The sequence below is a fragment of the Lactuca virosa genome, chromosome 1 (genome assembly GCF_052849685.1).
Source record: "Lactuca virosa cultivar CGN04683 chromosome 1, Lactuca_virosa_CGN04683_v6, whole genome shotgun sequence".
NCBI classification, from domain to species: Eukaryota; Viridiplantae; Streptophyta; class Magnoliopsida; order Asterales; family Asteraceae; genus Lactuca; species Lactuca virosa.
In genome coordinates this window covers 163,035,916-163,180,094 of record NC_136426.1, presented here as the reverse complement: position 1 = coordinate 163,180,094, position 144,179 = coordinate 163,035,916, and the positions used below count along the sequence as shown (strand labels likewise).

At 38.5% G+C, this 144,179-nt stretch overlaps 1 non-coding gene across 1 annotated transcript; it reads left to right on the top strand.

The window, feature by feature from the left end:
* Positions 1-70,368: 70,368 nt before the first annotated feature.
* On the top strand, positions 70,369-70,475 carry LOC145151813 (small nucleolar RNA R71). The gene has a single exon (XR_013732366.1). It is a non-coding gene; the product is annotated as a small nucleolar RNA R71 (small nucleolar RNA).
* The last annotated feature ends 73,704 nt before the right edge of the window (positions 70,476-144,179 follow it).

Below are 144,179 nucleotides of genomic sequence, written 5' to 3'. Positions count from 1 at the left end.
TTTTCTTTGGAAGATCCTTCGAAATATGCCATTTGTGTCCACATGCGTAGCATACCCTTTCATTAAACATAAAATTCTTGGAATAGTGACCGGTCCTCCCACACTTAAATCATGTCACTTCTCCGTCACATCTCCCAATGTGCTTCTTTTTGCACTTCTAACACCACTTAGCTTCGCCACTGCCCCAGAATTTTTGTCGTCCATGTTGGACTTCAAGAATCTTCCTTTCTTATTGGATATTGAAGATACCACCATCTTCCTCGGCTCTCTTGCCTCCGTTGTCTCCAGTTCCTTCTCCTAAAGTTGGGTCTCCACATTCTTGGCTGCTCTAATGGATATCTTCAATGTAGTTGGAATTTTCACCATTGTACCAACGTCTGCCGACAACCTGTTAGCAAACCTCTCTATCTTGGAGATTTTAGTAGGCACCGAGTAGGGGAATAGCTTCATCTTCTCGGTGAATATGGTGGCATACTCATCAACACTCATCTTCCCCTTCTTTAGGTTCCTGAATTTAGGGTTTTCAAGGTCTCAACAATGGCTCATCTTCCCCTTCTTTAGGTTCTGAATTTAGGGTTTTGAATATGGTGCCATCGCCAACAATGGCCAAAGATCTCAAGGAGGTCGAATTTAAGGTTTTAAAGGGTCTAGAGAGTGAGAGAGGTTGAGGATGAGCAACCCTAGCTCTCTCATTCCGTTAAATACTCGGAAATTAGGGTTTTTGGTTCATCGGGCCTGGCTCACATCATAAGACATTATGCCTCACGTCGTGAGGTGCGAAAATATGGGTCAAATAGTCAATGGCCACTCTCACGCCGTGACCACTATGGCTCACGTCGTGAGCCTCCTCCAAAATGCAAATATTCAAGAATTGAAGTACCTTAAAGTTTCAGATGCTACAACTGTCCTACTGTAATTTCCTACCTCAGATTGCTCCTTATTAAGCTTAGGCTGCATGAGAAGCACAATAGGCTCTCTTCCATTTTCTTGAATGAGCTGTCTCATTTCTTCCCTTTAGTCCACTAACAGAGCCCTAATCATTGCCATTGTGATGGGTTCAGCTACTGGTACTGCTCCATGTGCACGCTCGACTACAGGGGGCTCAAGCTGACCGTTTCCGTTATCCTTTCCTAATCTGCTAAGTATACTCACCATGATATTTTGTATACTAAAGTAGGCATTCAATGTACAGAGAAGAGAATATAGATAGGGAAGGTTTAGACGCATAATCCTCCTTACTACTCCAAAAAGTTTGTAACGACCCAAAAATCGAGGGTAAAAATTTCATTTTTATTATAGTCCAAACACAAATATAACTTTTGAACAAACATTAAAAAAAGCATTTTGAACGAAACCATTATCTGAGTTCATTCCTATAAATCACATATTGCGGAAATCACGGGTGTATGTGTTGCGATCATCCCGAGCTCTTTCATTTGAAACTTAAGTACCTCAAACTAAACTAAAAATCGTAAGCACAAAGTTTAGTGAGTTCCCCAAAACATACCACACATGATCCACATAATCAAATAAAACACATCATCAATACAAGCCACATAAGCCATGCATACAAACATATAAGGATGTCGTGGACTCCCTCCAAGGTCTTACTCCAGGATGTCGTGGGCTCCCCTAGGGTCTTATACCTATGTGCCATGGGCTCCCCCCATGGTCTGATATCCAACTGTCACGGGCTCCCCCTGGGGTCTTTGCATGTCTAACCAATAAGGTAGTAGCACATTCACATGCATACATACTAGTCATATCAATAATGATTCTACAGTAATCATCACAACTAACTGAATGGGTCGGCCTTGGTGCCTTCGACCCATTGGTAGGGTGAGGAAACTCACCTTGATCTGCAGAAGCTCACTGAAAGAATACCTTGTTGCTGCCCTGACGGCTTCCCAAACTAGCAATACCCAAACAACTTCCAATTAACAACTGAAATCCAAACCAAGATCCATAATCCAAACTTGGGGTAAAATGATCATTTTACCCCTGGTCCATCACGACCCACAACCAAAGCCCAAGCCCAAAACCAACAAGGCCCAAAACTATAAGATCCACAAAAGCCCACTAATGGCCCAATTTTCCAAATTGGGCCCAATTCCTAATGAGACTTATCCTAAGCTCATAATTTCCTCTAATACAACTCATAATATCTCAAACACCCCTTGGGACAAACTTGGTCAAAAGCAAAGTCAAGGTCAAAGTCAACATTTTGAGTTGACTCAACTCGTCGAGTTTTCATAAATCACAAAATCGTGATATTTCGATCCAACTCGCTGAGGTTCCCCCAACTCATCGAGTTCCTCCTTTTTCAACAGAATCGGGAAATTCCCAAAACAACTTGCCGAGTTCCCATATGAACTCGTCGAGTTCATCAGTATTGTCAACCCAGTTAATGCATTAAGCTAATAATCATCAAACCAAAGCCCTATCTTCCAGAACTAGGCTGGAAACATATCTAGAAGGGTAAAGTTTCCTACTTTACTCATTAAGAACCATCACAAAGGCATTAAGCTCAAACCCTAATCCCAAAAGGTTTATGTATTCATCCAAACCACCAAATCTTCAAGATAGAACATAGGAACATAGATTTGGACCTTAAAGGCTAAAAGATCACGAAAAGTCTCCAACTTTACTCACATGCATGGCCCAATGAAGCTCAAAAGGCCAAAACAAAGGCTTAGAAGGTGCATGGAGCTCTTAGGGCCATAAAGTTGGCACCTTTATGCCATAAAAACTCTCTAGGACCCTAAATCTGAAAGGGTTTGACCAAATCGGACATCCTTCTCCCCTAGACCATATCTTTTGGACAAAATCAAGCAAAAGGCACTAAGATGGAGATCTAAACAACTACAAGGCAAGGTTAAGACTTTCTTACCAGAAAATGATGAAAACGAAGCAAGATTTCTGGATCTAGCAGCTCCTCCTTGATCTCTAAGCTCCCCATTCCTCCAAGTAGCTTTAAACACACACAAAACCCTCCAAATGGCTCACAATCACTCAAAAGTGCCTTAGGGTTTCGAGGTTAGGGTTTAGGACAATGGAGGCTGGAAATGAGGCTAACTTATGGGGTTTAAGTTGTTTAAATAGGGTGAAAAATCCCGGAATTAAGGTTTCCCAAACCCTGTCCAACTCGTCGAGTTGGTCTTCCAAAAACACGCGGCCCAGATTTCCAACACGTCGAGTTTCTTCCCCAAACTCGACGAGTTGGCCTTTAGAAATGAGGTTTTATTTCCATACTTGACCTTCTTGATTTCGGACGTTACAAATCTACCCCACTTAAATTATATTTCGTCCTCGAAATCGCTCATTATTAACACTCATATCAAAACAATCAACCTGATGATCATGATCTAAAATTCTGCGCATAAAATCACCTTCCCAAGGCAAACAAATCCCAAACCGAAACTTCTATCCTGGAGATAACACCCAAACCTTCAACCCTTGCAAACTTCCTCTACCTTCTGAGACTTGAAATCTACAATGACCTAACTTCCCGACAGATCACCCGAGCTGAAACTACCCATGCCCTTTCTCGATGAATAGCAAACCAATCATAACCCTTCCAACTCTGATCATACAACGGCCTATCCCGATCTACTAAAACCATCCTTAGAATAATTCTTCAATCCCGGTGAAGAACGAATCCTCACTATTTGAATAAAACCCAGACCTATCTTGCTTGAATCCCGATACCTACAAACTCAATGGTCTGACTCCCCGTCAGACCTCTCACATCGAACCCCACCAAGCCAACCCCATATAGTTTTGAACCAAATAAATGCTTCAAAGGAGAAACAAAATCATTGACCATGTACAGATACAGAACACTTATACTCAACAAAAGGCTCAGAAAATCATTCAAGTAGAAGATTCATCCCTACAACGGTTAGACTCAAACGAGAGCTGCGCAACAGGGTTGAATCAATTACTCTGAGATTAGTTAATTCTATTGTGAGTTACTTAGCATTACCCAAACACCCAGATACTTCTCATCACATGAAAACCCAAATAGCTAATACTTCCTGAAACTCAGAAACCGCCCAAAACACTGAAACTGCCTGGAACTCTAAAACTGCTCGAAGCACTGAAACTGCCCGGTTGTTAAGCCAAGTACTCCCAGACAGTCGCCACTCACGACTTCCGAAAGAAAATCCTGACTCGAGGTCTTAACCAAATCCAATCTGGTACTTCTCTTTTAACCCGAGATTCACAAAATTGCACCTGCACTACACTCAAACCTTCTGATCCCGACATCCCATCACTAGACCGAGATATAAATAATATTCCTAAACCTTCCCCGAGACTACCAGTCTTGCACCTGGTCCACCCACCAGGTTCTCAAGAACCAAATAACAAGGCTACCCAGCCGAAACCCTACTGCATCACATACTGATTATCCACATGATCCTGCAACTCAGGATCCAAACCCTTGACCCAACGGTCTCAACTACTTCCATCCCGATTTACCATAATCATCCGGTTCTCCCACGGACTCCGAAGATCCTCAATCTAGAAGCAGAGGATAATTTCCCGACGACCCTGGCCAACATGCCCAAGGCACAAACTGATTCCTTTTCCCTGCTCGTGACCATCACATGAATAGTTTTCTTCGAACTGATGAATGCTAAGATCCCAATGCAGCCTTACAATATTTCCATCCAACCATGCTTGCCAATTGAGGCCTTACCACACTCAGACCAATACAACACCACATCACCTGAGCCGAATCTTGCAACCCATCAGGAGTTCGGGTCGTGCTTTTGAATTCCCACTGCCTACTATGCATAACCAAGGCGATGTCGACCGACGGTTGGGAGTTTCCTGAACTCCCACCAACACAACCTAAGCCTAATCAGCCCGTTGTTTCTCCCCCAATTGGACTCGACGCTGCTCTCTCGCTTCTTAAACCTTATGGATCTCCGATCCATTCCCCCCAATTAGAAGGAACCGCCCATATCATGCGCTGAACAACACTAGCGCTCCATCGTTAGCCAAAGACAATGATCACCCAACCCAGGAACTCCTGAAGAATGCTCTTCGAAATCATAATAAATCGAATAACCCAAATCACCTCCCACAATACCCAATACTAAAGAAATTCGAGGGTAATACCGATCTGTCACCAGCTTACCTCCGCCATAGGTACCGGTGAATGCTACGGGCCACCGCGCAGTCTTACAACACTCTCATCCCAACTAATCACCAGTGAATGCTATGGATCCCCCGTAGTCTTACAACACTCTCACCACAACACAATCACCTAAAACCTTACCGCAGATCCTTCGGACCGGACATACCCAAAGTCGAGCACGCACTCGACCAAACACCGAAACTGAACTCAAATCATGATCGGAACCCCAACCTGATTCCAAAAAACCTGCAATCAAGCACCAATCGGCCGCGAGTCAAATGTTGGGAAGTCTCCCAAACTCCCATCTCCTACAATCCTCAAACCAAACAGCCACTTGGGCCGCCTTCCTCCCCGACGAGGATGCAAAACTCATCCTAGTTTCATAACCGACCTTGCTCCTGAATACCCAAACACTTTTCCCTCACTTGATCTAATTATTCTCTCACGGAACACGAGGATTGAAGGATCCCCAATCCTTCATACCCTATAATGATCTGCTGACAACCAGTGCTTACCAATGCTGGTGTTTAATCACTAACCATCCCAAAAGACTGCACAACCCCCGAAGATCCGCTGAACACTTCCTGAAGCCCAACAACACTACTGATCCCAAATTCTTTAAAATAATACAATACCCAACACTTGTAACCATTGGAGTTGAAGCCCAAACTGAAGCTTCAACAATGGACCACTTCCCTTGTCGTCCCTGAATGCCGATCCACACGACTGGAAAAACCACTGAATCTTGGCGATACTGGAGAATTATCCCGCTGAATTCTGACCATAAACCCTCCACACAATGCCCCTAAACCGATCCCTACTACTACCCAAAATACAACCGAACACTTGGATCCTGCTATACGAGAGCTGGCCCTTCAATAATCCGCTAATGATTCCCGACGCACAAAAGACATACAACACTTCTTGGAGATATAATCCGCAATAATAGGGAATAGACCCAATATATCGTTCACCCCATCCAATAAAACACTCTAAGCCATATAAATATTGATGACAATCAAAGGAAAACAAAAGATAACATACTCGCAATATAACCCGCTGACATGATCAAACTTGCTACGCTTGTAGCAACCCATACTCCTAAAACGACCACTCCGTCGTGCAGTTTCCTACATGTTCCGTACTGACTCTAGGCCTGCTGGCCTCTCAAACGCTGATCAGAAGCCTTGGGTCTCTCCCTGGAACCCTCCAATATAAGCACATGATCTTCAATAGGCAGGGAGCATACCTCCCACTCGCCTCCCTGGCAGAACTTGTCCTGAAAGCGTTAGCAATAACCGCTAACCACCTCCTACCGACAACGTGGTCCCTTCCACCCTCGAATATTGGAGCACCACGAGCACGACACTCATAGAAAGAAAGAGTGCAAGCTCCAATGATAGCCATAACCTCAGCACAGAATGCTCTCAAGTGCTCATCCACGATCTATACAAACCCCTACTTGACCGAGCCAAAGATTACAAGAGTCTTCTCCCAAACCACCGCAGCTAATCCCATGATGAAATAAATTCACACCTGCTCGCTAATCAGCTCAATACCCTTACCTGATCCGGAATCAGAACCTAAGCCTCCTTCCTGGAACCTAAGCACAAAACCGAAATACAACCATGCAGAAGATCATAGTACTCAAGAATCCTCCTCCCAAGCTTCCTAGATTCTCCAAGACTCTCCCCGATTCGAGTATGGATCCTGTGCTTTCAGTAGTACGGGCCCAATACTACCTTCCACACCTATCCATACATTCCTCAAGGATCTTCCCGAATCCTTTAAGTTGCCTACCCCACTTATGCACTAGATATCCACTAAACCGCAACACAAAACCCACCGAAACACTTCCTAGGCTCCCCCTAGGTTCCTAACCTCACCCTGCTATCAACTGTTGAATAACTCTTCATAACGCCAGTCATCCACCTCATGAATACCAACATATTCACTCGGTAACTGACTCCCATTACCCAAGAGTTCCACAATGCACAAAGCAAGCAACATTCGTGTAGTAACACACCAATCCATGAACGATCATAGAACATTCAACCCACATACCCCAACTCATACTATCACTTTCCATCCTCACTGTTGGCTATCTTATGCATGCAAATTATACACAGAACAGGATCTAATAGACTGTCGAATAATAGACTCTACCCTAGGACCACAACCAAACAACGAACAGGAAATAAGGCCAATCAATTATTCTAAGGCTATAAGATCCTAACCATATACAATTTTTAAAGCATACACTTAGCAATTACTAATACCAATAGATATCCCCATCACAACATAGCATTTAATACTCCCAAAACGACAAGCGTCACATATATCAAGCCAATCTATTGCTGACTAATCAGCTCTAGCATGGAAGTCTACCAGCTCATATAATGAACATACAAAGGCATCTCTTCTAGCATTCTATCATGCAAAACTGGGAAAATCCTTAACCCTAACTAGCATGCGATTCATCGATTCATAAATCAAATCATATAAGATAACACATATGGGTATTTTGGGAAAACTTACTTGAACTCGGCCGATTGCATGGACCACACCCTTTTCTTACCTTAGAAAATTTCTTTTCTGAAAAATATATTTTTTTTCTTTTGAAAACTCTACCAAATCCTCAGTTTGAGTTCTGACACACCCGAGAGTATGTCCAAATCCCTCAAACCAAGGCTCTAATACCAACTTGTAACGACCCATATATCGAGGGTAAAAAATTCATTTTTATTATAGTCCAAACACTAATATAACTATTGATCAAACATTAAAAAGCATTTTGAACTAAACCATTATCAGAGTTCATTTCCATAAATCACATATTGCGGAAATCATGGGTGTATGTGCTGTGATCGTCCCGAGCTATTTCATTTGAAACTGAAGTACCTGAAACAAAACTGAAAATCGTAAGCACAAAGCTTAGTGAGTTCCCCAAAACATACCACACATGATCCACATAATCATATAAAACATATCATCCATACAAGCCACATAAGCCATGCATACAAACATATAAGGATGCCGTGGACTCCCTCCAAGGTCTTACTCCAGAATGTCGTGGGCTCCCCCCAGGGTCTTATACCTATGTGTCATCGACTCCCCCCTATGGTCTTTACCTGGAATGCCACGGGCTCCCCCCATGGCCTGATATCCAACTGCCACAGGCTCCCCCCGGGGTCTTCGCTTGTCTAACCAATAAGGTAGTAGCACATTCACATATATACATACTAGTCATATCAATAATGATTCCACAATAATCATCACAACTAACTGAATGGGTCGGTCTTGGTGCCTTCGACCCATTGGTATGGTGAGGAAACTCACCTCGATTTGCAGAAGCTCACTGAAAGAATCCCTTGTTGCTGCCCTGACGGCTTCCCGAACTAGCAATACCCAAACAACATCCAATTAACAACTTAAATCCAAACCAAGATACATAATCCAAACTTGGGGTAAAATGACCATTTTACCCCTGGTCCATCAAGACCTACAACCAAAGCCCAAGCCCAAAATCAACAAGGCCCAAAACTATAAGATCCACAAAAGCCCACTAATGGCCCAATTTTCCAAATTGGGCCCAATCTCATATGGGTCTTAGCCTAATCCCATATTTTCCTCTAATACAACTCATAATATCTCAAAAAACCCTTGGAACAATCGTGGTCAAAAGCAAATTCAAGGTCAAAGTCAACATTCCGAGTTGACTCAACTCGTCGAGTTTCCATAAATCACAAAATCATGATATTTCGATCCAACTCGCCGAGTTTCCCCCAACTCGTCGAGTTCCTCCTTTTTCAACAGAATCGGGAAAATCCTAAACCAACTCGCCAAGTTCCTGTATGGACTCGTCGAGTTCATTAGTCTGCCAACCCACTTAATGCATTATACCACTAATCTTCAAAACAAAACCCTATCTTCCAGAACTAGGCTGGAAACACGTCTAGAAGGGTAAAGTTTCCTAGTTTACCCATTAAGAACCACCACAAAGGCATTAAGCTTAAACCCTAATCCCAAAAGGCTTATGTCTTAATCCAAAAACCACCAAATCTTCAAGATAGAACATAGGAACATAAATCTGGACCTTAAAGGCTAAAACATCATCTAAAGTCTCCAACTTTACTCACATGCATGTCCAAATGAAGCTTAAAAGACCAAAACAAAGGCTTAGAAGGTGCATGAAGCTCTTAGGGCCATAAAGTTGGCACCTTTATGCCATAAAAACTCTCTAGGACCCTAGATCTGAAAGGGTTTGACCAAATGGGACATCCTTCTCCCCAAGACCATATCATTTGGACAAAATCAAGAAAAAGACACTAAGATAGAGATCTACACAACCACAAGGCAACTTTGAGACTTTCTTACCAGAAAATGATGAAAATGAAGCAAGATTTTTAGATCTAGCAGCTCCTCCTTGATATCCAAGCTCCCCTTTCTTCCAAGTAGCTTTAAACGCACACAAAAACCTCAAAATGGCTCACAATCACTCAAAAGTGCCTTAGGGTTTCCGGGTTAGGGTTTAGGACAATGGAGGCTGAAAATGAGGCTAACTTATGGGGTTTAAGTTGTTTAAATAGGGTGCAAAATCCAGAAATTAGGGGTTCCCAAACCCCGTCCAACTCGTCGAGTTGATCCTCCCCAACTCGTCAAGTTGGTCTTTGTTAACGTATCCATCGGAGGGAACATCAAAAAGAGAAGTCAAAACTAGTACTGAGCTTGGCCTGAGTTGAACTTAGTCGGACCAAGTTTGAAGCGAAGGTCGGGCCTTCGCCAACGCGAAAGACATAGGTGTGACAAATATGGTGCAGAGCAGCACTATAACCTCCTCACCAAGGGATAACATCTCGGCGAGTGTGGGACCATTCCGAGCATCCCATGTGCTCGTCAGACGATAACCATGATCTCTGTAATAACTGAAAGATCCTCCTATAGCCAATGAGGAGAGGATGCAAAAAGGAAATGACGGAGGATCTTCCAGTAGGAGTCCGCCACGTCACGTCCCACGAAGGAATGTCCAACAGAATCAGTTGAGGTCCACATGCCTCTGGAACCAGGTATAAAAGGATCCTTCTTCCTTTTGATGAAGGAGGACTCTCTTTCCAGTGAATATTCTTTCTCTTCTCTGAGAACAAACACTAATTAGATCGTCGGAGCTTCGTCCCGGGAATCCATCCCGGACGTCGACTAACGATCTACTTTCCTTTTTGTATTATGAGACCTGGAGAGGGCATCAACACTAAACCCACCGGAAATTTCGACACTACCTTCTCCAACAAATCACAACAACTGGCACCATTCGGGCGTATCTCTAGAAAGATACACTCACGAAACAAATCCACAGAGCAACAATGGCAGGTAAAATCCCAATAGTGTCCAGAATACTGGAGAAAAGTCCTTTGCGTCCGATGCAGTCACTAGACGGAGGACAACCTTCTGTTCAGGGAGAAAACGCATCAAACCTTACACCAGTTTCACAAATGCCACCTAGCTCCACAGCAGCGACGACAGCAACCCCCACAGCCAATCTATGGCGCCCTGCAACCAACCCAAGCCCACAAGTTGCAATCGTAACTGCATCTTCGCAAATCGTTGCAACACAACCAACAGGGATCCCTGTCTCATAACAACGGTCTCTCCCACACACCTCTGGCATTGGGAATTGGATCCCCCACACCATCCTACCATAGCCACAAATTTCCTCCACGGTCTACCCACATACCACCATGGTAGGCTTGCCCCATATGCCGCTCTACGTACAACAACAGCCAATCATCAACTCATTTGTGCAGCATATCCCAGGTTTCATCCATACACCAACTCAGCCACAAGTCACAAGCACGCAGATCCTGGCGGGTCAGGGATCCGGTTCTTCTGGATCTGGCGTTCCGTTCCCAGTTCAATCCGAATTCAATCCCCTCGTAGCAGCCACTCATTCGTTCAACCCGAATGCGTAGCAATACGCAGGAACACACTCATACACGCTTCCCCCAATAGGGCAACATGGAATCCATCAATTCGGTCCGATACCAGACCTGCATCTGTGTCAGCCATATATCTCGCCGGCGACGATGCATCGCCAGAAGTATGCAAGCCCGTACCAAATACAGTAGCACATGGCTTACGGTGGGATGTTATCCTCATACATGAACAATCCCATGCGAAGCGCCAGCTCTAATTTCAGTCACGAGCTGTTGCAGTACGAGATTCCACACACGGCGATGATCCCACACATGCCCAAATATGACAATACTACAGATCCAGACAACCACACTGACAATTATGAATGGACGATGACTTCCCTCAACATGGATCGTCGCTTCAGTTGCACTTATTTTCCTTGCACCCTCACTGGCAACGTTGGCAAGTGGTTCAAATCTCTGAGGCCAGGCAGCATCTCTAGCTTTGAGCAACTGAAATACCTTTTCCTCAACAATTTCATGCAATTGAGGAAAGGAAAGAGGGACGTTAACTCTATAATGGAATGCAAGCAGAAAGAGGGGGAATCAATCTATGAATATTATGACCGGTTCACACTGGCGACATTGAATGTTCCAGGACATGAAGAGTTCCTGGTAACAGGTGCTTTCACCTAAGGTTTACTGCCAAAGCCCATATCGAAGAAGATGTAGGGAACGGTTCCCCGATCCCGGGATGAACTCAAGTTCCGTGTTGAAAAGTACCTGAGGAAAATCGAAGGGGAAGAGCGAAAAGAGGCCAATATCAAAGCCATAGCCAATGCATATGCAAAGCAAGAGCAGGTGGTGTCGCGGCCAATCTCGGCCCAACAAGGAAGGCAAGATGGCGACCAGCAACGGCACAATCGTCACCCCCAACATATGTCTAGACAGTACAGACCGTTCTACAGGGACGATAGCAAAAGCGGTCATACTGACGTTCACGCGATCAACAAGGCCCCAACCAAGGAAAACAAAGACTAGCCCAAGTTCTGTGAGTACCATAAAAGAAAAACTCATGATACAAACGAGTGTATAGTGATAAAGAGGGAGATTGATGAAAAACACCTAGTAGGAAATGTTGTTGATATAGCCAAAGACCTCAAGGCAAAATTCGACGAGGATAAACATCAGCCCAAAAATCAAAAGAATGGAGGAAGAGGCCGAGAAAAAAGGGAGGAGATACTGAGTATCATCGGGCCTCGCCCATGCACCAACCGCCAAAGCCGATATCCCAATGCAAGGCCATACCACCCAAACATCCGCAACATAGCATTCTAGATGAATGACCTAAGGCCGGAGCATTGGGATCCCAACGATCCATTGCACATCATCGGTTTCGTTAGTCGACACTGTGTTGAACAAGTTTACATTGACAATGGAAGCCGAGTCAACGTGATCTACGAGTACTGCCTTAGCCAACTGCCCATCGAATGGAAAGAGTACCTCCAACCACCGCGCCAGGGCCACATCTGGCCAACAGGAACAGTCAGACTCCCATTCACTTTGGTTAGCCATGATGGGGTAAAGGATATAACAAGGGTGCTCGATTTCTCAGTTTTCAGCTGCTCGGCTGAACACAACATTCCCTTAGGACGCCCTGCGCTTTTCCAGATGCGAGCAATTCCATCTACCATCCACGGTGTCATCAAATTCAGCACAAGTGATGGATCAGCCACAATAATGGCCACTAAGCCATCCAACTGGTGTGATGCTCAACGAGAAGCAAGGCAGGAAACCAAATTGCATCAAAACGGCAGTCACAAAAAGACAGAAACCTCCCGCTGGAAATCTGCTGAAGCATAAGTGCCGACCCAAGAATCAAGGAAGAGACGGCGAGACGTGTTTAGTAAGCTCACAACCCCTCCTCCACAGGAAGGAATTAACACTAATCTAAGGATTTCTCAACCAAAATATGGGGTGCGAAACACACATCGAAGAAACTCTCGCCCACAGGTGAGTACACCCACCTGGCCGATAATCGATACCCGTGCCAAGCCCCACACAAGAGCAATTTCGGATCCAAAGCAAACCTTGTATGATGGCAAACGTGAACCAAAGTTCCTCAGAGCAGAGGAGGTGAGTACAAGAAATACCACCAATAGGAGCAAAATGACGTTCCCTATGGCACGCAAATCTTCTCAAAGAAGAGCACCAACAAAGGCCTTTGAAAAGCAAAATAGCTCCTCTGGTAATTCAGCACACTACCATAGGAGTAGGTATACAGAACCACACAGATGGAACTTGCACCCAACCGAGGGGAGGCGCCTTCCACGGTTGCAGTACTCGCTTGGTCAAAGAGAAAGGAAGGCGACAACAACCGCAGAGCAAGTAAAGCAAAACATTGTTCCCCCACATCGGCCCCGCCAGGGGAAGCAAGAGGAAGCTTCGACCCATGAAGGCCCATTTACATCAGGTGAAGAAAGGATGTAATCACCCAATAGGGAGCATGATCTAACTCTGTATAGGATAACCATACTCCTGGCGCTGACGTGAAAGCCAGGCATGCGCCCTGGCGCTTAGATACCAAGTGCCTATCGACTTATGTCCTTTCTTTCATTCTAAAAGAATTAATACAATTTGCATTTCTAAATAGCTTTCCAGAATTCTGTTTAAATTGCAAAAACATAAAGTACGTCACCGCGCAACAGGGAGCATGGTCTAACTCCACACAGGATAACCATACTCCTGGCGTTGACGCGAAAGTCGAACATGCGCCCTGGCACTTAGATACCAAGTGTCTATTGATTTGCGTCCTTTCTTTTATAATTTACATTTCGAAACAGCTTTCCAGAATTCTGTTTAAATTGCAAAAAGTAAAGAGGTTGTGCATATTTTCCAAGTAGCAACAATGGCTGATTACCTACGCTGCTTGAGCAAAATCTATGCAAGAATGCAACCGTAGGTCTTAAAAGAGTCATAATATTTACCTACAATGTGTCGCTAACATCTCAGAGTTGATAATGTACAAATTCCAATTAAAGACACAAGAAAAAGGGGTTCTAAAAGGTTCATAACCTTTCCCCTGATAATACAATAGTATAAGGCCTCGAGGTGACAATCTCGGCCTATGTATTGGAAGCTAGACCATACAGTACAGTCCTCAGTAGTGACTAACATCTCGCGGCTTAAGACATTAAGCCCGACTGAACACACGAATCAACGAAGCACAACTCAGTAGTAGCAACTATGCGACGTTTGTGGCACAATAGCCAATACGACGTAAACCCTAGAACAAGGGAAAGTATACAAAAAACAAATCACAGTAGAAACGTCGAACATCCATAATTTGAATTTATTACAGGAAAAATCAAAATGTACATACACGCACGTACAACAAAAGTAAAAAGGAAGAGAGCACTTCCATGACAATGCATGAAAAAATGTACAATCCCTTCACTTGTAAACAATGCATGGGAAGGCACATCTATTTCAAAACCAACAAGTGGAATATACAAGTCAGCCCTCAGAGTCTAAGGAAGAACCTCCCGGGCTCAGCTTCCCACAAAACTGGCGGAAGCCATCATAATCTAACTCCCCTAAACGGCAGAGGCCAGCAAAATTCGTCTCGACAAAAGACGTAAGGGTCGTGTTGACTTCTTTGGCTCTGCTTGTCACTTGGCCAGGACCCGGAACTTCAGATTTACCGAAATACGTGGAGCACTCACTCAGTTGCCTCCCCTTCTCAAACCCAAGGGTTTCACAAGCCTCACAAACATCCTGGACCCCTTTGGCGAATTCGGTACTCCATAATGAGCACATGCTCCTCCAGAATGGCTTTCTCGTATGCCACAACGCAATTCTGTTTAGAGAGAATGCCACGCTCAGCCTCTACATCCTGGAGTTCCTCCTTCAGGCTTATAATGGTACTGCGCAAAGGTCTCAGCCACGCTTCGGTCACCCCGACACGGCAAACCCGGTTGGCGGCTGCAACCATTAGAGCAGAAGCCTGGGCCGCAACATAACAAAGGTCACTAATAACTTGAACCCAAATTTGCCCGCATGAAATGTCATCGTAGCCGGGGAATGAGCATAGACACTCCATTACTGGGCATTGGTATCATCCGACAGTAAAGAATGCCCAGTAATCGCCCAGCTTGGGGCATAAGCTTTGGAACATGAGGAGCTAGGCGCAGTTCCTATTCTACCCTCCGCTAAAGGCTTCTTTGACTAGGTGGAACCCCCAAGAGAACCCAATGCACTCACAAATATGGAATCAGAACTAAGATCAATCGGGGAGGCTGTAGCAAACGATAGAGGAGGTGACGTCGCAGAATCAGGGATGACCACTTTATTTTTTTGCACATATGTCGAGAACTTGTTGCCAAGAACATCCCCAATGCTTCCAAGAAGCCTGGTCATAGATACAGTCATGTGCACTTTACGAGGACGAAGACCCACATCATCGGATTCGGTCTCCTCGTCTGACGACGGCACCACACGCACACTTCTCCTTTTCCGAAAAGCAGCAGTAACCTGTTGGATTAGGTGTCTACGCCCATAACTATAATTGGTATGCACTTGAACGGAGAGTAGCATGGTCCATTTGGGTTGCATATCATCAGGATAATTTGTTAGGATGGACTTTTGAGAAGAGGTTATTTATTTTTTATTAATATATTATAAGTTCTAATATATTAATATGAAATCATATGATTTAATTAGTATTGATCAAGAATTAGTTTGGAATTAATTTAGTGATCAAAAGAGACTAATTAAATAAATGGGGACTAATTGTGTAAATTAGTTATATTTATATGTTGGGCTTATGATCCATGTTGGACTAAATTTATGTATGGATACATAAAGAGTTGGGCCACATGAACCATGGATTAGGGTTAACCCTTGACCCTTGGAATCCTACATATAAATATGTGACTCCATAGCCAAAATCGTGGGCTACTAGTTCTTGGAGTTCATGGACGATTTTGGGTTCAAGATTCTCTCTCAAAATGTCATCCTTTGTCCTAGATGTGTTGTTAACCATTTGAGGCATTCATACTATTGGTGCTAACTTCTTAAAGGCCAAATACAACAAGTACTACAAGCTACATAAAGAGGTAAACTCCTAACTAATATTTTATGTTGTTTATATCATTTGTATGCTAGTTGTAGTCTTAAAGCTTTGGAAACAATATTGCATGTATAATTAGAGAAAACATAGATCCAAAGCTTTTAAGGTTGCATGTACACCTTAGGAGTGTTAGAATGCTCAAAACCCAACATAACCCTCCCAGCCTGCACGCCCACAGGCAAACAAGAAGGGACAAAATTCAGTGGATGTGCCAGGGAAACGACTCCAACGGCCGGTCGGGAAGGCAATACAGGCCCGCTAGAACCAGTATTTCCCCCTTCAACGGAGAGCAATCCAGCTAGCTCTCGCATACGCCTTTCAAATACGGGAGGGGGAAGTGTCTCTACAAGTTCGACCTCCCGATGATTGAGCCTACTCCGATAGTGGCCGCGCAAGGCCATTTCCAAAGAAATCTCGGCTTCAGCACCCGCACAAATAAGAATTGAATATAAGGACTCATCAGATACCTTGCTCCTCCTCCCCTTTCCGTTTTTTAAAAGGGGGGGGGGGGGGAAGAAAGAAACAAAAGAATATTGCATCTCGCGAAGAAAATTTGAGCCATCTTCCTGCGGGCTCGCCAGGCGGCACTCATACCAGCCGCAGCAAGAACGTAATCGTCCCAGTTCTCTCCAACAACGGTAATGCCGCCTAGTCGCTTGCCGAGGGTTAGGTTGCTCCCAAAAAATTTGGGAATGTGGTCAGGAAAGCCTTGTGTTTTGCGATACCCACGCCCCACAGGGTCCCGGTTAACCCAGAGCCATTGCCTTTGCCAATTCTTCTTCGGGATGTCTTGTTTAGTGATTAGCTGATGAATGCCCCGCCTTTTTGCCAAAGTACGAACACCAGAATTCGTAGTCGAACAAAAGAAGTAACTGAAAACCCAGAAGGTGGGGATACAACCCAATGATCGACAAATCAGCTCAAAACTGACGATTTTATTGACGGCGCTCGGAGTCAACTCGTCGACGGAGAAGCCATAGTGGTCCACGATCATATTGAAGAAATCAGATGTCGGCGAGCACAACCCCACTTCGAATAAAAGGGATCGGAACTCCCACCTTCCCTTGAGGGCAGTCATGGATTGGTACCCAATCATTACACCATGCTCCGGCAAGAAACCGAAACGGTCCTGCAGAAACTGGAATTCCTCCACAGTAAAGACTCTACCATGACGATCCATTGCCTAGAACAAACGAATGATAGAGAAGGAAAACTCACAGAATACCAAAGATGAGGCAGAAGAAGCAGAGATAGAGGATAAGGATGAATGGTCTTGGAAGGGGGGAACTTTAAAGGCAGAACTGGTAACGCGAACCGTCCCCCTTTTCGGGGCTGACGTACTATGACGGCACCGACAAAACCCGTTCCAAGTTAGAAATAATCCCAGGAGTACACGTGTTGAGAAATAGGCTCGAACGTCGATGCTCTCACGACAACGCAAACGCCTACAAGCCTAAGAGACTTGTTAACGTATCCCTCGGAGGGAACGTCAAAAAAAGAAGTCAAAACTAATACTGAGCTTGGCCTAAGTTGAACTCAGTCGGACCAAGTTCGAAGCCAAGGTCGGGCCTTCGCCAACGCGAAAGACATAGGCGTGACAGTTATGGTGCAGAGCAGCACTATAACCTCCTCACCAATGGATAACATCCTGACGAGCGTGGGACCATTCAGAGCATCCCACGTGCTCATCAGACGATAGCTACGATCTCCGTAATAACTGAAAGATCCTCCTCTAGCCAATGAGGAGAGGATACAAAAAAGACGTAACGAATGATCTTCCAGTAGGAGTCCTCCATGTCACGTCCCAGGAAGGAATGTCCAACAGAATCAGTTGAGGTCTACATGCCTCTGGAACCAGGTATAAAAGGATCCTTCTTCCTCGTGAAGAAGGAGGACTCTCTTTCCAGTGAATATTCTTTTTCTTCTCTAAGAACAAACACTAACTAGATCGTCGGAGCTTCATCGCGGGAATCCCTCCCGGACGTCAGCTAACGATCTACTTTCCTTTTTTGTACTGTGATACCATGAGAGGGAATCTAAACTAAACCCAATGGCAATTTCAACACTACCGTCTCCAACATATCACAACAGTCTTCCAAAAATATGCGGCCCAGATTTCTAACACGTCGAGTTTCTTCCCCAACCTCAACGAGTTGGCCTTTAGAAATGAGGTTTTATTTCCATACTTGACCTTCTTGATTTCGTACGTTACAAAGTTATATGTCAGTTCTTGTATTGTAATTAAATGTTTAGAAACCTGAACACATAAAATTTCCATATTCTAGGTCAGCCATAGACCTTAAACTTATTCAGGTAATAGCAATTTAGATAGGCAACCTAAGGCATGCTATAATTTAAACCATTTAGCATATAAAAGCAAATTAGGCATCTTATCCTAAAGTGAACTGGTGCTTGTGTCAGTTCATGTTTACTACCTAGAATAAAATAGACACTCACCTCACCATAATTTCTTAGCATTCTAAGTTTAAGTCTAGAAATTTCCTAACATTCATAGTTTGCTTAAACTAATGCTCTGATACCAACTGTGACATCCCCAAATTTAAGGTCATTTTAATTTTTTTTATTTATGCTTATTTTAAAACGTAGTATTTCTTTTGTTGTGGAATAAGTCCCAAAAATATTATTTCAATATGAGATAATATTAACATTAAACATTTCCAAAGAAACGTTTGATATTGATATCTTTTCAAAACTCGGGATGTCATAACTGATATAAAACATAAGCATAAACAGACCTTACATTAATTTACACTAATAATCTACATCTCCTTTAATCTCTTAGTGTAATGTACCTTCGCATCGATGCCTGTGATACAAATAAACTAAGTGGGTCAGGTTGGAAAACGTGGTGAGTATATAGGGTTTTCAACCCACAATAATATATTTAATATGTTTAATAATCAAACAACTAACCCGAATACCCATCCCCATTTTATAATTTAGCCTTTCATAAGAATATATTATAAGGGTCCTCTTAATCATCGTTGCTGACAGTATTGTTACATGGATTTCTCTACAATACATGTCATTACGTTTCTATTTAGTACTGAATACACATAGTCAACTATGAACGTACACATGTTCAGTGATGAATATACATATTTTCTAAATACATTGCCTAAATATGCTAAAGTATGTCATTTTAATATATATATATATATATATATATATATATATATATATATATATATATATATGTGTGTATATATATATATGTGTGTGTATATATATATATATATATATATATATATATATATATATATGTATATATATATATATATATATATATATATATATATATATATATATATATATATAGACAGTTTTGAACAGATACATGTTCTGTGAATGTCCTATTACGAATGTTGCATGTTGTAACATCCCAAAAATACAGTCCAAAAATTTCGTTTTAAACCATTAGTCAAATATAAAAATCGTAAGTCATGTATCAAGTCACATGTCAAAATAAATCAGAGTATAAACATCCCAGGCTAAACAAATGGTGTGTGCACTGCAATCTTCCCGAGCTCCTCTTTTAAAATCTGAGTACCTGAAACCAAAACTGAAAACCTTAAGCACGAAGCTTAGTGAGTCTCCCCAACTACCACATACCATGCACATGTAACATGCAACTAGGAGATACGGGCCCCGCCCACACTCCGCTATCTCTGAGATACGGGCTCCGCCCACACTCAGCTACTTCGAGATACGGTCCCCGCCCACACTCGACTACTGTGAAATACGGGCCCCGCCCACACTCAGCTGTTATGCCAAAACATACAAGTATCACACAGACAATATGTATAACTAATCTATCGTTTAGTCATATATCATAATCGAGTACAGCAACGAGATACGGGCCCCGCCCACACTCGACTAATAAGAGATACGGGCCCCGCCCACGCTCGGCTACTGTGAGATACGGGCCCCGCCCACACTCACTAGTCATGAAAATACATACAAGCTCTAAACGAACAACAAATATCACTAGCATATAAATATATACTATATCAGCTATCTATGAGATACGGGCCCCGCCCACACTCGCATTCCTAACAACACATACAAGCATCACACAGACAACAAGTATAGCAATTCAATAATCTGACTGATATCTATACTCAGATAATAATGAGATACGGGCCTCGCCCACACTCAGCTACTATCACATCTCATATACGGGCCGGCCTTGGTGCCTTAGACTCGTTCCTACTGGAAGAGGACTCACCTCACACTGCTGAAGTCCTGCTGACAAAACCGTAGCTGATGGATGACAGATTCACGAATCTGTCAATCAAAACAACACCCAATTAATAATTGGGTTCCATCACATATACTCATAAGTCTATGCTTGGGGTAAAAGACTTCTTACCCCTATCTTAGCTTGATTCGAGCCCAAGGCCCCAACCAAAGGCCCAAAAGTCAACTATGAGTCAAAGCCCAACATATGGCCCAATTTTCCAAATTGGGCCCAACCCTCTACATGGTCTTCCCTTAAGGCCGAACCATTTAGTCCAATCCAAACAGTTGGCATACTAATGACCCAACATCATCTAATCATCAAGGCCCAAACTATGGCCTATCTATGGCCTAATTTTCCAAATTGGGCCCAAACCCTCTTATGGGCCTTACCCTAAAGCCAATCTAAATATTCTAGTCCATATGATCATTCTTGATTGGCCCATTATTGGCCCAATCACCAATGCCCAATATATAGGCTCAACTTAAGGCCCAAGTAAAATTTAGGGTTTCACATAAAATGACAATTAGGGTTAAGTGTTTCTCACTTAACCCATTAAGGACTTAATCCATTAAGTCCTTTACTCTACTAGATGAATGACATGGAATAATTTGGGTTTAATACACAATCCATTCCCAATGGCCCAAAGGTGGGTCCAAATAAGTCTAAGGCCCAAATACTCTCAATTAGGGTTTTATAAACCCTAATTAGGGTTTCCACCCAAACATGGCCCAATAGGCCCAAAACTAATCTTTAAGCCCATTAGGGTTTTGCTAGTGGGGCACCACCCACTACCACCTCGGGTAGTGGTGGTCAATGGCGGCTTGTGACGGCGGCCACCACCTTACGGTGGTGGTTTTGATTCTTTTCATTAATCTTTTCACTACTAATTACAATTACAAGGCTTTAATCCAAAAAAATAAACACACACACACTAGCTACTCTAACACACACACACACAGCCACCTTAGTGGCGGCCGGCGGTGGCTCAAGGCGGCAACCACCACCTCACGGTGGTGGTGGTGGTGACTTCCTTGGCGTTCCAGCCACACAAAATACACACTCCAAAATGCAGAATACCCTCCAGCACCCACCTAGTGGTGTTTGGCGATGACAGCTACCACCTCACGGTGGTGGCGGCGGTCCTTTTGTTTCCCATCCGAGCAAGCACCTACACATGTTAGCAAATCAGATCTAAATACCAACGTTCCTCAACTCAGCCGTGGAAAGCAACGACAGGAACCTATAAACGAAGGCCAAAGTGCACCGTCGATCTCAGTCGACGTACACGACCTCGACCACCGAGGAACGAAGAAGAAAGTGTAGATGGAAGGCGATGGTCCAACCGAGAGCTCCCAACTACTCATGAACCACGCTGTGACGACGTCGACGGTATTCCTTGGTATCAGCAACCTCCTATGCACACAACGTCTCCGATAATGAGGTTGTTGAGGCGTTCGGCGGCGAAGGAGCGACGGCAACGAGCCCCTTCTGGTCGGAATAGCGAACGGAGAGGGTGGTGGCGGCAGTCTTCACGCATGGCGGCTAGACTTGGGTTTTAACTGCGGCGGCTGGGGAGAATGAGAAGGAGGTGGCGTCGGAGATGGGAGACATAAGGTGAAGGTGGCGGCTGCATCAATGGTCCGTAGGGTTAGGGTTTCACAAGGGTTTTATACCCGCCTCCATGAAACTTATGGCCATAATGACACTTATGGCCCCTCCCTTCATAATTATTTTCGAAATAGGCCCCATTTTTACCCTTTAAACCCTTCTCATTGAATTCCTTTGCAAACTAAGTCCGAATTTTACTAAGCAGTCCCCATCTTCTAAAATCTTTACAAAACTAATCCAAAATTTACCTTTTTAACCCCCATATTTCAATTATGACATAATTTGTCTTCATTTCTCTTTTTCTTCCAAAGTAAATCCAAATAATTACCACAGAGCCCCCCCCCCCCCCCCCCCCCCGACTTCATAAATAATTATAACTGAGTCCGGAACTTCCACTTTTAACCCTCAACTTCTAAATTATGCTAATTAGTTCTTCGAGACCATCCTTTGTTATATAATTATTTATTTTAGGGCTACCTTCGTTCATTAATTTATTTATTTATCTAATAAATAAACGGGGTGTTACAACTCTCCCCCACGTAAATTAGATTTCGTCCTCGAAATCATTCTTTACCATTTCTTATACGCCAAACCATTCTAGTAACATGGTCACCATCCTGGGCACACCCTAGCCTTCTTAGGGTAGTTGTGACCAATCATCACAAAGCCCTATCATCTGCAGGCGAACTAATTCCTCACAACAAGATAACATCTACTTTATCTGAATTCTGCCGTCTCGAAATGGTCTAAATCCCTGACAGACCACTCTTACTAAATCATTATCGTTGAATCTAGTTTACTTATCCCTCAACTGACTACCCAACATTGGATAACCTGAGGCTCCCACTAGAAAACTGAATTCACAGACCTAATCATCCCTGCATGTCATTTAGCATAACCCAAGCAATCTATTATTCCGTCCGAACCTGCAACCTAAAACACAAATACTAATACTGCCAATTGTTGAAACTGTCTGAACATTGAACTGCCTGAAGCTGTATGCTACCACGTGGCTGCTTGCCAAAACCTACCGAGACCTCCCTGGTCTCAATTCGTTCACTAATCATCTGAAATACCGGGTTCCGGACCGGTTGCTGAGCTAAAAGGACTCCCACTTAGTCGCCTTACACAACTTCTAAACGAAATCCTTCTCGGGAACTAGCTGCTACTAGTTATCTTGTCACTGTGACCCTGGCGGCCCTCTAATCTAACCGATCGATTCCATACGTCGAATCCCGACCAAATCTGAGGCTAATAGTGATTGCTACACGACCAATGGTAACCTTATATCACAAACAACCTTAAACGGTCCATTGCTTCCTTGATCCATGACTATAGTTACGTTGTGACAGTCTTATCCCTGGCTCCACCAGGTCTAATTCATCTTGGGAAACCGTAAACCAATCTGTGGATTTGCCTCGCCCTCACTGCTGCACCCGAACTGGTGGGTACCACTATTCCTCCTGTGATCTAACAGCACCCCCATGCTATCTACCAACCTAGTGAATGCTACAGCTACACCCGCAGATTCACAACACTCTAGCACTACCTGCCAACCTTGTGATTGCTACGGCTACGCTCGCAGACTTACAACGCTTCCTCACACTATATGGCTGCTAGTGGATGCTACGGCTACACCCACAGACTTACAACACTCTAACACTATCTGGCTGCTAATGAATGCTACGGCTACACCCGCAGACTTACAACACTCTAACAATATATGGCTGCTAGTGAATGCTACGGCTACACCCGTAGACTTACAAAACTCTAGCACTATCTGGGTCGATCGCGCGTTTGACCCAACTCTCTACTGAACTCATGTCCTGACTGGAATCCCCGACCTGATTTTTTAAGGCCTGCTATCGCGTGACCCCACTGCATCAGTACTACACCCATGCCCGTGATCAAAGCGTTACAGTAACCCACAAAATCATCTACACCCTCTGGCAGGGTGAGAACTGGAGTCTCGCACAACCGCCGTCCGAGAGTCTCGAAGGCTGCCTACTCCTCAGGCCCCCAGTGAAAGGCCACCGACTTCTTGGTCAGTCGGGTCAAAGGAACTGCAATCTTAGAGATTTCCCGTATAAATCTCTGATAATAACCCGTTAGACCCAGGAATCTCCGAATCTCAGTTGGAGATCTCGGAATCTCCCACTGCATCACGACCTCTATGTTGGCCGGATCGACCAAAAAACCCTTCGGGTTGACAAGGTGCCCAAGAGATTGCACCTCGCGCAACCAGAACTCACATTTGGAGAACTTTACAAAAGTCTCTCCCTCCTCAAAGTCTCTAGCACCTCCCTCAGGTGCTTCTCGTGCTGCTCCTCAGTCTTGGAATAAACCAAGATGACGATGTACTCTCCCAATCCCGCAATTTGAGAAATGTTCTATCACTATCCGCTAATAATTCTCGGTATGCAATTGGCATATAACATCTCTTGGGGATATAATTCAAACACAGACAGTGGATAACCCTGAATTACACTTACTCAAACCCTTGGATCTAAAGGCTCTACCGTGCAGCTTCCCGCACGTGTTGTACCGAATCTGACCCTGCGGTCTCTCAAAAGTTGTTCCGAAATATTGGGTCTCTTCCCGAGACCCTTCTATATAAGTAACTGATATGATTCCTACTTACCAATGTGCTCCAAGTCTATATCCCGTTCCCGAGCTCTAGAAGTCATATCACTCAGGGTCTTGCACCCCGAGATACTCACGATCTTCCTGCTATCATTCTGTAGTAAGTCATGATACCTTACCGTCTTCGTTTCCTCATCTATTGCATACTACGTAACCAACTAAACTCTCTCTCCCAAACTTGGCAGTGATCTCTGCCACCGTCGCCATAGTCTAGCGGAGATCTAACAACTCTTGCGCCAACTGTTGCGCCTCAATCGCTTGGGCACACTCTGCCCAAGATCTGATCTACAAGTCATCCCATGACATAGCATCAACCGCATCATCACTCAACCTTCTACCAACCTCTTTCCATCCATCACGTGCCGTGTCCTTCAGGAGGCAGGAAGCAAGTCGGTCCTTGTCCCCTTTCTAGACTACAACTGGTACGAACATATTGGCGACATCTGCCAATCACCTGCTGCTAGTAATGGGGTCCCTAGTCCCATGATAATCTGGGGCTTCACAAGCTCTGAACTCCCGAATCATCAACGTACGTGTCCCTATCATGGCTGCTATCTCAGTGCAGAATGCACTCAGCCGTTCATCACAAATCTCTAAAATACCCTCATTGATCCTACCGAAGATCACATGAGTCTGGTCAATGATATTGCGAGTACTCTTAGATGGAATGAACTCCCTTATCTGATCATCGAGCTGCCCTGCTACAGAGTCCGAGCCTGATCCCTCATCGACACCAGAACTACCATCTGGTCTACCACGTAGCGTCACTATACTCGGAAATATACCCTCACCATCACCAATAATACTCATCAAAACTCGAGGGATCTCACACACTACAAGTTCCCTGGTCATATCTCAGCCTTCCTTGATTCGAGTATGGATCCTCTGCATTCAGTAGTACGGGCCCATACTACCTTCCACATCTATCCGTACTTTCCTCAAGAACTGCCTTGACTCCACCAAGTCCTTTCTACTGCTACTGCTCTCTGCTACTCTCATCCTAGGCTTGCCCTAGGGTAATCACCATCCCACTCTCCGACATCAGCTGCATAAGAAGTCCTTGTTATCTTCCCCTAACTAGCTCGTGAATACTATTACATATTACTCAGACTAGATAATTCTTCTAATGAGAGATCCTACCCTACAACAGTTGGACTCAAACAAGAGCTGCGAAATAGAGCTAGACCTAACCTTCTGAAATTATTTAGTCCTCGCAATATGTAACTTAACATATCTGTTTACTAGTTAGTGAAAGACAACTAGAACTCCTAAAAGCACAAAGCAAGCAGCAATCGGACATTGAGTACACATAATCAAGCATGTACTACTCAGGCTATCATCCTGACTAATTTGTACTAGCATGCAGTTCTCATAAAGCTGAAACACATAACAGGCATATAAGGCATCATTCCTAGATCCTTAGCCCTAATCTAGCATGCAGTTCTCATAAATCTGAAACACATAACATGCACATAAGGAATCATTCCTAGATCCTTAGCCCTAATCTAGCATGTAGTTCTCATAAAGCTGGTACGCATATCATAACATAAACTTGTATGGGTAATTTGGGAGTACTTACTTGAGCTCGGCTGATTGCATGCACCACACCCTTTTCTCCTTTTTAAATTCTTTCCATTTTTCTAAAATTCTTTTCTTTTTCTCAAAGTGATTTTTATAAAAATGATTTTCTTTTGAAAATATTTCATACCAATCCCTTAGTTTGAGTCCAGACATACCCGAGAGTGTGTCCGAATCCCTCAAACCAAGGCTCTGATAGCAACTTGTAACATCCCAAAAATACAGTCCAAAAATTTCCTTTTAAACCATTAGTCAAATATAAAAATCATAAGTCATGTATCAAGTCACATGTCAAAATAAATTAGAGTATAAACATCCCAGGCTAAACAAATGGTGTGTGCACTGCAATCTTCTAAACCCTAATTAGGGTTTCTACCCAAACATGGCCTATAGGTGGGTCCAAATAAGTCTAAGGCCCAAATACTCTCAATTAGGGTTTTCTAAATCCTAATTAGGGTTTCTACCCAAACATGGCCCAATAGGCCCAAAACTAATCTTTAAGCCCATTAGGGTTTTGCTAGTGGGGCACCACCCACTACCATCTCGGGTAGTGGTGGTCAATGGCGGCTTGCGGCGGTGGCCACCACCTTACGGTGGTGGTTTTGATTCTTTTCATTAATCTTTTCGCTAATTACAATTACAAGGCTTTAATCCAAAAAAAATAAACATACACACACAGCCACCTTAGTGGCGGCCGGCGGTGGCTCGAGGCGGCAACCACCACCTCACGGTGGTGGCGGTGGTGACTTCCTTGGCGTTCCAGCCACACAAAATACAAACTCCAAAATGTAGAATACCCTCCAGCACCCACCTACTGGTGTTTGGCGATGACAGCCACCACCTCACGGTGGTGGCAGCGGTCCTTTTGTTCCCCAGCCGAGCTAGCACCTACACAAGTTAGCAAACCCGATCTAAAGACCAACATTCCTCAACTGAGCCGCAGAAAGTGACGACCGGAACCTAGAAACGAAGGCCAAAGCGCACCGTCGATCTCAGTCGACGTACACGACGTTGGCCACCGAGGAACGAAGAAGAAAGTGTATATGGAAGGCGATGGTCCAACCGAGAGCTCCCAACTACTCATGAACCACGCTGTGACGACGTCGACGGTATTCCTCAGTCTCAGCAACCTCCGATGCACACGACGTTTCCGATAATGACGCTGTTGGGGCGTTCGACGGCGAAGGAGCGACGGAAACGAGCCCCTGCTGGTCGGAATAGCGAACGGAGAGGGTGGTGGCGGCAGTCTTCACGCATGGCGGCTGGACTTGGGTTTTAACGGCGGCGGCTGGGGAGAGTGAGAAGGAGGTGGGCCGGAGATGGGAGGCATAAGGTGAAGGTGGAGGCTGCATAAATGGTCCGTAGGGTTAGGGTTTCACAAGGGTTTTATACCCGCCTCCATGAAACTTATTGCCATAATGACACTTATGGCCCCTCCCTTCATAATTATTTTCGAAATAGGCCCCATTTTTACCCTTTAAACCCTTCCCCTTGAATTCCTTTTCAAACTAAATCCGGATTTTACTAAACAGTCCCCATCTTCTCAAATCTTTACAAAACTAATCCAAAATTTACCTTTTTAACCCCCATCTTTCAATTATGACATAATTATTCTTCCCTTCTCTTTTTCTTCCAAATTAAATCCAAATAATTACCACTGAGCCCCCCCCCCCCTGACTTCATAAATAATTATAACTGAGTCCGGAACTTCCACTTTTAACCCTCAACTTCTAAATTATGCTAATTAGTTCTTCGAGATCATCCTTTGTTATATAATTATTTATTTTAGGGCTACCTTCGTTCATTAATTTATTTATTTATCTAATAAATAAACGGGGTGTTACACATGTGGCTATCCAACTTGTACAAATCTTTCTGCTCCATTTAAGTAGCCAGGTGTATGACATTGTCATCCTAATTGAGCAACTCCAAATATATTGCAGTCTAATATTGTTGCATTAAGAAAACATAGTTAAAAACGATAGCATCGTGATTCATCTCTTCTGATGACCGATTATAACAGAGAAAAAGAAAGAAAGAAGATTATTAATAAATGAACATATATGAAATGATCAATAAACTCTCAATCAACAAGTGGAAAAGAGATCAATAATGTTAGGAAATATTAATTTGTGAATGACCACTGGATTCCCCATATCTCCCATAACTCTCCAAGCATTATAACAAACATTATTATGAGTTTTATGAGTGTAGTTCTGTGCCACTTTAAAGAGCATTCATAACATACCACACATTTGATCCTCCCTGTTTAGTATAAATAGTGAGTAATATGTATTGTAAATGTTGGTTATTTTTACGACAAATGATGAAATAAAGTTCTTTACAATATCATTTCCTACTTTTTTCTTTAACTTGGCTTCATATTTTATAACATATTATCAGCATGACTCTACCATAATGCTCAAACTCCTTGCCGCTCTTGTTATCTTCATGTGGTGAAACTATAATTGATGAACATATGCTAGAGAAAAATTTATGTACTTTTCATGCCACTAACATGCTCCTGCAGCAAAAATATCGTGAGAAAGTTTTTTTAAAAAATATTTTAAATTAATCTACTGTCTTCTTGTGGTTGAACAAAACAATGAGTTACTGATGAAAAATCATCAATCACGCCTTATCGGTTATAGTCCATTCTATAAAGTGAATGCAACATCATATAATCATAATAGTCATGGTCGTGGCCGAGGTCGTGGACGTGGTGGAGGCTGTCATAATTATCCTCCCAACAATAATAAGAACATTAGCAAACACCAAAAGTGGGAAAATAACAAAAACCTACATCCTAATGATAAAACTGGTCAAGGCAAAATAAAAGTTGAAAATATTTGTCACGGATGTGGAATGACCGATCATTGGTCTCACACATGTTGGTATCCAAAACATTTTTTTGATCTTTATCAAGCTTCACTAAAGTCTAAAGAAGAAAAATATCACAAATTTTATTCAAAATGATTCTCACGAAGATCAACTAGAAATGGCACATTTGGGTGTTGCCGATTTTCTTGTCTACTTAGAAGGAACACGTGGTGCTAGGATGGTGATTGATGTGTTATTTTTATACCACTAGTTTTAATATTTATAAAACCTAACTAATTTAACTAGCTAAAACAAAAACATGCTGTGTATCTACTCGCGTAATAGTATAGTAAACTAAGTATGGTATCAAACTCAGGGAACGCAAATTTTAATAAGAAAATAGCTGCTAGTAATTAAACTAAAGAAAATTACTATGAATTGGGGGTTTTATCTGATTTTGAAAGTTTAGAAAAACTTAATTATCAACTAAATTTTAACTAAAATTACTTAGACTAAAGCAAACATACAAAAAACGATTTTAAACTATGATTAAAAAGCACTTTCGTTTAGCTTCGAATCACCTTTACCGTATGGTTTTTTCTAATGAAATGGATTATTTAGTTGGTTACCAAATTATGAAGTTACTAGTTATCTTGTTCCGATTTCCTAGTGTTAGATTAATTCATGAACTATTATTACAATGGTCATGCAACAAGTGAACGCTAAATTGATTTTAATAATATTTGGACTATGAATGACAAGATCTAATGATTACCTATCAATGATCAAGATAAGCAACTTAATCACAAAATATGGATAATTAATGTTCTCTAACACAATTAAAATTACTAACTATTACCACCTAACTCTGGGATTTGTTCAATCACTAGATCTAGCAATTCAATGATCATAAACAACTAGATATCAAGTTCATGCAACTAGAATGATCATCTAACTACACAAAACTTGTAGAATAAGTAATAAAGATTAGAACTTTAACATGCAAGGATATTGATCTATCAAAAACAAGTAAAACCAACATAAATTAATCCATAAAACTCAAAATAAACACATAGTATTAGGGTTAATCTATGCTAAACGAAAGTTAGGGTATTTAGCCAATTACTAAATCTAAAAAACACATAAACATAGAGTAAACTAGGGTAAACATGATGTAAACTAGCAAACCGAATGAATTATTGTGTTCTTCGCCTCTAGATTCCTTCAATCCTTGATCTCTAATCGATTCATTGCCTTCTAGGGGTTTCTCAAAAGATTCTATCGCTCTTAGTTGCAGAAAAGCTCAGCATGTCATCAAATTATGACCTAGAAGTCGTTTAAATAACTTGCCAAAAATTAGCCGCCATGACGTGGCACAATGCTCGCTACGTCGTGGGAGACTTTTTCTTACGTATGCTCCAAGTGTCCATGCGGATCATCGGGGAAGCTTCCATGCTTGACACATAACCACGTCATGGCAAGGAAATTCCCATGATGTGGCAACCATTTTATGCCCGTTTTCTTCTCTTAATAATATCTTCAATTCCTTTGCTTCCATCTATCCAATTTTGCTCCTTTTTCCTTTGGGCATGTATTTTTGGCTACAAAATAGATTTTACACAACATAAGTTCCAAGTATCTTAATAAATAACGAAAATTGTAGCTAAATGTACTTAAGTATTGCATAGTATATATGACTAATTTGAGCAATATCAAAATAACTCACACTTGTCTTTTGTTTGTCCCCAAGCAAAACTTATTTTCAATACATAACATCAAAACTTTGCTCACCAATATCACACAAAACAATCTGAACTAAACTCACCAATTACACATCGCCTCAATGCATATATTTGTGTTTAAAATATCCAAAATATTTCCCAAGTCCTAATTACTCACAATCCTTATAAACATTTCTCACTCAATTTGAACAACATTGATTTTTTGTATTCCTACCACCTATGCCCTTTTATGTACCCCTTTCATTTCAAAAATTATTTCCTAATTCCAAGTGAAACAACTTAAAAAGAAAATAATATATATATATATATATATATATATATATATATATATATATATATATAACTAAACTTTATTGCTTCACGTTATTTTTTGTGGAACTCTTTTCATTTTTTCTTTTTCAAATTTTCAACTTTCAATAAATAAACAAGCAAATAACACTAACTTTGTTTCTATTAATACTATAGTTCCTAACATTCTAAGAAATTCATTGGAGTAATCGGAATTTCTAAGGCCACTAATGGAGTCCATGACTTTCGATGAAATCCATGTAACGATTTTCTTCCCATCCATCTAAGCTTTTATAATTAAGTGGATATGTAACGTCCCAAAAATCAGACATTTTTTCATTTTTCAATTAATTAAAATCATTGTTTCCAATCAAAAGTTAAGTCATAATCCAGGTATCAAATACAAATATCCCATAATCAAACTATCATAAAATCTCCATAACATATCATCGAAGGATGTGTACGATCACGCCTTCACCTTGCCCCGATCATCAAAGTACCTAAAACATAACACTTAAACTGTTAGCCAAAGCTTAGTGAGTTCCCCCAAAATACCACCACACAATATATAACATCATGCATATTGGGTCCACATCCATCGGGCTGGATTACCCCTGAGCCCACAACATGAGTGTGGTTTGCCCGCCTAGCCCACAGCTCATGTCTAGATTGCTCCCGAGCCCACAACATAAATCTGGCTTGCCTTTCCAGCCTACAACTCATGTCTAGCTTGCTCCCAGGTTTGTTGGATTCCACACAAAGCAATATTTCCTAAACCCAACCACACTATGTCGACATATGCAACAAATAACATATAACCATCAAACGGATAACCATGCAAATTTCACAGATCACTACAGCATAGCAACATCCTATATACTAGGATATATAACCTAGTGGGTCAGCATTGGTGCCTTCGACCCACGAGTACAGTGAGGAAAACTCACTTCACAGTCTAAAATGTATTGAACAGATCATTGCTCCAAATTTCGTCTGAAGGGCCACCTCGATCCTTCCCATAACCCTGTGACCGACCTCCCCCCAACAAAATGGGGTACAACACTTCCTCCCATAAAGAAGCTCAAAAGGCGGCGCACCGATACTGGAGTGATAGATGTTGTTGTAAGAAAAATTATCCAGAGGAAGGTAGGAGTCCCAACTCCAACCGAAATCAATAACACATGCTCTTAACATATCCTTCACCATCTGGACGGTCCGCTCGCTCTGGTCGTCAGTCTGCGGATGATAGGCGGTGCTAAAGTGCAACCTCGTAGCTAGTTCCTCATGGAACCTCTTCCAAAATCGAGAAGTGAACCGAACATCTTGATCAGATACAATGGAAACTAGAATACCATGTCGAGCGATAATCTCACTCACATACATATCGTTCAATTTCTCGGCCGATGAGCTCTCATGAATAGCTAGAAAGTGGGAACTCTTGATCAGAAGATCCACAGTAACCCATATCACATCAAACCCCTTAGCTGTCCGAGTTAACTTGGTGATAAAATTCATGGTTATCTGTTCCCATTTCCACATGGGAACCTCCAAAGGCTGAAGCATGTCGTGCGGTGTATGATGCTCGGCCTTGACCATTTGACAGGTCAAACATCTCTCAACATACCAGGCTATCTCCCTCTTCATGAACGGCCACCGGTAACTAAGTCTCGGATCTCGATATGTCTTTCTGGCTCCAGGGTGTATTGAAAATCTGGACTTATGTGCCTCCTCCATCATAGTCTACCTAACCCCACCACAATCTAGCAACCAAACCCGACTACATCAGGTCAACAATCCACGGCTATCTGTAGAAAACATGTCAATCTCACCCCTAATTCGCTCTTGTTTCCAATTTTCCTTCTTGACTCCCACGGCCTAAGCCTTCCTGATCAAATCCAAAAGCGGAAAAAATTGATATAAATCCTCATACATAAAGCCCTTAACATAAGAACTAGCCGACTTGGGGCTCAAGGAATAAGACCACATTCGCTTTCGCCGGGTGGTACAGAATCTCACAGTCATAATCCTTAACCATGTCAAGCCATCTACGATGCCTCATATTCAGATTCGGCTGATCCATGAGATATCTCAAACTCTTGTGATCATGTAGATGGTACACTGGAATGCATATAGATAGTGCTTCCAAATCTTGAGGGAAAACACCACTGCCACCAACTCCAGATCATGTGTCAAATATCAAACCTCATGAGGATTCAACTGCCTAGAAGCATACACAATAACTCTCTATCGTCGTATGAGTACTGCCCCCAAACCGGTGGTAGAAGCATCACAATAGACAATAAAATCCTCCACACCCTCTGGGAGGGTCAACACCGGGGCCTCACATAACTTTTATATCAGTGTCTCGAATGCAGCCTGCTGCTCACGCCCTTTCTCGTCAAACGAGTGAGAAGTACAACCTTGGAGAAATCTTGAATAAACCTCTGATAGTATCTTGCTAATCCCAAAAAACTCCTGATCTCCGATGGAGATTTTGGAACCTCCCACTACATAACTGCCTCAATCTTGGTCGGGTCGACCAAAATCCCGTTCTGGTTGACGAGGTATCCCAAAAACTGGGCGTCCTGTAACCAAACTCATATTTCAAAAACTTAGCATAAAACCTCTCCCTCCTCAAAACTCCTACTAGCTCTCAAAGGTGCTCCTCATGTTGCTCTTTGGTCTTGGAATAGACCAGGATATCATTGATAAAGAAAATGACCGAACGATCAAGCATCGGCCTGCATAATGGGTTCGGAACGCTATCTTCTCCACATAAAATCCATAATGCCTCCGGCCATTGGTGAGCCCAAACAGCATCACCACGAACTCGTAATGACCATAACGGGTTCGGAACATTATCTTCTCCACATCCTCTTCTCTAACCCTCATCTGGTGATACCCTGGGCTTAAATCGATCTTAGAGAACCAAGATGCACCCTGCAGCTGATCGAAGAGATCATCAATCCATGGAAGTGGGTAACAACCGTCAACTTGTTTAACTCCCGATAATCAATGCACATCCGGTATGAACCATCCTTCTTCTTTACAAACAAAATCGATGCTCCCTAGGGCGAACTGCTACGTCTGATAAACTGCTTGCCCAACAACTCCTGAAGCTGAGAGGACAACTCTTGCATCTCTGGTGGTGCTAAGTGATTCAGTGCCTTAGAAATCAAGGCCTCTCCAGGAACCAAATCAATCCTAAACTCAATCTGTCGCACAGGAGGCACGCCGAGTAATTCCTCCGGAAACACATCTCGAAAATCTTTAACTACAGGCACATCCAAAATCGAAACCCCCTTCTCCACCCGAGTGTCAATCACATAGGCTAGATAACCCGAACATCCATGCTAAAGATAATGTAGAGCCCTGGCGGCTGAACAAAAAGTTAAACCAACTCTAGTACCCGCACCATAAATAATCAGTTCTCCCCCACTTGGGGTTCAAACTACTACTATCTATCCCTCATAATCTATCATGGCACCAAAAATGCTCAACTAGTCCATCCCTACTATCACACATACATCCCCCATAGGGATAGGGATCAAACTGATTGGATAAGACACCCCAAAAATCTCCAATGTACAATCCCGAAAAAAATGCTCGATACAGAAACCCTAAGCTCGTTGGCAATAGAAACCTGCAACGGACACTCCAACTCTCCAAGAGACATATTAAAACTCATACCGAAGGACTAATACACAAAGGACCGACTCACACCCGAGTCAAAAAGCACAACATCAGGCGAGGAGTTCACTAAGAAGGTTCCAGTAACCCGTCAGTCACCACCTTGACCTTCTCCACTGTGAGCTAGGAAGCACGACCTCGAGCCCTCAGGCGATCCACACTACCCTGGCGTCCATCCGCGATCCTCAAAGTAGTCGGGACTAGTGCCTGCACTAGTTTGGTGGCTAGTAAGGGATAGTTGGCCTACACATGGCCAACTTGCTCTCAATGGTAACAAATCCTGGTGCTCACTAACGGGGCCTGCTGATGACAATCCTTCGCATAATGCCCCTCTTTGCCACATTTGTAGCACCCGGAAGAAGATCGACAAACACCCTCAAGAACCTTGCCACACTTACCACAAGTACGAACCCTCTGTCCCCCAGATCGTGAATCAGCGGGATTGAACTGCTTTGTTGTAGACTGTGACTGACTGGGAGCCTACCATTGTTACCTTGTCCGAGTCTCAATCTCAATCTCCCATCTCTTTGAGACATCCTGAAACTCAGAGAGGGTATTGTAACGCTGGGTAGACACAAACTACCGAATATCAGTCTTGAACGTGCTCACGTATCACGCCATCTGAGCCTGCTCTGTAGCAGCATACTCCGGACAAAAAAGAGCCCTCTCAGTAAACATCTTGGTGATCTCCGTCACCGACTCCGTCGTCTGCCTCAAATCAAGAAACCCCAGAGCCAACCTTTCCCTCTACACCATGGGAATACGAAACATCTCTGAGAACTGCTCCCAAGTAATACCAGTACTCTGCTCGGTAGTATAAGAACTGGTCACCAGGTTCCTCCAGTCGTGCGCGTCCAGTCGAAGAAGGTTCAGGGCGCACCTGACCTTCCACTCCTCCGGACAAGAACATGTGAAAAAACAACCCTCCACGTCAGAAATCCATCTCATGGCCATGTTCGGGTCCTTGACCGCATCAAACTCTAGGGGCTTCGTGTTGTTGAAGTCCTGATACTAGATTGATCATCTCCTCTGAACCATAGCAACCACAAAAGTTGTGGTGGCTGCAGCAGCAGCAACCTCAGACATAATGGCATATCGCTCATCGAACAACTCAATCATCGCGGTATTAATAGACCCAAAAACCTCAAGGGATGTCACCCCGGACAACAGCAATCACCTCAGTGGCGATCAACTCACGAATGTCATCATCTGACAATCCTGGCGTATCCTGGCCACCAGCTCCAGATCATAAACCCATCGTGAACACCATACTGAAAATGAACCAAAAATATATCATAAATTCCACAGCTCATACTATTTCAATCATTACGGAAAGACTACACCCTTAGGGTTTGTGACTTCCTTGCTACGCATACGGGTCCTGTGCTTTCAGTAATACGGGCCCATACTGCCTTCCACACATAACCATGTTTGTCTCAATGGATCATCACACCTACCTAAAAACAAACCCAACAACTAGGATACGCATACACCATATACTCACTCTCTCTTGAGTGGCTAATCACCCCTCAACTAGACTGCTACATCCCACACTCACTCATGAAACTTTCACTAACCCTGCAGCCGCTCGTGCATGCTAATCTTACATAACGCTGGATTCTATAGACATTCGAATACTTGATGCTACCCTAAGCCAACAACCATACAAGGAATATGAAATAAGGCTAAATCAAACATTCTTAGGCTATAAAATCTTAGTTATGTACAACTATGATGCACATACTAAGAAACTACAGTAATGATGTCAATTTCATATATCATATAAGAAGTTCTCTTAGGCTATCAAGCATCCCACAGCAAACAATTCTATCATGCAATTCCTGGGGATCCCTAGCCTACAAAATAGCATGTGATTCTATCAAAATCATCATAAGAAAATAATAGTGTGGGTATCTTCTGGTATACTTTCTTGCTTCGGTTGATCGTACACACCTCATCCTTCTTTGGTTATCTTTGAAAACAATTTTGAAAACAATTTTGAAAAAAATTTTGAAATCATTTTTGAAAACTATACAGATACTTAGTTTGAGCCTGGATTCACACAAATGCGTATCCAATTCGCTCAAACCAGGGCTCTGATACCAACTAGTAACGTCCTAAATATCACGATAAAAATTTTCATTTTTCAATTAAGTAAAATCATTATTTCCAATAAAAACTTAAGTCATAACCCAAGTATCAAATACAAATATCCCATAATCAAAATATCATAAAATCTCCAAAACATATTACCAAAGGATGTGTACGATCATGCCTTCGCCTTGCCCCAATCATCAGAAGTACCTGAAACATAACACTTAAATTGTAAGCCAAAGCTTAGTGAGTTTCCCCAAAATACCACCACACAACATATAACAACATGCATATTGGGTCCACAGTCATCGGGCTGGATTACCCCTGAGTGCAGGGTATGAGTCTGGTTTTCCCTCCTGGCCCACATCTCATGTCTGTATTGCTCCCAAGCCCACAACATAAATATGGCTTGCCTTTCTGGCCTACAACTTATGTCTGGCTTGCTCCCATGTTTGTTGCCTTCAACATAAAGCAGTATTGCCTCAACCCAACCACAATGTGTCGTCATATGCAAAAATAACATATAACCATCAAACAGATAATCATGAAAATCTGACAGATCACTACATCATACCAACATCCTATATACCAAGATACATAACCTAGTTGACCGACATTGGAGCCTTCGACCCATGAGTACAGTAAGGAAAACTCACCTCACAGTCTGAAATATACTAAACAGATCACTGCTGCAAATGGTGTCTCTACCAGTCACCTATACAATAAACAGGGATCTAAACTCAAACTACTACTCAAAATACCCAAAATTCCCCTAAGTCAAACTTAGTCAAAATTCTAGGCAAAGTTAAAGTCAAAAAGTCAAAAGTCAAAGGAAAGTGAACACAAACTGAAGGAATTAGGGTTAGGGTTTTACGGAGGTAAAAGCGTGTTGGAGGCTGATAATGAACCTTAAAAATGACTTAGAGGGGCTTAAATATGAAGGAAACCCTAAAAGATCATGAGCTTGGGTTGTAGTAGTTCTCACGTCGTAAGCCCTTATCACGTCGTGAGATTGGTCCCGAAACACTTTTCATGTATTTCACTTGTTACGTCGTGACCACCCAATCTTCACATCGTGACATTCCTATTTCTCCAAAAATAAACCTTTTGACTCCTTGAAACCCTAAATCGATCTATCACCTACTACTCCCTCTGCCACGCCAATTGACCAGGCCCGAACTTCCTAACTTCTTATTAGGATAGATAAGTTATCTCATATAAAAAGCCGCCTCCCAATGCTACCATCCATGCATATTCTTAACAGAAATCACTTACTCTGACGTTGAAGTGAACTTTGACACACTATCTTCACCAAAGAAGAATAACCATCACTACTTTGCCCCAAGTCTGGAAGTCCCAAAAACCATGTCTGACTTCTAGACAAACATAATCATTCCGACTCCCAACCATAAAGACTCTAATTTTCATCCTAAACCGAACAAAACTCTCCGACCCTAAATTATCGCACTGATACCAAAGCAACAGAACCCTTGAGCATACGCCGACGTCGATAACCTTGCACCCGAAAACAAAGGTGAATCCCAACACGAGTCTCAATCATTGGTGGCATGACAACTCACAAACACACCCAACTAACCAAACATTCACATATTCGATCTACCTGAGATCTCCTGGGTCTCGTACTGACCTGAAGTAGCGGACTTCCAACCGGTTTTTGCAGCTGATAGCCTCTCACACGACCGCTCCATGAGACTCTGACCAAGAGTCTATCTGAAAAAAGCTATCCTATCCTATTCACGAACATGGCTCCAACAGTCCTCAAGGGATAACATAAGTGTTGGATATAGTGTCTAAGTCCATAACTTTATTTGGTATGTACTTGACCCGACCCGGCATGGTCCATTTGGGTTGCATGGCATTGCAATATACTTGGATAGACTAGATGAGAGAATAAGGCACTTATGATTATTAATATATTATAAGTTCTAATATATTAATAATAGTATTATTTGATTAGTATTGATCAAGTATTAATCTAGTATTAATTTGGTGATCAAAGTGAGACTAATTAAATATATAGGGTTGATTATGACAATCATCAATTCTTTTATGGTGGATTAATGATCCATGGTTTATGGGTTTGGTTATAACCATATGGAGCTCCATGGATAGTCCATGGGAGTTACAAACCCATGGGTCATGAGAAATCAAGAGTCATGACAATTAAGGGCATTCATGTGTAAACCCTAATTGTGACAACACTATAAAAGGAACCCTATGGCTAGCAAAATCGTGACCTAGTGTTACTAGAGAGGGCATAACCGATTTTGAGTGCTAGAAGTATTCTCTCAAGTTATTCCAAGTCTTGTGGTGTTGTGTGAAGCATTTGAGGCACAACATTTGGGGTGCTAGGCTCACAAAGTCTTGAAGGAATCCAAGCAACAACAAGGTATGTATTTCTACTAGTTTTATGTTCTATGTAATCCCCATGCCATGCTAGTTAGGAAATAACCTTGAAAAAGAAATTTGCATGTATATAGAGAAAAACATAGATTCAAGGTTATTAGGGTTGCATGTACACTTAGGAAGTGTTAGAATGCTCAAAAACCCATCAGTGGTATCAGAGCCTAGGATTGTTTTCTGTATACTTGATGGAAAACTGCTTAAAAATCGAAAATTCTGCATTCTGACGACTGGACTCGCCGAGTCCATGGGGAGGACTCGCCGAGTCCATGAACAAATTCATCCTACTCGACGAGTAGAATAATGCACTCGGCGAGTAGGAGCGTGCTGGGCAGTTTTTTCGAGTTTTGTTGCTAAGAATGGATTAAGATCATTATCCCAATCTGTTTTGGACTTGTAAAATCTGTTTTTCAAAATGATAATGATTATGTTAACCCATTTCACATGACTTTTATCAATTTTCAAGTATTGTATATGTTTATATGATTTTCTTGAAATTGCTTGACATGAATTTGTGTTCATTTGAGTTTAGAAGATCATAGGAATTATGTGTAACCTCCATGTGTGTTTAATTCATGATCTTAATGGCTATGATGGTGTCCATAACTTGTCCTCAAGTTATGGATAACCAAAAGTCACTTCTTTTAATTATGATTAAAGAACTAAAGAGGTTTCATAAAATGAAGAGTCTTCATTTTTATGAACCATTAAAACTCATAAGTTACAAATTGAAGAGACTTGGAATAGTTTCAAATCTTGCCCTCAAGTTTTGGAATTTGAAAAGTCTTACACTTTAATACTTTAATTCCAAATTAAACCTTAGATTTTTAAAAAGTTTAAAAATCAACACTTATACTATTATTATAATTTTATTATATAGATATGTATAAGAATATGTCATTCTTACCGTTAGTAGGCCTCATTCACGAAGCCGGTCTATAAGGGGGGTATAAGGTTGTTGCCTATTAAATGGTGACTTAATGGGTGTCCACTCTCACCCACCGCTTCCTTGATCGGTGGAGGGTCGTTATCCGAACGGGTAGGATACGACTTTAAATACTCGTTAAAAGTATAATGAATTATAAAGTAACTATACATTATAAATTCTCAATCTTAGTTACTTTAGGAAAATGTGAAATTGGTGCTAGCCCATAAAATTACACTTTGTACCTTACCAAGTCGTTAGTGGAGCGTGTGTGGTTAACCGGCACACTAACATGGACTAGTAAGAGTGGCAAAGGGTAACTTGACCTTATTATAGATCGGTGGAGCGTGTGTGGTTAACCGGCACATCGATTAGGTAATATTGTTGAGGGTACCAAGTCAATTTGTATGGTTATTCACACCTTGTTTGTGATCCTCGGCATCCCAGTCACAAACTTGAGAGGGCACAATCGAGATTCAAACATGCCATTGAAGAGTTCAATGTATCTCAAAAGATCTAGGAGTTTCAAAACCAATAAAACCTAATAATAAAATATTTCGTTCTTATGGTGGAAATTGGTAAATCGTCATTTACCTACCTTCAAATATTTTATAGTATGGATTACGGCATCCCTCTTCCAACTATAAATAGTTTGTTGGATCCTAGCCTTAATATTTCATTTGGGTGAATTATTAAGGATTCCTAATCTAATGAAACTTGTCTTTCTTTCCTTTCAGATGTCTTCCAACAATGCTTCTGGCTCAAACCCAACAGGCTCCTTTTCCCTTATAAACTTGTGTGGTAAGGTCATCTTTGATGGATCCAATTTCAATGAGTGGATCAGAAACATCAGAATGATTACCCGCTATGAGGACAAAGAATATGTCCTCGATAGGGAGCTTAAGGTTGTGAATTAAGCCACTGCTACTCCTGAAGAGTTTGCGGAGTTTGTTGCACATGAAAAGGATGCTACTAAAGTAGCATGCATCATGATGGCCACCATGACTCCTGAACTTCAAAAATCCTATGAAGATTTCTACCCCTATGAGATGCACCTGGATCTGATGGAAAGGTACCATCAGAGCGCGCGTCAGGAGAGGTATGAAATCATCTACTCCATGATAACCGCAAGGATGAAGGATGGTGAACCCATCACCGGTCACTTGCAGAAGATGCAAAGGTTCGTTGACCGGTTGCTGAAGCTAAATGTTGACTTTCCTGAGGAAATGGCGATTGACATCATTCTCCATTCCTTACCTCCAAGTTATGATCAGTTTCGTATGACTTATCATATGAACAAGGAGGAAGTCACACTTAGCAAACTTCAAGGACTCTTAAGGACAGCTGAAAATGGCCTTAAGGGTAAAGCGGTTGCTACTTCTACTCCTTCAACAGCCCCTGTTCTGGCTATTGGGCAGGGAAAAGGTAAGAAGAGGAAAAGCCCTTCGAAGGGTACCAAGGGTAAGACTCTTGATGGTTCCTCTTCAAGTGGGACAAAGAAAGGTCCCATTACTCCTTCTTCAAACCCAAAGGAAGCACAGTGCTTCTATTGCCAGGATAAGGGACACTTCAAGCGAAGTTGCCCTAAATATCTGCAAGATGTAAAGGATGGGAAGGTTAAACCCACCCATGCAGGTATTTACACAATATTGTCTAATAACTCATCTAATGCTAATTCTTGGGTGCTTGATACAGGTTGTGGTATTCACATTTGTACTGATTTACAGGCACTAAGAAGAAGTGAGCAAGTGGAGCACGGGAAGATAAACTTAGTCATGGGCAACAGGAAAGCATCACCTGTTACCAAGATAGGAGTTTATTCTTTATTGCTTAATAATGGGTTAATGTTAGATTTGAATAAGTGTTGTTACTCGCCCGAAATGGCGAGAAATATTATTTCTTTTCACGACTTGTACAAACAAGGTTTTTCATTTTCATTTGATAATAAAAATGGTGTTATTAATGTTTATTACAATGATGTATTTTACTTTAAAGCATTACCTTGTGATGGTGTATATGAAGCCGTGAATGTTGTAGACAATCTAGGAAATAATGTGTTGTATATTGATTCTTCTGATAGCTTGGATAAAGCATCCTTGTGGCATTGTCGTCTTGGACATGTTAACAAGAAGCGCATAGGCCAACTCCAAAAGGCTGGAGTCTTGGAATCATTTGACCTCAAGTCAGATGATAGTTGCGAGTCTTGTTTACTTGGAAAAATGACAAAGTCACCCTTCACAGGTACTTGTGATAGGGGTGAAGGTTTGTTGGACCTTGTACACACGGATGTGTGTGGGCCCTTCAGAGTTGCTACAAGGGATGCTAATCACTATTATGTGACTTTTACTGATGATTACAGTAGATATGGATGTATTTACTTAATCAAGCATAAGTCAGAAACCTTTGAAAAGTTCAAAGAGTTTAAGCAGGAAGTGGAGAATCAATTGGGCAGGAACATCAAGATGCTCCGATCCGATCGGGGAGGAGAGTAGCATTGAGTTCCTTGACTATCTTAAGGAATGTGGGATTGTCTCACAATTGACACCTCCCAGAACACCACAGTTGAATGGTGTAGCTGAGAGGCGCAATCGAACCTTGTTGGATATGGTTCGTTCCATGATGAGTCAAGCTTCGTTACCAATCTCTTTCTGGGGGTATGCCTTAGAGACTGCCGCCCATATCCTTAATCTAGTCCCTACTAAAAAGGTTGCCAAAACACCTCACGAGATGTGGACTGGGAAAGTTCCCAATTTGGACCACATCAAGATTTGGGGTTGTGAAGCTTTCGTGAGGCGTGAGACTCATGATAAGCTTGAACCTCGAAGTGAGAGGTGTATTTTCATCGGCTACCCACAGAGATCCTTTGGTTACCTCTTCTACAGACCCAGTGATAATGTGGTTTTTGTAGCAAGAAGAGGAGTCTTTCGTGAGAGAGAATTCATAAGCCAAGGGGACAGTGGGAGGCAAATTGACCTTGAAGAGCTTCAAGAGTCAAGTGGTGAAGGAACCTCAAATGCTATCGACCAACCTGAGGAGGAAACTCCTGTTGATCCGATAGATGAGTCTGTACCTCCAAGACGTTCCACTAGGGTGAGGAACACACCTGATTTTTATTATGGTTATCACATCACCGCTGAAGGTGATACATTTATTAGTGATAGTACACTAATAGATTTGGATGAACCTAATAATTACAGGGAAGCCATGGCAGGCCCTGAGTCTGCTAAATGGAAGGAGGCTATGGACAGCGAGATTCAGTCCATGTATGACAATCAAGTTTGGAACTTGGTTGACAATGTACCAGGTCGTAAGACAGTTAGGTGCAAATGGATCTTCAAGAAGAAGACCGACATGGATAGGAAGGTACATACTTACAAAGCGCGACTGGTTGCGAAGGGTTTTACTCAAACTCCGGGAGTTTACTATGATGAGACCTTCTCACCAGTAGCTAAGATTAAGTCTATTAGAGTATTGTTAGCCATAGCTGCATTTCATGATTATGAAATATGGCAAATGGATGTCAAAACCGCTTTCCTTAATGGAAAGTTGGCTGAGGATGTTTACATGGCTCAACCAGAGGGTTTTGTCGATACAAGATACCCTAATAGAGTGTGTAAGCTTGATAAATCCATTTATGGATTGAAACAAGCATCTCGCAGATGGAATCTTTGCTTTGATGAGAAAGTCAAAGAGTTTGGCTTTTCTAGGAGTGAGGATGAGTCTTGTGTATATGTCAGGGCTAGTGGGAGCATAGTTAGCTTCTTGGTGTTGTATGTGGATGACATACTTCTCATAGGAAACGACGTCCCAACCTTGCAGGAGGTTAAGTCCTGGCTTGGGAAGTGTTTCGCTATGAAGGACCTTGGGGAAGCTGCCTATATCCTAGGGATAAGGATATTGAGAGATAGGAGTAAGAGACTAATTGGACTTAGTCAAAGTACTTACTTGGATAAGGTGCTGAAGAGGTTCAGCATGCAAGAATCCAAGAAAGGGGAATTACCCGTCCAGAGTAATGCCAAGCTGAGTAAGACTCAGAGTCTGAGTACAGAGGCTGAGATAGCTGAGATGAGTCATATACCATATGCTTCCGCTGTGGGCTCGATCATGTATGCTATGACTTGTACTCGCCCTGATGTGGCTTTTGCTTTGAGCATGGTCAGTAGATATCAAGGGAACCCTGGCAAAGCACACTGGACAGCGGTAAAGAACATTCTCAAGTATCTGCGGAGGACTAAGGATTGGGTCCTTACCCTCGGAGGCAGTGATGACTTGAGAGTGGAAGGATATAGCGATGCTAGCTTCCAGACTGATAAGGATAATTTCCGCTCTCAGTCAGGTTGGGTCTTTATCCTAAATGGAGGGGCAATTACTTGAAAAAGTTCCAAACAGGAGACAGTAGTTGATTCTACTTGTGAATCAGAGTACATAGCAGCAAGTGAAGTAGCTAAGGAGGCGATATGGCTAAAGAACTTCATCGGAGGCCTTGGAGTTGTACTAGCTATAAAGGAGCCAATGGAAATTTTCTGTGACAGCGAAAGTGCGGTTGCTTTGGCTAAGGAACCAAGAGATCACGGGAGATCTAGGCACATTGACAGAAAATACCATTTCATTAGACATCGAATAGAAGAAGGACTCCTCGTGGCTAAGAGGGTATCATCAGATGAGAACCCGACAGATCCCCTCACGAAGGGACTAAGCAGGGTTAAGCATTTACAGCATGCGAGGCGCATTGGGCTGAAGGATGATATTAGTTTCAATAATTAGATTCCTGAAACTTGTAAAATGTAATTGACATTTGATGATAAATAAAAGTTGTTATTTATTTATGAGTAAGGTGTTACTATCTTGTGTTGATTGTTTACTATGTTTCAATTTTGCATGTTTTTACTTCCAGAATAATTATGTTATTATTCAAACCATCCACAGTCAGTCAAACTTTGGAAGTAAGTATTGATTTAGGACTGTCATGAATTTGGCTTGTATGATTTGTCTAAAAGTACTTTGGACAATGCAATGGTTGCTACAACATTCATGAGTACTCATAAGGGCTGAGTATTGGATCTAACCCACGCTCACTTGCATCACTTCATGGAATTTATCTCGAGTGATCGTGAGACGGTAATATCATATAAATCTTCAAACCTAGAGATATGAGTTGTTCACTATGAGTTGGTTATTCATTGATTGCACGAAAACGCATTGGTAACTCGATGTCATAAAACGTGCCTTTGTGAATAATTCAACAAGTAGTTAGTACAAGCATATCAGTCAAAGTTTATCTGTTCCTTCTAGAAATAGAAGCGATATCTGGGCCCCTCGATGATTTGTTTTTGACTTATGTACCGGGCCCAGTCAGAACCTAATTGATGTGTTCAATTTAGTTCTATGTCGAAACAAATCAGAGATCGAGAAACAAATGCTGGACAATAAGTAAGACCATGTTCCATGTGTTTGTCCGGCTGATATCATGAGAACAGAGGATTATATGATCACTTATCTTAAATGGCGTATCATCATCATCTCAGTTCCGAGAGACTTTGAAAGAGCTACGATTGCTAGTCGGATTTTGAAGTCATATTTGCAAATATAGTTATTAGACTTATCCAAGTGGGAGACTGTTGGATATAGTGTCTAAGTCCATAACTTTATTTGGTATGTACTTGACCCGACCCGGCATGGTCCATTTGGGTTGCATGGCATTGCAATACTTGGATAGACTAGATGAGAGAATAAGGCACTTATGATTATTAATATATTATAAGTTCTAATATATTAATAATAGTATTATTTGATTAGTATTGATCAAGTATTAATCTAGTATTAATTTGGTGATCAAAGTGAGACTAATTAAATATATAGGGTTGATTATGACAATCATCAATTCTTTTATGGTGGATTAATGATCCATGGTTTATGGGTTTGGTTATAACCATATGGAGCTCCATGGATAGTCCATGGGAGTTACAAACCCATGGGTCATGAGAAATCAAGAGTCATGACAATTAAGGGCATTCATGTGTAAACCCTAATTGTGACAACACTATAAAAGGAACCCTATGGCTAGCAAAATCGTGACCTAGTGTTACTAGAGAGGGCATAACCGATTTTGAGTGCTAGAAGTATTCTCTCAAGTTATTCCAAGTCTTGTGGTGTTGTGTGAAGCATTTGAGGCACAACATTTGGGGTGCTAGGCTCACAAAGTCTTGAAGGAATCCAAGCAACAACAAGGTATGTATTTCTACTAGTTTTATGTTCTATGTAATCCCCATGCCATGCTAGTTAGGAAATAACCTTGAAAAAGAAATTTGCATGTATATAGAGAAAAACATAGATTCAAGGTTATTAGGGTTGCATGTACACTTAGGAAGTGTTAGAATGCTCAAAAACCCATCAATAAGCGACCAGCACACAGACAGAATATTGTCAACTTCGCTTTAAGTGAATGCTACCGGTCCAGCCATAGTCTTACATCACAGCCGGTACCAAATCGGCCTATAACCTTCCTCAATCTCGCAAATGTTGTGGCCCTCCCACAATCTCTCAACCCTTCCTACCATGGTCAAATTCTACCTAGTGAAGGCTATGATCCAAATCGTAGATTCACTACACTCTCACAACCACTCATCGGCCCTGTGAATGCTACGGGTCACACTGCAGTCTTGTAACACTTCTGCACTGCCTACAAACCTAGTGAATGCTACAGGCTACCCCGCAGTCTTATAACACTTCTACCACCGCCTATCAATCTATTGAATGCTACCACCATCCCATAGTCTTAAAACACTTCCATACTATCATGGCCCCACCCATGGTCTTGCCAACTATCCACGAGAATACTCAACCAAGTATCACTACAAGCCGGAACGCTAATATGCTAATCTCCAGTATGCGTTCGGGTCATGATTCAAACCTCAAATGCCTTATCAGACAATAGCAGGCAGAGAGGTCCTAACATAACCCTCAACTCGATTCTAGCCACGAACCCAACATGCGCCACTACTGATGTTTCTCGTTATCAGACGAGATAACCTAATTCCTCAGCAAATGCCTCTTTAATTACAACCGAACGATAAACATTATTCCTGGCATAAACCCCGTTGCATACCATCACCATAACTGACTCGCCACTTAACCTATAGTATGAAGCTCCTCCTTGCTTCACACTTGGAGATATTCCCATCAATCCAAACGGTTCTTCCCCACTTGGATTCAATTGCACTTTGCCAACCTCGTTACCATTGGATACGAACCACTTCACGATTCCTCCATTCCACCACTATCATCCTAATCTTACCAGAACTAAGATCCCATGAGCAAACAATTTAGGGTACCCATAAATTAAACCAGATCAAACACTTCGCTACTCTTGATAAAAGATTGTCGCATCCAAAGCACCTTACCTTGATAAAATTCCAATTTCTTGAACAACCTCAGCTGATGACAAAGTACAAATAAACCTACTATCGGAACAGTTAGATGTCTAATATATTGACCCACTTGCTACTAGGCCATACTCACACGAACATATATTAACCACGCCCAAAAGTTGATAGATCATAACAACTCTTACCATACTAGTGATAGCAATCGATCCAATGAGCTAACCAACACTACAAATGACATTCAACCTGAGCGGCACAACATTCCAAAACTCTGTCTTCGTTGTACCAGAAAGAACAACTGGTTACAATGAGACCCTTTTCCTAGAGGCTCCCAATGCGAGAGCCACACACATCCCTGAAAGCATGAATCTGACAGCAACTCATCCTGCACTCATGATCTGACCAGTCCCTTATACCCCTCAACCACGAAAGATCTCAACCATCTCGAACTCTAAAAATCCCAAGAACTGACACTACAACTTCCTTCGACCCATTGCGATGAAGCCATCAAAATCGGTCCGGCTACTGATCCTCCGAGGACACACGCAACTCACTCCCACCTAGGGCTCACGCCATCAGTGACCGACACCTCCTAAACTGACGCCTATAAACGGCTCAACCAGATAATCTTCAACATGATTATCGGTATGCAAAATGGAATATAAAAAATCCTCGAATAAGAATAATAATTATAATAATTATAATAATAATAATAATAATAATAATAATAATAATAATAATAATAATAATAATAATAATAATAATAATAATAATAATAATAATAATAATAATAATAATAACCAAGCAACCATAAAGAACTACAATCCCAAGATGGTGACAAGTGAAACTTTATAATATTACAGCTTCAAACCCGATGAAAGCGATCTATACACCATCTTATTTACGAGGCACTCCGGGGGCCCCAGATCCATTGAAATCTACTAACATTCCAAAAATAGTTCTAACCTGCTAACCAATAACATACCCAATTTAGACAATATAAAGGTCAAAATACATACCAATGATTTCTTGCGGCTCAAGCTTGACCACCTGCCAGACAATAGGTGTTGGGGCCGACAATCCTTCCGCAACCCATGCAGAACAGTCGGATTTGAGATTACCCGAATGGTGACAGTGAAAACACATCCACTCCTTTTTGAAATTGCGCCCAACATGCCCTTTATCTCCATATGTGTAGCATTTGAACTTGTGGCAAGCAAACCTGTAACATCCTGTTTCGAGAAGTTTATTATTTCGGGATTATGGACATAGATGGATCAAGTAAGGGCCTTGGGCTTCAATGGAATAAGTTTTAGACCCTATTGGATGTTGATAATATTGATTATGTGATCCAAGCCCTTGGTTTATGTTTTGGAGTAAAAGGGTAAAATGGGAAAAGTGATGTTTCAAACTTCTTGCATGAAATATGGATTTTTGTTTGGGAAGTTTTTAATCCAGGATATTTTTATAGTATTGTGGGGATCTTCAATACCTTTCCGTGGATATGAAGATCGTCAAAATCGGAGTCGAAACGTAGAAGTTATGACCATTGGAAGTTTGGAGGGTTTTAGGTGTAGCCTAGTATGTTGGGCGTACAAGGAGTACGATGGGTATACTAGGAAAGGCAAATCGCGAAGGCTTAACCTGGTACGTTGGGGTACCAGTAGTATGCTGGGTGTAAGCGACTAGGACTCAAACCCTAATTTCGGCGTTTTGAGCCCTATTTAAGCTCCTTAACTTCCCCAAACCCTTATTTCTTCCAGTCTCCATCCTCTCTAACCCTAATATCGAAACCCTAGCCCTATTTATGAGATCATTAAGTTTTTTAGTGATTTGTAGTGTTCTTAGTGCATCTTGGAGAAGAAGGAGCTGATTGAAGAAGTATTGATTGCATTGAAGCTTGTAAATTTGGATGATGCATTTGTTAGATCTAGCTAGATTTGGATGTTATGAGGTTTTAGAGACTTTAGTGAATAATGTTTAGATCTTGAAATTTTGTGACCTTGTTATCGATAAACTTGGAAACTTTATCCATCTAAACATCAATTTGATTCAGATATGAAGGTTGGAGACTTGGGCTTAATGGATTAATTAAGAAAGATGCACTTTTGGTCCCTTTGAAACTTAAAAGACTAGATCTTGGTTGTTTGGACCATTCTAATGGATAAAGTTGGAAACTTTATCCATTATGGAGCTATTAGGAACCATAAAAATGTGATCTTGGTCCTTCTATCCCTTCCATGCAGTTAAGATGTATAAATGGATAAATAAGTTAGGCTTTTAGCTTTTGGATCTTTTCTAGCCATGGAAAGTCATAAAGGTGGAAATTTTATAATTTAAGTTGATGCTTTGAGTCTATATCTGAGCTCTAGACAAAGGCCTTAAAGGATAAAGTGCTTAATGGGAATATCGGAACCATCTCGTATACGTGGGGCGTGCTAAGTAGTTATCGCGGTTGAAATTTCAATAGCGGTCAGCGGTTTTTAATATTATGTATAATTTATATTATATATTTATACAAAATTTATATATTAGATTATTAATACTATATAAAATTAATAGCATAAAAAGTCATATAAAAACATAAGATAAACCATATATAAAATTCTAATATAGTAATATGGAAACTAAAATGTTTTAAAGTGTCATCACAGCTCAAGTCGTTCGTGGTTTCTAAGTACTAAAACAGATGAGAAAGAGAAATTGTCAAAGTAGCCCACAATAAAGATTTAATATTTAAATAGCCCACAATCGGTTTTTTCTTTGTCAAAGTAGCCCAATGTGTATGAAATTGTAAAAGCAGTTATAGCATCGCTATAGCGCTGATGGGGTTCACGGTAAATAGCGTTTAATAGCACCGATAATAGTGCCACCGCTATTCATAAACACTATTTTAAAATAGCGGCTTGGTACCACCACAAAACGCTATAGCACTGCTATAGCGCGCTATTGATAGCATAGCCTGGGAGTACGCTTAGCGTATTGAGCTGAGATCGTGTACACTGGGCGTACGCAACTGCCATGGACTTTAACTTTTGTAGACTTCCATTGACCGTTGACTTTGTTACCTATTTTGACCTTGGGTCAAAGTTGAGGATTTTAGACTATTGATTAAGATTTTATCTAGTTCTGGTGTTAGTGGATTCACAGGAGCAAGCAGTGCAGAAGGGAGCGTATCACAGTGTTTTAGAGTTTTTCGATTTAGGTGAGTTTTCCTCACTACACTTGTGGGTCGAAGGCACCAATGCCGACCTATTGAGTTATGTATCCTGATTTAGAGGATATTGCTATGTTTTAGTGATCTGTTAGATCTGTATCCTGGTATATAGGATGTTGTTATGATGTAGTGATTTGTTAGATGTGTATCATGGTATATAACATGTTGTTATGTGGTAGTGATCTGTAGATCTGTCTTCTTATCTGTTAACTGTTTATATGTTATATTTTTGTATATGTCGAATTGTTATGGTTTTGGGTTTAGGCTTTACTCCTATGTGCGTGAGCCAACAGACCGGGGGTAATCCAGGTTGATGGTTGTGGACCCGAGGGTATTCTAGTCCAATGACTGAGTGGACCCGTTACATATTGGCATTCCAGTTCGATGACTGATTGGGTCAGGGGCAATCCATCCCAATGGCTATGGACCTGAGGGTATTCCAGTCCAATGAATTATTTTTCAAGTACTTCAGATGACCGCGGCAAGGCTAAGGCGTAATCGTGCACATCCTTCAAATTTTATGTTATTTGGATTTTGGGATACTCTGATGATTGACTATCACTTTTAAAACAATGGTTTTGTAAACAATTATTTTCTTGGGGTTGTTTTGGAAAAAAAGAAAATTTTACTCTGACTTCTGGGATGTTCCAACTTGGTATCAGAGCCCTGGTTTGAGTGAAGTGGATGAGCACTCATGTGAATCCAGAATCAAACTATGGATCTGTAAGGTTTTCAAAATATATTTCCAAACCGTTTTCAAAAGTAACCAAAGAAGGATGAGATGTGTACGATCAGTCGGAGCAACAAAGTATACCCCAAGATACCCTCATTGTTATTTGCTAGGATGTTTATGATAGAACTACATGCTAGTGGTAGGGTAGGGATCTTTAGGAATTGCATGATAGAATTTCGTGATGTATGATGCATAATAGCCTAGGAGAACTTCTTGTATGTTAGAATAAATTGACATCATTAGTGTAGTTGCTTAGTGTGCATCATAGGTGTACATAACTAAGATTATATAGCCTAAGAATGTTTGGTTTAGCCTTATTTCCTGTTCCTTTTCTGGTTGTCGGCTTAGGGTAGAATAAAGCATCCGACTGTCTATGGAATCCAACGGTATGTATGATTAGCATGCACGAGTAGTTGCAGGGTTGGTAGAAGTTTCATGAGGGAGTGTAGTTTATAGCAGGCCAACATGAGGAATTATTAGCCACTCTTGATGTTTGGGCCTAGTAGGTCGAAATTTGTGTGTAAGGATCTGCCTGATTTTATAGTGTCTTAGTGCCAGTCGGTTTCACTGTTTGAATGTTGCTTGCTTTGTTCTTTGTGGGACTCATATTGATGTGAGTTAATTATTAACTGAATATATTAAGTTACATGCTGCAAAGGTTAAATAATTTTAGAATGATTGATTGGGCCCTATTGTGCAGTAGTACGGGCTCAATACTACCTTCCACACCCATCCGTTCTTTCCTCAAGAATCATCATGAATCCCCTAAGTCACCTTCTCAAACTGGTACTCCAAGTACATGCTAACCAGCGCATCCAATCCATTAAAACACTTCATAGGCTCTCCTAGGTTCCTCACCTCACCCTGCCATCAGCTTCTGAAGAACTCCCACTTATTCCAGTTAATTAATTCATGAATACAATTACATGCAACAAAGCTTAGATAATCCTTCGAGTAACAGACTCAACCCTACAACAGTTAGATTAGGAAAAGAGCTACGCAATAGGGCCAAATCAATCACTCTTATATTATTTAACCTTTACATCATGTAACTTAACGTATTCACTTAATAGTTAACTCACATCAACAAGAGTCCCACAAATTACAAAGCAAGCAGCATTCGTGCAGTAATACTCAAATGCCACAGAACAATCTAAGGATGTCCCCAACTCACTTGTTGTTACGATGCTAGGAACTTTTACTAACACTGTCACTTGCCTTATGCATGCAATTTATACACAATATAGGATCAAATAGACTATCGAATAAATGACTCTACCCGAGGAACAGGAAATAAGGCTAAATCAGTCATTCTAGGGCTATATGATCCCAACCGTATCCAATTCCTCCTATACTACAAGGCATCACAAATCATGCCATTCTATCATGTAATTACTGAAGGTATCCTTAGCCATATCCTAGCATGAAAACATTCCATGTCATATAACATATAACTATGTATGGGTATTCTGGGAATCACTTACTTGAGCTCGGCTGATTGCACGCATCACACCCCTTTTTTCTTTATAAAAATCATTTTAGAAAACTTATTTTCTTTCAAAAAGATTACCAATTCCCCAGTTTGAGTTCATACACACCCGAGAGTATGCTTGAATCCCTCAAACCAAAGCTTTGATACCAACGTGTAACGTCCCAAAAATTCATAATAAAATTATTATTTAAAAACAATAAACCATATAAATGAGTTGTTCCAAAACCAATCAAAGTGAATATATAATTTAAGGATCAGAGTAAAAATCATAAATAGTTGATGCAAAAAACTCTGGGTAATGTTGTGCAGTTCCCCAAAATATCACATATCATACATAGAATAGAGAATAGACCATGAGTCGTATCATGTTCTCTCCTTGTCAAGACAAGGCCAAAACCCAAGTCTTACAAACAAGTGCCAAGAGCCACCTCCTGATCTTCCATGCAAGCATCATAAAGACAACTAGCATACTACATATAACTGCCAGGGTCCAGACCCTAGTCTTGCATACAATTTTACGGGAGCCATATCCAAGTCTTTCATACAATTGCCAGGGTCCACCACCTACTCTTCCTACATAACATAATCTAGTGGGCCAGCATTAATGCCTTTGACCCACAAGTACAGTGAGGAGACTCACCTGACTCATAAATCCGACTAGAACTCAGCTCAGTACCGTGTCGACCACAACTAACAGATCTCTTTGCCAAATAGTGGGCGCTAAAGGCCTCCTAACAAATCACACAAGGTAAAACCTAATTCTACCTTCCAAAAAAATAGAAAGCTAACTAAAAGTCAACAGTCAAAGTCAAATTCAACAACCCATAATGCCAACTATCAAGCCTCACATCGTGACCAACCCTTGATCACATCGTAAGTGTCCACTTAATCTAATTCCAACTCGACTCGACCCAACTCAGCCAACTCAGTCTTGGAAAAATCATTTGAGTTGGCCTCACAACGTGAAAATCCTTGTGTCACGTCCTAAGCCCCAAAAGCTTAGTAGAAAATGGGTTCTTTCAGTCTCACGTCATGAGACCTCATGTCTCATGTCGTGACTACAGTCTGAAGCCAAAATCCAAGGATTTAAGTCCTTAATCCATTAAGCCTTTCACTCTAACTTTTCCAAAAGCTAAATGGGACTACAAAGGTCCATAAAAATGATTACTTGATGGACATTCATGCCTTATGCATGTCCTCCATCCATTCTAGGTCAAAATGAAGGGATTCCATGCAAAATTCTCATGCATGGATCCAATAATCAACCAACTACTAGATTTGAACAATAGCATACTCAATGGACCCTTAGAACATATAAAGATGCCAACTTTATGTATTCCTTCCTTTCAAAGTTACTTGGACACGATAGAAATGAGACAATATCTTATATCTGACCACCTTAAGTAATAAAGTTTGATTCTTTTCCACTTACAAAGGTCCAGAAACAAGATGAGATGATAATGACAATGTTTCCTTGCAAGCTCCACCAAAAGAACACCTTATTCTCCTTCCTCTCTTCTTCTTCATGCCAAGAAATGCTCCAAAAGGCCAAGAATTAACCAAGGAATTAGGGTTAGGGTTTTTTTGAGGTAAAAGGGTGTTGGAGGCTGACAATGGGCCCTAAAAATGACTTAGAGGTGCTTAAATACGAAGGAACCCTAAAAGGTCATGAGCTTGGGCTGCAGAAGTTCTCACGTTGTAAGCCCTTATGTCTTGCTTCATGATATTGGTTGTAAGTCCCCAAATCTGGAACCAACTAGTGATCAAACACATAATCAAGTTGTAATCAATAAGGATAAGAAGGAGTAGAAGGAAGATCAATCCAACAATGCACACGTTCTATTAGGATCGTAAACTTCTGGTACACTTGGATAACACACACATGCAACTACTATTCATCTGACACATCTGACACCTATATATAGGGTACCAAGACCGAGAACATGTTCACGGCCGTAAACAGGTTCACGGCCGTGAACACCCATACAGCCACAAACACATAACCGCACACCCAAACTTTACATGACCAAAACCCTATTCAGAGCTATACAGATATATGCCTAGCCCAAACCAATAAAATATGACCTAACAGTCTCCCCCTTGGTTTGAGGCTAGCATGAATTCAGTCCTTTTCTACGATCAGCATATCAGACCTTCCCATCACACCCATCCACATCTTCTTCACCGATAGATATCCCTTTGCCTCTGGGTGAAGGGTCTGAATATTATTAGACCAAAAACCTGGCAAGCCTCACGGAGGCAGCATCATGCGCAGGTTGTGGTGGAGAGGAACCCCCAGGAGCTGAAGAGCTCCCGGCTTCATAAGAGGATCGAGCAACACTTGGACCTTCTTTCACAATTTGACTTTCTTCATGGGTTGGTTGGGTTGGTGTTGCAGTTGCAGTGGATTGTTGGACTGGCGGAGCTTGTTCCCTGATTAGCACTCCCGGCCTTAGATCGGATCTTCTCATTTTGATTAGAGGCCAGGAGGCTTGTGTCATAATAAGATCCCGTTCAGATGGCAAAGAGGCTAGAGTAGCAACTGGAAGGGGAGGAATCCTTGAAGTTGTATCTATATTCGCTGAGATGTCGGCCATCTGATCAAAAGTAGGAGACGTCACTTTGAGAACACCACAAACTCCTTCTGTCTCCATTGCAGGTTGTACAACATCATGGACAGTGTCAAAGAAAGCATTGAGATCCTCACTACTTAGCCTTAAATCATTATCCTGATCAAAACCCATGGGTTGCAAACACAATAGCCTCAAATCTAAACCCCAATACATCCAAATTAATAAAAAAATAAAACATTTTGAAGACTTAAAAATTAAAATTAAATCTAAAAAAATGAAACTAAACTATTTATTTTAATTTTTGATTTCTAGAAAAAATAAAAAATAAAAATAAAAAATAAAAAATAAAATTGTATAACACTAATTCCTCCTTCATCATTGCTGATATTATTTTTGTGATTTTGGGATCAAAGTTTTTAGACAGCCTTAATCTGTTTTTCGGTACCTCCACCTTCATGAATAGATCTGGTCAATCGCCGGTATTGTGGTCCACTTAAGCACGAAAAATTGTGACAAATTTGGACATGCTACACGTGACAAGACATTTTCCCCTATGTACCTAAATAATATTCCTAAAGGACCATTCAGCTGACGACGACCAAGGATATTGTTGTCCACCTAAATTTAGCAGCGAGATCTACAGACAACCTATTAAATGTTCAATTTTAGATGTACTAGAACATGTTTCCCACTTCCTGATATACCCCAATAATCAAGGACTTCCAAAATACTCCTCACTTTAGATGAGCAGACAATTATTATGGGAGAAGTTAGATTTAGAATGCATATGTTGTACACCCAGGTCGGATCTCTTCCAATCACGCAGAGGGATTAACATATGACTAACCAGAGTTAGAGGGGCTGAGAAGTAGAATGGTGCATATGATGTGTACCACGTCGAATCTCTTCCAATCACGCAAAGGAGACAGCATATGGCTAACAGATAGAAAGAATTGTGAAGATAAGAAGATGCAGAGAGATAGAATTGCATATGTTGCAGTCCAGGTCGGAGCTTTCAATCATGCAGAGGAGGCAACATATGACTGACAGAAAGAAAGCAAGAAAATAACATTCTTCAGATCTACTTTATCGGAATTCCCCAGTCGCCCCGTCAGTACCGGAATTAAGAACATGAGTCCGTACATCGAGGAAAAGTTAAGCCACAGTTCTATATACAGATTATTTAGTGTATCCCGCAGGTTCCCATGAATATCTCATTGCTTAATCTACCCGAGCGTCGTATTGTCAGACCAAACGAGACTATCTAAGTCAATGATTGTCAAGTCTTTTCTTAGTCCAACTATGCCTAGTCCAGTCCATATAATCTTTCGTGCCTACCAGGGCATTGAACACAGAGCCTAGACAGTTCAGCATTGGTACCTTACACAAAGGAAAATTGCATGTTATCACTTGTTGATATCACTTCCCAACACATCACCTGCAGACAAATTATCATGAGATACTATTTTTGGATTTTTCATTTTCTAATTTTTGTTTTGTTTTGATTTTCTCATATTTTTGGATTTTTTATTTTCTAATTTTTGTTTTGTTTTATTTCTCCCCCTAAATTTGTGCATAGGAGAGAAAAGAAAGTAAATGCGCAAATTTAAACTACCTAAAACAAAAAATTAGTCCTCAAAACGTATCATTTTTAGAAAGCCCACAAGCACATCGAATCGAGCTTTGTTAAACGGTTTGGTGAACAGATCCGCCACATTATTATCAGTGTGAATCTGTTCCAACCGAATGAGTGAACGCTCATAACAATCTCTGATAAAATGAACTTTGATGTCGATGTGCTTGGTTTTGGAGTGTTGGACAGGATTTTTGGCTATTTGGATTGCAGCATCATTATCACAGAAAATTGGTGTTTCTAGAAAATTCAAACCGTAGTCCATAAGTTGATGTTGAATCCAAATCACTTGAGAGCAACAAGCAGAAGCAGCAACGTATTCCGCCTCCGCCGTTGAGGTTGAGACTGTTTGTTGTTTCTTGCATTGCCATGACACCAGACGGTTGCCTAAGAATTGACATCCCCCAAAAGTTGATTTCCTATCAAGTTCACAACCTCCATAATTGCTGTCAACGAATGCATATAAGTCAAAATCAGAATTTTTAGGGTACCAAAGACCCAATTCTGGGCTACCTTTGAGGTATCTAAAAATTCTTTTGACTGCAATTAAATGGGAGAGTTTAGGATTAGCCAGATATCGTGCACATTGACAAACTGCGAACATGATGTCCGGTCTGCTCGAAATTAGATACATCAGGGATCCGATCATCGATATGTACTCTGTCTGATCTACGGATCCGCCTTCAGGATCTGGAGACAACAGAGGTCGTTCAGTCATCGGCGTCAAGACAGATTTTGAATCTTTAAACCCAAACCTCTCAAGCATATCTTCAACATATTTTCCTTGATGTAGAAGGATTCCGGTTGAATCTTGACGTACTTGCAGTCCCAAAAACATTGTCATTTTCCCCAAAGAACTCATCTCGAATCTCTTCTTCATAATCGTCTCGAACACTTTGCATAGCTTCGAGCTTTTCGACCCGAAAATGATGTCGTCGACATATATCTGAACAAGAATTACATCGCCATCCACATGCTTGATGAAGAGCGTCTAATCGATCGTGCCTCTGGTATAACCATGCTCGAGCAAATGATTTGTGAGAGTAGCATACTAAGCTCGAGGAGCCTGATGCAACCCATACAAAGCCTTGTCTAATTTGTAGACATGATTTGGAAATTTGGAGTTGACAAAACCAGGAGGTTGATCAACATAAATCTCCTCTTTCACAACTTCATATAGAAATGCAGTCTTAATGTCCATCTGATAAACGGTGAACCCCATGTAGGAGGCATAAGCCAGGAAGATACGGATAGCTTCAAGGCGCGCTACAGTAGCATACACCTCTGTGTAGTCAAGTCCTTCAATTTTCCGAAAACCACGAACAACCAGACGAGCTTTTTTCGCATAATTACCCCGCAATCGTCCTGTTTATTACGAAACACCCAACAGGTATCCAAAGACTTCTTTCCTTTAGGCAGCTCAACCAGTTTCCATACCCCCAATTTCTCAAATTGATTGAGTTCCTCATGCATTTCATAAACCAAACTAGGCTCATTTAGTGCCATTTCCACGTTCTTTGGCTCTATCTGAGAAATGAAGCAAGAGTAGAGACATGTATTGACATCTCCACTCTAGCTCCTCGTTTTGACTCCGTTGCCTAGTTCACCAATGATGTTTTCGATTGGATGATCGCGTTGAAGTCTCGTTGGGATCTCATGGCTGATATCATTGAGTGTGACAGGAAGGTTGTTGATATTGATGAGTCCATCATTTGCTGAATCAGCCGCCTCAGATGATCCAGTACCGTTAGAGGTGCTTGCCACATACTCATTTGCTATTCTCTCGGGAAATAGAAGCTCCATGATAGATTGAGTGGCAGCGGAAGTATCTCTGGACATGAAGTCTCTTTCAGCAGGAGTAAGAGGAGTGACATCAGCATCAGGATTGATTCTTTGATTTGGAGAATCTGAAGGAGTACTTGGAACAGCTTCATCCACCGTAGGAGTCGTAGGAGGCACCGAAGGTGGTCTGTACACAACATCTTCTTCTCTCTAACTTTCTCTCTAACATTTCTACTTCCTATGCAGATTCTCATTTAATTCAAGGCAAGCAGGCTTCAGAAGAGAGTGTGTCTGATAATAATAGTGTTTCAAAATCTGATGTTTTTGTTCAAAACAATGATGCTTGTGTTTCTAACTCTAAAACTGATGTGTTGATTTCTGATGATTATGATAAGAGTGAGGATGTGTCTGATAAGCCTGATGTTTCTGCTACTAGCACATACATTCCACCTACACATGTCACACAGTCTGATTCTTGCACATGCATGTGCGGGAAAAATAAGGGAGTCAATAAAACCACTAAACCAGAAAAAGGCGGTACCAGTTTTTGTACTAAGAAGCAGACATGTTTTAACTGTTGTACTGCTGGTCATATTGCTCGCAATTGTCCAAATCATGCATTTGTTCCTTTTTATGCACACAGAGGAGAGAACAAGTCACAAGGAAGATCTCTTGTTAGAAAATTCTCGAGAGCTGGTTCTCGTGATGATGATTGGAATGTAAACAAAGACAGAAAATGGGCTGATCTTAAAAAGAATAAACAGGTTTTCAATGAAAATAAAATAGGAAGTTTTACGAATCCAAACATGGCGAATCCAAGATCGGGTTCATAAAAGGCTTCGTCTGGGTCTTCAGCTAATTTTAGACGAAAACCCAAACGATCAAATTCAAAGAAAAACGTTTCAAAATCACTTGTAAAACTTTCTAAACCTAACTACCAATGGGTGCACAAGAATCGAAATGTCCAATCATCTCAATCTTCTGAAAGTGCATCTGGTAATGAAACAAATTCAAAATTTGAAAAAGGAAAATCTGCTGTTAACAAGGGAAAACCCAGTGTTGTTATGACTTGGGTTCCTAAATCTAATTAATCCCACGCATTGTGCAGGAACATCTGCGGAGGAATGTCGTCAGACCCTGGTTTGTCGACAGCGGTTGTTCCAGGCACATGACCAGAGTCATCTCCCAACTGCACGACATTCAGACTTTTAATGGGGGCTATGTTTCCTTCGCAGGAGGAGATGGAGGAAAGATCACACAGAGAGGAACCGTCACAAACGGAGTGCTGAGCTTTGAGAATGTCAATTATGCTCCCGAGTTGAAGCATAGCTTGTTGAGTGTTTCTCAAATCTGTGACAAAGGCTATTCTACTCACTTCACAGATAAAGAATGTCTTATCTTGAAACCTGGAATCATCATTCTGGAAGATTGGATCTTGATGAAATCAAAGAGAGATGGAAATGCATACATCATAGAAATGAATCATAATATCCCAGAACAAGTCACTTGTCTCTTCTCTAAAGTCTCCGAACACAATGCGATGCTTTGGCATCGTTGTCTCGGCCATGCAAATGCCAAAAACCTGAATCCTCTTGCGAAAAACTAGATCGTGCGTGGCCTTCCTTTCAAAGACTTTATCACTTTTGAGAAATGTGTGGCTTGTGCTCAGGGAAAACATCATCGCAAGCCTCATTTTCCCAAGGCTGTTAATTCAATCAGCAAGGTTCTCCAGTTGTTACGCATGGATTTATTTGGTGCTGTCAATGTCCTCAGCATCAACAAAAGTTCATACTGCCTGGTTGTGATAGATGACTACTCGCGGTTCACATGGGTTTTCTTCCTATCCAACAAGAGTGGGATCTCTGACTTGATCAAGAAGTTCATGGTGATGATTGAGAATCAAACAAATGAGAAGGTGAAAGCGCTCAGAACAGATAATGGCACAAAATTCAAGAACGTTGTTTTGGATCATTTTTGCGTAGAAAAGGGGATAGTGCGTCAATATAGTGCCGTTCGGACACCTCAACAAAACGGTGTTGCGGAACGGCGGAACCGTACATTGATAGACGCCACAAGGACGATGCTCTGTGATTCAAAATTACCGGTCTTCTTTTGGGCAGAGGCGATCAACACTGCCTGCTATGTCCAGAATCGTGTCCTGATTAACAAAGCCCAGATGAAGACCCCATATGAAATTCTATACAATCACAAGCCATCAGTTGCTCACTTCCGAATATTTGGATGTCCTTGCACTCTTCTTCACCTCGAATCCAACCCCAAATTCAACTCGAAAGCTGATGATTGTTACTTTGTGGGATCCGTTGCACGCACAGCTTATCGGGTATATAACAAGAAAACTAAGCAGATTGTAGAATCTTTCGATGTGCGTTGGCTGGAGGAGAATGAGACAGATTCCCGAGTCGGTCCTGGCTAGTTATTTGATTACGCTTCTTTGTTAAAATCATTTAATGTGTTTTCAGATGATGTGTCAGGTTCTTGCTTAGGTTCAAAGGTTTTGATTGAAGATGAAGAAGAAGATGAACTTGATGAATCTTCAATGTTTATATGATTAGAATGATTGCTCCTTGTGACTCTACCCCCGCACACCTCACCCTTACATCTATATATATATATATATATATATATATATATATATATATATATATATATATATATATATATATATATATATATATATGGAGTGTAAACCCAAGGCCCAAACAAACAATCACAAACGGGTTCACGGCCGTAAACATGTTTACGGCCGCAAACACCACCTGAGTCGTAAACCCAAGGTTGTTTTCGGTTCTAGACCAAAAAATATTAAAGCCTAGAAAAGTAAAGTATAAACCATATTTTTAGACCCAATAATCTCCCCTTGGTTTATAGCTTTTTTTCTATTGACCCAACAAACTCCCCCTACAAATGTAGCTGGCTTTTCTTGTCAATCTTCATTTGCAGCTTCGCTTCAGCTTTTTGTCTTCTATTTCTTCACAACTTCAAGATGAGCATATGATTCTTCTAAGTGAGTGACATCATCTTGAACAGTTGGGCATTTCTTCAAAATTTGACTTTGAACGCACGTTGGGTGAGGAGGCTTCATGTAGAGATTCTTGAAAATTGGCGCTTTCAGCTTGAGAATCTTCAGAGAGAATAACAGAGAACGAATCTTCTGGATCACTTCAGCAGGTACATAGATAGCAGCAAATTGATTGAGGAGGCTTCAATGCAACTTGTCACATAATCTTCAAGTCATCTTCACCTTGCTTCTGGGGTTGAAAGATTGTATGTTGAAAATTGATTTTCACTTCTAGTTCCTTCGAATGAATGTTTTTGAATGATCACCGATACGTCTTGAGAAGTAACCATGACTAAAAAGTCCCTGTGGATCACAGAAAGAATCATAAAGACCCTTCTCACCACAGTTCTTCAAGGATGAATCCTTGGCTCCGAAAGAGACTTCTCGTAGTATCTGTGTGAACTCGGAGGAACGCACTGCGATTTGTTGAGTATCGGAGAACTACTCGTGGCTAGTTTTGATGTTAGCCCCTGTATATCCTTGATCATAAATCTCAATACAGTTATCAAGTTAACGAGTTAACTTGGCCCTTGGCGAGACGTTCAGCGATACCTGTTTCCCTGTTGGGTGAATCGCCCTGGTGCCGTGACAGTTCTTAGGTAAAGAAAGCTGACAAGACCAATCTGACATTTTGTACCGTTTCAGACTTTCAATTCCTTAGATACGACAGTTCTTAGATAAGAACCTGCCTGACTGGCATTTTGTACAATGTCACACCATGTATGAGCCATTATCCGTCAATTCATGGGTGAAATCTAGAACATTAAAAATGTTCACCGTCAATTCATTAATAAATGGTTTTGGATTTTGGGTTTCACTTAGAGTCATGGTCACAACAACATCTAAGATCATAAACATAGTCTTTTTGGCAACCATCAGTCGAGTTGTTTTATACTCGAACCTCAAGGGGTACCGGTACGTGGAAATGATTTGATGGAGAAAATTTTAGATATGGGTGAAGAATGGTTGGTTGTTTCACATTAGTCATGGTGAAAATAACCTTTGATCATTAACATTTGATGCGAAGACTCCCATTAAGACTGATATATGTCTCAATATGAAAGAGTCTATCACTCGCATATGAAACATCCGTCAATTCCTTGTGAAAGTAGTGTGAAGTGTAATGACCATCAATTCCTTTCTACTTTCAGGTTTCTTCTCCTTGCTCAGAATATTTCGATACATACTCCTTGAGTCTCATCTTCTCCTGAATTCACTTTTCAAGACAAATGAAAATTTTTGAGATAAAAAAAAAAGTAAACTTAGCACACTAAGAAATAAAAAATAAAATACGCTCAAAAACAATATTTTTGGATTTTTGATTTTTCTGAAAGAGAAATAAAAACAGAAAGAAACATATTTTTGTATTTTTTGAAATTTTATAAATTTTTGTTTTTTTTTTTAATTCTCCCCCTAAATTTGTGCATATAAGAAAATATGAACAAATTTAATCAAAAACAAAAGTAAAATACAAAATGTATAAGACTTTTTGGGATCAAAGTTGCCAGGCAATTTAACTTGCCATTTATCACTAAATCTCATATCATTAACCTGATGATTACCTACCAAAGAAAGACACATTTTTTTTAAAAAATTTTTGTATTTTTATTTCTCCCCCATAAATTGAGCATAGGGAAGAAATAAATTAAATGCGCAAAACTAAAAGAAATTTGTCATTGAAACGAATCATTTTAAGAAAAACTCAGGAGCATCGAAAGAATTCAAACCGAAAGTCAGCAATTGAAGACGCAAGCAGCAACGAATTCAGCCTTAGCTGTGTTTCAATCTCGGATCAGATTCGAATATTCTTCACATCGTTAAGCACAATCCCCATTTGTGATGATTTCCTTTCTTCCTTTCCCGCAAAGGACACATACTCTCACTTAAAGTTCTGAGTGTTGTACAGTTGAGAGATGTCCGATATCATCTGCTTAGAACAGCCACTACCAACAAATCGAAGTCTGATGATATGCCTCCATAGCTGCTCCAGCGCAGAGCGGGATCAGTTGGTCTTTAGAACCCAGTCCATTTTTGTCACACCCCAAAACCGGAACGGCGGAAACGTTCTGGGGTGGAGGACGTCATGTTTAGTATCACAAGACATGCATCATAGTAAGCAAAGTAATAAACAACCATTTCATTAGAAAGAAAGTGTTTACAAAGTATGTGATTCACATAATATAGAATACATAGCAAATAACAAAAAGACATGAAGCTATTATGCTTCATTTTCTGAATCCCAGTGCGCGTACCTGTCTACTGGTCTCCTGAGAATACAAGTTATTTTGAAAGCGTAGATCAGCATTTAAGCTGGTGAGTTCATAAGATTTTAGTGATGTAAGTAAGTTGTAAGAAAGTTGTAGAAAGTTATAGTAAGTTGTAGTAAGTTTTGTTTAGAAAAGTTTGCATGTTCCTCCATGAAATCCTATATTCCCTGCTTTGATGAAAGATAAGTAAAAATGACTCTACAGTCCTTTCTATGAGTATTAAATGAATACAAGTTATATAAAACCCAGAGTAAACAAACAATCGGTTGTGTGTATCTGCCCTAAGCCCACAACTAAACAAGGAACAGGAAATGAGGCGGAAGACACACATCCCATTGTTTGTTAGATCATTGTTATATATAACCCTGGCGTATTCACTTGGTACTCACGGAGTTAACTGTAATAGTTCCTTTATATTTAATGAAAAGATTCTTTAAGAAAACCCTTATTTCTTATAATAACAATGGTAACCACAGTGGTTCCTTCTATAATCACTTAGTTTATACTAGCTATATATAATCTAATATCGAAAAGATAGTTAATTGTGTGAATTTGCCCTAAGCCCACAACCAAACAAGGAACAGGAAATTAGGCGCAAAGCACACATCCAACTACTTATCGGATATTAATTACATATAACCTTGATGTATAAACTAAGTTATTATAGAATTAACCACCTAAGGTCTTTTAAGTTATACTGGTTTAATAAAAATGGATTAAACCCTTTACTGGTTAAGTTTCTAGTTTTGTATTCAAAAGTTATTTATTTGAAAAGTATGTTTTGTTTAGAAAACGGTGCATTGAATTTGTGTCCTATGACCTGGTCCATACCTGGTACCCCTTATGATTACTTGGTGTATACGGAACATATATATAGCTAAGATCGGATAGATAGTAGGCTGGGTGAATCTGCTCTAAGCCCACAACCAAACAAGGAACAGGAAATGAAGCGGAAAGCACACATCCTACTACCTGTCGGATCCGATTAATATATATCCCTGGATGCATACACTAAGGAATCATAAAGTTAGCATTATAGGCCCCCTTCTACTGAATGTACTAGACTCGACTGTTCTGTTTGTCGTTTGTAAAATGTAAGTTTTCCCTAGTTTATAACTATCTTGACTCGAAAATAGTTTGCATTAACTTTCAAGTGGAACTGTCACAAAATGAAAGTATTTGGAAAATATAAGTACTCAGTTGTCTTATGAATTGACAACTTGCAGTACTGATTACCTTAAAACATGTTTGTTTTATTAAGGTCATAATGTGATGAATAGTCCCCATACTATACGCTCTCCCTGCAAGAGATTCTGGGAACCAAACGCGACTTCAGCAAACCAGTTGCTGAGTCGTGAAGTAGGCTCACATTTAAGTTATATAATCATGTATACCCAATTTTACTATCACCTTTTGTTTAGAACAATGAGTTAGTGATTCATTGGTATAATTAGATCCTGCAGTTGTTCTATGCTATAGCATCTTAGTATGTTCGTTCTCTTATAGTATTTTAGTATGTCTCTCTGAAGTATTGTATCTACCTCCATGTTTCTCTTTATGTTATCGTGTATTGTATCTACCTCCCTGTTTCTCTTTATGTTATCGTGCATTGTATCTACCTCCCTGTTTCTCTTTATGTTATCGTGTATTGTATCTACCTCCCTGTTTCTCTTTATGTTATCGTGCATTGTATCTACCTCCATGTTTCTCTTTATATATGGACCGCAAACCCAAGGCCCAAACAAACAACCGCAAACGGGTTCACAACCGTAAACATGTTTACGGCCGCAAACACCACCTGAGCCATAAACCCAAGGCTGTTTTCGGTTCTAGACCAAAAACTATTAAAGCCTAGAAAAGTAAAGTATAAACCATATTTTTAGACCCAACATTGGTCCCGAAACACTTTTCACGTGTTTCATTTCTCACGTCGTGACACTCCATCTTCTCCAAAAAAATCAACCTTTTGACTCATTGAAACCCTAAATCGATCCATTCTAGAAAATGGGTGTTACAAAAACTCCATAAGAACATGCAAGGCGAGTCACAAAATTTCCCCCACAAATGGGACTTCCCGCTCGCAAGCTCATGACTTTCCCGCCTATGTAGCAAAATACCCCGGGTGCGATACATGAAAAAAGGGAAGAGGATCCAACAATGCTTGAGGGCACGATGCGCCTCTTGTCGGAGCACGGTGCGCGCTTGCTGACCCTATAAACAACCTTCAGATTTCATTCAATACCCCGGGTGCAATAATTTTCCATAAAGAAAAAAGATTTAAGCTTGGGACCTTATCTCCATGCCTCTTGTGATTGATACTAAACGTGATAAGGCGGTGGAGGAATCGATGGATAGGAGAGCGAATTTGGCTCTCTTGAGAAAAACCCGGTTCATACACCTTATTAGCAATCGTAGCCCAAAACTTGTAATCATGAATCTCGTCTGAAAAGTCCTGAAGCTTAGCTCGTAAGAAAGTGTCAAAATGTGGAGCCATATCTTCATTGTGTTTATAAAGTCCCATCCTCCATGCAATCTTGGCTAAGCTACACTCCCGATATTAACTACCAAGTTGGAAAGTGAGTGCTTGTCTAAAGGGTGGATCCTTGATGCTTTCTTCAAAGCTCGTGGTGGAAAAAAAACTCGACACATAGCTCCTGATAGACAGGTTCTTCAATCTTAAATAGGTGTTGCCACACATTGCACGTAACCAAAAATCCTTCCCCAATGTACAACTTTGTCAAGTATTGATTTAGATGCTCTGTAACCCCATTGTTGTTCAACCACACCCAATCAATGATAGGAGAGATGGTGAAGTCTATGTTTTAAATCCATCCTAGTCGGTTATTATAGGTGTTCCAAAGAGATTGCAAAATGTCTCTCGGGAATTGGTAGAACAGGTGCAAGTTTAACACATTTGGGTTTCCTTGTTGTTGCTGATCGGGTAGAGGGTGCCATATTACCTGCAAAACAGTCAAACAAAATAATACTAAACACCCCATAGATTAGTTTAACCAATAAAATCAGAATCTGTGACGTCCAGTTTCCACGTCATGACAGTAAGGTCACCACGATGTGGCGTTCTTCAGTGAACAATAACCATTGCAAATCGGGGTTCTTGTTAACCAAAATCATACATTGGATTCAAAGGGATATATTCCAAAGGCTAGTCTAAACATATTAAATATAACATACATCAAGAATCAACTGTAAAAATCCAAAATTTTGTCAAACCATATCTATCAAAATTGGCACTTTTTTCTTCAATATTGGACCATAAAGAAAAATTAAGTAAAGAGGAATATGGATTGTACACCTGGAGGATGGATTGGACAAGATTTAAATAAGAAGAGTAGAAAATTTGCAATGGGTTCGAGAGAGAATAACATCGTGATGCTAGTTTGTTTAAGTGAAAAGTGGGAAGAATTTAGAGTAAAGTCTTTTTTGGTCCCCCCCCCCCCTAGTCTCCACGTTGTGGCAAATATGTCACCACATTGCGGTAACTTAAAATAGGCTCGTTCTTAATCGGGCAGAATTCAAATCCCACGTCGTGGCAAAGCTTGCGCCATGTCCTGGGTTCTATAACATTTAAACCCATAAATATTTTTTTTATCAAAAACTTCATTAAAAATTCACCACCAACGTGTTTCCTTAACCCCCCATGCTAAAATAATTTCAGAAAAATAAGACGATAGAGTGACCTATCTTAGAAATATAAAACAAAAAAAATTAAAACAAATGATAAAGGAAAGAAATTACAAACCACGGGTTGCCTCCCGGAAGCGCTTCTTTTGTAGGATTCATAAGTCAGAGTTTTTCTTGCTCTACGTTGTTGTGGTTGGGAGCGGCATCTCCTTGTTCATATTCCATACAAGTCTTTTTCTTTTGTACATATCCACTCCCCTTTTGTACGTATTTTTCGAGTTTTCTTTCTTCTTTGAGTTGTTGCTTCCTCTTGCTTGCACTTGATTCCTTGACTCGTTAAAACTGAATCTTTCTCTTTTATTTCCTTCTCAGGATCCTTCATGACTTCATCTTTCTTTTCAAGTGTCAACTCTTTTCTCTTGGTGACCTTATCTTCATTGTTTCACTCCTTATCTTCACTTTTCTTTTCCATTACCACTTTAGGTTGGGTATATGTGAATACTTACAAAATGATTGGAACCGAAGCTCGAGGTTTTGTACGGTTCACCTCTTCTTATGGCTTTGGATTCTCCCAAGTTAGTAGTTCTTATTTTATCATTCTTTCTAATGTTTCAAGCTCATTATCACTATCATCTTCCTCTTCCACTTCTATTTCTTCATACGTCCCCTCATCCACTCCATCCATAAAGAATATTTCATTGCTTGACTTCGAGTGCATGAGATTTATATTAACTCCAAATTTAATTTCTTCATCCCCCAATATTAGTGTAAGTTTGGAATCATGGGTATCTATTAAGGATCGAGCGGTACTCAGGAAATGTCTTTCTAAAATAATGGGCACTTCTTCATCCTCCTTCATGTCCAAAACCACAAAATCAATTGGAAAAACGAATTTCCCAATTTTCACCAATAAGTCTTCTATGATTCCACAAGAGTAAGGGATTGATCCATTTACCATATGGATGGCCATTCTTGTCATCTTCAACTTTGGTAAATTCGTCTTTTGGTAGAACGAATAGGGCATTAAGTTTATGCAAGCCCTGAAATCGGCTAGTGCATTCGTTTTAGTAGAGTTACCAAATTCGCATGAAATTGTTATACTCCGCAAATCTCTCATATTTGTTGGAATATCTTGCATGATCATAGTTGAACATTGCTCATTGAGTACTATTGTAGAATCCCTCTCCAACTCCTTATGATTGCTTATCAAATCATTGAGGAATTTCACGTATTTGGGCATTTTAGCAATGGCTTCAATGAATGGTATGTTGATGGATATAGATTTCACTTGCTTCATAAACTTTTTATATTCCTCCTCTAACTGGTCTAACCATGCTCGAGATGGATATGGAAGAGGTGGTTGATAAGGCTTAACAAGAGGAGATTTCAACATTTTATCCAGTTCCAACGATGTGGCAATATGCCCACAACGTCGTGTTTGCTGGGTAACATCACTTTCTCGCTTTTCTTCAACTTCTTCGGGCTGTCGATCATGATGCATCTCGTTGGATTCTAGGATCACCATATGTTCAGAATGCTTTACTCCTTCAGCAGATATAGCCAAAACATGAGCTCTCAGGTTTGTCTTGGTATTACTTGGAAGCGTACCTGGTAATCGCTCTTGTAGAAGTTTCGATACTTGTCCAAATTGCTTCTCTATGATGAGAACAGAAGCTTGTTGATTTTTTTAGAAAGGCTTGTTGTTCTCTAATGGCAGCCTCAATGTCATTGTGTCGCTTCTCTGATGCCTCTTCAAAACGAGCTAACATTGCTTCAAGATTGGGTTTCTTTTCATAAGTAGATTGTTCTTTTTGGTAGAATCCACGACCTTGTTGCCTAAAATTTTCTTTTTTCTCTCTCTTTTTTACTCCTCATATGGAATCCACTCCTTCTTCGACTTTCTCCAATCGTCGTTGAATTGATCTCCGCTTGAGTAGCACACTTGAGATTTCTTGTTCCCATTTTTGTCTAGATCACAATCCTTCGTCAAGTGAGGTTCAATGCAATTATCGCATCCGACTAAGATTTCATGAATTGATGGGCCCATTTTAGTAATTCGTCGATCCATGGTGTTTATTTTCGCGATTATAGAAGCCACACTATCATTAACTCCTTATCCATTTGAATTTCCTCATGGGACATCATCTCTTAGGTTATGATACTCTCTCGAATGCTTGGAAAACTCTTCAATCAGTTCTTTGTTTGCAGTCGGATTCTTCTTTGTTAGAGGTCCTTGGGTATCTATAAGTTGTCTCGTGCATACATTAATTCTATTATAAAATGTAGAAATCTCTTATTGCACATTTAAATTGTGTTGAGGGGAATTGCATAACATTCCCTTGTATCACTCCCAAGCCTCGGATATTGACTCTCCATCTTGTTGTTGGAAGTTTAAAATATTCTTTCTGGGCTTTCAAATCTTCGAAGGTGGGCTAAATTGTTGGATAAACTATTCCCTAAGACTGGCCCATGTCGTAATTTGTAACGCCCACAACTTCGGGCTAGACAATTAAGATATAATAAGTGATAATTATTATAATTTGAACCCTCTCATAAGGAGATTGCTAGTCTTGCGCGTCGCAAACTACATATTCTAAGTCTTTTAGGGAATTTATCAATAAGCGATAAAAAAACATTTTGATAGAAGGTTATTTAGGATAAATAATCTTAGCCAAAGTTGAAGTATGCGTAATAAGGATCCTGTACACACAAAGAACTCTGAAATTCGAATTCGTATGAAGAAGTTATACTTCTTCGAAGTTTCGCGATTAACCGACACGGCTATACGTTTCATAAAAGGTGAATCAGATTTAGATTGCTTATTAGCCTAAGTAATCTAAACAAAATTCGTAGCAATCATAAAAGAGAGAGTGTGAATATAGAGAATGTCCAAATTTGACTTCGTATGAGAAAGTTATGATATTTTGAAGTATCAGCGCAGCAGTGGGGGCACAGAAATCAAAATTTAAATCGGCTGATTGTTAGCCGAAACAATCTAAATGACAATTAAAGATATTGTGAATAGGAGCCTGTCAATATAAATACAGCTGAGAACAGAGTTTTTATAAAGGATTTATGAATCCCGCACGAACTTTAACAATCTAAACTAGTCCAAATATGAAATTTAGTTAGAGTGATAATTAGCTATTGAGACCTTAATGAAAGTTGTAGAGCTCGTCTAGAGGATTCCGGAAAGAATGTCGAAAACGAAGCTCGTAGGCGAAAGCTATGGCCATCTGCATATCTGTGAGAATTTACCTTGATTGATGGCGTGGCAGCACCTGGTGGCGCCACGTGGCATGGTCGGATAACCGGCTACGTCAAGAGACACGGTGGTGTGGCTCAATTAGGCACTAACACATGGATCAAGGAAACGCCGACACATAGCAGCTTCTAGAAAGGTGTGATGTGGGCAAATACGGGTGCGATACATGGAAAAAGGGAAGAGGAGCCAACAATACTCGAGGGCACGATGCGCCTCTTGTCGAAGCACGGTGCGCGCTTGCTGACCCTATAAACAACCTTCAGATTTCATTCAATTTCCTCACAAATTTACTCCAAACCTCTCTTAAATCGCTTTAGCCTTTGAGTTCGATTTTTCCTAAACTTTAGGACATTTTAGTAGAAACTCTGGAACTCTAGGAGCCCGATGAAAAGAGGGGTTCAGGTCGGAGTTCTGCGCGCATAGGTTCCTGGTTTTCGCTAAAATTTTTGTAAGTTAAGCTATACTTATTTTATTTCAAGTGTAACTTATATTTATGTTCGTAGTTGTTATTATGAACCTATAAATAAGATTTAGCAGTGATTACAAGTCATTATACTGATCGATCTACTTACGAGATTGATGTCTAGACTGGATTTAGTGAGGTGTTTAAAGTAGGATTTCCAAACAGTATTCTCTGTACACCAAACAGAGCCTACCTCTGATATGATCCTACATGGTTATTCCTTACTTGATAGATCTTGATGTAGACATTGGGATTAGTAAGGAATCTAGACTATCATTAGTCTCCCGGAATATTAGACTAAGACTCAATATTAATCGTATTTAGGCACGTCAAAGGAAAAGCTAAGGTGTTAGGCAAAGCTCTACCCAAATCACCAGTCAATCCACCTAAGACTCAATATTATTCCTTACTAGATAGATCTTGATGTAGACATTGAGATTAGTGGTGTTTATTTTTAGTGATGGTGGTGGTGATCTGTTTTTCAAGAGAAATAGAGAGGGAGAGAGAGAGAGAGAGAGAGAGAGAGAGAGAGAGAGATTAGGTTTAAAGTTTTAAAAGTGTTAATTTTAGTTAAAATATTTTTTTAATAATTAATAATAATCACAAATATCAAAAGAAAATTAAAATTAAAATTCCAAAGGGCATTATAGTAATTTCAAAACTCACAAAGGATCAAGCGTGCAAATTTAAACTAACGAAGGATGAAGCGTGCAACTTTTAACAACATGAGGGACAGTACAAGTTAATTTTAAAAATAGAGACTAAACGTTTGTTTTGGCACATACATAAGGGTCGAATGGTGTAATTTATATATATATATATATATATATATATATATATATATATATATATATATATATATATATATATATATATATATATATATATATATATATATATGCAAAAGTTCAACAAATAACCATTTTAACCATGGAACGAAGGAACTAATCACATCCATAGATTTTATCACTTAGGGTGGACGTGCATATGTCAGATCATAAGAAAAACTCACGTTTTTATTTTATTTTTATTTTTATAATATTCTTTTATCGGATAAAAACCGAATATACCGAAATTCATAATTTTTTATCTTTTTTCGATAGACATTCATATTGATAGGGAGATTTTAAAAACAATTTTTTTTAATAACTCACTTCGTTTTATTAGTTTTTTTTTATAATTTAGGCTTATTTTTTAATGAAAAAAAATATATCAAAATTCATAATTGTGGTACTCTTTAAATAGATATTCATATGAATGTTAAAAAAAACCAAAATTACAGTTCAGATTCACACTGTGAATGCTGAAACTAAAGTATATATACAGTTCAGATTCACAGTATGCATGATAGTAAGTAAGATTCACATTGTGAATATTGAAAACTGAATTATATATAGCTTAGATTCACAGTGTGAATAAATTCACTTGAAGATTTTTTATAACTACTTTTCAAAGAAAAACTTACTTCGTTTTCTTGTTTTTTTTTATATTTAGGTTTATTTTTTATCGGAAAAACAAAATAAATATATCAAAAATCATAGTTTTGTGTACTCTTTCATATATATATATATATATATATATATATATATATATATATATATATATATATATATATATATATATATATATATATTCATGTTGATGCATTTTTTTTTGAAACAATAGCTCAGATTCACATTGAAAATGCTGGAAAAATAAACTATATTCATTTTAGATTCACAATGTGAATAATAGTAAATCAGTTTCACATTGTGAATCTTGAAAATTGAATTATATATATATATATATATATATATATATATATATATATATATATATATATATATATATATATATATATATATATGTAGTTGATATTCACAATGTGAATAAATTCACTTGTGAATTTTACAAAACCAATTTAAGAGTATTCAAAATGTTAAAAATATTATAAAATTACAAGAGAATATACCTCGATTCACATGTAAATTTCATTAAATTAATTTGTTAATGATTAAAATTTTGAAATAGTAAGTCAGATTCACATTGTGAATGCTAATATGTAACAAACATGGAATTCTCAATAAATACTTGGTTATTATGTTTGGAGGAAGTTTCTGAAACGGGTAACTACCTTGGAAATGGTGTATTTCAATAAATATTAAATATAACATGGTAAAAAAATGGACAACATAGAAGAGTTGATTAAACATAGCAATAGAGCACACCTGCCCTTCCATTAGATGTTGGTTTAGTAGCATACGAGAGCAATTTGTTTTGGCAAAATCCTCAATTTTCTCCGGATGAACCAAGTCCAACATCCTGAACATTTCTAATTGCATACATATCGTTTTCATTCGTTTGGCATCCCTCACACCAAAAACCTTATTTCATTGCTTCAATCGTTTGTTACACATTTTTTTTTTGAAACTATAGCTCAGATTCACATTGAAAATGCTGGAAAAATAAACTATATTCATTTTAGATTCACAATGTGAATAATAGTAAATCAGTTTCACATTGTGAATCTTGAAAATTGAATTTTATATATATATATATATATATATATATATATATATATATATATATATATATATATATATATATATATATATATATATATATATATGCAGTTGATATTCACAATGTGAATAAATTCACTTGTGAATTTTACAAAACCAATTTAAGAGTATTCAAAATATTAAAAATATTATAAAATTACAAGAGAATATACCTCGATTCACATGTAAATTTCATTAAATTAATTTGTTAATGATTAAAATTTTGAAATAGTAAGTCAGATTCACATTGTGAATGCTAATATGTAACAAACATGGAATTCTCAATAAATACTTGGTTATTATGTTTGGAGGAAGTTTCTGAAACGGGTAACTACCTTGGAAATGGTGTATTTCAATAAATATTAAATATAACATGGTAAAAAATGGACAACATAGAAGAGTTGATTAAACATAGCAATAGAGCACACCTGCCCTTCCATTAGATGTTGGTTTAGTAGCATACGAGAGCAATTTGTTTTGGCAAAATCCTCAATTTTCTCCGGATGAACCAAGTCCAACATCCTGAACATTTCTAATTGCATACATATCGTTTTCATTCGTTTGGCATCCCTCACACCAAAAACCTTAGACACATATTACAAATCCGCCGCTCTAACCATCCGACGTACCGGCGTGGCTGGTATGTTATAATCATAAATGTTTAGTGTCGCCCGTTCCTTTCTCTTCCGCCACCATCCCCATCCCCACCACCACAACCGTCACCGCCACCACCATTACCACCACCTCTGACACCAACTGACCCCACCACTGTCACCCCCGTCACTTATACCACCGCCACCTTTGTCACCACCACCTTTTTTGCCACCAACTATCATAATCATATATGATTACTCAGTATGTGAACAGAGATATATATATATAATCGTTTATGATTACGCATACACTACTGTAGTCGGTACATTGAAGCGTTAGAGCGGCAAATGAGAAATGTATGGCTCGGGTTGAATCTTAAGATCTCTACTTTTTTTTTAATCTCAAGTGAACCGTCCCTTATATATATATATATATATATATATATATATATATATATATATATATATATATATATAGAGAGAGAGAGAGAGAGAGAGAGAGAGAGAGAGAGAAAGAGAAAATGGTTCAATTGAGAAAAAGGTTGAGAACGAGGGAATGAATCTCAAGATCTCTATTTTTTTTTTTAATCTCAAGTGAACCGTCACATATATATATATATATATATATATATATATATATATATATATATATATATATATATATATATATATATATATATATATATAGGAAGGATCATTTGAGAACTCAAAGTTTCCCGAGAACCCGAGAACTAAAACTGGAGCGTTGGATCAAAAAAAAGGATGGCCAAGATGCATTGTGGCATTTTTGTAAATACATAGACAAAATAAGATACGTGGGTATGATTTTAAAATGAATCAGGGGGCATTTTAGGAATAAAATAATTCTTTTAATTCCCCCAATTAAATATATCTCTCTCTCACGTCGTCTTCTTCACCGAATCACCCCTCTTCCCTGGATCGACCTCAATCACCATCGGTTTCAATCATCGAGTCCGCCGATCTCCCATTAAATCACCATCGTCTCCACCACATTGATATTAGTTCTGTTCATACAAAAAATCGTACACCTGCACAACCATCACGATTTCCTCCATCATCCATAGCCGATTATAAAGTTTTCCCTCTTTTTTCCCGAAGAGTCGAATATTTCATCTCTCTTTGAATCAATCATCATGATCATGGCCGAAAACGTTGTTCCTGTTACTGCTCAACCAGAGGTTCGTCTTTTCTAATTTTTAATTATTCTTTATCACCGATTTTAGTCTGCGTGTTCGATTCATTGTGTCGATTGACCTGTTTTATAAGAAAGTAGAACATATCAATTGATAATCGTAACCTAGGGCCAAAGTGAAGTCGATTCACTGAAATTAGGTATAGATATTGATTCAATCGTTAATAAATGAGCATTTCCTTTTTGTTATATATAACTGAAAAACTTGTTAGTGTTGAAATTAAGAGATTATGATCAACTTGCAATTTCAATCTACTGATTCACGTCGAACTTATAAGGATAAGAACTATTTTGGCTATTTTTGAGAGAATTAATCTCGTTTCTAGTAAGAATTGTGGTTTGAGTATCTTCGCTACATGTTTAACAGACTTAAGCCTCATCTGATTACATTTTGGTTATATACTTATTCAAATTGTTGAACTGGTTTTTTGAAACATTCTTGCATCTTCTTGGAGAAATAATCTCTCTTCTAGTACAAATTATGGTCGTATACTAGTAATCTTATGAAACCTTATTTCATTTTATTGGATATATAATTCATCTCAATTCAAGTTATGATCAAAACACGTTGTACATAAATTAGGTCTAATCCACATCGATTTATGAATATGAAACAAAGAACGTCTTTTATTCATGCGATAATCAATTTGGTTGTAGTTTTGATCAGGTGAATCATTCAGTTGGAAAAGGTATAGACTAAGGAAGTTTCTTTGAAATCATAGGTACAACTTGTAAAGCGTTTAGTACCACTACCTATAGAAATAATACACTATTTAGTTGCTCTGCATGCATACATTCATTTCACTCTGTTGTCTATGCATTAATATTGTTCCTTCACATCATTCTATAATTTGGAAATAAGTTATAGTGCATTCAGATATCCTTTGGAAATATAAACTTTAATTGCTTTTAGATAAAATATCTTTTTTCTGTGAAAGTAACCATGCATGGTGTTCACTAAGTGAAATTTTTCATCATTGATTGTGATGAGTTCGACATGTCCCAAACTGATTTTCTAAAGTTGCTTCCAAATAAAGATGCAATTTTTTTCTCATCTTCAGATGTGATTTCAGCACTCGTTATCTCTGTAAGAAGTTTCTTTATTTAATCGACTTAATTAGGACATTATTCAGTTGAATAAGTTATACATAAGTATTTCTTTTCTGACTTAATGCATAAAGAAAAACTCTATATTTTACATATGTCTCAGTAATGAGTTCTCTTTGCATCTGCAGAGATGAGGAATTCCATGGCAAATATTGAGTTGGTTCTTGGTGTTGTAACATTCATCAAAAGATATCAGCCAACATTAATCTGAAGCCTCCTCCTTATGCACTGGTATGCCTAAGATTAGTTACATTACATGATCATGATGTGATTATCTCTGTAATATGTAATTTTGTTCATGTTACATATGTATACCGGGTTTTTATTTTCTTATGAAAAATTACATAAATGGTCCATATTGTAACATCTAAAAATTTCACGCCAAATTTAAACTTTTTCAATCACAAATAAAACCAGATAGTATTTGTTTACAAAAATGTTTTCAATCATTATTCATCAGAGTGTCCCAATAACCAGATCATAAGGATGAGGACCGGTACGGTCACGCCTTCACCTTGCCATGATCTCCTGAAGTACCTTAAACAATAAACTAAAAACTGTAAGCCCGAGGGCTTAGTGAGCTACCCCCAAAATACCAATACCACACCGATAATACCATATCAGTAACAGACAATCAACAACATGCATACTGGGCCATCGGCCTGACTGGACCGCCCTGTAGGGCCTACAGTCTATCTGAATCTGTCTCGAGTCTTCGGCATAACTGAACCGCCACGTGGGCCTACAGTCTCCCCGGACTGCTCATAGGGTATGTTGGCCTTCAGCACAAAGCAGGACCGCCTCAACCCAAGCAACAAGCAAATAACCATGTGCGCATAACTAACATATACTGGCATATACAATCATCAAACATATCTATCTCACTGATCACCAATCATAGCAATCTCTCGTAACTAGAGCACCGACCTACCAGGTCACTAACATATCAATCCCTACGGATCATAAGAGCATAACATACTGTATATCCTAATTCCTATCGAACAGGTCATAACCACATGTAGCATACCATAACAATAACAACTAAAGGGTCGGCCTTGGTGCCTTAGACCCTATCGATATAGTGAGGATAACTCACCTTGCAGATGTCGACTCGGTGGATAAACTTCAACCCTCGGATCACTGCCACAAACTCCACCACCTATTACCATAGTATAACCATACTGTAAGTTCTCAACCTCTCAAGGTACCCCATCAGTCAACTAGTCAACCTTTGGTCAAAGTCAAAGTCATCAGTCAAGGTCAACAGTCCATGTTGACCCTAACTCGCCGAGTACCCTCAGCTACTCGCCGAGTTCCATGAAATACCTGACCACTCGCCGAGTCACCGAAGTGACTCGTCGAGTTCTAAGGCTCGCGATTGGAACTCTAAGGCCACTCGTCGAGTTTTCCTTCTTGCGACTCGACGGTTGCACACGCATACATAAATTGCGGAAACCTCAACCGACTCGCCGAGTTGTTCATCCACTCGTCGAGTCTACGGCAATCTTCATCGGACTCGCCGAGTTATTCATCCAACTCGTGGAGTTCAATGCCTATCTTCATATGACTCGCCGAGTCGACTATGCGACTCGCCGAGTCTCTTCAGCCCTTTAACCATGCAGACACTTTCTAAGCCATGCCCATGCCCCAATTGTAGATCCAACTTCCTTAGGCATGCTTATCACGTAAAGTTGCAAACTTTACGTGCATGCAAGGCTTTAAGACCCTAAAATGGCACAACTAAGCTTGCAATGAAGTCACATCCTTGAGAGAAGGCTCATACTAGACAAGGCTCATGGCTTTATGAATCTAGAAGCCAAGGGGAGTCCAGATCTGAAGTTACAACTTCAGATCTTGGCTTAGACACAAGAATCCTTTCCTAAACTTATGCACAAAAGGGTTTAGGAGAAAATGAGCCAAGGGAAAAACGATTTAATACCTTCAAGAGAGCCCTTTCTGATGCAGAACTAGAAACCCACAAGCTCTTGCTTCACCTAACTTGTTTCCCAAGAGATTCCCTCACCAAAAATCTTCCTCCAAGCTAAAATTTCCAAAGAATACACACACACTCGAGTTAGGGTTCTTCTGGACTCTCAATGGACTGCAAAGAGGCCAGAGGAGGCTTATGCTTCTTTAAATAGGGTGCAAAACCCCGGGATTTAGGGTTTCATGTGCCAGCTCCTACTCGTCGAGTCCCTTCTTGGACTCGGCGAGTAGGCCACTAAATACGCGAACCAACTCGTTGCTACTCGACGAGTAGGGAAACCAACTCGTCGAGTAGGCCTTGAAACTAATTAAATTCTTATTTAAACAATACTTGAGAATCGGGGCTTTACAATTCTCCCCCACTTGAACTAGACTTCGCCCTCGAAGTCTGCTGGAATAAACAACGTCGGGTAATGCTCTTGCATTTCCGCCTCCGGCTCCCACGTCCACTCGGATCCCCTCTGATGCTCCCACTGCACTTTTACCAAAGGTATTTCTTTGTTCTGCAAAATCTTCTTCTTCCTTTCCAAGATGGCCACATGCCTCTCTACGTAATTCAGGCGCTCATCGACCTGAATAACATCCAGCGATACTACTGCCTCCTGATCCATAATACACTTTCGCAATTGCGAAACATGGAACGTGCTATGAATTCGGCTGAGCTCCTCCGGTAGCTCTAGCCTATACGCCACTTTTCCCACCTTGGCAATGATCTTGAATGGCCCAATATAACGGGGACCCATTTTTCCCCTCTTCCTGAAGCGGATCACACCATTCCAGGGCGAGACCTTCAGAAGTACTATGTCACCAACTAGAAACTCTAAATCCGTTCGGCGTCTATCAGCGTAACTCTTTTTCCTGCTCTGAGCGGTCTGCAACCGCTGTCTGATCTGCTGGATCTTTTCGGTAGTCTGCAAGACTACCTCCGTCCGACCCATCACTCTGTGTCCAACCTCACCCCAACAGACCGGGGTTCTACATCTCCGACCATACAACAGCTCAAAAGGCGGGGCGCCAATACTGGAATGATAGTTGTTGTTGTAGGCGAACTCTGCAAGCGGTAGGTGGGAATCCCAACTCCCACCGAAGTCAATGACACACGCCCTTAACATATCTTCGAGGGTCTGAATGGTTCACTCACTCTGTCCATTGGTCGGCGGATGGAACGCTGTACTAAAGTGCAGCCGCGTACCTAGTTCCTCATGGAACTTCTGCCAAAAACAGGAAGTAAACCTAACATCCCGATCGGAAACGATGGAGACTAGAACCCCATGCCGAGATACAATCTCGCTGACGTACATGTCGGCCAATTTCTCGGCCGACGAACTCTCCCGTATGGCTAAGAAATGGTCACTCTTGGTCAACCGATCCACGATGAACCATATAGCATCGAACCCCTTCGCCGTCCTCGGCAACTTCGTAATGAAGTCCATCGTGATTTGTTCCCATTTCCACATGGGAATCTCCAGAGGCTGCAGCTTACCATGCGGCCTCTGATGCTCGGCCTTGACCATCCTATAGGTCAGGCACCTCTCAACATACCAAGCAATTTCTTGCTTCATACCGGGCCACCAGTAACTCAAACTCAGATCGCGGTACATCTTGGTGGCTCCCGGGTGTATAGAAAAGTAAGACTTATCAGCCTCCTCCATCACTGTCTGTCGGACCCCTCCGGACATCGGAACCCAAACCCGACCGTGTCAGGTCAATAATCTGCGGCTATCCTGAACAAACCGGGTGCTCTCGCCCTTAATCCGCTCCATCTTCCAGTTCTCTGGACTCATGCCCTCAACCTGAGCATCCCTAATCAAGCTCACAAGCGGGGAATCCACCTGCTATCCTCATACACCTTGCTGGGGTAGAAGACCCAGCTGACTTGCGGCTCAAGGCATCCGCAACCACATTCGCTTTACCAGGATGGTAAAGGATCTCACAATCATAGTCCTTGACTACATCCAGCCACCTGCGTTGCCTCATATTCAGGTTCGACTGATCCATGATGTGCCTCAAACTCTTGTGATCCGTGTATATAGTACAACGGACCCCGTACAGATAATGCCTCCAAATCTTGAGAGCGAATACCACCGCTCCCAATTCAAGATCGTGCATAGGGTATCTCGTCTCATGCGGCTTCAGCTGTCATGATGCATAGGCTATCACTTGTCCCTTCTGCATGAGGACTGCCCCCAGTCCTGTAATGGATGCATCACAAAATACTACAAAATCCTCGACTCCCTCGGGGAGCGTCAACACTGGCGCCTCACATAAACACCGCCGGAGGGTCTCAAACACCCTCTGCTGCTCAGGGCCCCACCAGAAATCCACCCCCTTCCTCGTTAGACGAGTGAGGGGTACTGCAATCTTGGAGAAATCTCGAATAAATCTCCGGTAGTACCCTGCTAATCCCAAGAAACTCCTGATGTCTGAGGGAGATTTCGGAACCTCCCACTGCATAACCGCCTCAAATTTGGCCGGGTCGACCAGAATCCCCTCCTGATTAACGAGATGTCCGAGGAACTGGACCTCTCGTAACCAAAACTCACACTTCGAGAACTTGGCATACAACCGTTCTCGTCGCAGAACCTCCAGCAGCTCCCTGAGGTGCTCCTCGTGCTGCTCTCGAGTCTTGGAATACACCAAGATATCATCTATGAACACAATGACCGAGCGATCGAGCATCGGTCTGCAGACCCGATTCATCAAATCCATGAACACTGTCGGCGCGTTGGTGAGCCCAAACGGCATCACCACGAACTCGTAATAACCATAACGAGTCTGAAACGCGGTCTTCTCTACGTCTTCCTCCCTCACCCTGACCTGGTGATACCCGGATCTCAAGTCGATCTCGGAAAACCAAGATGCATCCTGCAGCTGATCGAAAAGATCATCTATCCTTGGGAGTGGATAACGGTTCTTCACCGTTAACTTGTTCAACTCCCTATAGTCAATGCACATCCTGTGTGAACCGTCCTTCTTCCTGACGAAGAGGATCGGTGCTCCCCAGGGTGAACTACTTGGGCGAATAAACTGCTTGCCCAGCAGCTCCTGCAACTGAGATGCCAACTCCTGCATCTCTGGCGGTGCCAGACGGTACGACGCCTTAGCGGTAGGGGCCGCACCCGGCACTAGATCAATCCTGAACTCTACCTGCCTCTCCGGAGGCACTTCAGGTAACTCCTCTAGAAACACATCCGCAAACTCCCCAACCACTGGAACCTCTGAAACGGAAGTATGATCCTCAATCCGCGTATCTATCACATACGCTAAATAACCAGTACACCCGTGCTGAATGAACTGTCGAGTCCTGGCGGCTGAACAAAACCCTGCTCCCACTCTGGTGCCCTCACCATACACTACCAGTTCTCCCTCACTTGGGGTTCGAACTACCACTCGTTGTCCTTCACAGTCGATCATGGCGCCAAACCGGCTGAGCCAATCCATCCCTACGATCACACATACTTCCCCCATGGGAATAGGAATCAAATATATCGGGAATGATACCCCGAAAATCTCAAGCTCGCATCCCCGGTAGACCGAAGAAGCAGAAACCTCGTGCTCATAGGCGATCGAAACTCGCAACGGACACTCAAGCTCATCTACCGACACATTAAACTCTCTACTGAAAGTCTGAGATACAAACGACCGACTAGCCCCCGAGTCGAATAAAACCAAAGCAGGCAAAGAGTTTAATAGAAACGTACCTAAACACAGGTACCACCGATAAGCATAACACAGATATAATAACTGAAACAGAAAATAGAAACATACCAGCAACCACATCCGGTGCTGCCTTGGCCTCCTCGGCCGTAAGCTGGAAGGCGCGCCCCTGAGCCTTCGGAGGCTCCACCTTGACTGACATCCCATCTCCCATCCTCAAAGTAGCCGGTGCGGATCCCTATGCCGGCTTGACGGCGAGCTACGGGCAGTTGGTCTTCACGTGACCAACCTGATGACAATGGTAACAAATCCTCATATCTACTGGAGGGGCAGACTGGCGACAGTCCCTGGCATAGTGCCCCTCCTTGCTATATTTGTGGCAACCACCTCCTGCTCGACAAACCCCAGAATGACCCCTGCCACACTTTCCACAAGTGCGGCTCTGTTGACCCCCGGTCCGAGTATCAGCGGTCTTGGACCGCTTAGGTGCCGGCTGAGAATGTGCCGGAACCTGACGCTGCTCCTTCAACTGCAGCTCTAACTCCAACTCGCGCCGCCTCGCGGCTTCCTGAAGATCCAAAAGAGTCTCATAACGTTGCGTAGCAACAAACTGTCGAATATCAGTCTTGAGCATACAGAGATAATGAGTCATCTGAGACTGCTCTAAAGCAAACTTCAGGCAAAACATAGCCCTCTCTGTGAACATACGAGTGATCTCCATCACTGACTCCCCATCCTGCCTCAATGTCAAAAACTCATGAGCAAGCCGCTCCCACTCAACGCGTGGAACGTAGCGGGTGCGAAACATATCCCGGAACTGCTCCCAAGTGACAGCAGCCCGCTGATCATCAGTGTACGAGCCTGTCGTCAATCTCCACTAGTCCTTTGCCCCAAGCCTTAGCAGTTTCAGGGCACACCTGACCTTCTGGTCAGCAGGACATGAACACGTGAAGAAACAGCCCTCCATGTCAGATAACCACCTCATAGCCTGATCGCAACCTGTTTACCATCAAACGTCGGGGGCTTCGTGTTATCGAAGTCCCGGTACTGAAAAGCCATGTCGGATCCTCCTCCAACCCCTGCCAGGGTTACAGCCGATGTGGCTGCAGCGGCAGCTGTCTCTGTTAGAGCTGCATATCGCTCATCAAAGTACTCAACCATCGCGGTCTTAATCGACCCAAACATCTCTGGCAGCTGCGCTCGGAATGCTGCAGCAATCTCGTCGTGCAGAATCTCCCGGATCCTGGCATCCAACTCCTCTGTCCCTATCTGTACCACGGGCTCAGGTGCTACCGGCACCTCCGACCCTCCGTCTCCCGATCCTGATCCTGATCCTGATTCGGATCCAGTACTAAAACGTCTCGTCACCACCATATTGAAAATATAACCAAGTTGTCAGATAAGCAACATATATCGGGAGACCAATTCCCACCACCCTAGGGGTTGTGACTTCCTTGCTATGCGTATGGGTCTTGTGCTTTCAGTAGTATGGGCCCATACTACCTTCTGCACCTACCCATATTTGTCTCAAGTATCACCACAACGCCCTAATACTATCATCAACATAATATGCGCTCAACCCTCACTCCTAGGGGAATATCGACTATCTCGCCACTGGTCTCACAGCTTCTACAACTCACACATCCATGAAACTTTCACCAACCCTGCAGCACTAGTGTATGCTAGCCACACATAACGCTGGACCCGATAGACTTTCGAATATCCAATCCTACAATGAGGTCGAATCAGACATTCTTAGGCTATAAGATCTTGGTTATACACAGTCGTGATGTATACACTAAACACCTACAGTTATGATGTCAATTCCATATTCAAGAAACCCTAGGCTAGTAGGCATCATATAATCAGGCAAGTCTATCATGCGATTCCTGAAGATTCCTAGCCTAACACTAGCGTGTTGTTCTATCATATCATAATATCAAATAACTGTATGGTATTTTGGGGTTTACTTACAGGCTCCGGCTGATCGTACCCTCTGCATCCTCCATCCTTTATTTTGAAAACCATTTTAGAATTTATTCCGAAAATTCCCTTGATTTGAGACTGGGTTCACACGAGTGTTTCCCCCAATTCACTCAAACCAAGGCTCTGATACCAACTTGTAACATCCAAAAATTTCACGCCAAATTTAAACTTTTTCAATCACAAATAAAACCAGATAGTATTTGTTTACAAAAATGTTTTCAATCATTATTCATCAGAGGTCCCAATAACCAGATCATAAGGATGAGGAGCGGTACAGTCACGCCTTCGCCTTGCCATGATCTCCTGAAGTACATGAAACAATAAACTGAAAACTGTAAGCCCGAGGGCTTAGTGAGCTACCCCCAAAATACCAATACCACACCGATAATACCATATCGGTAACAGACAATCAACAACATGCATACTGGGCCATTGGCCTGACTGGACCGCCCTGTAGGGCCTACAGTCTATCTGAATCTGTCCCGAGCCTTCGGCATAACTGGACCGCCACGTGGGCCTACAGTCTCCCCGGACCGCTCATAGGGTATGTTGGCCTTCAGCACAAAGCAGGACCGCCTCAACCCAAGCAACAAGCAAATAACCATGTGCGCATATGTGACATCCACCAAAACTCAGGTCAGTACTCATCTAGAACTTCGTCATTTTCTTGTGTGCACTTAACTTGGCTCTAGAGTTACAAGTTGAACTAGGTTCACGACTTAATAGATCCCTCGGAACAATTAGTGTATCTTAGCTTGTATTGAACAATCACATTGATATTTGTATGAACCAACTGAGTGATAAAGTGCCAAATTTGAACCTTAAGTCCAAACACAACACTATGTTCGGAAGACCATAACCCAAGGTAAGTTAGCAACCCTAAAATTTCCATATTGGAAAAAAAAATATCTAATGCTTAACAAGGTTAAGTATTTTAAGCTAATATGAACAAAATTAAACCATAATATGAACCAACTATAAAGTTGATGAGAAATTCATATAATTCATGATTCGAAATGTGAAACAAAAGAAAAATCCAAGGATATCAAAATCTTACAACCACATATTATGAATCCTTGTTATAATTGTTGAAATATGAGAAATTGATTTTTATAAAAAAATTAAATAATAGGTTATCATTTTCTAAATTAATTCAACAAATATAAATTTACAAGTTATTACCTAGTGTAAATATTTCAACAAAACCCAATAATTAAAACCTTAGGAGATTATGATAATGTTTGAGTTTTTATAAAATATAAAATCTAGATTTATAAGAATTCAAGGGAGGCTTTTATTATTTGATCTAATATCAATAAAAAAACCCAATAATTAAAACCTTAGGAGATTACGTTTTAATGTTTTGGGGTGAAAAGCATGCTACAATTTCTATGAACATTATTTTACGAGCTTGTGTTATGAACTTAGTGATGTGAACTTTGTTGTATGAACCTTTTATTATGAACTTGTACTATGAATATGGTGTTATGAAATTGTATGTTAAGTCCCCGGAGAACCGATACAACCTATTAACTCATATTTGAGCCGATGGTCTTATGGATAGCGCTATTTGGGGTCGACAGCCCCCACTCGCCCGGAACCGCGAGTGCATATTTCCATGAACTGACATCATGGGAACCATGGACATGATGGAATGGGGCAGGAACGGTCGTTAGGCTTGGTTGTGAACGGAATGCAATGGCATTCATCGTTTTCTAAATTGGAACATTATAGAATAAACTACATTTTTGAAATAATGTATTATTATAAACCTGTGAACTCACCAACTATTTTATAGTTGGCCCTAGTTTTTGCATGCTTTTCAGGGAACGGTCAGTGAATCAACAAGACGTTAGCATGATTTAAGTTGTTACGTTTGCTATGTATTAAATTATGTATTGTGAAAACTGAATGTATTTGTTTTGTACGCGATGTAAACTTAAAACGCTTAATGTTTATGGTTGGTACTTCTATTTACCTTTGTGATGAGACCTTAGCCTGTCACTCTTCGTGTTTCCGCTTTAACGGGGTGTGACAGATTTGGTATCAGAGCCTAAGGTTATAGAGAATACCGGCTTCCCCTTTCCCTTAGGGACGCCTAAACTATAACCATTGAGTTAATAAAACATGCCATTTAGTATAAGTAATTCCGGTAATGCGCTACTGGACCTTAATTATACATAGCCTGATCACCTATGTATAATTAAGGAAGAGTTAGTGCAAGACCGGAATTGATTATAGTGAATGGTATCAACACCCTAGGATAAACATAAACATCAAACATAATAGAAATTTTCTAGAAGGCTAAAAATTCATCTAAACATTAGAGTTTCTCGTGTACAGCATAGCCATGTCAAACACTAGCTCTCAAGCACTTGGATCGACAGATGAGTCTGGTTACGTCACTGCACGCCCGAAAGTCAACCGCGACTCGAGCACCGAACCGACTGAAGATCCGTCTACAGGATCAGAGACTGGAGAGGAAGTGAGCAGCCAGACACCGACTGAGGAAACTTCATCCCCGCCGATACCCGAGCCTTTGCGACAGCTGACGCCTCAGCCACCCCTTTATGGACTATACCACAGGAGGACAGCGAGAAAGAGCGTACCAATGCCGAGAGAAGTGTTGAGGTTCGAGCGTCCAGAACCCGTGCCAGCACCTCCCGACCAAGGAATGAGCGTCTCGAGCCTAGTCAGCCTCGACCCCCAGTCATAGGGACGCCTTATATGCGAGCACCCGGGATGACTTGTCAGGAGCGACGTAGCATGGAGGCCATGGCCCGAGACCTGCATGATGCCCGTAGTAGGATTGCTTATCATCATCACAGCATAGCCGACATGTCAGACGTGGTGGATGCGGTGTGTGGTTATGCATACTCCGCCCAGAGGACAGCAATCAGAGCTATGATCACTAGCGCTATCGCTGGAGGGCTAGCATTGATTCTGGCAGTGGCACTTGTCTGGGTGATTGTGTTTTGGGGTTAAATCTAAACGTCATGGTTTATGTTTTGTCGTTTTTCGTCTATGTATTTTGATGTAATGCCTTTGGTTTATGGCTTTTGAGAACTATGGTTGAAGTGTCTTTTGTAGCTTGCAGTATCAAGCAATATGCTTTGTTAAACCTTTTATGTACGAACTATGAATGAAATCTATTTTAATGATTTTCAATCACCATGTTATTTCACACTTATATTTTTCATGAACTGTAAATTGTTTTGATGATTTGAAATCGTTCTTGAAAATATGTTTTATTATTATTAATATTATTATTTCTTTGAAAAAAAACTAATTAATAATGATAATAACGTCCTTAATTTTGTTTGTGTGTTATAGAACCATGCCCCAAAGAAGAAACACCCGCTCACGCCCAACACAGCCTGAGAATGCCACTCCCGATATTGCTCAACTGGTCTCGCAACAACTAATGGCTGCTATCCCTAACATTGTGGCTCAAGTCACTGCGGGAATCAATGTTAGTCAGACAAACCATGGAGGCCCTACACCTACTGAGAACACCGAAGGAAGCAGAGTTTGTAATGAGGAAACAAGGGGATGCACCTATAAGTACTTCATGTCTTGCAAACCCAAGGAGTTTCATGGAACAGAGGGTGCAGTGGGATTGTTGAAATGGATAGAAGGAATTGAGGTTGTACTCCACATCAGCAAGTGCTCAAATGACTGCAAGGTTCCCTATGTTGCATGCCTTCTCCAAGACAGAGCCTTAACGTGGTGGAATGCGCAAGTCCGGAACCGTGGAAGGGAGGCAGCGAACCAATTAGCTTGGGAGGAATTCAAAGAGTTAATCAAGAAGGAATACTGTCGTAAGGATGAGATCTAGAAAATGGAATCTGACTTCTGGAACCATGCCATGGTAGGAGCCGATGTGGAAGGCTACACTGTGCGTTTCCATGAACTCGCTGAACTAGTGCCGCACATGGTCACCCCTGAGAGCAAGAGGATTGACCGATACATATGGGGTTTAGCACCAGAAATCTGAGGCATGGTTACTTCAGCAAATCCTACCTCAATCCATAGCGCTATAGACCTGGCGCACCGCCTTACGAATGATAAAGTGAGGGCCGGGATATTGACCATAAGCAACGCAAGTAACAAAAGAAAATTGGAGAACCAGCTGGGAAGGAAGAAGAATGACAACTCAGAAAAGAACAAGAAAAGGGCAACAAACTTTGCGGTTAAAACAGAGGAACCTGTGCAATACTGAGGGCCTAAACCTAAGTGTGAGAAATGCAGTTATCATCATGAGGGTGCCTGCCCTATCTGCCACAAGTGCAATCGAACTTGACATTTCGCAAAGTATTGCAGGATAGATAAAGATCGCAAGGATGGTAAACGGGCATGCTATGAGTGTGGAAGTGTGGACCACTTTAGGAATGCCTGCCCGAATCTAAATAAGGGCCCCAATAACAACAATACCAGGAACCAGGCGGGACATATAAACCGTGGAAATCTAGGAGGCCAGGCTCGTGGGCGAGCATTTGTGATTAAGGCGGAAGAGGCTCGCCAGAACCCGGAGGTGATAACAGGTACATTCCTCCTAAACAACCACTATGCATCAGTATTATTTGACTCGGGGGCAGATAGAAGTTTTGTGTCACATGAATTTAGACCCCTAATCGACTTGAAATCAAAAATATTGGAACATGCCTACGTAGTTGAAGTTGCTAACGGTCATGAAATTAAGGCTAGGGAGATAGTTCCTAATTGTACCTTGAACTTAGCTGATAAAATTTTTAGTATTGACCTTATACCCATTGAACTTGGAAGCTTTGACGTAGTGATTGGAATGGACTGGTTGTCCAAGAATCGAGCAGACATAGGATGCTTTGAGAAAGTTGTCAAAATACCCCTCCAAAACAACGAAACCCTTATAGTGTACGGAGAGAAACCAGGCAAGAACTTGAAGATAGTCTCATGCATGAAAATTCACAAATATCTGAGGAAGAAATACCTTGCGTTCTTGGCTCATGTAGTGGAAAAGAAATCAGAAGAAAAACATATTCAGGATATTCCAATAGTGCGAGAATACCCCGAAGTATTCCCAGAAGAGTTGCCTGGACTCCCCCCAGCAAGACAAGTCGAATTCAGAATTGATCTAATTCCTGGATCGGCACCTGTAGCTAAAGCACCTTACTGCTTGGCACCTTTTGAAATGCAAGAACTTTCGGGCCAACTTCAGGAACTTTTGGAAAGAGGATTTATTCGTCCAAGTTCCTCACCATGGGGTGCACCGGTCTTATTTGTGAAAAAGAAGGATGGATCGATGCGAATGTGCATCGATTATAGAGAACTAAATAAATTCACTATCAAAAATAGATACCCCCTTCCTCGAATAGACGATTTGTTCGATCAACTCCAGGGTGCCACATACTTTTCAAAGATTGATCTACGATCGGGATACCACCAATTAAGGGTACGCGATGAAGATGTTCCTAAAACCGCCTTCAGGACTCGTTACGGACACTATGAATTCCTAGTTATGCCTTTTGGGCTAACTAACGCGCCAGCTGCCTTCATGGATCTTATGAATAGGATTTGTAGGCCGTACCTTGACAAGTTTGTGATCGTGTTCATTGACGACATACTAGTCTTTTCCCCAAACAAAGAAGAGCATGAACGACATCTTAGGTTAGTTTTGGAACTGTTGAAAGACCAAAAATTATTTGCAAAGTTCTCTAAGTGTGAATTTTGGATTAGGGAAGTACGATTCCTTGGTCATGTGGTTGTAGAAAAAGGAATACACGTGGATCCCACCAAAGTTGAAGCAATTAAGAAATGGGAAACCCCAAGATCCCTGACGGAAATTCGGCAATTTCTGGGATTGGCGGGCTATTATAGGCACTTTATTGAGAACTTCTCCAAAATTTCCCAACCACTGACTATTTTGACCCAAAAGGATAGGAAATTTGAATGGGGAGAACCACAAGAAGATGCCTTCCAATTGCTGAAACATAAGTTGTGTAATGCGCCAGTCTTGGCATTGCCAGATGGTGTGGAGAACTTCACAGTGTATTGTGATGCGTCACACCAAGGTCTGGGTTGCGTACTGATGCAGAAAGGCAAGGTTATTGCATATGCGTCAAGGCAGTTGAAGGTTCATGAGAAAAACTACACAACCCACGACCTAGAATTAGGAGCGGTGGTATTCGCCCTTAAGATCTGGAGACATTACTTGTACGGAACTAAGTGCACTATTTATACTGATCACAAAAGCCTACAACACATCTTGGATCAAAAGATGCTTAACATGAGACAGAGGCGGTGGGTAGAATTACTCAACGACTATGATTGCGAAACTAAATACCATCCAGGAAAGGCCAACGTTGTAGCCGATACGTTGAGTAGGAAGGAAAGGGTGAAACCTTCACGAGCACATGCCTTCGGAGCCCTTGTTCAAACCAGTTTGAAGAGCGAAATCCTTGCTGCTTAAGGCGAAGCGTTAAAAACTGAGAACTTGAAACGTGAAACATTGCACAGCCTGGAACAACAATTTGAAACACGTTCAGATGGAGTGAAGTACTTCAAAAATAGGGTATGGGTACCAAAGATCGACGAATTACGTAAGGTAATTTTAAAGGAAGCCCATAATTCCCGATACTCGATCCACCCTGGAGCCGACAAAATGTACTTGGATCTAAAGGAATACTATTGGTGGCCTGGAATGAAGAAAGATATTGCCTTGTATATTGAGAAATGTTTAACTTATTCCAAAGTGAAGGCCGAATATCAAAAGCCCTCCGGTTTGCTTCAACAACCAGAAATACCTCAATGGAAATGGGAGCAAATATCCATGGATTTTGTTACCAAGTTGCCAAGGACCACAAAGGGACACGATTCTATTTGGGTGGTGGTGGACAGATTGACGAAATCCGTACACTTTCTCCCCATTCGAGAAGATTATCGAATGTAAAGGCTTGCTCGAATTTACATAAACGAGATTGTAGCACGCCACGGGGTACCTATTTCCATCATTTCAGATAGAGATAGCCGTTTTACATCTAGATTTTGGCAGTCACTTCAAAAAGCCTTGGGGACCCGTTTAGACTTAAGTACCGCCTATTATCCCCAAACAGATGGTCAGAGCGAACGAACCATCCAGACGTTAGAAGACATGCTCCGGGCTTGCGTGATCGACTTTGGAGGAAGTTGGGATAACCATTTGCCATTAGTCGAGTTCTCCTATAATAATAGCTACCATACCAGCATTCAGTGTGCCCCCTATGAGGCCTTGTATGGGCGTAAATGTCGCTCCCCGCTATGTTAGCTGGAAATTGGCGATAGGCAGTTAACGAGACTGGATTTAATTCAAGAAACCACTGAGAAGATCTCGATAATACGTGATAGACTGAAAGCAGCTCGTGATCTCCAGAAGAGCTATGCTGACAAGCGTAGGAAACCCTTGGAATTTCAAAAGGGAGACAGAGTACTCTTAAAAGTATCCCCATGGAAGGGAGTCGTGCGTTTTTGTAAACGAGGAAAACTGAGTCCCCGTTATGTAGGACCCTTCGAGATTATCGAAAGGGTTGGTCCAGTGGCATATAAGCTCAAGCTACCGGATGAACTGAGTGCGATACACGACACATTCCATGTGTCGAACCTCAAAAAGTGCTTGGCGGAGGAATCCCTACACATACCCCTCGGGGACCTCCAAATTAATGATCGACTAAAACTCCTGGAGGAACCTATAGAAATCCTCGATCGAGAGGTTAAGCAACTAAAACGAAGTAAAATACCGATCGTGAAAGTTCGTTGGAACTCTAAGCATGGGCCCGAGTTTACGTGGGAACGGGAGGATTTCATGAAGAACAAATATCCTCAACTATTCGTTATGTTCGAACCAGTGTTACCGCCAGTTGAATTTCGGGACGAAATTCCCACAACTGAGGGAGACTGTGACATCCACCAAAACTCAGGTCAGTACTCATCTAGAACTTCGTCATTTTCTTGTGTGCACTTAACTTAGCTCTAGAGTTACAAGTTGAACTAGGTTCACGACTTAATAGATCCCTCGGAACAATTAGTGTATCTTAGCTTGTATTGAACAATCACATTGATATTTGTATGAACCAACTGAGTGATAAAGTGCCAAATTTGAACCTTAAGTCCAAACACAACACTATGTTCGGAAGACCATAACCCAAGGTAAGTTAGCAACCCTAAAATTTCCATATTGGAAAAAAAATATATATATATCTAATGCTTAACAAGGTTAAGTATTTTAAGCTAATATGAACAAAATTAAACCATAATATGAACCAACTATAAAGTTGATGAGAAATTCATATAATTCATGATTCGAAATGTGAAACAAAAGAAAAATCCAAGGATATCAAAATCTTACAACCACATATTATGAATCCTTGTTATAATTGTTGAAATATGAGAAATTGATTTTTATAAAAAAATTAAATAATAGGTTATCATTTTCTAAATTAATTCAACAAATATAAATTTACAAGTTATTACCTAGTGTAAATATTTCAACAAAACCTAATAATTAAAACCTTAGGAGATTATGATAATGTTTGAGTTTTTATAAAATATAAAATCTAGATTTATAAGAATTCAAGGGAGGCTTTTATTATTTGATCTAATATCAATAAAAATATCATATCCCTCTTAAATTTTTGTCCATTAGGCTTTTCCCTCTCCCCCATGCCTTAAAACCCATCATTACACCTCATTTGAACCACCTACACACTCCATCTCACACTCCTTCTCCAAGAAAACTCTCCCACTTCCAAGACCACTCCTACACATCAGAAAATCCTCCATTCTCTGTCCTAATTTCGGATTTTTGAAAGTCAAGAAGTGTTCTTGCTTCTCTCAAGATCAAAACCAAGGACGCTAGTAGGAATCGCCCTCGTCAACATCAAACCGCGAAGCCCGAGCCACAAACTTTCTATTGTGAGTTTTCACAGCCCCTATTTTACGTTTTAATGTTTTGGGGTGAAAAGCATGCTACAATTTCTATGAACATTATTTTACGAGCTTGTGTTATGAACTTAGTGATGTGAACTTTGTTGTATGAACCTTTTATTATGAACTTGTACTATGAATATGGTGTTATGAAATTGTATGTTAAGTCCCCGGAGAACCGATACAACCTATTAACTCATATTTGAGCCGATGGTCTTATGGATAGCGCTATTTGGGGTCGACAGCCCCCACTCGCCCGGAACCGCGAGTGCATATTTCCATGAACTGACATCATGGGAACCATGGACATGATGGAATGGGGCAGGAACGGTCGTTAGGCTTGGTTGTGAACGGAATGCAATGGCATTCATCGTTTTCTAAATTGGAACATTATAGAATAAACTACATTTTTGAAATAATGTATTATTATAAACCTGTGAACTCACCAACTATTTTATAGTTGACCCTCATTTTTGCATGCTTTTCAGGGAACGATCAGTGAATCAACAAGACGTTAGCATGATTTAAGTTGTTACGTTTGCTATGTATTAAATTATGTATTGTGAAAACTGAATGTATTTGTTTTGTACGCGATGTAAACTTAAAATGCTTAATGTTTATGGTTGGTACTTCTATTTACCTTTGTGATGAGACCGTAGCCTGTCACTCTTCGTGTTTCCGCTTTAACGGGGTGTGACAGCATAACTAACATATACTGGCATATACAAGCATCAAATATATCTATCTCACTGATCACCAATCATAGCAATCTCTCGTAACTAGAGCACCGACCTATCAGGTCACTAACATATCAATCCCTACGGATCATAAGAGCATAACATACTGTCTATCCTGATTCTGATCTAACAGGTCATAACCACATGTAGCATACCATAACAATAACAACTAAAGAGCCGACCTTGGTGCCTTAGACCCTATCGATATAGTGAGGATAACTCACCTTCCAGATGTCGACTCGGTGGATAAACTTCAACCCTCGGATCACTGCCACAAACTCCACCACCTATTACCATAGTATAACCATACTGTAAGTTCTCAACCTCTCAAGGTACCCCATCAGTCAACTAGTCAACCTTTGGTCAAAGTCAAAGTCATCAGTCAAGGTCAAAAGTCCATGTTGACCCTAACTCGCCGAGTACCCTCAGCTACTCACCGAGTTCCATGAAATACCTGACCACTCGCCGAGTCACCGGAGTGACTCGTCGAGTTTTAAGGCTCGCGATTGGAACTCTAAGGACACTCGTCGAGTTTTCCTTCTTGCGACTCGACGATTGCACATGCATACATAAATTGGGGAAACCTCAACCGACTCGCTGAGTTGTTCATCCACTCGTCGAGTCTTCGGCAATCTTCATCGGACTCGCCGAGTTGTTCATCCAACTTGTCGAGTTCAATGCCTATCTTCATATGACTCGCCGAGTCTCTTCAGCCCTTTAACCATGCAGACACTTTCTAAGCCATGCCCAGGCCCCAAATTGCAGATCCAACTTCCTTAGGCATGCTTATCACGTAAAGTTGCAAACTTTACGTTCATGCAAGGCTTTAAGAACCTAAAATGGCACAACTAAGCTTGCAATGAAGTCACATCCTTGAGAGAAGGCTCATACTAGACAAGGCTGATGGCTTTATGAATCTAGAAGCCAAGGGGAGTCCAGATCTGAAGTTACAACTTCAGATCTTCGCTTAGACACAAGAATCCTTTCCTAAACTTATGTACAAAAGGGTTTAGGAGAAAATGAGCCAAGGGAAAAACGATTTAATACCTTGAAGAGAGCCCTTTCTGATGCAGAACTTGAAACCCACAAGCTCTTGCTTCAACTAGCTTGTTTCCCAAGAGATTCCCTCACCAAAAATCTTCCTCCAAGCTAAAATTTCCAAAGAATACACACACACTCGAGTTAGGGTTCTTCTAGACTCTCAATGGACTGCAAAGAGGCCAGAGGAGGCTTATGCTTCTTTAAATAGGGTGCAAAACCCTGGGATTTAGGGTTTCATCTGCCAGCTCCTACTCGTCGAGTCCCTTCTTGGACTCGGCGAGTAGGCCACTAAATACGCGAACCAACCCGCTGCTACTCGACGAGTAGGGCAACCAACTCGTCGAGTAGGCCTAGAAAAAAATTAAATTCTTAGTTAAACAATACCTGAGAATCAGGGCGTTACACATATGGTTTAGCAAAATAGGTACATATAGTTCAACTTCAAAAAATAAACAAACTTGGTCTTTATGTTTTGTCGATAATTTGTGGTATGATGTTTGTTAACTGAAAAGGTAAAAATCATATTAGAATCTATATTTTGAAATGAAACAAGGTTTGCACAAACTCTTTGAAATCAAAGCATTTTATTATAAAGCAATACAAAATTTACTGTTTAATGATTTTGTTAAGAAAAATTTCCAATGATTTTGTTCTTTATTTTCTTTCTTAATACAACTCATGGGCAGTTTTCTTTTTCACTTAATGGGCTTAATGAGTTCAACACTTAAATCTGGACAACTATGGTTGTTTCTTTTTTACTTAGCTAAATTTATAAAAAGTTCATCGTTGTAATTACATGTGATTCATATGTAAATCACATATGAATTAGAAGTGATTCACATGTAAAACACATGTAATTCACAGACGAATTACATGTGATTCACATGTAATTCACATATGAATCACATGTAATTCACATGTAAATCACATGTAATTCACATATGAATTACATATGATTCATATGTAATTCACATATGAATTAAATGTGATTCACATGTAAATCACATGTAATTCACTTATGAATTACACATGATTCATATGTAAATCACATATGAATTACATGTGATTCACATGTAAATCACATCTAATTCACTTATGAATTACATTTGATTCATATGTAAATCACATATGAATTACATGTGATTCACATATAAATTACATGTTATTCACATGTAAATCACATATAAATCATATGTAATTCATATGTGAATCACTTGTGATTCATATGTAAATCACATATGTATTTTTGTGAGTGTTTTTGCATCAATCATTTTTTTTTTAATTTTCTTATAGATTTGGAAGAAATTGTGGTAATATTGAAGAGATGAAAAATGATAAATTGAAGAAAATAAGGAAATATTGACACGAAGACATGAAAACGCTTTGAAATTTGTAGCATTTTTTATTTTTTATATTTTATTTTGTATCGAATAAAATACTTGTATTATTATGTTTATAGATTAATTAATAAAAATGGAATTTTTTGTGATTTACTTACGAATATTATATTATAAGAAATATATATATATATATATATATATATATATATATATATATATATATATATATATATATATATATATATATATATATATATATATATATATATGCATTTGAAAAAATATGCATATATGCACCTGAAAATTTACTTTTTAAAAAAGTGCAGTTTTTTTTGGAAAAAATCTAACTTTCTTTAAAAAACTTGCAGTTTTTTTTTTAAAAAATTGCAGTTTTTTTATTTAAAAATGCAGTTTTTTTTGAAAAAAATGTAGTTTTCATTAGAAAAATTGCAGTTGTTTTAAATAAAAAAATGCAGTTTTTTTTTAAAAAAAAATTGCAGTTTTTTGAAAAATTTGCAGTTTTTTTTTAAAAAAATATTTTTTTCAAAAATTCATGTTTTCTATAAAAAATTAAAAATCTGCATTTTAAAAAAAAAACGAAAAATACTATATTCAAAAAATCTGAAAATTTGACTTATGATGTAAATTTTTAGACATTTATATTAATATATTAAATAACACAAAAAAATTAAACATTAAATGAGATTGGTAAGATGACGATCATGTCCTTAATGAATTACTTTTGATCCAACGCTCCACTTTTAGTTCTCGGGTTCTCGGGAGAATATAAGTTCTCAACCGATCTCAACCCTATATATATATATATATATATATATATATATATATATATATATATATATATATATATATATATATATATATATATATATATATATATATATATAAGTCCCCAAATATGCTTGTGTATCAATCAGATCCAATTGATGGTGCGGAATCCCAATCAATTGGATGATGTCAGATCAAAATAGAAGAGAAGAAGAGAAGAATAACTTGAATCTTCAATGTATTGAATAGATTGGAATGATAATCATTTACATGAGATTCTCACACACACACACATAAGCTCCTTTCTCTCTCTACTCTCGTTCTATTCACTCCTCACACCCCTCACCCTATATATATACATGAGAAACATGGGCCGTAAATGGTTTACGGACGTAAACTTGTTTACGATCGTAAATGGTTTACGGACGTAAACCTGTTTACGACCGTAAATGGGTTTACGGCAGTAAACCTGTTTACGGCCGTAAACACCCCACCTGGCCGTAAACCTGACCGTAAACTCATAAAACATTACAGAAAAATACAGTTGCCTAGAAAAGCAAAGTATAAACCATAATTTTGACCCAACAATCTCCCCCTTGGTTTATAGCTTTCTTTTCTTAATTGACCCAACAATCTCCCCCTAAAAAGTAGCTGGCTTTTCTTGTCAATCTTCATCGAGAGCTTGGCTTCAGCATTAATCTTCAAATTCTTCACAACTTCAAGATGAACTTAATGAATCTTCAATGAATGACTTCATCTTGAGCAGTTGGCCTTTTCTGCAGAATTTAACATTGAACGCACATTGAGTGAGGAGGCTTCTTGTACTGATTCTTGAAAGATAGCGATTTCAGCTTGAGAATCTTCAGAGAGAATATCAGAGAGAACTAAACTTCTGGATCACTTCAGCAGGTACAAAGATAGCAGCAGGTACAAAGATAGCAGCAGACTGATTAAGGAGGCTTTAATGCAATCCGTCACATAATCTTCAAGTGCAGCTTCACCTTGCTTCTAGGGTTGAAGGATTGAATGTTGAAAGAATAATCTTCATTTCTTGCACCTTTGAATGAGAATTCTTCGATGCTCATGGACAAAGCCTTGGCTCAGAAAATCTCGATACAGTCTCCATAAGTCTCATCTACACCTGAGTTCACTTTTCAAGACAAAACAAAACTAAAAGAAAACTTAGCGCACAAATTAAAACATAAACAAAAATATTTTTGGATTTTTGATTTTTCTGAACAAGAAATAAAACAGAAATAACAATATTTTTGGATTTTGAATTTTCTGATTTTTGTTTGATTTTTGAATTTTTTTTTTTTAATTCTCCCCCTAAATTTGTGCATAGAGGAAAACTATGAACAAATTTAACAACAATAAAAATGATATCTAACTTTAAGAGTGATTTGGGATCAAAGTTTTTAAACAGCCTTTATCCGTTTATCAGTACCTCTCCCTTCATGAATAGATCTGGTCAATCGCCGATATTGTGGTCCACTTAAACACGAGAGATTGTGACAAAATTAGGACATACTATAAGTGACAAGACAATGTGATCCTAAGATCCTAGATAATATTCCTTAAGGACCATTCAGCTGACGACGACCAAAGATATTGTTGTCCACCTAAATTGAGCAGCGAGATCTACAGACAACCTAGTGATTGTTCGATTTTAAATGTACTAGAACATGTTTCCCGCTTCCTGACATACCCCAATAATCAGGAACTTCCAAAGTACTCCTTACTTTAGGTGAGCAGACAATTATTATGAGAGAAGTCAGATTTAGAATGCATATGCTATACACACAGGTCGGATCTCTTCCAATCTCGCAGAGGGTGAAACATATGACTAACCAGATTTAGAGGGATTGAGAAGTAGAATGGTGCATATGCTGTGTACCAGGTCGGATGTATTTCAATCACGCAAAGGAGACAGCATATGACTAACAGACAGGAAGAATTGCATAGATAGAAGATGCAGAGAAATAGAATTGCATATGTTACAGTCCAGGTCGGATGTATTTCAATCACGCAGAGGAGGCAACATATGACTAACAGGAAGAAAGCAAGAAAATAATTTCCTACAGACCTACTTTATCGGAATTCCCCAGTCGCCCCATCAATACCGGAATTAAGGACAAAGTCCGTACATCGAGGAAGAGTTAAACCACGGTTCTAGATACAGATTATTTTAGTGTGACCGGTGGATTATCATGTATATCTCCCTGCTCAACCTATATGGGCGTCGTATTGTCAGGCTAAATGGATCTATCTAGGTCAAGATTTTTCAAGTCTCTAGATTCCTTAAGTTCATTAATGCCTAGTCAAGTCCATTTTAATCTTTCGTGCCTACCAGCGCATCGAACACAGAGCCTAGACAATTCAGATTTAGTCCCTTACACAGATTCAGATTGCCTGTTATCACATGATTATATCACTTCCCAAAACATCTCCCTCAAGCACATTTCATTAACACCATATTTTTGGATTTTCTGATTTTCTAATGTTTTTTATTTTTTTTTTAAATTTTCTAATTTTTGTTTTGTTTTTATTTCTCCCCCTAAATTTGTGCATAGGAGAGAAACAAAAGTAAATGCGCAAATTTAAACTATCCTAAAACAAAAATTAGTCTTTAAAGCGAATCAACTTAAGAAAAACTCAGGAGTATAGAGAAGAAAACTCAAACCGTAAATCACCGATTGAATTTGCATCCACAAGGTCTGAGAACAGCACGCGTAATCTCAGAACAGATCCAAAAATTCTTCACATCGTTAAGCACTAACCCCATGAGTGATCCCTTCCTTTCTTCCCTTCCTACAAAGGACACATACTCTCAAATAATGTTCTGAGTGTTGTACAGTTGAGAGATGTCCCCTATCATGTGCGTGGAACAGCCACTACCAACAAACCGAAGTATGATGATATGCCTCCATAGCTGCTCCGACACAGAGCGGGATTAGTTGGTCTTTGGAACCCAGTCCATTTTGAAACTGGGTCGACCTTTGTCATCTACGCAAGATACATTCTCCCATGACATGTCCTGTTTATCACAAACAGAAGATGTAGAAATATTAGAGTCATTAGTTGATTTGGGAGATTGAGCTTTCGGAACCCATTTGTAGTTGGGTTTGACCCATTTCTTTTTCGATCTGATGGGTGGCTCAGTACTTGCTTTTGATCTTGATGTCGGCCGTTGAGATGACTTTGACCTAACCAGTCTTTGTTTCACTGGAGCATCTCTTGGATTGGGCTTCTTGGCCGACATTCCCTTCTTGCCCTTGGGATTCAGATTCTTGGCCTTGTGGGTTTGATTCTTGGCCTTCTGCGCGTTCCAGTCACCATTGTCTGAACGTGACCTTGAGGGGTTTCTTTTGGAGTATCTCCCTCTTGGCGCGTTCTGCCGTCCTTGTGCGTAGTAGGGAACGTATGCGCGATTTGGACAGTTTCGGGCAATGTGACCAGGTGTTCCACAGTGAAAACAAGTCTTTTTCTTCACTGGGAAATTGTTTCTTCCTGCCCCTGGTGGCGTGTCCTTGCCTTGTCTCTTATTTTTCCCACAAGCACAATTACAACAGGCACTCTGTTTCACTGGAATTGGTGGCCTGTATTTCTCAACAGCAGGTTGATCAGAAGCAGCTGAGTTCGAAGCAACAGATTCAGAGTTCAAGGAGATGTTGGTTTGTTCAATGGTGTTCTCCTTGTTCTCATCCTCCGCTACTTTACATGCACATGAAGTAGATGTGCTAGAAACAGGAACATTAGTATTTTCAATCAAATCTCAAATATGTCAAAAAAATTTAATTCAGCAGGAGCAGATGCGGAAGTATCACAAAAAACATTGTCATTTTCAACATCAGAAACAAAAGGTTTTTCATTGGAAACAAAAACATCAGGTTCAGACTCAGTTTTGTTATCAGAAACAGATCCTTCAACTTCGTGCTTTGACTGATCTAAGGATTGATCTGCAGGGGAAGTAGAAAGGTTAGTACTTTCAACATTAATAAATCCTCCTGAAACAAAACCAGATGGCTTGCCATACACCATGAAAGGTTCGTTGGCAATCTCCTCTTTAGACAAAGGGTGATACTGATATGTATGATTAAAAGGAGGAGGTACATTATCGTATCCTAAACCCTTTTGTTGGTTTCGTTTGAACTACAGGCAATGGTCAATCATGTTGGCAACTACCTCGCTTGATACATCAAACATTTTAAAATCAAAATTTGCAGTTTCAAATTGCCCTTTTAATGTATCAAGCTCAGTAATTAACTCAGCATTCTGTCTCTTGATATAATCATAATGTACACATTTGATACTGTAGTCTTCCTGAAGTCTCCTAAAGTCCTTTATTTTTGTTTCTAACTGGGCCTTTAGGGGTTTTTGTCATTTTCTAAGTTGATAGCCCTCATATCTAAGATCCTCAACTTCTCTTTTTAATAAATCAATTTGTTCCCGAAGAAATTTAATCGTAGTTTCACAAGCTGGAGTATATGAAACTTCATTTACCGGAATGGATTCGGAACTCTTTTTTTTTTTTTAAGAAAAAATTCTTTGACTAAAAACTCAAAAGTCAACCTTAAAAGTCAAATTTAAAAAATCCAACTTAAAAGTCAAACCGAAAATCTAAATTTGAAAATTTGAAGGTTAAACGAGAAAGTCAAAGTTTAAAGTCAAAGGTCAAACTTGAAAGTCAAAGTCAAAATTTTAAGTAAAAAGTCAAAATTAAAAGTCAAAAAAATAAAAACTATATATATATATATATATATATATATATATATATATATATATATATATATATATATATTGGTTGAAAATGGAATTTTTTAAATAAAAGATTTTGAATTTTGGGCTAAAAATGACAAAGTTGCGAAACTGGATGCGACAGGGAGTGCTTTTGAATTAAATTTGTGAAGGAAAGTATCGTGTGGTAAGGCAGCTCAGTTGGTAAAGCGTTGGACTGATTAGGTGGGAGACCCGGGTTCGATCCCTGGCACCCTTAATTTCGCTTCCTTTTTATTTGACGTTGCTGTGCTGCGAGGAAGCTGCTCCTGCGAAGTTCGAACGAAGACCGAGACCGAAGCGAAGACCGAGAACGAGGTGCGAGGTGCGAGGCCGCAAACTCTGACCGTACACGTGCGCGACCGAGCCGCAAACTGTTGAACCGTAAACTCCGGGGCCGTACACGTGACTTCGGACCGTAAACCCTCTGACCGCAAACCGAGGGCCGTAATCTCGGACCGTAAACTCCGAGGCCGTAAACTCCGGCCGCAAACTTCGGAAACCCTAGCTGCTGATCGTACACGCCGCCACCCCCTCGCTGGTTACGACCAAAAACAACGTTTTTCACCCTTTTTGCTCCAAACTCGATCAAAAACTCGTTTTTATCAAAAACACGAAGAATAAACTCCCCTTATTTTGCCAAGATCTATCCAAAAACGCAAAAATCCTTCAAAAATACGATCAAATAAGCTCCAGATCTGACAAAAATGACTGATACAATCCAAGCTCTGATACCAATTGTAAGTCCCCAAATATGCTTGTGTATCAATCAGATCCAATTGATGGTGCGGAATCCCAATCAATTGGATGATGTCAGATCAAAATAGAAGAGAAGAAGAGGAGAATAACTTGAATCTTCAATGTATTGAATAGATTGGAATGATGCTCCTTTACATGAGATTCGCACACACACATAAGCTCCTTTCTCTCTCTACTCTCGTTCTATTCACTCCTCACACCCCTCACTCTCTCTCTCTCTCTATATATATATATATATATATATATATATATATATATATATATATATATATATATATATATATACATGAGAAACATGGGCCGTAAATGGGTTTACGGCCGTAAACCTGTTTACGGCCGTAAAACTGACCGTAAACTCATAAAACATTACAGAAAATACAGTTGCCTAGAAAAGCAAAGTATAAACCATAATTTTGACCCAACAATATATATATATATATATATATATATATATATATATATATATATATATATATATATATATAGAGAGAGAGAGAGAGAGAGAGTGAGAAGGGTTCAATTAAGAAAAAGGTTGAGAACAAGGGAATGAATGTTGACCACTTATTTCGAATCATCTGTTCTAATAAAACAGTACAAAATCGCCACGTGCCATTCTATTAGCTCCTCCATCTGCATTCTTCCCGCTCAATTCTTCTAACTGAAATTCCAACTTTGCCCTTCATTTCGAAATATAATAGGGTTCCATATTTTTCTGTATTTTTCAAATGTCAACTTTCAATTTTTTCAATTATACCATATATATCTGCTAAATTATGGAATAAAATAAGTTTTAAAGTTATACATCTCTATCTAATGATCTACCGTATCTACAGTTTAATTATCATCTTTTTCTATCTACGGTATCAATGGAAATAAATCAAGGAAAAGATTTAATTTCTTTAAAATAACACTAACAAAATTAATATCGATTGTCATCTTTTCCTAATTTAAACATTTGTATATCTATACATCTTTTCATTCGTCTTTACGTTTCTGTTTCAACACAACTTCATAGATCAATTTTCATCATCAGGTTAAGAAGACTACAATGTTCTTTACCTTTTACATGTTATTTTTTCATCCATATTCATAATCGATTCCATCACTGGTGTTTGCTTTCTGTTTGTCATATCTCCAGGTACTCATCGATTTTTTTTTGTGGACTGCATACTCAATCAGGTACTTGTCTTCTCCTTTATTTGCTTCATAATTATAGTCTATAATGTATAAGAACAGGGGCATAAAAATAATTATCACAGTTGTCGATTTTTTATGTTTTACAATCATAATGTGAAATAAGTTTCCGAATGAGATTGCTCACATCGATAGTGTCTACTCTGTTTCAACCTACAAACAGGTGATATTGAAGTCATTGTTAACTTCTTAGTTTATAGAGAAAATCAAGTTGGCCATTTCCAAAAGGTAAAACTTCTTAACCCTAATTATCACTCAATCAACATACGTTTTTAACACATTTTTGGTATTGATTTATATGTTGTCAGAACAAGGTGCTATGTGCAACGACAAAACCGGTATCACCAATAATTGTCTTTGATTTTATAATCCAGTTAATGATTTTTTTTTGTAACAGGGTCTCTTGGTATGGAAATCAAAGGTGGTTAGTATTGTTTTTTACCTGGTTATTTTTTTAACTTGATGATTTATTTTCACTTACAGGTACATTGTTATAGTAAGGTTTGTCAATTTTAAAACTTACAATTAGAAATGAAAATATATTTGTACTTGGATGAAAGTAGGATGTCATAATAAAAAAATTAGTAGAAGCATGTGTTGTAAGGTTGTGGCTATGTGTGAGTGTGTGACTTTATGTGTCTCTCTCTTTCTCTCTTTGTGTGTGTATGTCACTGTGTGTTAGTATTTTCAAAGAAAAATATGTTTTAGAGAAGGAAAATAGAAAGTAATTAAAGCATTATACTAGGAAAGTCCAATGCTATAACTGGGTATGCTTTGCAAACATCCATCAAATTAAAATTAGAAATAGAAATTAAAATAATTTAAAGATATTCAAAGAAAACTAATTTTTTTGAACGGCGAAATTTATTAGAAAAGTGCCCAGCGGGGAGCTAGACCACAAAAGAGAACAAAAGAAAAAGAGAAAAATAACAACGATTTTTGTACAAGAATAACAACGAACTTATGCAACAAAATTAAATCAAACAGCAAATGTTGAGCATCGTGATCAACAGCAGGTAAGAATAAGCTTGTAGATGATTAGGAACTTCCAACAAATACAGTGAGGGGAGTTATCACCAAAAACTTGTCATGTATGTGCCAGACACATGTCCAATGAGGTTTAAATCAAGCTTGACCTCCAATAATGGAGAGGGGTAAAATCGACCAGCATTCATGTCATAATTCCAGCAGCAACAAACAATTACTTGTAAAGGGTAATATCGTCCAACCAGTCGCATTTATGTAGAAACCATGATCCAAGCACCCATGATCCAACAGTTTAATTAAAGCAAAGTACACTCCCAAAATTTGCAGGTAACTATTAGCGTTTAGTTTTATATGGATTTCATCTACTATGTTTCAGTATTTTTATACAGAAGTTCTTACACAAATATTTTTGGATATGAGAGTGAACAAATATTTTTGCACCGTTATATCAGGGGCCAAAACATGAAAGTATTATTATACATAAATGCTACAATTTACTAGTTTGATTAAGGACTAATGGAGGATTGATATTTTTTTGTCGGTAGACCATTAAGTGAATTAAAGGAAGCTAGCTGCAGAGAATGGGGATCATTATACAAAACACTCTTCACATATCGTGGTTGGGAGGCCCCAAATCAAGATCTACGAATCAATAATGAAGTTTATAAGCCCATATACTAAGATGAAGTTCAATTCAAAGCAATATTCAGTACAAGTTTATGGTGCAATTCAGAAGTTCTTTTTGTGGGTTATCTAAAGTACGATGCTATTTTTAACCTTCCTCCATAAGTACAATGCTATTGTTGGGTTTTCTGTCTTTTGAGAAATTCATCGGTTATTTGGCTTTCAATTTTTACTTCTGGGATTTTCATATTAATTCCTATCATGGTGTTCCCTCATAGGTGTGAGATATTTAGTGCTCCTACCTTCTTCATGTCCACGTCAATTTGTTTAGCTTGTAGGGTTCCACGAGGCTATTACTTTTCTATTTTTCCTCTCATTCACGGGTTGCTTTTAGATGTTTGTTCTATTTTTTTTTTGTAATGTGTATTTTAGCTAGCTCCTTGTTGGCTTTTGTTTTTTTTATAATATTTTTATTGTTCTAAAAATATTTTGTGTGATACATTCATAACATTGTCAGGGTTAATATAGGTTTGGACACAATCTTAATTGCAATCAGCAAATAAAATGCTATAAAAAACAAAAAATCGCAAGGTACTTTCATTTAATTTTATACTATAGCATCTTACTTTTATTTTTATTTTCTTTTTCCAGCTAACAATAGGCCTGACAATTGGGTTGGGTTCGGGTTGGCGAGTTGGTGGGTCAAAAAACATAAACTCAACCCAACCCATATAATATATGGGTTGATGGGTTGGCGGGTCACGGGTTGGTGGGTTGGAAACCTCAACTCAACCCAACACATATAACCCGTTTAAGTATATGGGTTCGCGGGTTCACAAGTTAATGGGTCAAACCCAACCCATATAACCCGTTTAATAAATAAGCAACACATTTTAAAAAAATGATGTTTTTTCAACATAAATTCATAAAATGATTAAAGTAATTAACATAAAAAAAGGTTTTTAACATAAATTCATAAAGTCAATAACATCCAAATAAAAATGAAAAATGAAAACATTCGGAGAAAGTGGATGTGTTCTTCGTTCGTGACTCGTGAAAATAACGACATGTAATTTTTCTTTTTTTGATTAATGAACAGCAAACACAGATTAGTCACATACGAATACGGAAGGAATACAATGATACGGAATATTATGAATACGGATGGAAATCAAATTTCATTAATAATTAAATATATCATTTTTTTAGATGTTATATATATATATATATATATATATATATATATATAGGGTTAAGTTATTTTGTTTTTAGTAACTATTGTGTGTCAGAATGCACAGATCTGGACCATTGGATGAAATATAATCAAAGGTCATGATCTGAAGGTTTATGATAGTAGAATATGATAACATGTACTATATAATCACACAAATTTCAGCATAAGGGCATTTTAGTCAATTAACCTATATTAAAAAAAGAAATTTTTGGATTTTTAGGGATAATTAATTCCTTTATTTTAAAAAATATGAATATTTTAAATTAATTCAAAATTAAAAATCCGATTTTATTCTGTCAGAATGATAGAATGGTAACCATAAACTAGTAAATATATTTTTCAATTTTATTCTGTCAGAATGACAGAATGCCAACCATAAACTAGTAAATACATTCTGAAAAAAATACACAAAGTCAATTCTTGAACCAATAATATACCAAATAATTACATTGTATGATTGTGATTCATTAAATAATAACAACATTCTGAAAGAAAATAGAAAAAAAACATCAAAATCTAACAAAAACACTAATCTATTATGAGAGAATATTATTTTTAAGCAACACTTTATACATTGTAGCATAACACATTCTGGTATAATACACTCTCGTTCTCTATGTTTTCTTCCTTCTCCACATCAATGTTAGCCTCTTCAAAACCTAAATCCACAAAGAAAACATAATCAAGTTTCAAAATTTAAAAAATTCAATGCATTCTAACAGAATAAAAACTATAAATTCTGACAGAATGTATTAAAAACTATAAAGTTTGACAGAATATAGTAGAAAATAAAAACTATAAATTCTGACAGAATGTAGTAGAGACTATAAAGTCAACCATAAAGTATCACAAATTCATTACTAGTTAAACAAATATACTTGTTGTTAACAATTATTCTCAAATATTCTAACAGAATACGTTTATATAAATAAATTCTAATAGAATACATTACAGAATTCAAGAGCTGTGATTGAATACATAATTCAAGAGTTGTGATTGAATACAGAATTCAAGAGCTGTGATTGAATCATCAACACACATTTGCATTCATTCCCAGTCATGAATTCAAGAAACAAACACACATTTGCAATAGAGTTGAAATTATTTTGCAAATAAATCACAAGGAGGGTTAAATGTAAATAAAATAATTATTAGTTTAGGCTATTAGGACCAGTATAAAAATCATTTGTAGGAGAGGGTATGTTTTGCACAAATTAAATGAAGTTTATTGAGTTAGGGACTAGATTTGTAATAGATTTTGAAATTGGGTTAAACAAATTTATTTTGAATTGGGAGTTTGGTTCAGTTGATAAACAATTGATAAATAGGAGGAGACTTTCTTCCTGTATCGACCTCTATGCACGACTAGTTACAAAATAAAATCGTTTTGTGTTTTCTATTGATCGACGAAGTATACAGGAAGCAAATAGAGGTATGCGAGGTTACCTTTAACCGAAATGGGTGGCTGGAGATGGCAGAATAGCAACAGCTGGCGGGCGGTGGTGGTAGGGCGTTTAATGATAACGGTGGAGGCCAGCAGCCTCCTGCTGCCGGACGAAGTCAAGGGAGGTGGAGGACTTCTCATAGCGGCATCACAGTAGTAATGGAGGGTGTTGGCGGTGATTTTCCATTGAAATAGAGGGGTGGCAGTGGAGTGATCGGTGGTGGACGAATGTGATGCAGTGGAAGAAGTCGGAGGCGGCTACAACTGTTGAGCAAGTCAGAGGCGGTGACGAAAGTGGATCTAGAGGGAGGCGACGACACGAGATGGTGGTAGGGCAATGGTTGACAGAATTTCAATTAAATGACTAGGTCAAATATATTTATTTTATTTCCTTAATTCTAGGATTTCAATTAAATGATTTCCTTAATTAAAAGTACAAAAGGTCCAAAATACCCTTAATTGATTTATTTAATTATTTATTATTTCTTGAATTCTCATTGGTGCATTTAGGCACACAATAGTTGCTAGAAACATTTGAACCTACCTATATATATATATATATATATATATATATATATATATATATATATATATATATATATATATACGGGTTGGCGAGTTGACCCGCGAACCCAAACAGATAACCCAACCCAGCCCATGAAATAAACGGGTTGGCGGGTTGGCGGGTCAAAAATCTCAACCCAAACTCGTCTATTTTCGGGTTGGGCCAGTGTCGGGTTACGGATTGGGTCGACAGTTGTCACCCCTAGCTAACAAGTCCAAAAATTACTTTTATTTTATGTTTCTTGAAAATATAATAGCAATAGTGTTTTTTTTTTCTTCAACCGTGGTTTCCACGAGTTTAAACTTAGTCTGACATTTAAACGTTGCAACGTATCGGACCAACAGAACAAATCATATTATCTATTTGAATTTCACTAGAGATACGAGGGATGCCCAATATAACATATTCAATATTATCTAATTATTGTATCGATAATTTTTTCAATATCTATATTAGTCATTTTAAATAACAAATATACATATTATATAGGACATAAATACTTACGAAAAGTTGCCATATTTTACGTCCATCACACTTTGTATATTATTAGATGCAAAAATCATATATCATCTAAACACCTAGAATTTTAAGAAATCACAAACTAAATTACTTTATTTTATATAGAGGAATACTTCTTTTATTTTGACTAACAGCCATTAACAATCAATAATAAAACTATATAATAATAATAACATACTTATTATTAATACTAACAATAAAATATAAAACATTAGTATATTAAAAAATAAAAATTAATTCCATCTTCATTTAAGATTACCCTAAAAAACACAAAGGTTATTATAATATTATAAAAGTAATTATCAATAAATTAAAAAGTAGACTTAAATAGTTCGTTTTATCTTATAATCTAAAACGTAAATTTTATGACAATGCATAAAACTTAACACTTATTTTATCATGGTTTATAATTGTTTGAATTTTAGTATTTTTTTTAGTTTTTATTTTTTAGTTTTATTCTTTTAATGTATTAACTATAATCTATAAAAATAAGAGAAAATGACAAAAAATAGCCAAAAATACTAATCACTTTGTGGAAAATAGCCAAAAAAAAATTGAAATTGCAAAATTGGCCACTAAAATCGCAGATGGCAATGATCCATCTGCGATTTTCACATTCCATCTGCGAATGTACAAGTGCCTAAAGCACAAGTGTGCTTTAGCCACTTGTACATTCGCAGATGGGTATTTTTTATAATTTTTTTTTCTATATATATATGGGTGGAGCAGGCTTAAATCGCAGATGGACACAGTTCATCTGCGATTTCCTCTGTATTTCATCTGCGAAATTATGTAATTTTTTTAATTAATTAATTAATTTATTTATTTTGACTATGAAATCAATTGGTTTGACTACGAAATAACCTTAATATATATAAACTTTTGTAGAAAATTATCAGTTTAGTTGTTATTTGTTTAGGAAATTTCTCTAAAATCTCTCTAAAAAAATGATTGAATATTTGTTTTGTCTTGTAACCGGTGGGAGATGTCAAGTTATTGAAACAAATCTGGAATACGTATGTCCACAGGGAGGTATTTCTGAATTCGCTTTGATATTTTCTGAGTATATTAGTTATAGTGATTTTGTATCTTTGGTGAGAAGCAAAATTGGTTTGTTAGACATATATAGAATTAGTCTTCGTTTCCATCATCCTGAATTGAATTATTATATAGCTATAGTTGAAGACATGGATGTTAGAATGTTGATAAATGTAATCAAATGTAGTGGAGGAAGGGCTGTGAAAGTGTTTGTGGTGGTTGATGAAGGAGATGAGGTTAATGAGACTGGTCACAGTGAAAATCAGCTGGTTGGTAATTTATGCAGCTATAAAGGGAGCAACGATCCGATAGGTACTTTCAATACTCCTAGTGTACCTCAATTTCACAGTGTTGCTGAAAATGTTAATGTTAGTTATTCACCTATTCACTATGTGGATCCTGAGAATTACAAGTATGTTGGTGATGATGATGTTGGTACATATCTTAATGATGTGGGTGGTCGTTGTGATGATGTTCCCGAACAAGAAGTTAAAGATATGAATAGGCGTGTAGTAGATAAAAGTAAAAAGAAAAAAAAAATTGAGTCAAAAAGATGAAAAAAAGCATGTTTATGGGGATTATGTTGATGTTGCTGATATACGTTTAGATATAACCGACTTACAAAGCAATTCAGATAGAGATGAGTTGGGTGATGAAGTTAAAGCTAAGTTTCCCGATAACTTTTTTTACGGTATGCCCCCTGTACCAGCATGCCCAGTTGATATTAATGAATATATCCCAACACAAATGGTAGACATCAATCTTCAAAAGATTGAATGTGAGAGTATATTTAAAAACAAAGAACTTTTAAAGCGGTGTATTGGTAAAAAATGTCTTCGAGAAGGTTTTCAAACGAGGACAAGTAGATCCACCAAATCAAGGTATGAGGCTGTGTGTGTTTCGAAAAATTGTTCTTGGTTACTAAGAGCAAAAGCAATTAAAAATTCTGATGGACTTTTCTAAGTGAATAAATTTGTTGATGTACACACATGTTCTTCAACAATTTTGCAACCTAATCATCGACAAGCAAACAAATATGTTTTGGGTGAATATCTTGCTGATGTTTTGGCTGAAGATTATAGTAGAGTTTATCGAGGAAAAGATATTATTAATGATATGAATGCTCAATTGAATATCAATATCTCATACCATCAGGCATGGCGTGCGAAACAATATGCATTGTTGTTGTTAAGGGGTACGAAAGAGGATTCTTTTACCAAACTTCCGGCTTATTGTCACAATTTGGTCAAACATAATCCGGGTACGGTGACACATATTAAAACAGATGGTGATGATCGCTTTGAGTTTTTGTACGTCACACTTGGTTGCTCGGTTAGTATTTTAATATATTATTAGTTTTTTCATTTTTATTTTGGTGTATTTGAATAGATATACAATATATTGTAGGTACGCGCTTTTGTCAAATTTTGTAAACCGACCCTTGTAGTAGATGGAGCCCACCTAAAGGGCGAGTTCAAAGGTACCATGTTACTTGCAGTTACTAAGGACGGACAAAACCAAATATTACCGGTTGCATATGGTATATGCAAAAATGAGTGTACAGATTCTTGGACATGGTTTTTTCAAAAAACTACGTGATTGCATAGGCAATATGCAGGAGCTTACAATTATATCCGATAGGTCTCCATCTATAGCAACATCCGTTGCCAACATTTTTCCTCACACTCATCACGGAATATGTGGTGTCCATTTGTATTTCAACATAGTATCTAGATTTGGGAAGAGTAACACAGTTAAATGAATTTTTTGGGAGGCTTGTAGGGCGTACACAGTTGATGATTTTGACGCTGCCATGGATGTTATGAAAAAGACAAAAGAACCAGTATGGGAGTACTTAAAAAGTATAAATCCAGAAACTTGGTCAAGGGCACATTTTAGAGGGAACCGATACAATCTTATGTCGTCCAACAGTGCCGAGTCTATAAATGCATTATCTAGACACGCACGTAAGGTGCCGATACTTATGTTGATCGATTTTTTTCGTGCAACAATGCAACAGTGGTGGTTTCAAAGACGTAACTTTGCAGGTATTAAGTTAATTTTTAATATTAATGTTTTATTAATTTAATGTTATTGATCTTAACTTCTTCATATTGCCTGTTTTTTTTAGCGGAAGCAACAACAACACTCACTCCTTGGGCCGATGATATTGTAAAAGAAAACAAAAAAAGTTTTAGTAAGTGGGATGTTCGCAAGATCTCAAATACGAAATGCGAGGTCAAAAAGGGGGCACAAAACGTGATTGTTGATTTCCAACATATGACATGTACATGTAGGCATTGGCAACTTGATGTGATACCTTGTGGTCATGTCATAAGATGTTTAACAGTGAACAATTACCAAGACTGCTCGAGGTATGCGTTAAATGCTTACTTCACCGAAACACTGAGGAAAACATATGAGGAATCAATAAACCCTTTGCCAAAGCCATCCGAATGGGATATCCCCGATGATTTGATGATTGTTAAGCCACCTATAATGGATAAACGTCAGCCAGGCAGGCCAAGAAACACAGATCGCATTCCATCCCAAGGCGAGGGTCCAATTAGAAAAGAGTGTTCTACATGTGGTCAACTAGAACACACGAGAAACAATTGTACTGGAAGGGCGTCCGGTAGTGGAGCACGTCGCACAATTTCTACTGTAGAAATGGCATTTAATATTGGTGGTTCAGCGAGTTGCTCACAAACCTATGACGCTGATTTTGATATAAAACAACCTTGAAATGAAGAGTTGTTAACTTATTATGTATTGTAGTTTTTGTATTAAATCTTACAAGACATTGCTATGCTTTCATATTTTAGTTTAGTTTGCAGATTATAACAATTAATGAAGCTTTTATATTATAATATTTAGTTTGCAGATTAGAACAATTACAAGATGTTATTTAAAACAAAAACCATCAAACGATCCTTTTGCACCCTAAGGTGTATCATGATAATATTACAATATTTTTGTAACTAATTATTAAACTCAGGGAACTGCAATGGGTACTTCTCTTTCTCGATTGTTATATAGTCATCCCTAATTCTCATTTTGTCTGCCAAACGATCCTTTTGCACCATAATATGTATCAACTGCTCGTCCTTCTCAGCAAGCCATTTTTCAGTTGTTTTGATTGCCTTCTTAGTCCTTTTTATCCATTCTTCATGCTCTTTGATTTTGTTTTTATTGAGGTCTATCCATTCTTGAGCTTCTTTGCATTCCGATGCAATATCTTTACCACGTTGAGTGAGAAGTCGGGATGACTCTTTGTCCTCTTCTTGTTGTTCTTCAGCCTTCTTCAATTCTTCAAAATTTTCATCTGACATATATGGCCCGACTGAAGAGGGTGTAAAAAAAGGGTCGACTGAATCACAGCAGTAACAATCTACTTCGTTGCATGAGCAAACTTCGAATTTGTGTGACAAAGTCATAACAAAGTCGACATTATAATAAACTGGTGCTATAAGTGGTATTTATACATACTAGTCCATATGCTACCATTTCGTAGTCAGAGTTGTAATTCATAGTCCAACTTTGAAATGACTAGACATTAATGACAAGTCACTGAAGTGACAAGACGTAAATGACTGTTTGACATGATAAGTCACTGTAATAACCTGCAAATCGTAGTCAAACTTTGAAGTGACAACACAGAAATGACTGTTTGCCATGATAAGTCACTGTAGTAGCCTGCAATTCGTATTCAAAATTTGAAGTGACAACACATAAATGACTGTTTGACATGATAAGTCACTGCAGTAACCTGCAATTCGTAGTCAAACTTTGAAGTGACAACACATAATTGACTGTTTGACATGATAAGTCACTGCAGTAACCTGCAATTCGTAGTCCAAATGCAACCAATTCGTAGTCAAAGTTGTAATTCATAATCCTGTATTTATTAATATAAATAGATGTTTAAGATCTAAAAATCAAACACCCAAATCAACTAAACGAAACCAACTCCCATATTTAGAAATGTCGTCGAATGCAGCAAGTTCTTCGAATGAAGTACCTGGTTCCAATTCTGAACGACCATGGACGACAAACGAGGTGTTGGTTCTAACACGATGCTGGCTAAGTGTTAAGGATGGTGTATCGTTACTTGCTCCCCCGCATTGCCTAGTAGGTGATGAATGGACTCGCATAACAGCTTTGTTCAACCATGAGATGGGAGAAGGACAACAACGACAACAATCAGATGTTGTTACTAAATGGATGGATGTAAAGGAAGAAGTGACATGGTTCAATCGAGCGTGTAATTATGCGAAAAGTTCCAAACTTCGTTGTCGGGACGAAAAAGAGTTCTTGGAAGTTGTTACAGATTTTTACATCTGTGAACGTGAAGGCAGAGACTTCGAATATGAGGAAGTTTGGAAGGTTGTTAAAAATAATCAGTATTTCATGTATACCGCTCTATTTTCCGTTAATAATAACCCATGGACTTGATTTTTATTTTAATGCTTTGTTTGTAGTAATGTCATAAGTTTAATGTTTCATGTAATAGTTGTTAGTTTAATAGTTTACGTTTAAATCGTTGTTTTTCATGTAATTGTTGTAATGTTTGTAATGGTTCATGGAATTGTTGTTAGTAATGTATTCTAATGTATTGTGAAAACTAATGCAATGAGCATTTATTAATTAAAATTAAACATAGGAGATGCATCCAATACATACGTAATACATGAAAATAACCTAGTACTCACCTAATAAATTGAAATAGATTTTAAATAAACGGGATATATTTCAAAATATTCCAAGGGGCTTCAAACTGGAATTCCAACCCGTCACTTAATGACTTGTATTCCTCCTTAGCAGCTTCCAAGATGACCTCCTCAGTAGCATTTAAACGGGTGTCGTCAATTTTGGTATAAAGATCGTTGAATAATAGAACTTCCGTTTTCATTTCATACCATCTTGCTAAGATGTCTAGTTCACCACGATCGTTTGTTGTAGTCATTCGGTTTTCAGCGTTGAAAATATTGGTTAAACAAGTCCAAAACATTGGATCGTTCAACTTGCTGGTCTCGTACACATGAATATATGCACGTGTAAGAACCAAGAACTCGTCATTGCTCCATGGTATAGAACTCATTTTTATTGAAACAAAGAGAGTAAAATGTCAAAAATAATATATGAATAGTTGTAACATCGTTTAGTAAACTATTTATTTAACTTAATGTCAATTTATAGTAGTTTATACACAATATCGCAGTCCAATCTTCTAATTTGTCTGCAATTCATAGTCCAACTTAACTGACGAACGCAGTGTACTAACTGAGAACACAACTGATCACTGTTCGAGTTGACAAGTCATTCCATCGAATGACAACACAATACACTGCTACTTGAGTTGACAAGCCATTGCACCGGGAAAATAAAGAGTCGCTATAAATAGTTGTTAATATCCATTTTAATTGTATCGCATTACTTTTCCCCTTGCAAGTATGGACTCACCTGTACCACATATATGGAGCAACGAAGAGGAGGTCGCTTTGGTTCAAGCTTGGATTGTAACTGTAGAGGAGGATTTTCCACCGGGTCCGCCACAAGTTCGCGCTGGATCATTTTGGTCTCGTGTCTGTCATTTGTTTCACCATTTAATGGGGCGTACTCAATATCGAAGAACAAGAGATGTCAAAGCGAAGTTTCTGGATTTGAAAATAAAGGTGAAGCAATTTCAACGTATTTATAACGAGTTGGATAATAAACATGCAAATACGGATGAAGACATTCTGCGTCAGGTGACTTTGGAACTATACCGTTTTGAATATGATGGTAGCGAGTTTACCCACGCAGATGCATGGAATCTTTTAAAGAATGTCCCTCATTTTTAATATGCATGTTGGTTAAGTTAAATGTATTATGTTAGTTAAGTTGCTTGTTGTTGTACATGTGTTTTGTGACTAGTTAATAAATTTCCCTTACTTTTAATGTTTGTTGTTTCCTCAATCGCAATTAAAAAAGAATTAACAAAACAGGTACATAAATAACTAATACATAATACGATATAAAATGCAAAAGGGGTACATGAATAACTAATACATAATACGACATAAAATGCAAACGGGGTACATGAATAACTAATACATAATACGACATATTAAATGCAAACGGGGTACATGAATAACTAATACATATTAAACGACATATTAAAAATGCATACGGGATATATATAAATAACTACATCTTTTAGGGAGGTAACAGGACCACCGTTTCATTTGGTATTTCCCAGTGCACATGTGATGATATAGAATTCACCAACTCAGATCCAAATGCAAGTCGATACACGAAAGCAGTGAACTTGTAATCAACCATTTCGTGAATGGCTTCAGACATACGGGTTCTTAGAGATGTTATAGCGTGGCCACATGGTATACCGCTTTTTTGCCATTTCCCACAACTACATACCCTACGTTCAAGTTGTACTTTGCTGGTGGCAAAATTGTCATCGACTTCAAATGTACCCCCATACAAACGTCTTGTCATCCAATTATAAGACTTGTTGACATGTTTTTGAACCTTACTCTCAACATAAGGGGTCAACCCACCAGACAACCTCCCTGAAAAATTTGATAATTTTAGAAAAATAATAACACAAGAAAAAACTAAATATAACAATCTCCCTTACCCGCCACTTCAGCCCGTTCAGCATACTTTGATTGTATCGACGTATTGATTAACTCAATTATCGTTGTTATAGGAAACTCACGTGTGGACGTGGATATAATTTGCAACATTTCAGGGACATCAATCGATTTAACATTTTAACGTACTTTTGGGAAAAATGCTCGTGTCCATTTTGAAATTGCTATATCGTCAAGCCAGAAAATTGGACTCCTAAGCAAGGTGCAGAAAGGTGGTTTCCTACATGCACTTTGCAACCTTTCCAAACACAAGTAAAAATCATGAACACTATATGCATTGCATGACTTCCAAAACAACGATTCGACTTCCATATCGTTATGTCCGACAGACTCACGTATTTTTCGAGCTATATCTTTAGGACAATATCCATGATACGAATCTGGGTAGGCACTCTGAACACCAAAGTCTATTTTATCACATAGGTTGCTTATGAAACCAACCTCTGTATCCTCACCTAAACACTCTTTTAACTTCATCATGAACCATCTCCATGATTCTTCACACTCTAAGGTTCCCAAACCAATTGCTAAGAGTAGGGGTTCATGATTTCCATCCAAAGCCACTGCGAAGTACATTGTTGTCAGATAACTCCCAAGAAGGGGTAAATAACCCACATATATTAACGGTATCATGCACCTAAGGAAGGTACGAATCTGCATAAAAAAACAAACATAAATTAGTGATAAGTAAAGAGTACACGAGATACATTAGCAAGAAATATTAATTAAGTCAATAAAACAAATATGTTATACCACGCAACCTAAAGCCACAAAACAGAATTGAAAGCGGTTGGTATCCGTTTTCTTGATGGTTGTGAAGGTATTAGGATTTGTTCTTTGTAGATTATGCAAGAATATTGGTAGCTGAGAAAAGCTTCTTTCGGTGTAAGTACTCATTTTCACAAGCAATGAAAGTGTATTATAATCATCACACAAATACAATTTTAATTATATACAAATTGGTGTTTCTCTATAATTCATATTTCATAGTTCAACTTTTTAATTTCATAGTCAAACCAGTTCATTTCATAGTCAAACATCACTGACCGACAAGACAAGACAATGTACTTGTATGCAGTTCATAGTTCAACTTTTTAAATTCGTAGTCAAACTAGTTCATTTCATAGTCAAACATCACTGACCGACAAGACAAGACAATGTACTTGTATGCAGTTCATAGTTCAACTTTTTTAATTCATAGTCAAACCAGTTCATTTCATAGTCAAACATCACTGACCGACAAGACAAGACAATGTACTTGTATGCAGTTCATAGTTCAACTTTTTAGATTCGTAGTCAAACCAGTTCATTTCATAGTGAAACATAGTTGTCTGTAATAAAATTTCTTCTATAAATGGGTGTAAAGTAACTCCATGAAATTTATCTGTGAAAGTAATTCATATTAGATAGAATAAAAAAGGCGAATGGCATACTGTAATTGCAGAGGTGAACGTGTCATTAGGATTTCGGGTACATCTAAAAACCCAGGAAGATTATTTTACGCTTGCCCATATATGGTATCATGTTCTTAACTTCATTCATATTTACACCCTAATCATTATATGGCAACAATTCTTATTGTCAATGTTTAAATTTACAGGGACCAAAATGGGGGTTTATCAGTTGGGTTGATGAAGAGAAGGACCAATCATCTATCGTAATAGCTAAAATAGCTAACTGTAACAAGCTCTTTCAATCAGAAAATAAGAAGTTAAAGATAGCCTTGGTTTGTAGTTGGGTGTTGTTTTTGGCAATTATTGTTTACAAGTTGTAAGCTTTTTAGTATTGTTTTCATAGTTTTCAGGTTGTTACATCAATAAATTGTTGTATTTGTTGTTATGTTTAGAGCAGTATACTTGTTAGTTTAAAACAAATGTGGTGTCGTTCTTATGTTGTAAGTATTGAAGTTATTAATAGGTCATTAAATCCAACATACAATTACATATACAAATATATAATCCAACTACATAAGACCAAGACTCGACCCCCAAAAAAATTTTGCCATCCGTTGGCGAAACTCTAAAGCTGCGTTCCTTGGGTCAATAAGTTCACGTATTGGTTGGCCTGAAACTAATTGTTCCATAAACATACAAACAAAAACACCGCAATCTCCCAAATGACTACTTTGTTGGGGAACATTTGTTTCGAATATGAATTGCATATTCAATGGAATCCTTGGGATGTTTCTCCGGGCCCAATAGTCAATCTTGTCTAAATAATCTGCCACCCGAGCTTCAAATTTGGTAAAGGTTCCATCAGACTTGAATTTTTCATAAGCCCCTCTACCGAGACTGTCATAAATATGGACTTCCATATTCGCCAATCGTAGTTCCCCAAATAACCAGTGACTAGGGGCTGAATGAATCGGCAATAGGACCTGTATAAGGATAAAAATAAATAAATTTTGTTTACATATAAGAATACAAAAACATAACGACAATAACAAAAATATTTTCAAAAAATAAAATTCAGTTTACCGTATCGACATCCCACCAAGCAACCATGAAGTTGGGGTATCTAGCAATACCAGCCATAAACGCCCTCCAATTTTGCCCTTCCTCCAGAGCATGGCAAACAAAAAAATTTGGAGGCATTATTGTATGTCGGTCGCTATCAAAACGTCTCTCCATCAGTAGTCTATACCAAAGGGTGATATGCTGCACAAAATTATGATACTTTTGTTATTAAGCAAAAAAGAAAATACTTTTAAAATAATAAATTAACTATTATTTTACCGCTGTCTCCAACCATCCGTCGTGTGTATGGCCAAACAAGGCGCTCCAAAAATCTCTATCTAACACCAAATTAAACAAACGGTGCTGCACGTCATATGAATGAAATAAATAATTCTGGATCACAACCTCACCGCCTGCTACGTAAGGTTGCAGGCGCAACACGGAGAAGTCGTGAGCAACAGCAAATGCTGGAGGAGGAACGGGGCTTGTTGATTTGATATCAACCTTCTTTTTTGGTCTTCTTTTTTGCTTCGGTGTCGTGTGCAGCTAAAACAACATTCAAATGTTTAGATCTCTATCTTTCAAATAATTCACATAAAAATAAAATTCTATTATTACAATATAAGTTTTTAAATTAAACGAATACCTCGGTGTAAGGAGGGCACAAATACTTTGATGGATTTCGAGCCCTTGGTCTATCGGGTGTAACTTCTTTGCCATCAAAACCATAAACATCATAATAATTTACATTTCCCGTAATTATTATTTCATCTTCCTCCGACACCTACATTAATAAGCAAAAATCTCTAATTAAAAAATGTTTCAATCTACTAAAAAAAATTAAAATAAATATAAGTATAACAAGCTCTTTAGCTTCATTATAATCATTTACATCAAACACATCATCATCAAATTTGTTCCTACTACAACCCGCATTCACATTCCTCTCGTCCAACTCCTACATTAAAATTAACACATTATAGTTATTAACGAAAGACACCTTAAAAATTAATTATTAAAATCGTAATTGTAATATATATAATAACCTTGTCGTCTTCAATATCACCAAAAATATTTTCATTTGTATTATTTTTATTCATCACTTTATCTTCTACAACCTACATTTTCAAATATAAAATATGAACACAAATTTTCAAATATGTTAATAAATTAAAAAAAAATGTAGCGTGTAACTAACCGGTTGATCAAAATTTGTTTGGAATACTGCAGGCTGGTCAAAACTTATGTTATTCCATAGATTTTCATTATTCACTTCTTCAACAAACACCTCTGTAGGTTCTCGGTTGGTAAACACCTGTTGCTCCAGTGCATGTAGCCGTTTCAACACATCCTCTAAGTTGGGTTCCCACTGCGCCCACCTCTACCGTGAGAGCGACCACTTGACGACATACTAGACGAAGATTCGTCTTGTCTCCTAAAATGGTCCCGTACTGGGGATGGAACTGATTTCGGTTCACCATATACATACTCTTGAAATGACATATAATAACAAGATGTCATCTCATCATCACTCGGTGACATTTTTTTTCTTGGTGGTTGTCCCTCCTAAAAAATTGAACATATTAAAAATGCATATAAAAGTATAATAATGAATTTTATTATTAATAAAAAAATATTTATAAACCTGTATCTTTGAAAAAATCTTGTTCACATCAACCCATTTCAATTTTTTTGTCCCACTCCATCGTTTCATCCGAGGCATGTCTCTATTTTTTCTCAATACAAATCCACAGGCACGAACAGCCGGAAGCATCTCATATATCCATATCTACAATTTTTACAATTATAGTAATAAAAGTTAAAATTAAAATAACTAACATAACAATAAAACCATTTAAATATAAGTAATTTTTTATACCCTAATTGGAGCCGTAAATCCTGAGACGGTGTATTTTAAAGTTTGACGACGCTCAGGCAGTGATAAATATTTATTTATCTTGTTCCACGTATCCTCAAGGTCATCGTACGTAAAATCCCATAAATAGCTACCCCAAGCGAAACTAACAAAACAAAAAAATATTAGTTATAATATAAATTAACATTAATAATATAAAACTTTCAAAGTAAACAAAAAATACATGTTCCAAACATCCAAATTCTCAGCAAAAAAAACCAATCTTGTGGCACCCGATCATTTATTTCTTTTCCCAAAAAACCTTCACACAAAATGTATATCAAACATACTCTAACTGCATCGGCGTCGTCAACTTCTAAGAATGGTTGATTTAAAATAAAACTTTTCAGGTAACCTATTTTCACCGTACTATTTGTATAGTTCGGAAATAGCCGCTCACGCAATAAACATCTTTTTTTACTACTAACTATTTTTTCAGACACTTTTTTCCCGATATTTTTTGGATACTCCCCAAATTTCAACCCGGTTATCAAACAAAACTCTTCCGGCCCATATACCATTTTCGTATCGCCTACTCTAAAATATAACCGTTTTATTCCATCTGGAGATAAAACAGCATCCGGCTGTATCCGATGAAGAAACATTTTGTGGAACAGCAATCTGTCCCCTTTTAAACGAGGGACGTCCAACAAGTAACCAAATACCGTATCTCTAAATATATCACGTTTGACACCATCTAACACTTCAAATACTTCCCATATGTTACACCCCGATCCTTTTAAGTTTACAATAGCTTTCACATTGAAATTATTATAATCATGCTGCACAAAACACAATAACATATTACAAAACTAAACAACTATTTCATTTTAAAATATATGATTATTAAATGCAATAATAACATAAGCAATAATAACAATGCAAATACAAATATTTAATCAATAATTTATATATTTACGCTGAAAAACAATAACATACTATAACAATTTTTCAACTTAAACGACAACTATATAAACATTTTTCCAAGTTATACGACAAGTATACAAACGATTTTTAACTTTCTAATTATATAAAATAACATTTTCTAACCATATAAACAAACAAATTTTCAACTTAAACGACAACTAAATAAACAATTTTCCAAGTTATACAACAAGTATACAAACGATTTTTAACTTTCAAATTATATAAAATAACATTTTCTAACCATACTATACAATTTTTTCTACTTAAACAACAAATATATACAAAATTTCAAGTTATACAACAAATATACAAACGACTATTGTACACATATTATAAAATTTTCTAACCATACTATAAATTTTTTTATACTTCAACAACAAATATATACAAATTTTCAACTTATACGACAAATATACAAACGACTATTGTACACATATTGTAAACATTATTTTAACCATTTTTCAATTTATAAAAACAATTATACGATAAGAATATACAATTTTTCAAGTTATACAACAACTATACAAACGACAAATATCATATTCTAACCATGCTATATCAATTTATCAACTTAAACCACTAACCAAACATATTGTAAACATTATTCTAACAATTTATTTAACTAAGAACTTAAAAAAATTAGCATATTCTAACCATTTTACTAAATGTACAACTACCCAATGCACACTCTACGCAGTCTCTACTTCTACATTCATACAAACACTAACAAAATAGCATTTAAACTTCAAGTTTACTAATAAAAAATATTAAAACTATCAAATACAACAAAATTACCCTATCACAAACAATATAATTTATTTTTTTACACTAACTAATACAATAAATAATAAAATAATAAAGACATATACTAAAATAAATGTTAATTAAAACATAAAAAGAGTTAAAATCTAACCATATTTTTGGGATTGTTGAAATAATCGTCCATTTTCTTCAAGAAATCGTCAAAAGGAATCCCCGAGAGAGAGAGTTTTTCTATATTGAAGAGTGAAAAATGAAGAAAAAAACGGTTTTATACTTTTTCAAAAGCAAAATCGCAGATGAACTAGCAAAATCGCAGATGGAAAGCCAAAATCGCAGATGGGTCATTTCCATCTGCGAATTTAGTGGTTATTTTTGCAATTTTTATTTTTTTTGGCTAAATTTGTAAGGTAATTAGTGTATTTGGCTAATTTTATAATTTTCTCTAAAAATAACTATTAGTTGTTATTAAAAAAAGACAAAATTGCAAAAATGGTCCCTGTGGTATGCATTTTTTTTTGGGGTTTTAGTCCAAACCACGACTTTTTTGGATTGGTGGTCCTTTTGAGCTAGTTTACATGCAGTTTTGGTCCCTGTCCAAACTAAAAAGACTATTATACCCTTAATGAATTTACTTTTCATTTTTCTTTCACTTTTTAAAATTAATATTATTATTAATTATAAAATCGGGCCCATCTCTCTCTCTCTCTCTCTCTCTCTCTCCCTCTCCCTCTCTCTCTCTCTCTCAAAAGAAAGTCAAACCCCCTACTTACTTCTTCATCTTCCTCAATCTATATCTGAAGAACAAACATACACATTGTTCATCAATGGCTACATAACCAAATGTAGGGACTCGTTTTGCCAACACCACCAAATGTACAAAAAGAGGGATTGGGCGTCTTCTTCAATCGATCGGGAAGAAAACGCAGTCGAAGGAGGAAAAAGGGTGGTGGCTCGGTGGTGTTAAATCAATCGTGAGGAGGGGAAAGAGGCGGCAACCAGATTCCGACGATGATCGAGTAAGTCGCATGTAGGGGTGCCAGTAGATGGTTGTAGCCGACGTGTTCTTTCTCTTCTGGATCGATTAGTAGCAAACACAAAAAGGGGAAAGAATGGTGGTTTTGTGGTGGTGCTCGACGAATCAAAGGGAAGGGACTGCGAAGATCGACTGAAGGAGATGGAGAGGTTTCTTGGCGGTTACTTCCTTGTCCGATTAGAAGAAAACACAAAGGGGGGGAGAGGGTAGAGCAAATCCGAGGCAACACAACAGGTGGTGGATGGAGACAATGGTTTTTGAATCTAAAATACTGAGAGGGAGACGGGCAACAGGTTTTCCGGCATGTCTTCTCTCGGATGCAAGCTTCTGACGGGGCTATTGCCTTCGATCCATGGTGATAGCGGGGGCATGGGTTGATTGGGGTGGTTGTGTGAGCCAGATCGTGAAGAAAGGGGAGGGGTCCGTCGAGACCGACGCTCCTTTGTGGTTGAATCTCCATCACCGGTTGTCACGAATCTAGTGGAGCAAAGCAGCTGCAATGGGTGGTTGGGCAGTGGTTGAAGGAGGAAGAACCATTGTTCATTGTTGCTTTGGCTGGAGAGAGAGAGAGAGAGAGAGAGAGAGAGAGAGAGAGAGAGAGAGAGAGAGAGAGAGAGAGAGAGATGGGCCCCATGATTTTTATTAATAAAACTTTAAATTAAATAGGAAAAAACAAAAAAAAATGTATCAGAATGACATTTTAGTCTTTTCAGTTTTCGGAGTGACAAAAAACGCAATGAAACTAGATTAGAAGGACCATCAATCCAAAAAAGTCGTCGTTTGGACTAAAACCCCAAAAAAATGCATACCACAGGGACCATTTTTGCAATTTCTCTTAAAAAAAACTAACATAATTTATCCAATATTTTTATACTTCAAGTTTGTTATTTTGTTAAATAGATGTGTCGTTAATAGTTGGAGGGTATGGTTGTACTTTTTTATGACTTCGTTCGATATATATTGTTATTTTAAAAATACAATATAACTAAGAAAAATATAATAATTAAATATTATTAGTAAATGATAGTAATAATTTATAATCTACAGTCTTAATATAACCATAATAAAAAAAATATTAACTAACTATTTTATAACATTTTTATGTTTCAAGATATAAACAACAATAATAATAAATAAATAACATTATTTTAATAATTATAAAATAATAATATTAAAAATATTAATATTAAAAATAATAATATTAAAAAACATAACATTGTATTTTATATAGGTTGAAGATCGATTAATGTGATAACGAAGTTAATATTAAGAAAAGCCTTTTTAAGATAGTAATCAAATCATCATGATGGTTTTTTTAAATGAAATTGCTATTTGAACAAATTTTTGAATTCTTTTTTTCCATTGAGAGTATGAACTTTTTTAAAAGATTGATCAAACCATTTAAAAATCTCTAAATGATTATTCAAATAGTATTTTTCTTACAAATTGCTCAAATACTTATTTTATCATCTTATTATATTAAAATTCTATTTATTAATTGTTTCTTGGATAACTCATAAATATTAATAAATAAACATATATAGTTAATATATAATGTTATTTGTGGTGAAATAAATTTGGAAAGATATTATAAACAATATCAATATCAAATGTTAAAAAACGTAGAGATAACATAATATCTATATATTTTTAGATAAGGGTGTTTTCTAAAACTTCACAATATAGATAAGGATAACTGGTAAGTTTTTTTTGTTTTTTTTTTTAATTTTTTTTAAGTATTGAAAAAATTTATGATTAGGATGATATGTTTCTCGTTAAATTAAAGACAGTGAAACGATGATATTACAAAAATAATATTTTTTATAAACCTTAATTATTCGAGATGTTTTAATATTTTATATAATTTTTATATCACATCATATGTCTATCAGATCTGCACACAATAATGCATCATTTGTTCCATATAGATGTCGTTTCACTTATCGCAATCGGAACTAAAACCATCATATCAAAATTTAAAAGACATTATTAGAGTAATTTATAAAAACTGTCCATATGGTTTATTGGAAATAACAGTTTGAGTCCATAAGTTTATTTTATAACTCATTTTATCTTTAAGTTTGTAGTTTGTTTAGATTTTAATCCCAATCAATATAAAATGACATCCATATTCTTTCTAGTTTTTATCATTATTGTTTATTACATTTCTGAGGCACCCACTACACAACTACAACAACGCATTTCATAAAATATAGCTAAAACTATCTAAAAAGCCGTTTACACGACAAAATTTTATGCCATCAAAAATTTTGTTTGATGTTTGAAAGAAAATACATACATTAGGTGCTAAACAAAACAAATACATAACTTGATAGCTTAATTATTTCTAGATAAAAAAGCTGTGATTTATGACCAATGTTATCGAAAACACTTCTACACTTCATTACATAATCATCATATATTTTGTGATGAAATGTAAAAGTATGAGAGGTTTACTTGATGAAGGATAAAAGTAAGAGATAGTTATTATGGTTCTTCAAATGAGAGAAAGATTATACACATTTTAATTGTGATATATATGATAAACATTTTTTAAGGATGAAACATTTTACAGAAGTGTAAAGGACTATATATATTAAGCATCAAAACTTATACACAAATGAACTAGATCATGATAAAAATTTACACCGAATTATATAGAGCATAATAACATCTATATACTTCTATTAATATGAAAGATACTATAAATATTTGATATTTTTTATAAACATCATATCCTTTGAATAGATGATTTGACACATTGAGTATTTATATATTGGATCTTTACATAAGTCAATTAGTTATATCATCTCAAAAGCGAGGAACCGCTATCAGCCTTTTGCATCAAAAAGTAATGTCAACGAAAACTTAATATTTAAGAAATATGAAAAGCTACGGTTGATATTTTGTACATTAATAAACGTTCCGCAACAGTGAAAGTGTTATGCTCATCGGGTGTTGCACCATATAATGGTGATACTATTAAAACTTTGGAGGACAAACACCCTTTCAGACCACCCCCATCCATGCCGAGCCCCATAATTTTTGAACCTCCCCTTGTAGCAGACTTTAACTGTGTACTTGGTTGCATCAAATCCTTCCCTAAATGAACTTCTTGTGGGAGAGCTGGCTTGATGGCTCAACACTTACTAGACGCCTTTTGTGGAGAAGGGTCTGCTATTGCCACAGATCCCATACATGCTATCACTTCAGTTGTTAATTTATGGTTAGCGGGAAGATGTCCAACCATTTTGGCAGAGTTTGTTGCATCCGCTCCTCTCACGCCTCTACTTAAACCTGACAACGGGATCCGTCCGATTGCAGTAGGCACTATATGGAGACGTCTGGTTTCCAAGGTTGCCATGAAAGGTGTGGGTAAAGAAATGGGCAAGTACCTTAATGATTTTCAGTTCGGGGTTGGTGTATCTGGCGGTGCTGAGGCTATGTTACACAGTGCCAATAGGGTGTTGAGTGAACACCATGCTGATGGGTCTCTTGTAATGCTGACTGTGGATTTTTCGAATGCCTTTAACCTGGTGGATTGATCAGCATTGCTCCACGAGGTTAAGAAGATGTGCCCTTCCATTTCTTTGTGGGTGAATTTCTTGTACGGGCAAGCAGCGAGACTTTATATCGGAGACCAACATATATGGTCTGCCACTGGGGTGTAGCAAGGTGACCCCTTGGGCCCTCTTTTTTTTTTGCCCTCGTTTTGCACCCGCTTGTGCACAAGATTACAGACAATTGTAAGCTCCTTCTCCATGCTTGGTATCTAGATGATGGGACTGTCATTGGGGATTCAGAGGAGGTGGCTAGAGTGTTGAACATAATTCGGTTGCATGGTCCAGGTTTGGGTCTTGAGTTGAACATCAAGAAAACGGAGATTTTTTGGGCCTCCTGTGATGGTAGGAAGCTTTGTGCCGATTTATTCCCAACGGATATAGGGAGACCTTCTTTGGGGGTGAAGCTCCTTGGGGGGGGGGGGAGGCTGTTAGCAGAGACGCAGGGTTTATTAGCGGGCTGGCCATGAAGAGAGCGGTCAATGTTGTTGATTTGATGGGCCTTCTTCCACAACTATGTGACCTGCAGAGTGAGCTCCTTTTGCTTCGATCATGTATGGGCATTGCAAAACTTTTCTTTGGTTTAAGGACATGCCAGCCGGTACACATAGAAGAGGCAGCGTTGTTCTTTGACAAAGGATTGCGCAGGTCTATCGAGGATATGGTGGTATGTGGAGGCCCCTTCTTTGGAGACATTCAGTGACGCTTGGCTTTCTTACCTATTCGTTTCGGTGGTTTGGGTTTGTACTCGGCCTACGAGGTTTCCTCCTACGTATTTGTAGCCTCGAGGGCCCAATCTTGGGCATTACAAGACCACATCTTACGTGACAGTGACATATGTGGTATGGACTCAGATTACCTATGTGCTATGATTCGTCTTCGCGATACGATTCCGGGATTTGACTGTAGCGGTTTCACTAATAAGGACACCGCCCCCCCTAAATCCCAAAAAGCTTTGGCGTGTGCCCTTTTTAGCAAAATCGTCCAAGATATGGAAGTCGACTTCGACATGACTGTCAGACAGAAAGCAGTCTTTGAGTGTCTACGGGCACCTCATGCTCATGATTTTCTGCTAACTATCCCTATTGATGGTCTTGGCCAACATATGTCTCCTGTGGAGTACCGAACTATCCTTCGTTACCGCCTCATGATTCCCATATTCCCAATTGACGAGATATGCCTAATTTGTCGCAAGGCATGTTTGGATACCTTTGGGGAACACGCGGTTCATTGTAGAGAGCTCCCTGGTTTCAAGTATAGACATGATGTGGTTCGGGATGTTCTCTTTGATTCTTGTCGGCGTGCTGGTATTTCTGTGAAGAAAGAAGCGCCAGTGAACTTTTTGACGGACCCGCAAGATGGAAGGTCCACACTTAGACCGGCTGACATTTTGGTCTTTGGATGGATAGGAGGGAGGCATGCATGCGTGGATCTTTATGGGGTCTCTCCTCTCGTTGGTTTGGGGAGCGGGGGTTTCACAGCTGGGCATGCCGCTTTGAAAGCCGCTGCGTGCAAAGTGGTAAAGCACGAGAATACATGTATAGAAAATCAACATGTGTTTGTTCCTTTTACATTCAATACATTTGGTTTTCTCGCACCAGAGGCGGTGGAGCTCCTCAAAAGAGTCCAACGAGTCATGCATTCTAATGTCATATCTCCTAGATCCACAAATGTTGTTTTCAAAAGAATTGGTTTTGCCATCCAAAAAGGGCTAGCGGCGCAGCTTGTTGCCCGTTTGCTTTCAATCGATATGTATTGAACTATATAACGTATTGTCTAAAATATAATTCTTCTATTAACTGTTTTGAAAGGTATATATTATGTTAAAATCTATGTATATTATGAGACATTTTTGTCTTATGTACTATTATTTTTGTGACATGTATTCCCAAACACTTGAAGTATAGAAATGATATGAAACTTTATGGATAGAAGTTTTGATTGGTAGATAGACGGGCTCCTTATTTTGGCATTTTTTTTTGTCAAATAGATTTAGTAAAATATGTTATGGGTTTAGTAATACCCATGTAGAATTGTTCTAACAATTTAGTTGTCTAAAGTTTTCTTTTGGGTCGATTATTTACACAAGTCTATATATGAATTCGTCAAAGGTCATGCCAAATTTTTAATACAAGTGTTAGAAGTTTTTTTGGACATTAGACCTGGTTGACTATGATTGTTCCTGGTAGCAACCAGATCGTATGTTACATTAGATTGTCGATTGATAACGGAGCATAATTTTTTCTTATATTACTGCTTTTCGGAAGTTGACATTCATCTAAGTTTCAACTTGATAATCTACTTGATTTTTAGCAATTTTCGTATTTTCCAAAAACGAAAAGGCAACTTATCTACATTGGTGATGTTTAGGTGAAAAGAAGTTTGCTTTTCAGGGATCTGTTTCATGGAAACCTACAAGAACAATGAGACGTATGTAACGATCAATCTTCATAGACCAATCAAGGTATTATTTTCTATTAGATCTTAGATGTTATGTCGTTGTCTTATCTTAATACTATCTTGAATAGTATAATTATGAGACTGCATTATTCATGTTGCAAGATTTAATGACCATGATTTGTTTGCTATCTAATTTACACATTTTATTTTAAATATACCTTAATACTCGGTTGTTGGAAATATTTGAAATCCTAATTGCTCATTTGCCAACCATGACATTGATCTTAATCTAAAAACTTCCTCTATTTGTCTTTATTGGATCATATAGCTTCCTCTATTTGTCTTTATTAATCATATTTGAGAGTGTTTTTCAAAATGACTTATTAATTTATTGGTTTTTCAAAAAAATCAATAAGCTAAAAAATGTTTGGTAAAAATTAACTTTTTAAGCAAAACCAAGCAAAATAATGACTTTTCCAATAGGCCAAGAATTCTTGATTTTTTCCAAAAAAAACTCGTAAGTTGTTTCAAAAGCACTCCCAAACACGACCTAAAAGCTCTTAATTCATCTTCCTATTTATTCTCATTAAAACAAAATTAAGACACTATAAAATTTAAATAATTTTCGCTCTCATTTTTCATCTCTCTATATATTTTCGCTAATTGTTATTATATGAATAGTAAATCTCGCACCGCACCATTACATTCTTCTTTGACTTTGAAGTGCATAACACATGGAATCCAAAAGGCAATTGCAATCATGAATAACTTGATTGTCCATGGTCCTACTCTTTCCAAATTGTGGAGAAAAAACACAATCTTTTGTTTAATCAACCTTCGATCTGACCAACCTTTTTTCTTTTAACATGCTTTGAACAAGTCTGCAAAAGCGGACCAAATTCAATTATTTTTATTTTTTAAATTGTATTAATTAAATTAAAAGTGAGAAAAGAGAAAACATATATTATATGTTATATTGTATCATCTTGTATGACATTTAAATAAACTCAACACTTTTCATTTCAAAATAGTCGGGGGAAGGGTTACTAGGTAACTGTGATCCACCATAATGAAAATTACATAATAAATGATTTAGATACTAATAATACAACATAATTATTGTAAAATCTCAATTGTCTAATAGATCTATTAAAAAAGATTTACATTTTTAATAGAAAAGGCAGAAAGAAACATCCACATTAATGTGTGATCACTAAGATTACTTCGTATCCAAAGGTGTAACATGTAACTCCCTGATCGAACTTGTAGACACTAAAATACACCTAATATAAACGAATTTATGTCAAATTAACTTGCACAACACCGCTATTTGTCACATGGTTTTCTCTCAAGAATCGAAAACAATTCTTTACAACGAAGTTGCATAATCAAGGTTAGCGGTGTCAAAAAAAAAAAACCAGAATAACACAAATAGGGCTGAGTTTATTAGGGTCTGAATGTTAAAATCGGGTTATTCAGGTCAACCAAATTAACCCGTTACATATATAAGGTCAGGTTTCGGGTTTAATGCGTTTCACTTATTTGGGTTCGAGTTAACCCGATTAACCCGTTTTAGCCCATCAACATTAAAACATTTTCATATTGCTACTAGGATCTTATGGATTCATCTGAATGTGAGTGTATATATCATAATTTAATTAGATTTCTTTTGAATTTTAAAGGATACCAAATGCAAATAAGATTAAAATTCATTTATAATGGAGTTTAAAAAGGTGCATCCTATTGATCCTCAAAAGGAGTAACGTTCTGATGAGTGGTGAGTGTCAAACGACGGGTTTAAGGTCAATTTTTTTTTAAAAAAAACCTAACTATCCCGACCTGATTAACCCGAAACCCTGACTGGATTGACACGATGAACACCCTTGTTGGGGTCTATTGAAGCGTGGCTTAAGTTACTTTTTCGTCATTGTACTTGGTGGGTGTTCAACTCCAAGAATAAACATAAATGTGGGTATGGGAATAAAAAGTCTTTGCAATATTGTTATATCATGAATTCATTGGCTACATTAAGGAAAGAGAGTGGTATTACAACATTAGTTAAAAATATGTTAGACAATTAAGGACTGAGATCTCCTGGCCAACCAAGAGATTACAACAATAGTAAAATTGTTATGCTCCTCTTGTATTGCTCCATATATTGATGATACATGGAGCCTTTTGATACTAAACATTCATACAAGCCACCTCTATCCTTGTCGAGCATGATGATACATGGAGGCTTTTGATGCTAAACATTCATACAAGCCACCTCTATCCTTGTCGAGCACCATACTTTTTAAACCTCCCCTTGTAAAGGATATTAATAGTATCCTTAGTTGCATCAAATCATTTCATATAAAGAACTTTATGTGGGAGAGACGACTTGACTAGACAACACATTTTGGATGCTCTATCTAAATATGGGAAGGTTTCCCTATACTTTAGCATACGTTTTTGTGAATACACCTCTTACAAGACTTCTTAAGCTCGACAATGAGATCCATCTTATTGCATTGGATGCTATATGAAAGTGCTTGGTTTTCCAAGATTTCAATGAAAGGAGTTGACAAAGAAATGACAAAGTACCTTAATGATTTTTAGTTAAGGTTGTCATGTTAGGTAGCGTAGTAGCGTTGAGGTCATACTATATAACATCAACAGAATTTCGAGCGAGTGTCATGTTAATGGATGTATTGCAATGCTTACAATAGATTTCTCAATTCCTTTTAATTTGGTGGATAAATCTCTTGGATTAGATGTCTAAGCTCATAACTGTTATTGGTATGTACTTGACCCGAGAGTAGCATGGTCCATTTGGGTTGCATATCATCAGGACAATTTGTTAGGATGGACTCTTGAGAGAAATGTTATATATGATTTATTAATATATTATAAGTTATAATATATTAATATGAAATCATATGTTTTAATTAGTATTGATCAAGAATTAATTTGGAATTAATTTAGTGATCAAAAGAGACTAATTAAATCTATGGGGACTAATTATAGTAATTAGTTATATTTATATGTGTTGGGCTTATGATCCATGTTGGACCAAGTTTATGTATGGATACATAAAGAGTTGGGCCACATGAACCATGGATCATAAAACCCATGGGTAAGGATTTGGGTTATACCCATGACCCTTGGAATCCACTACATATAAATATGTGTTCCTTTGCCCAAAATCGCGACGGGTGCCTACATTGATGTTCTTGGAGTTCATGAGTATTTTTGGTGCATGGAGATTCTCTCTCAAGTTCCACCTTTGTTCATGATGTGTTGTGACTTCATTTGAGGCTTCCACACTATTGGGGCTAAGCTCTTAAGGCCAAATACATCAAGACTTCAAGCTACACAAAAGGTATGTTACCCTAACTAGTATCTTGTATGGTATATGTCAATTGCATGCTAGTTATAGGCTTAATACATTGGAAACATCATTGCATGTATAATTAGTGAAAACATAGATCCAAGGTATTTAGGGTTGTATGTGCACCATAGGATGTTGTAGTATACTAAAACCCATCAGTGGTATCAGAGCCTAGGCTTGGTTTTCAATTATACTTGATGCAATAGCTTGAAAATCGAAATTCTTGCTTTCTGGACTGTGGACTCGCCAAGTCCCCTGGGGGACTCGCCGAGTCCAAGAGTAAACTCATCCAACTCGCCGAGTTGGTTTCTACACTCGACGAGTTGGTGCTCCAGAGGGCAGTTTTTCGACTTTTAAGATTGGAATTGGACTATGATCATTACCCTAAACTTTTTTTGAACTTATAAACCTGTTTTTGATGTGGTAATCATCATGCTAATTCAATTTCAAGGATAATTGTCATAATTTCAAGATTTGTATTAGTTTATATGTTTATGCTAATTTCTTGAAGATTGATGATATGAATTATTTTGTTCTTATGAGTTAGTTTAGATTAATAGAAAAATTACGTGATAATTGTTTTCGATCCAAATTGATCTAAAAGTTGTTCATAATATGTGTTTTTGTAACTTGTCCTCAAGTTATATGAAAAGTCTCATTTATGAATTTTAAAACTCATAAAATTTCCATAAGTTATGAAAACGAAGAGCCTCATTTTTTAAATGTTTTAAAGTCTTCCATAACTTGTCCTCAAGTTATGGAACTTGAAGAGTTTTTTCATTAAACTACTTTAAACTCATAAGTTATGGAAATCAAAAGTTTTTGAATTGTTCAAAACTTGCCCTCAAGTTTTGGAATTTGTAAAGTTTCCCCCATGAATACTTTAATTCCAAATTAAACCCTTAGAATTTTAATAGTTTAAAATTCAACCCTTATACTATTATAATATTATAGGTTTAATATTTATATATATATGTATAAGAACAAAGTCAGTCTTACCGTTAGTAGGCCTCATTCACAAAGCCGGTTTATAAGGGGGGTATAAGGTTACTGCCTATAAAATGGCCTTTTAATGGGTGTCCACTCTCACCCACCGCTTCCTTGACTGGTGGAGGGTCGTTAGCCGAACGGGTAGGACAAGACATTAATTCTCCCTTCATTAAAATTATAATGATAAATACTAAGTAACCAAACACTTATAAATTCCCAATCTTAGTTACTTAGGAAAATGTGAATTTGGTGCTAACCCATGAAGTTGCACTTTGCACCTTGTTAAGTCGTTATTGGAGCATGTGTGGTTAACCGGCACACTAATATGGGACTGGAAATGTGTGGCAAAGGGTAGCTTGATGTTAATCATAGATCAATGGAGCGTGTGTGTTTAACTAGCACATTGATTAGGTGGTTGTAACATTAAGTGTACCAAGTTAATTTGCATGGTTATTCACTCCTTGTTTGTGATCCTCGGCATCCCAGTCACAAACATGAAGGGCACAATCGATATTTAATCATGCCATTGAAAAGTTCAATGAATCTTAAAAGATCTAGGAGTTCCAATTCATTTAAAACCTAATGTTAAATTTCGTTTTTCATGGTGGAAATTGGTAAATCTTCATTTACCTACCTTCAAATATTTTGTAGCTTGGATTACAGAATCCCTCTTCCAAGTTATAAAATATTGTGTTGGGTCCTAGCCTTAATATTTCATATTGGGTGTTATATTAAGGACTTAAATCAACTAAACTTGAAATTCTCCCTCATAGATGTCTAGTTATGACAACTATGGTCTTCCTTATCCTTTTGGATAAAGCTATCCTAATGAAGATGATAGCCCAAATGGCGATCAAGGTGAAAGATTAATCCCTTTGTTGTGCATTAATGGGACTGGAAATCATACTTCACTTCCTCCACCTCCTCCAATTATTATCCCTAACCCATAAGTTCTTGAAAAGTTCAAAGTCACTCAATCCCTATTGGCAAGCAGTGTCTATATATACTCACATCTTGGATATGAAGTCTCATATTGACAAGCTGGGAGAGTTGGGTGTCGAAGTCTCAAGGAAGTTGACTGTTGACTGGGTTCTTCAATCACTTTCCGAGTCATATAGTGAGTTCATTAAGGACTACTATGTGACAGACCACGACATGACCCTTGTCGATCTTACCTATTTGCTTATTGCTGCTGAATCAGCAATGATTTGGGGCACTGGTAAAGCAAATTTGATTGGAAGATCTACTTCCTAAACTTACATGGACATTGACAATGGAAACATTGGAAGTCCAGAAAAGTCTTCTCTTCCCAATGGAAAGGGATCGACCATAATCAACCCAGTTGACCAAATGGTAAAGGGAAAGGCTAAGTCTGAGATAGTCTCATGTACCATTACTAAAGAGTCCATATGCTTCTATTGCTAAAGGAAGGGAGATTGGTTGTGAAGCTGCCTTATTTACCTGAAAGTTCACTAGGATGGTAAAAGTAAAAAATTTGACTATGCTTCAGGTAAAGTACACTATCTAACTCTGTTAAATTCCTATTTGGAGATTCTTATTACATGGTGTGACTAGGTCGCATTTTGATGTTTTGTAGAATCGAAAAAAGAGAGGAAGCTTAGAAGAAGAGTATGATGAATCTGATCGCGAAGATGGATTTCGATCGCATGATTCGAAGATCAGAATTTTTAGTTTCTTCTTAAAAGTTATGATAGATTGCTTAGGAATATATAACAACATAGTTTTCATATGTATTTGCATTGTAAGGATAAGTTTTTTCCGCAATTTTAAAATAAAAGGAAAATTTTTGATTTTATTTATTTTAAGTATCCTTACAATGGCATTTATGAAAATTTGTTGTTTATATGATTCCATTGATAGAAATATTAGAAAATGGATTTGATTCTTTCGTTTGTGGTAGTGTCATAATTTACCAAATAAGGAAAGATTCTCATCACCCAAGTTTCAGTTGGATAGAAACTTGGAATCATGCAACCTGTATTGTATGATAAATGAGAATTTCCATCTTTGGGAAATTAAGACTAATTCCTTGTTCACATGTATATGTGAATCAAGTGAAGGACTAGGAGATCGGGTACACTAGGTTGTGCGCTGATCAGGTCCACCGCAAAGAATGATAAGGCTGTTCGTCATGATTTACTAAAGTTTAGTAAAAATGGTTATGATTACAAGTTTAAATGTAATTCTAAAACATTGGAAAAGTTTCAATGTATGGCAGGACATATGAGAAGAATCAAATTAGGCAGAAAGATAAAAGTTTCTCCAATCTGAAAAGATGGGAGAGTACTTCAATATCATGTTTTATGATCATCTTAATGATTAGGAAAAACCATATCACAATTGATCCTCTAAGAACATCTTAGTGCATTTGTTTGACTAAGAATAGGAATCGTGAATTGTTGAAATGTTAAATCAAAAGATGAATCATACTTCGTTCCAAAATTGAGTCTTAGAGTAACACTCCAAGATCGAGCCTTGAGTGACATAATGTTAAGAAGGTTAAAACACTTATCAAATGTAGAGTAAAATGTTTTCTACTCTTGTACATTTGAAATTGGTAAGTTGTGATGTTTTGGATAAAACAAAGACCAACTAAGGCCAATTGTGTGAAGTATTTGTCTTGATAAGAATCCGCACTAACTCTTGAATATTTGCTTTGTCAAGGAATGGTTATTGACAAGAGAATCTTATATGTCAAGAGGTTAGTGGGAGTCTTAAAGATCTTGGAAGGTTTCAAGAACTTATCAAGTGTATTGTTTATCACTAGCACACGACTTGAGGTTTATAGCCTATCGTGTTGATATATTCTTGTTTTTGTGCCCATTCCAGTTAAAGTTGACTATGCATGTAAGTTCTATGAGTTCTCATTTGTTTGCATAACTACTTGGAAGCAATGGTAGGCCCTTGTGCTATAAAGTGGCAAGAAGTTAAGGTTGAACGACTTCAGTCCGTATTAATTTGGATTTGTTGCTAACCTTGTCTTATGATTATGGTTATGACAAATTCACATGGATAGGAACAGATACACCATAAAATCTTAGTGTTATAAGGTTTCTCTTCGATTCATGAAAATGATGGTGAGGAAACGATTTCACTAAGTAGATTTTAAGTAGATAGCAACTGTGATATTTATATTCTCAAAGTCGTTAGTGGAGCGTGTGTGGTTAACCGGCACACTAACATGGACTTGTGAGCAATGGAAAAGGTCTAAACATTTGAGACTATGATTACGACATCCCTTTTCATAGTTCTAAAATTGTTTAGACACACATGTGAGCTATCTAAGGAAAGGTGTATGATTTTGGGAAGCTTAGATAAATTCTTATCAAAGCATCTCGTATCAGAAATCAGAACTATGGTAAGAACGTCAATAAAGTATTCATTCCTAGAAGTCCAGCTGATTTCTGGGTACATGTCAGAGCTAGTGGGAGCATAAGTGTTAAGCTAATAAGGATATAATCATCAAGCTAGTGGGAGCATTATTATTATGTTAAATATTGCAAGTTAGCAATGTTAATTATAGAAAACAAAGTTTCAAATTTGTAATGTTGCAGGGTTTGAAATGTTGTTTTGCTATAATTAAGGGAGAGGAAATTATACTTCATCCCAATTCTAAAAGCTTAGATTGAGATTTTAATCAAATTTAGTCAAGTATATATGAATGTTATGTTGGAATGCTTCAACATAAGGAAATTCTATATATGGAAACATTATTTGCATTCTAAAATTGGATTATGATTACGGCATCCCTTTTCATAATTCGAATTATGAGAACATGGCAAATAGAAATAGAAATATTATAGCAAAAATTGGTCTAGTATCATGTCATTATGTGAGACATCATGAAATGAGTCCCATATGCTTTGGATATAGGATCAATTACATGTGCTATAATATTCATCCGTTCTAAATTTTCCAAATGCCTAGGGCATTAAGAGGGAAAAAGGACCAGAACTGTATATGACTAAAATGATTAAGCAATTGTTGAGGACAATCTGAGGCTTACCAAAGATTGGTTACTCATAGACAGTTGGAAGTATAGTGTTAATTTTGGAAGGACCATATTGACATATTCTGAAAAGAGGCAACTCTTGTTCAGAAGTGATAGTCAAAATGGGAATGTGGAAATGTTTCCATAAGTGGAAGTTATTCTTTAAATATTTGTAAGATTAGAAAACTTAATGCAAGAAAGGATGTTCAAAGGAATGTACTATAAATGTGAGACTTCGTTTCCATGGAATTGCTCTCCATTGGAATACTTTGTAATGTCTGTTGCCAAAGTCTCTGTGACTTTTGTGCATAGTCATTACAAGAGGATCATTGCTTATGAGTTTAGAATCTAACAGATTATAGTAAATGGCAAGAATTTGGTATTCTTACATTTACGGTAAGGATTTGGAATTGTGAAATGAGCATCATTCAAATGTTGTCAAAAGATCTATTTCACAAAGAAAGGACCATAGGTAAACATAGTGTGCATGCTTGGAGCATGGCATAACTATTGTTTTAATTCAAGTATTAAGTTGATAAATCAAAACATTATACAATGAATAATGAGTAATCAATATGACTCAAAAGTGTTTGGGCCATATAGGATTAGTATTATTCTTGTGTTTCACTTTGCATGTTTTGACTTCCAAATAACTAGGTTATTCAAAACCATCCACAGTCGATCATACTTTGGAAGTAGGTATTGAGGCAAGACTGTCATGAATGGGTCTGTAGTATGTCTAGATGTTTTACACATAGCTGCAGTATTCATGAGTGCTCCTGGAATAAGATTCGAGTATTGGATTAAACCCACGCTCATTTGTATCGCTTCATGGATTTTATCACGAGTGACCATGAGACGATAATATCTTATATTCTTCAAATGGAGAGATATGAGTTGTAGTCTACAAGTCGGTTGCACATTGATAATGTGAAAACGCACCAGTAACTTGGTGTTATAAAACACATTGTTGTGTGTGATTTGATGAGTAGATAGAGCAAGCATATGCATCGACGTTTATCCGTTCCTTTTACCCCATGTGGATAAATGCGATATCTGTGGGCCCCTCGATGATTTAGTGATGACAAACGTAAGTGCTCGGCCAGGCCTGGACTGATATGATTTGTTCAATTAGTCGGTCGTCATAAATCGGAAATCGGGAAAAAATAGATGAACAGAGAGAATGATTATAATCCATGGCTCAGTCCATATGATATCTAGAATGGAGGAATATATGATCACTTATCTAATGGACACGTCATTGACTAGGTCGGAGTTCGACAACGGCTTTTAAGAGCTACGATTGCTAGTCGGGTTTTGGAGTCGTACTTGCAATAATAGTTTTAGACTTATCCAAGTGGGAGAATGTTGGATTAGATGTCTAAGACCATAACTATTATTGGTATGTACTTGACCCGAGAGTAGCATGGTCCATTTGGGTTGCATATCATCGGGACAATTTGTTAGGATGGACTCTTGAGAGAAAGGTTATATATGATTTATTAATATATTATAAGTTATAATATATTAATATGAAATCATATGTTTTAATTAGTCTTAATCAAGAATTAATTTAGTAATCAAAAGAGGCTAATTAAATCTATGTGGACTAATTATAGTAATTAGTTATATTTATATGTGTTGGTCTTATGATCCATGTTGGACCAAGTTTATGTATGGATACATAAAGAGTTGGGCCACATGAACCATGGATCATAAAACCCATGGGTATGGATTTGGGTTATACCCATGACCCTTGGAATCCACCACATATAAATATGTGTTCCTTTGCCCAAAATCGCGACGGGTGCCTACATGGATGTTCTTGGATTTCATGGGTGTTTTTGGTGCATGGAGATTCTCTCTCAAGTTCCACCTTTGTTCATGATGTGTTGTGACTTCATTTGAGGCTTCCACGCTATTGGGGCTAAGCTCTTTAGGCCAAATACATCAAGACTTCAAGCTACATAAAAGGTATGTTACCCTAACTAGTATCTTGTATGGTATATGTCAGTTGCATGCTAGTTATAGGCTTAATGCCTTGGAAACATCATTGCATGTATAATTAGTGAAAACATAGGTCCAAGGTATTTAGGGCTGTATGTGCACCATTAGATGTTGTAGTATACTAAAACCCATCAAAATCGACATTACTTCATGAAGTCAGGTTGAGATGACCTTTTGTTTCTTTCTAGGTAGAACTAGTATATGTACATGCAACAAGGTTAAATATTAGAGACAAGCATTTAGCATACCACTAAGGTACAACAAGGCAACCCCTTGTGACCACTTTTTTTTGTTTCTCTTTTATTACACCTTCTTTTTTATAAGACTTGATACAATTATGAGCTTTTTCTTCATGCATGATATTGTGATGATGGGATCGTCATTAGAGATGCAGAGTAGGTGCAAGACTATTAAACATCAGTCCGGTTTATAGTTAAAGATTGGGTCTCAAACCCATCCTAAATGGATGCACATGATTAAAATCAATTTCAAATATCAAATTTGTCCCTATTCGTAAAAACCCTTTTCTAAATCTATTTTTGGATGCATACATATACATATAGTATTTAAAAAAAGAGGATTTAGGTAACAAAAATATAATAGGGACAAGTGTTCTTGGGTAATAAGTGTTAGTGCATGAGGTGCCCCTTAGTCAATCCGAAATGTTATGTCAATCAGAGATCATGTGCAATTTCAAGATGTCATAGAGTTCGAGATCAAATGAGTTTCCGAAGAAAAGACATACCAAAGAGAAGTCCTTTCCAAGATATTTTTGTATTTGGAAGTATTTGAGTATGTAATGCATTTAAGGTGTCAAGTACTATTTTGTATTCTTCAATGTGTCTTGTAGTATAGTACATGAGACAAGATCAACAACAACGAATGCGTCAGACTATTGATCTTCAGTCCTCTCTCAGTCCATGCGCACCTTTTATGTATTTGTCTTTTAGTGACTCCTTGACTATATAAGGAATTGTCAACCTTTGTAATGGTAACAAGTGGTGCATATTTTTCATCTCGACCAAATCAAAGAATCATTCAGCCAATCATTCTCTCTTAAATTCTTATTGTTCTTAGTTTATTTACATTGTTCATACTTCATATTATTCTATATTGAGTACTTTTGTTGAGTTAATTATTTTCAAGACTTGACTGGTTTACCAGATCTGACGGGAACCTTATTACAAGCAATCATTGATATTAAGTTAATTCAAGGTTTGAGTTTTCAAACCTTGTCCACACAATTTAGTGAACTCAAAATTGGTATCAGAGCCTAAGTGGTTGTCCTTTAAATCCATAAGAACATATTATAATTGGTTGAGGATTACCTTGGTATCTCAATCATTTCTTTTTTTAGGATAAAAGTTCTTCTATATACCACTTCAACTCTAATATCTTAACAATGGCTGCTTCTAATCAATCTCAACAAATGTATTCAATGCACATTGCAAATAGCATGGATTGCCCATCGCGTGCCCCATTGTTAGTTGTTCAAGAGTATGATCACTGGAAAGTTAGAATGGATAGATTTTTTCTTGGCAAAGAAAAAGGTGAAGAAATATGGAGGTCAGTAAAAGAAGGTCATCATGTTCCTGCTAGACAAGTGGTTAGAGATGTTGCTTCCACTCTCATGGGTCAAGAAGACACCCGGCCAACACAACTAACTGCAAACGACATTGAGAAGCTCCATACATATCATATCGCTTTTTATGAACCGGTGTTTGGTGTACCTGTTGGGTTTTGAGCATTCTAACACTCCTATGGTGTACATGCAACCCTAAATACCTTGGATCTATGTTTTCTCTAATATACATGCAAATGCTAATATTCCAAGGTATTATCCTATCTAGCATACAATCATAGATACTTGGGTAATAATATAGATAGACTACATACCTTTTGTAGTGTAGCTTGACTCCATGGGGCTTGAGTGCCTAGTGCCTCAAATGTGACACCTCAAATGGCTCACACAACATCAAATGCTCTTGGAATAACTTAGAGAGAAATCCACACTTCAAGAAATCGGCTAGCCCTTCTTTTTCACACACTAGTGGCCAATTTTGGTGAATAATATGATACTTATATAGTATGTTACAATTAGGGTTACACCATGTAAACCCTAATTGTCGTGACCTTTCGTTTCCATGACCCATGGGTTATGTAACCTCAATGGAGCATCCTATGGGTTTAACCCAACTTGATTATCCATGGAGCTTTGGCCCACTATATAAGTTATGGATGATTTACACAATCAACCCATATATTTAATTAGTCTTCTTTTGATCACATAATTAATTCTAAATTAATTCTTGATCAATGCTAATTAAATATTATTATTCTTATTATTAATATATTAGAACTTATAATATATTAATAACCATAAGTGTCTTATTTCTCTCATTTAGTATATCCAAGTGCATGATTCCATGCAACCCAAATGGACCATGCCTGGTCGGGTCAAGTACATACCAAATATAGTTATGGACTTAGACACTAATCCAACAGTCTCCCACTTGGATAAGTCTAAAACTATTATTTCGTATGACTTCAAGAACCAACTGGCAATCGTAGCTCTCAAAAGCCGCTGTCAAACTCTGACCTTGTAACTGAACTCTGACCTTGTCAATGACTTGTCCATTAGATAAGGGATCATATATTCCTCCATTCTAGATATCATATGGACTGAGAGATGGATTATAAATCATTCTCTCTGTCCATCTGTTGTTTCCCGATTTCCGATTCATGATGACTGACTGATTGAACAAATCAAATCAGTCCTGGCTTGGCCAAGCACTCACATGTCTCATCACTAAATCATCGAGGGGCCCACAGATATCGGTTTTATCCCGAAGGCAAAAGGAATGTATAAACTTCGACTCATATGGCTTGTTCTACTACTTGTTGAATCATACACAAAGGCACGTTTTATAACATCGAGTTATCAATGCGTTTTCGTGCAATCAATGTACTATCAACTCATAGTAACAACTCATATCTCTAGGTTTGAAGAATATACGATATTATCGTCTCATGATCACTCGTGATAAAATCCATGAAGTGATTCAAATGAGCGTGGGTTGAATCCAATACTCAGAACTTATGAGCACTCATGAGTGTTGTAGCACCACTTTGTCCATCAACTTGGACCTCTACAAGCCAACCCATGACATTCTTGATTCATATCTACTTCCAACATATGACCGACTGTGGATGGTTTGAATAACTTAGTCATTTAGGA